At 53.5% G+C, this 139,147-nt stretch overlaps 3 protein-coding genes across 11 annotated transcripts; 2 read left to right on the plus strand and 1 right to left on the minus strand.

Annotated features, from left to right (window-relative positions):
* The first annotated feature begins 14,084 nt into the window (after nucleotides 1-14,084).
* TLE5 (TLE family member 5, transcriptional modulator) lies at nucleotides 14,085-23,704 on the plus strand. 3 transcript variants are annotated; one of them, XM_033199975.1, is made up of 7 exons: nucleotides 14,085-14,470; nucleotides 15,384-15,481; nucleotides 18,837-18,900; nucleotides 20,230-20,274; nucleotides 20,871-20,933; nucleotides 22,402-22,476; nucleotides 22,559-23,704. In XM_033199975.1, the coding sequence occupies exons 1-7, from the start codon at nucleotides 14,444-14,446 to the stop codon at nucleotides 22,775-22,777; spliced, it is 591 nt and encodes a 196-aa protein (XP_033055866.1). In that variant the 5' UTR covers nucleotides 14,085-14,443; the 3' UTR covers nucleotides 22,778-23,704. The 3 variants fall into 3 exon arrangements, with proteins under 3 accessions (XP_033055866.1, XP_033055865.1, XP_033055867.1); XM_033199974.1 differs by having other exon boundaries at nucleotides 14,089-14,470; nucleotides 22,556-23,704; XM_033199976.1 differs by lacking the exon at nucleotides 14,085-14,470 and adding an exon at nucleotides 14,787-15,044 and having other exon boundaries at nucleotides 22,556-23,704.
* A 21,364-nt stretch (nucleotides 23,705-45,068) lies between these two features.
* TLE2 (TLE family member 2, transcriptional corepressor) lies at nucleotides 45,069-80,024 on the plus strand. 6 transcript variants are annotated; one of them, XM_033199971.1, is made up of 20 exons: nucleotides 45,069-45,463; nucleotides 45,541-45,638; nucleotides 45,956-46,019; nucleotides 46,471-46,515; nucleotides 49,893-49,955; nucleotides 54,520-54,594; nucleotides 54,828-55,011; nucleotides 57,076-57,095; nucleotides 60,116-60,223; nucleotides 62,266-62,310; nucleotides 63,061-63,210; nucleotides 65,651-65,789; nucleotides 67,094-67,254; nucleotides 67,847-67,923; nucleotides 70,735-70,984; nucleotides 71,468-71,715; nucleotides 71,850-71,997; nucleotides 75,626-75,776; nucleotides 77,397-77,473; nucleotides 79,727-80,024. In XM_033199971.1, exons 1-20 carry the CDS (start codon nucleotides 45,440-45,442, stop codon nucleotides 79,832-79,834), a joined length of 2,235 nt encoding a protein of 744 aa, XP_033055862.1. In that variant the 5' UTR covers nucleotides 45,069-45,439; the 3' UTR covers nucleotides 79,835-80,024. The 6 variants fall into 6 exon arrangements, with proteins under 6 accessions (XP_033055862.1, XP_033055863.1, XP_033055859.1 ...); XM_033199972.1 differs by having other exon boundaries at nucleotides 54,831-55,011; XM_033199968.1 differs by having other exon boundaries at nucleotides 45,148-45,463; nucleotides 75,626-75,830; nucleotides 79,727-80,018.
* Nucleotides 80,025-82,153: 2,129 nt separating this feature from the next.
* TLE6 (TLE family member 6, subcortical maternal complex member) lies at nucleotides 82,154-101,276 on the minus strand. 2 transcript variants are annotated; one of them, XM_033198061.1, is made up of 17 exons: nucleotides 101,191-101,276; nucleotides 100,529-100,614; nucleotides 97,674-97,756; nucleotides 96,292-96,337; nucleotides 95,675-95,716; nucleotides 90,224-90,286; nucleotides 89,877-90,132; nucleotides 89,742-89,764; nucleotides 89,330-89,396; nucleotides 89,145-89,221; nucleotides 88,993-89,030; nucleotides 87,814-88,066; nucleotides 87,343-87,593; nucleotides 85,395-85,536; nucleotides 84,537-84,687; nucleotides 83,221-83,297; nucleotides 82,154-82,437 (listed from the first exon to the last, which is right to left on the minus strand). In XM_033198061.1, exons 2-17 carry the CDS (start codon nucleotides 100,577-100,579, stop codon nucleotides 82,333-82,335), a joined length of 1,725 nt encoding a protein of 574 aa, XP_033053952.1. In that variant the 5' UTR covers nucleotides 100,580-100,614; nucleotides 101,191-101,276; the 3' UTR covers nucleotides 82,154-82,332. The 2 variants fall into 2 exon arrangements, with proteins under 2 accessions (XP_033053952.1, XP_033053951.1); XM_033198060.1 differs by having other exon boundaries at nucleotides 89,145-89,396.
* Nucleotides 101,277-139,147: the final 37,871 nt, after the last annotated feature.

Below are 139,147 nucleotides of genomic sequence, written 5' to 3' on the forward strand. Positions count from 1 at the left end.
CTCCGTGGCTCCCATCTTCCTGCTGGAAAAGCCCAAGTCTGCTCCGTGACCCGCGAGGCCCTGCAGGACCTGCGCCAGCCCCTCGCTGCCCTCCCTCCTCCCTCTCTCCCTTTCCTCACTTTGCTCCAGCCACACAGGTCTCCTTAGTGTTCCTCCAACTCATCAGACACAGTCCTACCCCAGGGCCTTTGCACAGCCTGTGCCTTCTGCCTGGAACTCTCTACCCACCATGTGAACTCCATCCCTACACAATCTAGCTTTGTCTGTCCCTTTTACCCCTTCTAAACCCCTCTTTCTGGGCCAGGCGAGGTGTCTCATGCCTGTAGTCTCAACACCTTGGGAGGCTAAGGCAGGCACATTACTTAAGCCCAAGAGTTCAAGACCAGCCTGGGCTTGTCAGGAAGAATCTGTCTCCACAAAAAATAAAATAAAATTTGCCAGGCGTGATGGCACCTGTAGTCCCAGCTACTCGGGAGGCTCCAGTAATCCCAGCACTTCCGGAGGTCGAGGCAGGCAGATACCCTGAGATCAGGAGTTCGAGACCAGCCTGGCCAACGTGGCAAATTCCCATCTCTACTAAAAATACAAAAATTAGCTGGGTGTGGTGATGCATGCCTGCAATTCCAGCTACTAGGGTGGCTGAGGTACGAGAACTGCTTGAACCCAGGAGGCAGAGGTTGCAGTGAGCTGAGATCGTGCCACTGCACTCCAGCCTGGGCGACAGAGTGAAACTCCGTCTAAAAAAGAAAAAGAGAGAGAGAGAGAGAGAGAATCCATGAATCTACTTGGAAAATAGGTAAATAAAGTGAGAAGGAGGGGTTTATTTTTATTTATTTATTTATTTATTTATTTTTGAGTCAGAGTCTCACTCTGTCACCCAGGCTGGAGGGCAGTGGTGCAATCCCGGCTCACTTCAGCCTCAACCTCCTGGTCTCAAGTGATCCTCCCACCTCAGCCTCCCAAAGTGCTGGGATTATAGGCATGAGCCACCGTGCCTGGCTCCTGTTAATTAATTAATTTATTTATTTATTTTTGAGACGGAGTCTCGCTCTGTCACCCAGGCTGGAGTGAGTGGCACAATCTCGGCACATTGCAAGCTCTGCCTCCCGGGTTCATTCTCCTGCCGCAGCCTCCCGAGTAGCTGGGACTACAGGCACCCGCCACCACGCCTGGCTAATTTTTTTGTATTTTTAGTAGAGACGGGGTTTCACCATGTTAGCCAAGATGGTCTTGATCTCCTGACCTCATGATCTGGCCGCCTCGGCCTCCCAAAGTGCTGGGATTACAGGTGTGAGCCACCGTGCCCGGCCAATTTTTTTTTTAATTTATTTTTTTGAGATGGAATTTTGTTCTCGTTGCCCAGGCTGGAATGCAATGGCACGATATCTGCTCACTGCAACATCTGCCTCAGCCAAATGATTCTCCTGCCTCAGCCTCCTGAGTAGCTGGGATTACAGGCTCCCACCACCACACCTGGCTAACTTTTGCATTTTTATTTTTTTTATTTATTTTATTTTATTTTATTTATTTATTTATTTTTTTGAGACGGAGTCTCGCTCTATTGCCCAGGCTGGAGTGCAGTGGCCAGATCTCAGCTCACTGCAAGCTCCGCCTCCTGGGTTTACGCCATTCTCCTGCCTCAGCCTCCCGAGTAGCTGGGACTACAGGCGCCGCCACCTCGCCCGGCTAGTTTTTTTTTTTTTTTTTTGAGACGGAGTCTGGCTCTGTCGCCCAGGCTGGAGTGCTGTGGCCGGATCTCAGCTCACTGCAAGCTCCGCCTCCCGGGTTCACGCCATTCTCCTGCCTCAGCCTCCCAAGTAGCTGGGACTACAGGCGCCGCCACCTCGCCCGGCTAGTTTTTTTTGTAGTTTTTAGTAGAGACGGGGTTTCACCGTGTTAGCCAGGATGGTCTCGATCTCCTGTCCTCGTGATCCGCCCGTCTCGGCCTCCCAAAGTGCTGGGATTACAGGCTTGAGCCACCGCGCCCGGCCAGTTTTTTGTATTTTTTAGTAGAGATGGGGTTTCACAGTGTTAGCCAGGATAGTCTCGATCTCCTGACCTCGTGATCCACCCGTCTCGGCCTCCCAAAGTGCTGGGATTACAGGCTTGAGCCACCGCGCCCGGCCAACTTTTGCATTTTTAATAGAGACCAAGACCAGCCTTAACGAGTTCAAGACCAGCCTTAACAAGTTCAAGACCAGCCTGGCCAACATGGCAAAACCCCATCTCTACTAAAAACTACAAAAATTAGCTGGGTGCGGTGGCAGGTGCCTGTAATCCAAGTTACCTGGGAGGCTGAGGCAGGAGAATCACTTGAACCTGGGAGGTGGATGTTGCAGTGAGCTGAGATCGTACCACTGCACTCCAGCCTGGGTGACAAGAGCAAGACTCCATCTCAAAAAAACTAAATAAAACTAAATAAATATTTATTTATTTATTTCTATGTGCAATGACTTGATTCACTAGAAAGGAATTCTTGCCTGGGCGCGATGGCTCACGCCTGTAATCCCAGCACTTTGGGAGGCCGAGACGGGCGGATCACAAGGTCAGGAGATCGAGACCATCCTGGCTAACATGGTGAAACCTCGTCTCTACTAAAAATACAAAAAACTAGCCGGGCGAGGTGGCGGGCGCCTGTAGTCCCAGTTACTCGGGAGGCTGAGGCAGGAGAATGGCGGGAACCCGGGAGGCGGAGCTTGCAGTGAGCTGAGATCTGGTCACTGCACTCCAGCCTGGGCGACAGAGCGAGACTCCGTCTCAAAAAAAAAAAAGAAACCCCATCTCTGCTGAAAATACAAAAAAAATAAAATAATAAAATAAAATAATAAATTAAAAAATAACAATAATTTTAAAAATACAAAAAAATTAGCCAGGCGTGGTGGCGGGCACCTGTAGTCCCAGCTACTCTGGAGGCTGAGGCAGGAGAATGGCATGAACCCAAGAGGCGGAGCTTGCAGTGAGCCGAGATGGTGCCACTCACTGCACTCCAGCCTGGGCGACAGAGCAAGACTCCGTTTCAAAACAAAAAAAAAAAAAAGAAGGAATTCTCAGGTGGGGGTGATTTTGCACCCCCTGTTAAGGAGATTGACAGCAGTGTCTGGGGACATTTCTGGTTGTCAGGACTTGGGGAGGAGGTGCTCCTGGCATGGAGCGGGTGGAGGCCAGGGACACCGCTCAGCACCCTGCAGTGCCCAAGATGGCCTCACCCCAGAGAACGATCCAGCCCTGAACGTCCACAGTGCCGAGAATGGGGAACTCTTAATTAATTATTTGGGGGGAAAATCGAGTCTGCTCCCTGCTCACATGAGAGAGCAGAACAAGCTCCCAATGGGGCAGACGGTAGAAACCAGGGGGACCCCCAGCTCCTGGGATTCTCCTCCTCTCTCCCTCTCCACTCAGGGTGTGGATCCTCAGCAGGGCAGAGGATCATGGGACGCAGAGTCTCTTGGGGTCCGTGGAACCCCCTAACCCAGGGAGTCTCATCTGGAGGGTGATTCTGCTTCCAGGGGGCACTGGGTCATGTCTGGGGATATTTGTGGTTGTCACAATGGTGGGTGCTCTTGGCATGGAGTGGGAGGAGGCCAGGGACGCTGCTCAACACCTTGCAGTGCCCAGGACAGCCCCACCCCACAGAACCATCCCTCCCATGATGTCCACGGTGAGCAGGTGGAGAAAGCAAGCATGAGACTCTCTGATTTACTGAGCTGTCCAAGCACACAGCCTGGCACACAGCAGGGGCTCGCAAAGGATTTGTAAGCCGAGAGGCTGCTGTTTCCAAACCCCTAGTGGCCTCACTCACCTTCCCTGAGGAGAGGGCAGGTGCAGGCGACCTGAGCCAAGGTGCGCGGGATCCTGATGACACACTGCCCCCGTGTGGGCATCTGTGGAACCGCGGCCAGCCGCACCTGCGCCGCGTGGGTGGGGGGTGGGGGGTGGGGGGTGGGGGGTGGGGGGTGGGGGGCGGGGAGCGCCTGCACCCGGGGAGCTCTCTGCGCAGCACGGCCCACTAGGACGTTCTGCCACAACGCCTACATTCTAGCTCCGTGGCGTCCCACGTGGTGGCCATTGGTGGCTGCTGAGGCCCTGAATCGTGGCCAGGGCAACTGAGGAAATGCATCTTTCATCTCATGTTTATCTTTTTTTTTTTTTTTTAATACAGACAGCATGTCACTGCTACCTAGGCTGGAGTGCAGGGCCGCGATCATAGCGCACCGCAGCCTCGACCTCCTGGGTTCAATCAGTCCTCCCGCCTCGACCTCCCAAAGCGCTGGGGTTAATTACAGCCTGGCCCCTTTCCATCCAACTCAAGTGTAAACGTAAGTAACCATGCATGGTTGGTGGCTACCGAGCTCCGGAATGAGGTCTCTCCCCTGGACGCTGTGGACATTTGGAGCTAAATAGTTCTCTGGGGTGAAGCCGTCCTGGGCCCTGCAGGGTGCTGAGCAGCATCCCTGACCTCCACCCACTCCATGCCAAGAGCACCCACCATTGTGACAACCACAAATGTCCCCAGACATCACCCAGGGCCCCCTGGGAGCAGAATCACCCTGGTTGAGACCCTCTGGGTTATGGGATTCCACGGACCCCCTCAAGAGACTCTGCGTCCCATGATCATCTCTCCTACTGGGTCTGGGAGGCTGAACACATTGAAATCCACACCCTGAGTGGGGAGGGAGAGAGGAGGAGAATCCTTGGAGCTGGGTTCACCCTGATATATGCTGTCTGCCCCATTGGGAGTTTATCCTGGTCTCTGGTGTGAGCAGAGATTGGACTCAATTTTTGTGGCTCACGCCTGTAACCCCAGGTCTTTGGGAGGCCGAGGCAGGTGGATCATTTGAGGTCAGGAGTTCAAAACCAGCCTGGCCAACATGGTGAAACCCCATCTCTGCTAAAAGTACAAAAATTAGCCAGGTATAGTGGTGGGCAGCTGGAATCCCAGCTACTTGGGAGGCTGAAGCAGGAGAATTGCTTGAGCCTGGGAGACGGACGTTGCAGTGAGCCAAGATCGCGCCATTGCACTCCAGCCTGGGCAACAGAGCAAGACTCTGTCTCAAAAAAAAAAAAAAAATCCCACAAAATTTGGCCACGTACAGTGGCTCACACCTGTAATCCCAACAATTTGGGAGGCCGAGGTGGGTGGATCGATTGAGCCCAGTATTTCAAACCCAGTCTGGGTAACATAGGGAGACCCCTTCCCTACAAAAAAATGTTAAAATGAGCCAGGCGTGGTGGTGTACACCTGTAGTCCTGGCTACTCAGGAAGCTGAGCTGGGAGGATCATTTGAGCCTGGGAGGTGGAGGCTGCAGTGAGCTGTGATCACGCCACTGCACTCTAGCCTGGGCGACAGAGCCTGATCCTGTCTCTGAAATTAAAATAAAAGGAAAGAAAAAGAAAAAAATGGTAGTAATAACTGCACCTAGCTTGAAGGCCTGGATCAGTTCTGGGGCTCTGAGAGTTTGGTAAACCTCAGCCATTTCTGATAAAGGGAATGATTATTTTGCTGGGAGGAGAGGTTAGAGGTATCTGAGCACCAGGGAGCAAGAATAGTGGCTCCGGGTCCTACAGGACCACAGTATATGCCCACAGCCCACTAGATAGATGGGAAAGCAGATAGATGGGACCAGAGAGGGACAGCCACTTGTCCAGAGACACACAGCCCACCCATCCCAAAGCTGAGGCTGGCATTTACCCCTTCTGTGTCTACGGGGAGGCAGTGGGGCCTCCGGAGGGCAGGCCTGGTTGGCAGCCACACTTCCCCTGGTATCCCCAAACAGACATCTGCCGGAGCCAGCCTACTAATCACCTAATTAGTGCACAGCCCCCGGGAAATGTTGGGAACACCTTTTAAATGCCCTTAAACACCCCAGCAGCGACTCATAGTCCTGCCAACACCAGGCTCCCAAGGGCAGCAGCTGGGAGCGCTGGGGACAGTGAAAAGCACAAAAACAAAACATTTGGCCCAGCGCGGCGGCTCATGCCTGTAATCACAACACTTTGGGCGGCTGAGGTGGGTGGATCACGAGGTCAGATCGAGACCATCCTGGCCAACATGCTGAAACCCCGTCTCTACTGAAAATACAAAAATTAGTTGGGTGGCCGGGCGCGGTGGCTCAAGCCTGTAATCCCAGCACTTTGGGAGGCCGAGGGGGGCGGATCACGAGGTCAGGAGATGGAGACCATCCTGGCTAACACGGTGAAACCCCGTCTCTACTAAAAATACAAAAAAACTAGCCGGGTGAGGTGGCGGGCGCCTGTAGTCCCGGCTACTCGGGAGGCTGAGGCAGGAGAATGGCGTAAACCCGGGAGGCGGAGCTTGCAGTGAGCTGAGATCTGGCCACTGCACTCCAGCCCTGGTGACAGAACGAGACTCCGCCTCAAAAAAAAAAAAAAAAAAAAAAAAATTAGTTGGGTGTGGTGGTGCGTGCCTGTAATGCCAAATACTCAGGAGGCTGAGGCGGGAGAATCGCTTGAACCCAGGAGTCGGAGGTTGCAGTGAGTTGAGATCGCGCCAGTGTACTCCAGCCTGGCGACAGAGTGAGACTCCGTCTAAAAAAAAAAAAAAAAGAAGAAGCTCTTGTTTTATTATTATTATTATTATTATTATTTTGAGACGGAGATCAGCCTGGCTAACAAGGTGAAACCCCGTCTCTACTAAATATACAAAATTAGCTGGGCGTGGTGGTACATGCCTGTAATCCCAGCTACCTGGAGGCTGAGGCAGGAGAACCGCTTGAACCCGGTAGGGGGAGGTTGCAGTAAGCCAGGATCATGCCACAGCACTCTAGCCTGGGCAACAGAGTGAGACTCCATCTCCATTTAAAAAAAAAAAGATTGAAATGGAAAAGTCATGTGACCCAAGATTGGTCAACCAGAGGATTCTAGTCAGAACACAGGGATTAAATCAGGGGTGTCATGCAACATAAGCCTGGCCAATGGGAATGAGTCCTGAGACATGCTGTAATTAAGCAGAAGGAATTGGCCTGAGTTGCTGAGTTGGGAGGGTGAAAGCCTACAGCTGCTGGGAAACTGTGTTTGTTTGCCGCCATGGGAGACAGCTGTCTCAGCTATGCACAGTGACACAGGATCCTGATAATGTTGGAGCCCCTGGATCGAGCCATGCCTGAAGTCAACCCTAATATCATCAATGTTCAGTTCCATGCACTTAAGCCATTACTTTTTTTTGTTTTTGTCATTATTGCTGTTGTCACGTCCACCCAAAAAATACTACGTGAGATGAGAGACTGCTGCACTGAGCAAGTTGATGGGGACGTGAACCAGGATGGTAACCCTGTAGTTGGTGGGAATTGATTGGATTCTGGGTGTATTGGTAAAGCTGGAGCCAATGGGATTGCTGAGGGATTATAGCCACATATGTTTGTACAGTGATTTGATTAATGTCTGGCTCCCTGCTAGGCTGTAAGGTTGGAGCTACGTGGGTCACTGTATCCCTAGGATCTCGACGAAGACCAAGCATGCAAGTGTTCAATGAAGGCCTGTTGTGTGACAGAGCTCTGGGGGTGGAGAGGAAAGCAGACAAAATCCATGATTGCCCCTTTGTGAGCCACAGTTTCCTCATCTGGAATATGAGGATAATAAATAATTACTGTCAGCCGGGCACAGTGGCTCATGGCTGTAATCCCAGCACTTTGGGAGGCCAAGGCAGGTGGATCACGTGAGGTCAAGAGTTCAAGACCGGCCTGGCCAACATGGCAAAACCCTGTCTCTACTAAGAATAAAAAATTAAGGCAGGGTGTGGTGGCTCACTCCTGTAATCCCAGCACTTTGGGAGGCCAAGATGGGAGGATCACCTGAGGTCAGGAGTTCAAGACCAGCCTTGCCAACATGGAGAAACACCATCTCTACTAAAAATACAAAAAATGAGCCAGGCATGGTGGCTCACGCCTGTAATCCCAGCTACTCGGGAGGCTGAGGCAGGAGAATAGAACCTGGGAGGCAGAGGTTGCAGTGAACCGAGATCGTGCCACTGCACTCTGGCTTGGGCAACAAGAGCTAAACTCTGTCTCCAAAAATATAAATAAATAAAAGTTTTAAGCTTATCAGCTCCAAAAGGTGGAGGGGGGATTTCTCTCCTCCTTGGTCACTGCTCAGAACCTCCACTTACAAGCATGCCTGACACAGAGTAAGTGCTCTCTAAGTATTTGCAAGTTGCATTTGGGAGTGCGGGTGGGGTGACACTAAGGTCTTGAGCAGTCAACGCGTATGGCCCCACGTCACCCGGCCAGGTAGCAGCAGTCCAGTGCTCAACTCCAGGGCTGGACAGCTGAGCCCCACCTTCCCCCGGGCCCAGCAGAGGGAGGTCCCTGCTTCTGCACGGAGGCCACCTGTTTCCTCCCCCGCCTGTGATTAATGGCCATGCAGCCCCATCCATCACGCGCCAGCGCCAGGCTCTGCCCTGGAGACCGCGGGGCCCAGCACTCCTTTGTAACCAGGCCTTGAGGCTGGTCTCAGACGGTTGGATCCATAAGACAGATCCCCGCCCCGCCTTGGCCCCAGATGTGCCCTGAGAATCCCAGGGAGAGGAAAGACCGTGAGTTGGACACGTGGGGCCAGGGACGGGGTTGGGGGGGTATGTGTGCGGGGTAGGGGGGCTCAGTGACAGCCACCCAGACAGTGTGATGTGCTTAAACCCCAATTCTCACCAATTAATTACACATTCCCTCCTGCGGCAAGCTGTCTGCCCTTCCTCACCCTCCCGCCACCCGCATTCTGTTCTTGTAATGCTCTTTGCAGTGGGCCCAGCCCAGGCCGCCCGCCTCCCGCCTGATCCTCCCAACACACCACCAGGGAGAACCTTCTACCACCAGGCTGCCTTGTTTCTTCCATGCTCTAAGCCGGGGTGCTCATTCTCGTGTCACCGTGCCCCCCGCGGGACACTGGGCGATGTCTGGGGACATCTGTGCGGGGAACATCTGGGGGTGCCCCTGGCATGGAGTGAGTAGAGGGACACTGCTCAGCACCCTGCAGTGCCCAGGACGCCCCTCGCCCGCCAAGAGAATGAATGATGTGGGCCAGAATGTCCAAAAAGCAGAGTTTTCCTATTTGATTGAGGCAGGGCTAGGACCAGGGTGAGTGTACTTGAGCGTCAGGTCCTTTCTTCTGGTGTCAGACTTAAGAGGGGCCGGGCGCGGTGGCTCACACCTGTAATCCCAGCACTTTGGGAGGCTGAGGAGGGCAGATTGCTTGAGCCCAGAAGTTCAAGACCAGTCTGGGTAACATGGTGAAACCCCATCTCTATGAAAAACAAAAATGAGTCGGGCGTGGTGGTGCACGCCTGTCGTCCCACATACTCGGGAGGCTGCGGTGGGCCGATGGCTTGAGCCTGGGAGGTTGAGGTTTCAGTGAGCCGAAGTCACACCACTGCACTCCAGCGTGGGTGACAGAGTCAGAACCCCATCTCAACAAAAACAACAATAAAAATAAAAAAGCAGTCTGGGCGCGGTGGCTCAAGCCTGTAATCCCAGCACTTTGGGAAGCCAAGACGGGCGGATCACAAGGTCAGGAGATCGAGACCATCCTGGCTAACATGGTGAAACCCCGTCTCTACTAAAAAATACAAAAAACTAGCCAGGCGAGGTGGCGGGCGCCTGTAGTCCCAGCTACTCGGGAGGCTGAGGCAGGAGAATGGCGTGAACCCAGGAGGCGGAGCTTGTAGTGAGCTGAGATCCGGCCACTGCACTCCAGCCTGGGCGACAGAGCGAGACTCTGTCTCAAAATAAATAAATAAATAAATAAATATAAAAATAAATAAAATAAAAAAGCTAAGAGGATGCCAAAACCTAAGTCATCAGGATAAACACTATTTTGATGCAATCTACTTTTATTTTTTGAGATGGAGTCTCACTGTGTCGCTCAGGGTGGAATGCAATGGCACTAACTGAAAAATGTTGCTTTAAAACTTCCCGTGGCTCCCTGGTGCCCTCCAGATAAAATCCCAGCTCCTCAGCCCAGCAGCACGTGCTGCCATCGTGTCTCTGCCAGAAGCCACACTGCAGAGTGCTCAAAGGCCCAAGGTCAAGGTCAAAGGCCTGGGCTTACAGCTTGGTTCTGCCCCCTACCCACGGTGTGATTTTGGCCAAGTCACTTCACCTCTCTGTGACTCACTTTCCCCATCTTTTTTTTTTTCTGTTTTTTTTTTTAATTTTTTTTTTTTTTTTTTTTTTTGAGGCGGAGTCTCGCTCTGTCGCCCGGACTGGAGTGCAGTGGCCAGATCTCTTTTATTTTTGGAGACAGAGTCTCACCCTGTCACCCAGGCTGGAGTGCAGTGGCACGATCTAGGCTCACTGAAACCTCCGCCTTCCGGGTTCAAGCGATTCTTCTGCCTCAGCCTCCCGAGTAGCTGGGATTACAGGCGTGCACCACCATGTCCGGCTAATTTTTGTATTTTTAGTAGAGACGGGGTTTCGCCATGTTGGCCAGGCTAGTCTTAAACTCCTGACCCTCAAGTGATCCGCTTGCCTCGGCCTCCTAAAATGCTGGGATTACAGGCCTGAGCCACCTTGCCGGCCTATTTTCCCCATTCTAAAATGGGTGTGACCACAGTACCTAAGGGTTAAAGTGCTTACAGCAGCCCCTGGTGCACAGCAAACACACGCAGCCTTGTGTTGCTTTGCTTCTTTACAATGTGGGCCAGCATTCTGGGCTTCCTTCTATACAGAAAAAAACCTGTTTTCTAAAAACGATGATTTCACAATGACTCTCTCCTTCACAGGCCTAGGTCCCTCTGGGCGGCCCAGCCCTGACCTCACCACGCTCAAAGTATCTGTGTCCAGCTCTGCTTCCCCCGACAGTGTGGGGGCTTCGAAAATGGGAGTGTTTGGTCACCGGGCGCACTGATACCGGAAGGCGCCTGCCTAAGTAAACACTGGCAGGTGGCCTCCCAGGAGACGGGGTGTCTGGTCCCCACGGCCGTGGGGGTGGGGTGGCAGGGGTGCTAGCAGCAGGACTGGATTCAAGGACATTCTGGGAACGCAGTCTCTCAGGGCCCTGCTTGAAAAAGAAGGGCGTTATGGTTGGTGGAAGGTTTGGCTGTTACCAAGTAGTATTAACCTTTGTTTCTTTTTTTCTTTCTTTCTTTTTTTTGAGACAGAGTTTCGCTCTTGTCGCCCAGGCTGGAGTGCAATGGCATCATCTTGGCTCACCGCAACCTCCACCTCCCGGGTTCAAGCAATTCTCCTGCCTCAGCCTCCCAAGTGGCTGAGATTACAGGTGTGCGCCACCACGCCCGGCTAATTTTGTATTTTTAGTAGAGACGGGGTTTCTCCATTTTGGTCAGGCTGGTCTCAAACTCCTGACCTCAGGTGATCTGCCCATCTCGGCCTCCCAAAGTGTGGGGATTACAGGCGTGAGCCACCGCACCCGGCCACCAAGTAGCAGTAATCTTAAAAATACAAAATCCTAGTTCCTAATCCTAATCTTTTTGTTTTTTGTTTTTTGTTTTTTTTTGAGACAGAGTCTCACTCTTGTCACCCAGGCTGGAGTACAGCGGTGCGATCTTGGCTCACTGCAACCTCCACCTCCCAGCTTCCAGCAATTCTCCTGCCTCAGCCTCCAAGTAGCAGAAGTTAGAGGCGCACGCCAAACACCCTAGTAATTTTTGTATTTGTAGTAGAGACGGGGTTTCACCATGTTGGCCAGGCTGGTCTCGAACTCCTGACCTTGTAATCCACCGGCCTTGGCTTCCCAAAGTGCTGGGATTACAGGCATGAGCCACCGCTCCCGGCCTACAAAAAAATTTAAAATTACCTGGGCATGCTGGTGCACTCCTGTAGTCCCAGCTACTCAGGAGGCTGAGGTGGGAGGATCACTTGAACCCAGGAGTGGGAGGCTGCAGAGAGCTGATTGCACCACTGCACTCCAGCCTATGCAACAGAAGAAGACTGTCTCTAAAAAAATTTTTTAGGCCGGGAGTGGTGGCTCATGCCTGTAGTTCCAGCTACTCAGGAGGCTGAGGCAGGAGAATGGCATGAACCCGGGAGGTGGAGCTTGTAATGAGTCGAGGTGGCGCCACTGGACTCCAGCCTGGGCCACAGAGTGAGACTCTGTCTCAAAAAAAAAAAAAAAATTTAATAAAAATATTAAAACACTGCTTTAAAGATTATTAATCTTGAACACTGAGGGCTCTCACCCTTACTTGCCAAAGTAAGGAGGCTGGGGTTCCGGCTGCATTTTACAGATGGGAACACCCAAGGCCCAAATCAGTTGCATTCATCCAAGGGAGCAAGCTGCTTAGTGGAAGATGATGATGAAGAGACGGTGTCCTCAGCACCTGCCAAAGGAGGACCTTAAAAGTAACAGCCTTATTTCAATGGCCTCTTTGGGGCCTGTTCTCTGAATGGCAGAGAGAGGGATCCTTCCCTAACTGCCACCAGGTCCCATTCCTCCTCTTCCCACGGCTCTCCAGGATTCCCACCTCACTCAGAGCAAAAGTGCAAGTCCAGGGCCAGGTGCGGTGGCTCACACCTGTAATCCCTGCACTCTGGGAGGTAGAGGCGGGAGGATCACCCGACGTCAGGATTTCAAGATCAGCCTGGCCAATATGCTGAAACCCATCTCTACTAAACATACAAAAATTAGCCAGGCATGGTGGTACGCACCTGTAATCCCAGCCACACGAGAGGTTGAGGCAGGAGAATCGCTTGAACCCGGGAGGCGGAGGTTGCAGTGAGCCAAGATCACGTCACTGCACTCCAGCCTGGGCAACAGAGTGAGACTCCATCTCAAAAACAAACAGCTGGGCAAGGTGGCTCACGCCTGTAATCCCAGCACTTTGGGAGGCTGAGGCAGGTGGATCACCTGAGGTCGGGAATTCAAGACCAGCCTGACCGACATGGAGAAATCTCGTCTCTACTAAAAATACAAAATTAGCCGGGCGTGGTAGCACATGCCTGTAATCCCAGCTACTCGGGAGGCTGAGGCAGGAGAATCACTTGAACGCGGGAGGCAGAGGATGCAGTGAGCTGGGATCGCGCCATTGCATTCCAGCCTGGGCAACAAGAGTGAAACTCCATCTCAAAAACAAACAAAAAACAAACCACCAGGTTCCGTCCCTCCTCCTCCCACAGCCTTCCAGGGCTCCCACTTCTCTCAGCCAAAAACCCAAGTCCTCCCCATGGCCCACAAGTCCTTGCTGGACTGGCCTGCTTCACCAGCTACAGAGTTAGCAGGGCCCAGTGCAAAAGAAAACTGAAAGGCCCCTTGTTCAAAAATGATTAGGAATCTCAAAATGCAGCAGTAAATATTAACCCAAGCACAAGCCCTGCTGAGGAGGGGGGGGCCTGGGCAAATGCATGAAGCCCCAGACCCTGCCTCCCTCCGGCCTTCCTGACCTTTGCCCTGGCACCCTGATGCCAGGCACAGTCCTGCCCCAGGGCCTTTGCACCTGCTGGTCCTGCCTCTGACTACCTCTGTACCCCATGCCCCTGTTCTCTCTCCCTCTTTGGGTCGTTTTAGGGGCGGAGGAAGCTCTCTCTGATCCTCCCTGCCACCTGTTTAACTTTGCACCTTCCTACCCTGCCATCCTCCCGGCTGCTTTTTCTGCAGAACTGTCCCCACCATCTGACCTGCCGGGAATTCAGCTTGTTAATTTGTCTCTGTCTGTCTCCAGGCACCACCACCAGAGCAGGGACCCCCAACCCCGCCCCCACCACAGGACCCTGGAGCAGCAGGCCCTGGCACACAGTAGGCGTTCTATAAATGTGTCTCAAGAATGGCTTCCCTGAGAAAGGCGGCATTACCGCTGCCTTTCTGCAGAAAAGGAAACTGAGGCTCAGCGAGAACCACCGCCCAGCCAGAGCCAAGGTCACAGAGCATGTCCGTGGCACGCGTCCAGGTCGTGCCACGGTAGGGCCGGCGGCTTCGACGCAGGCAGCCGGGTCCCTTTTCTCTAACAGATGGGGAAACCGAGGCCCGGCCTGCTGGTGGGTTGGGGGGGTGGCGGGGCCCGCGGCCCGGGGCGGGGGCGGGCCAGGCCCAAGGTCACCGCGGCGGGCGGGCCCCGGGGAGGCGGGCCGGGGTGGGGATCCGCAGGCCTCCCCGGGCGCGCGCCTCCCCCCCCTCGGCGGCGCGCACGGGGCACGGGCGGCGGCGGCAGGTGGAGCCGGAGCCTCCGCAGCAGCCGAGCCGCGGCCACTGCCGGCGTCGCCGCCATTAGACAATAGCGGTGGGGCCGGGGAGCGGGGAGGCGGGCGGTGGGGAGGGGCGGGGAGGGGCGCCGGGCGCGCAGGAAGCGGGGCCCGGGGCGCGCCGGGGCCGGGCGCGCGGGGAGGGGGCGCAGGAAGCGGGCGAGGCCGGGCGCGGGAGGCGGCGGCGGCCCCGGGAGCTGCCGATCGGCGCCGGGACAAAGGCGCGGCCGCCCGGCGCCCCCAGCAGCCCGAGCCGGGGCGCACAGCCGGGGCGCAGCCCGCGCCCCCCGCCGCGACTGACATGATGTTTCCACAAAGCAGGCATTCGGTAAGCGGAGCCCGTCCGGCCGGCGCCCCCACCCCGGATCCCGGCCCTGCGCTCCCCACCCCCGGCTCCCGGCCCCGCGCCCCCCACCCCTAGGCCCGGTGCCTCCGGCCCGGCGCCCCCCCAACTCCCCGGCCCTGTCTTCCCTCTCCAGCTCCGAGCCCGGCGCGACCCCCCTCCTGCCGCCGGCCCCCGGACACCCCCCAGTTCCCGATCCACCCCCCCAGTTCCCGATCCCCCCAGCTTCCGGGCCCCGGGCCCCCCCCCCCGCCCCAGCTCCCGGCTTGGCGCCCCCCCCCGACTCGCCGGGACAGGCAGGGCCTCGGACGGCCTTGGCCTCGGGCCTGGGGCGCTCCGGGAGCCCCGCCAGGCACCTCTAGCGCGGGGATCCTTTGGGGGCCTGTGGTGGGGGGCGATCCGAGGCGCACCCCTCCCGGAAGAGCGCGTCCCCGAGGAAGGGCGCTGGGAATCTGGGGTGGGCCCCCCGGAAGATTTCGGGCGCCGAGAGACCCCTCCCCCAAGGGGGTTTTGCTGGGAGGACTCGCTGCCCCCCAACTTGGGGAGGGGGCTCCCTAGGGTGCGTTTCCACCCCCCTTGGATGTGCACTCCCTCCCGGCGCTTTGGAGGGGCGGTAGAGGGCGCACCCTGCCCCATCTAGGGCAGGCCTTAAAACGCACCCCCACTGCTTGGAGGTGGCGGGGGTCGGGGCGGCTCCGGGCGCACCCACCCCCTCGGCTTTCCCCGGGGGGGGGGGCAGGAAGCGCGGGTGGGGGCCGCGCCAGGGGCCGTAAACACGGGCCCAGGAAGTGGGGCAGGAGGGGGGGCGCCGCAGCTGTGCGGCCGCTCCCTCCCGGCTGGCCCTCGAGGGGGGTCCAGCCCAAGCCAGGGCCTGACCCAGGCCGCCCCTTCCCCACAGGGCTCTTCGCACCTACCCCAGCAACTCAAATTCACCACCTCGGACTCCTGCGACCGCATCAAAGACGAATTTCAGCTACTGCAAGCTCAGTATCACAGGTGAGCTGGGGGGCCGGGGGTCCCTGCGTCCCGAGAAGGTGAGCCCCCCCACCCCATTTCTTCTGTGCAGATGGCAAGGCTGAGGCCTGGAGGGGAGATTGGGAAAATAATGTATGCTAGACTCTGACCTAATACTTGACAAATACGGAATTCATTTCTTTTAAACAGCCGCATTTTGTAGAGGACAAAACCGAGGCACAAAATAAGTTAAATAATTTGCCCAAAGACCCAGCTGTGTGGCTTCAGAGCTCCTCCCTCCTCCCCAATCCCCCAAGTCCCCCCTTGGATAAAAGACAATTGGAGTTAGGGCACGGACTCGCCGTCCCCCCAACCCCCAAAACAGAAACATTTTGCAGCCTGGTCATCTCTCTTTGCCCAGTTTTGGAGAAAGGGTTCCCAGCATCAGTCAGATTCTCCGAGGTGCTTCTTCTTTCATGAATCTCCTGGCGTTTCTGAAGAGCTTGCCATGCTGTGGTATCTAAGGGGAAGGAACTATTTAGCCCTGCCGGGCGCCACGGGTGGCTGACGCCTGTTATCCCAGCACTTTTTGGGAGACTGAGGCAGGTGGATCACTTGAGGTCAGGAGTTCAAGACCAGCCTGGCCAGCATGGCGAAACCCCGTCTCTATTAAAAATACAAAATTAGCCGGGTGTGGTGGCGGGTGCCTGTAATCCCAGCTACTTGGGTGGCTGAGGCAGGAAACTTGCTTGAACTCGGGAAGCGGAGGTTGCAGTGAGCAAAGATCGAACCACCACACTCCAGCCTGGGTAACAGAGAAGAGAGAGGCTCTGTGTCCAAAAAAAAAAAAAAAAAAGAAGAAGAAATTTAAGCCCAGAGAGGTTATTTCCTCGGGGATGTCCATAGTGTTGAGGAAGTGGCAAGGCTGAGGTTTGCACCAGGTCTCTCTCCTGGTTTAAAGATATAGATTTTCACCTGCTCTGCTCTGGAAGGGGCACACCGGGCCTGGGAATCTGGAGGAAGTCAGGCTATGCTCAAACCCCCTTTGGCCTTGGAGCCCTCTCCAGACTGAAGTGTGCCCACCCCAGAAATGTTCCTGGAAGGATCCTGGATTTCCTCCAAGTAGAAAGGGGAATCTCAATTTTGTTGTTGCTATTGCAAATATCGAACCTTTTTGGGTACTCCCTGTGTGCTGAAGACCATATGTGTCTCCTCATACTTCATCTTTCCTGTTGTCCGACTGTCGTACCCATTCTCAAGATGGGCAAACTGAGACACTGACAGTCGAAGGCGCTGGAGTCGGCTTTCCACACAGGCCCCAGAAACTTTTGTTTGGGTCCCTCGATGTGAAGGGTTAGAGACCGTCTGGTGAGCCCTGGGGCTGACCTGATTCCACAGGGAAGGGATCAGATGGCAGTCACAGTGCTTTGTGACCTCTGCTAAGCCGGAAGCCCTCTCTGAGCTTTGGGTCTTCCATCCGCTGGACCTGTGCTTCCTGCTATCCAACGAAGGTCCCTGCTATACAAGGCACACACCGGATGTTCGAGGCGTAACAGCCACTGGGTGGCCGGATCACCCTATTTTTCAAGAAAGGCCAGAAATCCAGGGTTTGGAGTGAAACTGTTTTTGTTGTTGTTGTTGTTTTGTTTTGAGACGGAGTCTTGCTCTGTCACCAGGCTGGAGTGCAGTGGCATGATCTCGGCACACTGCAACTTCCACCTCCTGGGTTCAAGCGAATCTCCTGTTTCAGCCTCCCAAGTAGCTGGGATTACAGGCGTGCACCACCACACCTGGCTAATTTTTGTATTTGCAGTGGAGATGGGCTTTCTTTATGTTGGCCAGGCTGGTCTCGAACTCCTGACCTCAAGTGAACCACCCGCCTCGGCCTCCCAAAGTGCTGGAATTACAGGCGTGAGCCACTGCACCCAGCCCCATTTTTTTTTTTTAATGGTAGCAACAAATGCACATTTTAAAAGAAAACTAGAGAAAAGTTGGTGGCGGCCAAAGCATCCTCAACCCGTCACACTTGTCTCTGGTGGAGCAAAATGCCAGGCTCCTGGGGTATCCTAAGATCCACATGCACTTATGGGATGCTTGCTGTATGCCAGGTACTGTTCTAGAACTTTCCTTGTCTGAATTCATTGACTCTTCTCCACCACACCCTGCGAGGTTAGTGTTACCTCACAGAAGAGGAAGTGAAGCCCAGAGAGGTACTGGAGTTTGCCTAGAGTCACACAGCAGGGAAGACGCAGGGCTGAGCTTTGAACCCAGTCCGAGAGGGGGCAGGGATGGTAGAAACAGGTAAGCCACAGCCAGGTCCGCAGGGCCCCTGTGCTGGATTAGATTTAAATAGGTTAAAGGACACCTCCCCCACCACCATCACCAGTTCTTTTCCTGGACTGGGAGGCCCTCCTCCTCTCTTCCCTCCGGCCACAACGCCCTCATGGGGGCTTTGAGAAACGTCCCACAGCTCCTCCTTCCTGGAAGGGCCTGTAAGAAGCTCTGGTGTCAGCCACCTGGACTGGCCAGGTGGAGTGGGAGAAATGGTGTGTTTTGTCTCAGCTAAAGAAAAAAGACTGTTAGGAAGGACTAAGAGGGAGCTGAGGGGTCTGCCCGGGACGCCCAGGCCCCCCATGAAGCTAGGGTCCCCGTGGGAAGTCCAGCTGGGAGCCGCCTCGCAGCCCCAGACACGCTCAGCCGCTTTGTACTTTCTATTTGGGTCTGGAAAATTTTCCCCTGTGGTTGAGAGCTTGGGCTGTTGCTTGGCTGTGTGACCTTGAGGCAGTTCCTCACCCTCTCTGGGTGTCCACTGTGTCATCTATACAAGGAGCATGACAATGACATTGCGGGCCTCATCGGGATCGTGAGAGGTAAAGGCTCGTGAAACTCTCTGAGCCAGCATTGCTGTGCGTCGTCTCACTTCAGTTGTTCCTGTAATGTTGGATGTGTTCCCCCGACAGATGTGCAAAGGTGGTTTCATCATCCCTTCTTACAGTCAGGAGCCCTGATGCTCTCCTCTCCCCCAGCATCACAGAGAGCTCAACTGTTACCACCTTCACTGCCCCTCAGTTCAATGTCCTCAGCCCTATCAAAGTTTATGGGATTCATTGACCAGGCACGGTGGGTAGCTCACAGCTGCAATCCCAAGAGGTTTGGGAGGTCGAGGCAGGAGGATTGCTTGAGCCCAGGAGTTTTTGAGACCAGCCTGGGCAACAGAGGGAGACCCGCGTCTCAATTTTTAAAAAAAATGTTGTTTGATCCTGTGAGAATTGGCTGATCTTTCCCTTACAGGGGTCTTGGGGCCCTGGAGCCTCAGTTTCCTCCCCTGGATCACGGAGGGTGGGGGGCTCTTATCCAGCTGCCACCAACCACCCCGTCTCCCCCTGTGCCTCCTCAGCCTCAAGCTCGAATGTGACAAGTTGGCCAGTGAGAAGTCAGAGATGCAGCGTCACTATGTGATGGTAAAGTCACTCCGCCCCTAGGTCCAGTGTTGGGGGTGGGGGACAGGGCCCCCCACATCCCATCCACCACGGGCAGCTGCTCCCTAAACCCCGGCCACCTCCCCTGGGAAGCGCGAGGACTCGGGGCCTGTTCTCCATTCAGCCGGCCCCTGCTGGGCTGAGCCTGCCTCGCTAGCCTGGCAGCTGGCCGAGGCAGTGGCCTAGGTGCCAAACCGCCGGGTTGCAGACCGGCCCTGCCAGGTCCCCCGGCTGTCCTTGGCAGCGGAGGAGGGAGGAGGAGGAGGCTCACCGGCTGTGAAAGCCAACAGCCAGGAACTGACGTGGGGGAGCAGCCGGGTCCCTCCCCACCGCCAAGGTCCCAGCGTCCACATGCTTAACCCCTTTGGGCCCGAGCTCAAAGAGGAAGCCTGTGGGAGGGGGTCTGAGCCCTACCCATTTCGGGGGGCTGAGGTGTGACACTGCATTGCTGCTGCCAGAATCACTTGCTCAGTTTAGTAACCACCAGGTGGCAATTTCTGCATCAAAAATCCCCTCCCTTACCCCCGCTTGGCCTGGCCCTCGAGCAGCGATGCTGGGGTCTCAGCCCAGAACCCAAATCTCCCAGACTGTGGGGGAGGCAGAGCCAGACCCTAACCCTCCCAGCCAGAAGGATAGGGCTGGGGTCAAATAAAGGGACCTAGGACCTGCCTGAGGAAGACTGTATGGAGAAGTGGGGCACACAGCTGGGGTCTTGCAGGATGAGTAGGAGTTCACCAGACAGAGACGGAGAAGCTATGTGAAGGCCTGGGAATGAACTTAGTTTTCTCCCCCAGGGGTGACGGGGAGCCATGGGAGGGTTTAGAGCAGGGGAGGGGCAGGGTGAGATCTGGGGCTTGGGGCAGGGGTAGCTGCTGGCCCCAGAGCCAGCAGGCTTTGTTTACCCCTCAGTGTTTATACCCAGGCAGGCAAACTTCCCTGGAGTCTGGGCCCACCCGTAGACAGGACATAGAAAGATGCAAGATTAGGAGCCCTGGAATGCGTGTTTTCGCGGTGCACATGGCGTGGGGGAGGAGCCAGGCCAGGGCTAGGGACCTAAAGTGCCTCCAGTCTCCATCTACAGCCCCAGCGGGCCCCTTGCCCCTCTCCCGGGCTGGCTGGGACGCTGGGTGTGGGCGTCTCTCTCTCCTGCTCTTTCCCTCCCACCTGCCTCTCCTTTCTTTCCTGCCCTCAGCTGTCTCTTGCTGTCTCCCCCCTTTGTCTGTCTCTGCCACTCCCCTATCTCTTTGTCTCCATGCCCCCCCATCCTTCCCCGCCCTCATCTCCCGCTCCCTCTCTCTCTCTCCCATACAGTACTACGAGATGTCCTACGGCTTGAACATCGAGATGCACAAACAGGTACGCCCATCTCCTCCTCCTCCTCCTTCTTCTCCTTCCTCCCTCCTCCCCCTCCGCCCCCCGCCTTCAGCACCCCGTTGGGTACCCCCAGGCAGGTAGCGGCCGGCCTTTGGCTGGGCACTAAGCCAGCCCTGTTATCCTGTTACCTCCTAAGCCCTTCCCAAGCTCCCACAATCCTCCCCACCGCCTCTTTTTCAGGCCTCCCTTGCAGTGTTTTCTCGGGGTGGCGGGAGAGGCGGAGACCTTCCCCACAACCTATGGCCCCCAGCCCTCCCTACATTCCCACGAGCGCTTACTATCTGCCAGGGGCCTGAGTGGCCAAGCCCCGAGGAATGTAGCCGAGGAATGTGCAGTCTAGCCTCATCCTGCACTTACTGCACTCTAAGCTGCAGGCGACAGCCGGTCTCCAGCCCCACCTTTGCCACTGACTGGCTGGCCCAAGGGCTTGCTCATATGACCACCCTGGCCAGACCTAGCCCCTCTTAGAGAGAAGCCGCAAGTGGCAGGGCTGGGCTGGGCCCCGTGTGGGCCTCCTGGGGCTGGCCTGCACCTGCCACCCGTCCAGGACTGACGCTGACTTCATCTGTGTGTTCCAGGCGGAGATTGTCAAAAGGCTGAACGGGATTTGTGCCCAGGTCCTGCCCTACCTCTCCCAAGAGGTAAGAGCCAGGGCCTCAGGGAGCGGGTGCCGGGGGGCCCTCCCCTTGCCCAGCCCCTGTCTGCTACAACCATCTTGTGGGGCATGCTGGGCACCCCAGGGCACATGCCTCCCCTCTCTGAACCTCCCCGGCTCGGGACACCAGAGCCGGCCTGTGCAGAAGAATCCCCGGGCCAGAGACACTCCAGGGGTGCAGGGGTGTGGGGGCCGGGCCTCACCCTACTCTGGAATTCCCAGCTGGAGTGAGTCATGTCATAGGTAGAAATGTCGGATGGGCCAAAACGGTACCAGGAATGTTTTTTTCTCATCTCTCTTCCTCCTTTCACCCTCTTGAGAACATCCTTCAGGCCCTGCGGGCTGCACAGGACCAAGGACTAGAGGGTGTGTTGCGGGGATGGGGTAGCACAGGGCGGTCACACATGGACACAGCCACATAGATAGGTATGGGCACATCAAGATACGGGAGATACACACACAGACGCAGACACACACGGATACACGGCGTGTGCAGACAGCACAGGGTCACACACGCAGGAATGTGCAGCTACACGTGAGCACACGTGATCCTGAGCACACACTACCACATGCACACACACACCCAGAGGAACCTGATGCCCACCTTCTCTTCTCCTTCCTTGGGTTCTGAGGCTCAGGATGCAAGGCTGCCCCTCCCCAGGGCCATGTAAGGCCCATCTCCTGTCCCTGCCAAGTTTACTGTCAAAAATTTGTAATTTCCTCTTTAATCCCTGTATCTCAGGATCCTTTGGGTGCCCTGCTTTGCCCAGGGACAAGTCTAGAAGGACCCAACGAAAGCCCTAGAGAAAAGGACAATTGGAACTCTTCAGAACGGAGGCTTCCTGGTGGCCAAAGCAAAAAGGGAGATTGATAGATTCTAGCATCTGCTGGCAACAGAGTCAAGTGTTTGGGGAGAGCTGGGGGAGGAACTGCCCTGAACCTGGGCCCATTCCCCAGCTGGCTCTGCCAGAATTCACTGGGCCCTCTCCAGCCATGGTAGGAGAAGGGCTGAATTTGGCCAGACTTAGGGCACAGGCTTGGAGCTCCTAGGATCAGGACGTCCCTGTACAGTTGGGCAGGTTGTGTACTGCACAAATATTCACGTCTTTCACGTCTTTGTACATGGCTGCGGACATAGGATAGGTCAGGATCCGGGGTTTCTCCCAGGCTCACTCAAAGGCCGTTGTCTAACTACTTGGCACAAAACCCTTTTAATAGTTTTCTGCACTTTTCCATTTATCTCCATTGGCCAGATGAAGAGACAAGCTTGGTGAAAGGAAGCAGTTGGAGAGAGGGAGGGCGCTTTCTGATGGGGTTGAAAACCACTGGGAGGAGCAGACATGATGGCCCACTTGGTAGTGGGGCTCCTCCTGGCCTCAGGGTAGCCCCCGCCTCTTCTCTCAGTCAGGATCAGGAGGAATCACTGCCTCTCCTCTCTCCTCACCCCCTTCCAGCACCAGCAGCAGGTCTTGGGAGCCATTGAGAGGGCCAAGCAGGTCACCGCTCCTGAGCTGAACTCTATCATCCGAGTACGTATGGGGACCTGGGCGGGTGGGTGGGGGACGGGTGGGCCCCAGGCAGCTAACGTTCCCCTCCCCCGCCCTGCAGCAGCAGCTCCAAGCCCACCAGCTGTCCCAGCTGCAGGCCCTGGCCCTGCCCTTGACCCCACTGCCCGTGGGGCTGCAGCCGCCTTCGCTGCCGGCGGTCAGCGCAGGCACCGGCCTGCTCTCGCTGTCCGCGCTGGGTTCCCAGGCCCACCTCTCCAAGGAAGACAAGAACGGGCACGACGGTGACACCCACCAGGAGGATGACGGCGAGAAGTCGGATTAGCAGGGGGCCAGGACGGGGAGGGTGGGAGGGGGGGACAGAGGGGAGACAGAGGCACGGAGAGAAAGGAATGTTTAGCACAAGACACAGCGGAGCTCGGGATTGGCTAAACTCCCACAGTATTTATGGCGGCTGCCTGCGGAGGCCCCAGTCCGACTTGCAGGCCACCTCTAGCTTTCTTCCTACCCCAGTCCCGGCCTCCCTCCTCCTCCCCTGCAGCCTGGATAGGTGGATGCCTGCCCTGACACGTGAGGCAAGCTAAGGCCTGGAGGGTCAGATGGGAGACCAGGTCCCAAGGGAGCAAGACCTCGAGCAGCCCAGAACCCCTGGCCCTTCCCCCGTTTTGAACACGTGTAACTGACAGTCTGCCCGGGCCCCTCGGGGCACACGCCACTGCTCTCTCACCCTGGTACTGCATGCACGCAATGCTAGCTGCCCCCTTCCCATCCTGGGCACCCCGAGTCTCCCCAGACCCCGGGTCCCAGGTATGCTCCCACCTCCACCTCCTGCCCCGCTCACCACCTCTGCTAGTTCCAGACGCCTCCACGCCCACCTGGTCCTCTCCCATTGCCCACAAAAGGGGGCACGAGGGACGAGCTTAGCCGAGCTGGGAGGAGCAGGGTGAGGGTGGGCGACCCAGGATTCCCCCTCCCCTTCCCAAATAAAGATGAGGGTACTAAAGTTGTCTTGGTTTTTATTTTATTATTATTTTTTTCTTTTTCCAGTATACTAGCTTGTCTTTTAAGAAAGGGGATATTAAAAAAAAAAAGACAAAAATGTTTTTTAAAAAAAAGCAACACCCACACCTATGTCTGTATATAGTCAGCTTATCTTGTGTTCAGTCGTTTGATCTCTACAGAGAGAAGTGGAAAATGCTGTATCAAGGGTGGGCTTAGCTGTGCCTTTCAAATAAAGATGTGAGAAGGTTCAGTGCTGTGTCCCTGCCTCTGCGTCGTGGCTGCTCCCGGGGGAGGACGGGGTTCCTTCCAATGTGAGACACCCTCCTAGAACATCAAGAGTTCCCAGCAGGTGCGGTGGCTCACGCCTGTCATTCCAACACTTTGGGAGGCCGAGGCAGGCGGATCACTTGAGGCCAGGAGTTCGAGACCAGCCTGGCCAACATGGTGAAACCTCATCTCTACTAAAAATACAAAAAGTAGTCAGGTGTGATGGCAGCCCTGTAGTCCCAGCTACTCAGGAGGCTCAGGCAGGAGAATCGCTTGAACCCACTGAGGCGGAGGCTGTAGTGAGCTGAGATTGCACCACTGCACTCCACCCTGGGTGACAGTGAGACTCTGTCTCCAAAAAAAAAAAAAAAACCTGAACAAGAGTGTTCAGAGCTGCTGTAATTTGTCATGATTGCCCCCAATCAAATAGATAGGTTGTGACATGGTCACACAGTGGAATACTACACAGCTGTGAAAAAAGACAGGCTGCTTCTGGTGGCTCACCTGTAATCCCAGCGCTTTGGGAGGCCAAGGTGAGAGAATCACTTGAGGCTGGGAGTTCAAGACCAGTCTGAGCAACACAGTGAGACCCTATCTCTGCAAAAATACAAGAATTAGCTGGGCATAGTGGTGTGCACCTGTGGTCCCAGCTCCTTGGGAGGCTGAGTGGGGAGGATTGCTTGAGCCCTGGAGGTCAAGGCTGTAGTGAACTTGATCATGCCACTGCACTCCAGCGTGGCTGACAGAGTGAGATTCTGTCTCAAAAAAAAAAAAGGATTATCTTTGGCTCTCACTGCCCTTGGAATAAATCATAAATTCTTCACCTCGGCCCAGGAGACCCCACCCATCTTTCATTCCTACTCAACAGGCTGCAGCCAAGGTGAAACCTCTTACTATCCCTTGTCTTGAGGCCTTTTCACACGCTGTTCCCTGTGCCTGGAACAGGGTTCTCTTATTTCCCCTCCCCAGGCATTCTACTTCTCCCAGACTGCCTAGAAGTCACTTTTCTGAAGGCCTCCTCTGACTCTCACCCACCAAAAGCAGGGTGGGTTTCTCAACATCCCTGCCCCAGTTCCCATACAAAGACCCTGAGTCCAGCCAGACACACTGGCACACACCTGTAATCCCAACACTTTGGGAGGCTGACATTGGAGAAGCGCTTGAACCTAGGAGTTCAAGACCAGCCTGGGCAACATAGGAAGACTTCATCTCTACAAAAAATAAAAATAAGGCTGGGTGCGGTGGCTCATGCCTGTAATCCGAGCACTTTGGGAGGCCAGAGTGGGAGGATCACTTAAGGCGAGGAGTTCGAGATCAGCCTGGACAACGTGGTGAAACCCCATCTCTACTAAAAATACAAAAAAATAGCCAGATGTGGTGGTGTGCGCCTGTAGTCCCAGCTACTCTGAAGGCTGAGGCGGGAGGACTGCTTGAGCTCAGGAGTTTGAGGCTGCAAGGAGCCATGATCGCGCCACTGAACTCCAGCCTGGCTAGAGAGCGAGACACTGTCCTTATTAAAAAACAAAAACAGGCCGGGCATGGTGGCTCACGCCTGTAATCCCAGCACTTTGGGAGGCCGGGGTGGGCAGATCACCTGAGGTTGGGAGTTCGAGACGAGCCTGACCAACATCGGGAAACCCTGTCTCTACTAAAAATACAAAATTAGCCGGGCATGGTGGTGTGTGCCTGTAATCCCAGCTACTTGGGAGGCTGAGGCAGAAGAATCCCTTGAACCCGGGAGGTGGGGGTTGAAGTGAGCCAAGATCATGCCCTTGAACTCCAGCCTGGGCAACCAGAGCAAAAACTTCGTCTCAAAAAAAATGTGAGTGTGAAAGGCATCAGCAGCTGTCACAGATGTGGCACAGATGTCCTAGGATGGTCCTCTGCATGGAGTGTCCAGCCTGGGTTTAAATCCTGGCTCTTCCTCTCACAGCTGGTTGATTCAGGCAAGTGGCTACACCACGCTGGGGTGTAGTTTCCCTATCTGTAAAATGGGTATAATCACAGAACCGATCCTTGTTAGGAAGACCCCATTTTAATCCCTGGAAAGTGCTCACAGCAGAGGCTTGTGCATTCATTCTTCTTTTTTTTTTTTTTTGAGACAGACTGTTGCTTTGTTGCCCAGGCTGGAGTGCAGTGGTGCCATCTCGGCTCACTTCAACCCCCACCTCCCGGGTTCAAGGGGTTCTCCTGCCTCAGCCACCCAAGTAGCTGGGACTACAGATGGGTGCCACCATGCCCGGTTAATTTTTGTTGTTGTTTTTTGAGACGAAGTCTCGCTCTGTCACCCAGGCTGGAGTGCACTGGCACGATCTCTGCCCACTGCAACCTCCGTCTCCCGGGTTCAAGCGATTCTCCTGCCTCAGCCTCCCAAGGAGCTGGGATTACAGGCACCCGCCACCACACCCGGCTAATTTTTGTATTTTTTTTTTTTTTTTTTTTTTTTTTTTTTTTTTTTTGAGACGGGAGTCTCGCTCCGCCGCCCAGGCTGGAGTGCTGTGGCCGGATCTCAGCTCACTGCAAGCTCCGCCTCCCGGGTTTACGCCATTCTCCTGCCTCAGCCTCCCAAGTAGCTGGGACTACAGGCGCCCACCACCTCGCCCGGCTAATTTTTTGTATTTTTAGTAGAGACGGGGTTTCACCGTGTTAGCCAGGATGGTCTCGATCTCCTGACCTCGTGATCCGCCCGTCTCGGCCTCCCAAAGTGCTGGATTACAGGCTTGAGCCACCGCGCCCGGCCAATTTTTTGTATTTTTAGTAGAGATGGGGTTTCACCATATTGGCCAGGCTGATCTCGAACTCCTGACCTCAGGTGATCTGCCCGCCTCGGCCTCCCAAAGTACTGGGATTACAGGCGAGAAACACCGCAGCCCGGCCCATTCATTCATTTATAGAGACTCTACCCTGCATCCCAGAGACACAGCGGGGAACAAGACAGAAAGCCCCGCCCTCCTGGCTGGGGTGAACAGATAAACAAGTAAAATATACGGCGTGTCAGCGGGTGTGTCGATAGAGCAAGACTAGGCGGGGGCGAACGGGGAACGGGGAGTGTGGGTTGCATTTTGCTGTGTGAAATCTACACACAGAAACAACTGCAGGAATGCCGGTACATATATTGGGGGTTCCCCATCTCCGACCCTTAGGGGTGATTTGGGGCAAGTGAAATCACGCTCTGATCTCAATTTCTGGAAAATTGTTCTGAGAATTAGAACTTCTGCAAGGGCTCGAGTGTCAGCTAGTAATAATAATAATAACAGTAATAAGTATTACTGATATGGATGTTGCTGGCAGCAGAAGGGTGCCTGGGGGGGTCACAAGCCCGACACCCCACAAGGAGTCTTCTCGGAAGAAGGGGGGTCCTGCCTACTCAGCCACAGCCTGGCCTGCGATCTGGGGTTCTCCCAGGGCCCCGCAGGGTTTGGGGAGGGTCCCGGGACCCGCTGCGGGGCGGGTGGTAAGGGGCGTCCTGGGGGGCGTGCTCGGGGCCTGCAAGCCCGGGCGGGCGAAGGCGGGGGCTTCGAGCCCCCTCCCCGTCGCGGCCGCCCCGCGCTTAACGACTGCGCCGCGGGCGACCTCGGCTAATTGATCCGCTAATGGGCCCCGCGCCACGGCCGCGCCTAATGAGGCGGAGGACGGGGGAGGACAGGAGGAGGGGAGGGGAGAGAACAGCGGGGAGGCGAGGGTAGGGAGAGGAGGGGGAGAGGGAAAGGAGGAGGGGAGGAGAGAGAGGAGGGAAGGGGAGGGAGTGGGAGGGAGGAGGATCGAGAGGGAGGGGCGTGGGGGAGAAAACTGAGGGGAGGGAGGAAGGAGGGAAAGCAGGAAGGGAGGGGAAGAATAGGAGGGTGGGGGAGAAGGAGGGAGAGAAGGGAGGAGGAGGAGGCACAGCATGCTCCCAGCTCCTTGCATAGGACCGGAGGGGAGCAGAGAGGACTGGGGTGAGCCCATACTCCTTCTGGTTACCTCTTCCCCTCTAACACCCTGTTTCCTCTGGAAGCCCCTTGTCCAAGGCTCTCCCCTTCTCCGACCCCACTCTTCTCCCAGCCCCCCTATCCCATTCTGAGGGACTTTGCAGCAGGTGAGGAGATCCCCTGCCTGCTGGGTCTCAGTTGCCCGCATCCACACAATGGTTCTCAGTGCGGGAGGAGAATCCCGCAGGCCCAGGTGGGAGGACTCTAGGTGTGGGGCGGGGGAGGGCCTGTCCGGTCCCTCCACAGGGACGAGGACTGAGGACTCCGGGGTCTAAAATCCTCCAGTTCCCCCACCTCCACACCCCAAAGGGTCTGGCAGAGGGTGGGAGGACTTACAGAACCCCCCTTCCCCATCCCCAGCCGGGGAGGAAAGGGAGCGGGGAACAGTAGCTAAAACTAGGAGGCATTAGACATTCACAGTCAGGCCGGCCAGGTGCCTGTGCTGGCTGAATTGTCTGCAGCTGAGCCTTCTCCATCCCTGTGTGTGCCCTTCAGGCAGTCTTGGGGGAGAAGATAAAAGCTGCACCTGCAGTGCTGGTGGAATTAGGGACCTATAAATGATCCCGCTCTCTCCCCATCGTGCAGATGGGAAAACTGAGGCCCACGGAAGATCAGAACATTGCTCAAGGGCAGGAATAAGTCAGGGCTGTAGCTGAGTCTCCTGCTGTCTGCTCAGGGACCTCTTTGCCCCCCCAGGAGCAACCAGACTAATTAGGAAGGCAAAGAAAATCATAAAGATAACAACAGTAATAGCGGCTGTGATGTCCTGAACATCCATCATGCCTCCAGCAATGCTGGAGTGATGCAGTGAACATTGGATCTCTCAAAGGATTCTTGCAAGTGTCTCTGAAGGAAGGGCTATTTTACAGATACAGAAACTGAGGCTCTAAGTGGTCACAGAGCCGGGGAATCTGGATTCAAATGCAGGAAATTCAGGATCTTAATAATTTGGTTGGTTGGTTGTTTTCTGAGACGGAGTTTCGCTCTTGTTGCCCAGGCTGGAGTGCAGTGGTGCAATCTCGGCTCACTGCAACCTCTGCCTCCCGGGTTCAAGCTATTCTCCTGCCTCAGCCTCCCAAGTAGCTGGGATTACAGGCATGCACCACCATGCCTGGTTAATTTTGTATTTTTAGTAGAGACGGGGTTTCACCATGTTGGCCAGGCTGGTCTTGAACTCCTGACCTCAAGTGATCCGTCCGCCTCGGCCTCCCAAAGTGCTGGGATTACAGGTGTGAGCCACTGCGCCCAGCCAGGATCTAAACCATTTGGTTTAATAGAAGTTTCTGGACCCACTGACTGGTGGGGGAGGAGGGAGGACTTGAGAGACAGGGATGGCTGATTCCAGGCAGAGTTGGGGTGCAGCAGGATTGGCTGAGGCAGGGCTGACCTTGGAAGCTCACGGCCCCTGCCCCGTGTTCACTGCCTCAGTCTGACCCTTCCTGGCACCTTCTCTGTAACTGAAAGTGTTCAGACGTGGTCCTAGGTAGAGCCTTTCCCTCTAGAGGCCTGAGACACTCTGTTCCTGGTTCAGTCATCCCCATCACAGTCACTTTTTCCTGCGTTCTTTATTTATTTATTTTTATTTTATTTTATTTTTTTTGAGATGGAGTCTCGCTCTGTCGCCCAGGCTGGAGTGCAGTGGCCGGATCTCAGCTCACTGCAAGCTCCGCCTCCCGGGTTCACGCCATTCTCCTGCCTCAGCCTCCGGAGCAGCTGGGACTACAGGCGCCCGCCACCTCGCCTGGCTAGTTTTTTGTATTTTTTAGTAGAGACGGGGTTTCATGGTGTTAGCCAGGATGGTCTCGATCTTCTGACCTCGTGATCCGCCCGTCTCGGCCTCCCAAAGTGCTGGGATTACAGGCTTGAGTCACCGTGCCCGGCCGCGTTCTTTATTTTTATTTTTATTTTGAGATAGAGTCTCACCTGGTTGCCCAGGCTGACATGCAGTGGTGCAATCATAGCTCACTGCAGCCTCAACCTCCAGGGCTCAGGTGATCCTCCCATGTTGGCCTCCTAAGTAGCCAAGACTACAGGTACACACCACCACAGCCAGCTAATTTTTTTTTTTTTTTTTTGTTTTGTTTTGTTTTGTAGGAACAAGGTCTTGCTATGTCGGCCAGGCTGGTCTCAAACTCCTGACCTCGAGTGATCCACCCACCTTGGCCTCCCAAAGTGCTGGGATGACAGGCGTGAGCCACCGCCCCCGGCTTTCCCTGCCTTCTTTATCTTCACAGCATTTCTCACTCCGCATATATGTTCCAACAAATATTCCCTTGTCCACTGCTTTTCTCGACTCTAATATGGGTTTGGTGAAGAGAGTTTGTCTGTTTGGGTTGCTACTATAGATCCTGGGGCCTAGAATCATGCCTGGCACACAGTAGGTGTGCAGTGATTACGGAAGAAAATGAGAAAATGTCAGTGAAGGCTGGGCATGGTGGCTCATGCCTGTAATCCCAGCAATTCGGGAGGCCGAGGCAGGAGGGCCAAGTCAGGCCAGGAGTTTGAGACCAGCCTGGGCAACATGGTGAAATCCCATCTCTACTAAAAAGACAAAAATCAGCTGGGCGTGGTGGCGCACACTTGTAATCCCAGCTACTTAGGAAGCTGAGGAAGGAGAATCTCTTTTTTTTTTTTTTTTTTTTTTGAGGCGGAGTCTCGCTCTGTCGCCTGGACTGGAGTGCAGTGGCCGGATCTCAGCTCACTGCAAGCTCCGCCTCCCGGGTTTACGCCATTCTCCTGCCTCAGCCTCCCGAGTAGCTGGGACTACAGGCGCCCGCCACCTCACCCGGCTAGTTTTTGTATTTTTAGTAGAGACGGGGTTTCACCATGTTAGCCAGGATGGTCTCGATCTCCTGACCTCGTGATCCGCCCGTCTCGGCCTCCCAAAGTGCTGGGATTACAGGCTTGAGCCACCGCGCCCGGCCAGAAGGAGAATCTCTTGAACCCCGGAGGCGGAGGCTGCAGTGAGCAGAAATCATGCCCCAGCCTCCCAAGTAGCTGAGATTACAGGGATGCACCCCCACGCCTGGGCTACTTTTTATATTTTTTGTTGTTGTTGTTGTTTTGTTTTTTGTTTTTGAGATGCAGTCTTGCTCTGTCACTCAGGCTGGAGTGCAGTGGCGTGATCTCACCTCACTATAACCTCTGCCACCTGGGTTCAAGCAATTCTGCTTCAGCCTCCTGAATAACTGGGATTACAGGCCCCCGCTGCCATGCCTGGCGAATTTTTTGTATTTTTAGTAGAGACAGGGTTTCACCAAGTTGGCCAGGCTGGTCTCAAACTCCTGACCTCAAATGATCCGCTTGTCTTGGCCTCCCAAACTGCTGCGATTACAGGTGCCAACCACGACCCAGGTCCCACTTAGATGTTTTGACTGATATTAAAAACTGCCGAGGCCAGGCATGGCACCGTGGCTCATGCCAGTAATCCCAGCACTTTGGGAGGCTGAGACGAGCGGATCACGAGGTCAGGAGTTCCAGACCATCTCAAAAAAAAACAAAAACAAAAACAAAAACAAAAAACTGCAGAAGGCACCAGGTGCCATGGTTCATGCCTATAATACCAGCACTTTGGGAGGCCCGAGGCTGGAAGATTGCTTGAGGCCAGGTGTTGGAGACCAGCTTGGGTAATATAGCAAGACCCGATCTCTACAAAAACTCAAAATATGAGCCAGGCATGGTAGTGTACAATTGGGGTCTCAGCTACTTGGGAGGCTGAGGTGGGAGGACTGCTTGAGCCTTGCAGGGAGCCGTGATCATGACACCACACCCCAGCCTGGGCGACAGAGTGAGACCTTGTCTCAAAGCAATAACAAAACACAAAAAGCTCTGCCAGGCGAGTTGGCTCATGGCTGTAATCCCAGCACTTTGAGAGGCTGAGGCGGGAGGATCACTTGAGGCCAGGAGCTTGAGAGCAGCCTGGGCAACACAGTGAGACCCCAATCTCTAAAAAATAAAATAAAATTTAAAAGTAAATTAAAAACTAGAGAAAGGAGCTGAAACCACCCCTGCCTGGTTTCCCCTCTGAGGGCCTAGGGTTCCCCTCTGACTTTCTCACCTGGGTAATGTCTGTCTTTGTCCCCCTCCTGCTCCGAGTCCCCACTGCCTTTAAAAAAATATTTCCGGGCCGGGCGCGGTGGCTCAAGCCTGTAATCCCAGCACTTTGGGAGGCCGAGACGGGCGGATCACGAGGTCAGGAGATCGAGACCATCCTGGCTAACACGGTGAAACCCCGTCTCTACTAAAAATACAAAAAAAAAAAAAAAAAAAAAAACTAGCCGGGCGAGGTGGCGGGCGCCTGTAGTCCCAGCTACTCGGGAGGCTGAGGCAGGAGAATGGCGTAAACCCGGGAGGCGGAGCTTGCAGTGAGCTGAGATCCGGCCACTGCACTCCAGTCCGGGCAACAAGCGAGACTCCGCCTCAAAAAAAAAAAAAAAAAAAAAAAAAAAAAATTTCCGGCCGGGTGCGGTGGCTCAAGCCTGTAATCCCAGCACTTTGGGAGGCCGAGACGGGTGGATCACGAGGTCAGGAGATCGAGACCATCCTGGCTAACACCGTGAAACCCCATCTCTACTAAAAATACAAAAAAACTAGCCGGGCGGGGTGGCGGGCGCCTGTAGTCCCAGCTACTCGGGAGGCTGAGGCAGGAGAATGGCGTGAACCCGGGAGGCGGAGCTTGCAGTGAGCTGAGATCCGGCCACTGCACTCCAGCCTGGGCGACAGAGCGAGACTCGGTCTCAAAAAAAAAAAAAAAAAAAAAAATTTCCGTTCATTTAAATTGTTAAGTCGAATATGAAACCGACTTCCGAGCTAGTACTGGAGAGTGGACAGAACTGTTTGGTGCTTAATGAGAACAGCGTCTACATAGGATCCCGAGGGGCTTGGGGAAAAGGGACAGACCCCTAATATGAAGCAAATAGAACTCAGGTTTGAAACAGATTATACAACAATCTCCTTCGCCTCCCCCCTCTGCCTCGGGTCTCTGATGGTCTCGTCTCCCTCTTTCTGCGATCTCTGGCCTTCTCCCTCTGTCCTTCAAAGTCGCCAGCTTGGGTTCCCTAACCTTCCCTGGATCTCTTGATTGGCGCCTCCCTTCCTACCATCCCCGCTCCCGCCCCCGCCGCTGACCTCCCCCTGCAAACCTCTCCCACCCACCCAGGCCCACCCCCTCCTAGGCCCCCCTTACCCCGTCCCCAGTTGCTGGGCGCCTGCCAGGCCTGAAAGCCCGCCCCTCCTCCGCCCCCTCCCTCTCCCTCCACCTCCGCCCCCTCCGCCCACCTTCCTCCCTGCCCCTCCACTGGGTCCCCTCCACATGGGGACCTCCTCCCTTCCCCTCCCTTCCCCTCTCCTCTCCTTCCCTTCCCTCCCCTCTGCCACCTCCCGCTTTGTCCCTCCGCTTCCTCCTCCATTCTCTCCTCTTCTCCCTCCTCTTCCCTCCTACAACCCCATCTCAGATCCTGGTCCCGGGGAGGGGCGGTCCCTACGCTCCCCGCGCTCCCCATGCTCCCCACGCTCCCCCACTGCCCCTCTCCCCTGCTGGGCCAGGCCCGCGTGGCTAATGGTGGGTTCCCCAGCAGCAGCGCGGGAGGAGGGGGCGAACAACCTTGCCCTAGGCCTGCCCAACCCTGGAACTCGCCCCCCCCACCCTCAAACTCACCCCCGCCACCCTCCCTCCACAAGGGCAGCCACAGAGCTCCCAGCTGGAGCGCGTGGCTGTGTGACCCTGGGCAGGTCCCTAGGCGTCTCTGGGCCTGTCTGCCTCCAAAGCCTTACCTCCCAGCAACTGGATTGGTGGGGAAGGAATTAAAACCCCACCTGGGGCAGCAGCGGGCCTTTCATTCCTGTATTTATTGGGCGCCTACTGTGTGCCAGGCTTGGGTATCCCTCTCGATCCTCATGGAGCCCACAGAGTCATGGGGAAGGTTTGGAAAATAGGCCAAGACCATTTCAGAGAACACCAAGTGGTAGAAAGAAAAATCTAGCAAGGGCTGGTGACGGAGATGGGGCTGCTTGGCCCAGGAGAGGAGGGGAGGCCTCTCTGAGGGGGTGACATTTGAGTTGAGAAGGGCTTGACAGCAAGAGCCCATCTTGGGGAGGAGGCTGTCGAGGAGGGGGCAGGTGCTCCAGGCAGAGGGAACCCCGAGGCAAAGGCTGGAGGCGGCACTGTGCCCATCCCAGGGCAAGCTCTCAGCCCCTAACTCAGAGGGCCACGGTGTGCATATCAACCAGGTAGCCCAGTGATAATAGCAATGGCAGGCCGGGCGCGGTGGCTGTCTCCTGTAATCCCAGCACTTTGGGAGGCCGAGGCAGGTGGATCATTTGAGGTCAAGAGTTCAACACCAGCCTGGCCAACATGGTGAAACCCCATCTCTACTAAAAATACAAAAATTAGGCCGGAGGCTAACACGTGTAATCCCAGCACTTTGGGAGGCCGAGGTGGGCGGATCATGAGGTCAGGAGATCGAGACCATCCCGGCTAACACGGTGAAACGCTGTCTCTACTAAAAATACAAAAAATTAGCCGGGCGTGGTGGTGGCCGCCTGTAGTCCCAACTACTCGGGAGGCTGAGGCAGGAGAATGGCGTGAACCCAGGAGGCGGAGCTTGCAGTGAGCCGAGATCACGCCACTGCCCTCCAGCCTGGGCAACAGAGCGACAGAGCAAGACTCCATCTCAAAAAACAAAACAAAAAAACAAAAATTAGCCAGGCATGGTGGCACGTACCTGTAATCCCAGCTACTTGGGAGGCTGAGGCAGGAGCATGGCTTGAACCTGGGGGGTGGAGGTTGCAGTAAGTGGAGATCTCGCCACTGTACTCCAGTCTGGGTGACAGAATGAGACCCTTTCTCACACACAAAAAAAAGCAATGGCAGCAGAAGCTGTCGTCAAGGGCCACTCTGGGATTGGTGACAGTACCCTGCCCCTTTTCCAGGTGAGCAAACGGAGGTCCACAAGGCCTAAAAGGTCTCACTGCAAACCAGAAGCTGGATGAGGAAGATTCAGATTAAGGTTGGTAATACAGCAAGACCCCATCTCTACAAAATCTCAAAAAATGAGCCAGGTGTGGTGGTGTACGATTGTGGTCTCAGCTACTTGGGAGGTTGAGGTGGGACGATTTTGCTTGAGCCTTGCAGGGAGCCATAATCATGCCACTGCACTCCAGCCTGGGCGACGGAGTGAGACCTTGTCTTAATAACAAAGCCGGGCGCGGTGGCTCACGCCTGTAATCCCAGCACTTTAGGAGGCCGAGGCGGGCGGATCACAAGGTCAGGAGATCGAGACCATCCCATCCTGGCTCACACAGTGAAACTCTGTCTCTACTAAAAATACAAAAAAACTAGCCGGGCGTGATGGCGGGTGCCGGTAGTCCCAGCTACTCGGGAGGCTGAGGCAGGAGAATCGCTTGAACCTGGGAGGTGGAGATTGCAATGAGCAGAAATCCAGCCACTGCACTCCAGCCTAGTCGACAGAGCAAGACCCTGTCTTATAAAAAAAAAAAAAAAATTAAAAAGAAGATTCAGATTGGGCCATGCAGCCAGGGGTTTGTTCAACCCCCACCTGTGCTGTGCCTTCCAGGGAGACCAGGCTGGGCAAATTTAGGGCCCGGCAATGAGCTCTCCAGGGAAGGAGGGAGGGTGGAGATGGAGACAGAGTCCGTGGGGATCCTAGGAGGGTGAGCCCCTAACTTGGTACAGAGGGGTTACATGTGGTGTGGGTGATGGGGTTGGTGCAACGACCAGAAGGCCCCAGGGGTTTAAAAATGGGGGTTGTCTGGGGTACCAGCCCCAGCTCTGCTTCCACACCCCAAATTGTCCCAGCTGGGCCCCGCACATTCCCACACAATAATAACGGTCAGGGCCTTTTCATCTATCAAGTTATTTGATCGTGTGATGACTCAATAAAGAAGTTCCTATAATTATCCTGCCGTACAGGATCACAGTGACGCAGCGGCGGAGGTGGGGTTTGAACCCAGGCTTACGCATCAGTGACACTGGGTCTCACAGCCTCTGGGGGTAGTGCGATCTCTGAGATCTCAGCTGAACCCTACAGGTTGTGTTAGCGCTGGGCAGGTTAGCAGGGGACCTGGCGTCGCGTCCACCATGCTGTGTGACCTTGGTGAGCCTCTATCCCTCTATCGGCTTGTCCACTTACTCTCCCAATAAATACAGTGTAGCCAGTAGTATGTTGGGGCCTGGGCAGACCATCCACACGGAAGCGAACAGATAGTATGTGTTCAGAGAGCCACGAGGCCTCTGAAGAACAAGAGAAGCTAAGCAGGTAGGAGGGGGAGCTACTCTAGCCAGGCTGGCCTCTCTAGGATGTGATGTTTGATCTGAACGGAAGAGAAAGGCTGGCCGTGGTTCAGACAGAGGGAACAACCAGTGCAGTGCAGAGGTCTTGAGGCTAGACTCTGTGAGGAACAGGGAGGAGGCCTGTGTGGCTGGAGCAGAGGGGGAGGAGCAGGAGGAGGTGAGAAGAGGGAGGCGATGAAGGTGAGATCACATAGACAGAAGTAGGGAGTTTGGATTTTATTTTGAGGGCAATAGGGAGCTATGGAAGGTTCTTGAGCAAGGGAGGGGTGGGATCTGATTCACTGTTTTTTTTTTTTTTTTTTTTTTTGGAGGTAGGGGAGGATAGAGTTTTGCTCTTCTTGCCCAGGCTGGAGTGCAATGGCACGGTCTCAGCTCACTGCAACCTCCGCCTCCCAGATTCAAGCAATTCTCCTGTCTCAGCCTCCCAAGTAGCTGGGATGACAGGCGCCCGCTACCACACCCAGCTAATTTTTGTATTTTTAGTAGAAACGGGGTTTTACCATGTTGACCATGTGCTCTCGAACCCTTGACCGCAGGCAACCCCTCTGCCTCAGCCCCTCGAAGTGCTGGGATTACAGGCGTGAGCCACCACGCCCAGCCCTGATTCACATTTCAATGGATCATGAAGGATGTGGGCACAATGGAGAATGCATAGCGTAGATAGAGAGTGTGAGGGCAGGGTGGGAAAGAGGGACCATTTAGGACATGGTGGGGGCTGGACACAGTGGTTCACACCCGTAATCCCAGCACTCTATGAAGCTGAGGCAAGAGGACTGCTTGAGCCCAGCAGTTGAAGACCAGTCTGGGCAACATAGTGAGACCCTGTCTCTACAAAACATTTTTAAAAAATCAGCTGGGTGTGGTGGTACCCATCCCAGCTACTCCAGAGGCTGAGGCAGGAGGATGGCTTGAGCCGAGGGAGGTCAAGGCTGCAGTGAGCTATGATGGTGGCACTATATTCCAGACTGGGTGACAGAGCGAGACCTTGTCTCAATAATAAGGACAAAATAAAGAAATGTTGGGAATACAAATAGCTACCCTTTATGGAGCATTTACTATGTATTATTATTATTATTATTATTATTGAGACAGAATCTTGCTCTGTTGCCCAGGCTGGAGTGCAGTGGTGTGATCTCAGTTCACTGCAACCTCTTTTTCTGGATTCCAAGGATTCTTCTGCCTCAGCCTCCTGAGTAGCTGGGATTACAGGCATGTGCCACCACACCTGGCTAATTCTTCTATTTTTAGTAGAGACAAGGTTTCCCCACGTTGGCCAGGCTGGTCTCAAACTCCTGACCTCAGGTGATCCGCCCGTCTTGGCCTCCCAAAGTGCTGGGATTACAGGCGTGAGCCACTGTGCCCGGCCTACTATGCATTATTGTAAATACTTTATAGGCCTTATTTGACGATTCTATTAACCTTGCGTTCCAGACAAGGAAACCCAAGCAGAGTGAACATGCTGGCACTGAGCTGCTGTCACTCTGGGACTTCTCCCCCAGCCGCCCAGTTTTTACTCAGGGAGAGGCTGGAGTTCCTGAGCCCCTCAGTCAATCCTAGTGCCACCCGCCATGGGCTCCCAGTCCCTGACTCCCACTGGTCAGAACCCACTGTGACTTCAGCACCCATGCGAAAGTAGGCACAGGGGCCCTCTAACTGTAGGGGGTGTCTACCTCTTCCCTCCTTCACTACTTCACAGCTGGGGAATAGTTCAGAGATCCACACAGCAAAGCTAGGGGTCAGAGCCCAAGGCTTATTCTGTCACAGGAAAGGGCTTAAGGCTGCCCCATCTTTCTTCTGTCCACTTAGGGTTAGGGTGATCTAAAGGCACTGCTCAAATGAGGCAACTCCTATGCATTCTGCAAAACCCTAACTTAAATACCGAAGCCCAACACCTTTTTTTTGTTTTTTTGTTTTTGAGACAGAGTCTTACTCTGTTGCCCAGGCTGGAGTGCAGTGGCACAATCTCGGCTCACTGCAAACTCCGCATCCCAGGTTCAAGCAATTATTCTGCTTCAGTCTCCTGAGTAGCTGGGACTGCAGGAGCGTGCCACCATGCCCGGCTAATTTTTGTATTTTTGGTAGAGACGGAGTTTCACTATGTTGGCCAGGCTGGCCTGGAACTCGTGTCCTCAGGTGATCTACCTGCCTCAGCCTCCTAAAGTGCTGGGATTACAGGCGTGATCCACCACACCCGGCCCCAACATCTGTTAAATACTACCACCCAACATCTAGAAAGCTATCCCAACTTCCCAATGAGGGCGGTAAATCCTAGCTGAGCCTGCCTCCACTCCCACCCCTAGCTCTGATCCTCCCTCACCCCAACCCTGACCATAGGGGTTCTGAGAGAGTTGGGCTGTCTTCCCCTCCTCCCAAACTTGGGAGCCCCTCCTTGAGTTTCCACCAAGGTCAGCCCTGGTTGCTCACAGGCAGAACGGCACGGAGTATTGATTTCATCTATGACTTTTGTCCAGCAATCTCACTATGCATGTGGGAAACTGAGGCTCAAAGAGTGGCCCTGGAGGTTCTAGGGAGATGGCTCCCCATGTTCCTGGGTGGAAGGAAATGTGTGTGTGATTTTTCCGGGGGGGCACACCGCCAAGCGTGGCAGGGAGCTGAGGCTCAGAGGTCACCCGCGAGCCCGGGGCCAGCGGGAGGGGACAGGCCTGGCTGGTGGCCCAGCAGCTCGGCTGGAGGGGGCGGTAGGCAGAGGTTGGCGGTGTCGGAAGCCAAAGGCTTGGCCTCCCCGAGGGAGCCGCTTTCCCGGCCCGGGTCGGATCAATGGGCTGTAATTATACCGCGCCGGGCCGGGAGCCGGCAGGGAGGGAGCGGGAGCTGGCGGGAGGGAGGTGGCGGGCGGGGTAGCGCGGGCCGGAGAGGTACCCACGTTACTTTGATTGACAGCCCCGGCGGGCGCCGCGCGGGAACTTCTGGGAATCGTAGTCTTTTTCTGAAAACCCGCGCTCCCCTCCAGCTTGCACGCTCGGGGAAACTGAGGCACAATGACCCGCACTCTCCCCCCGCCCCCCGACTACCTATAGGCCCATCCCCGCCCACCATCTGGGAAATAAAACTGAGCCCGTTCCTGGAGCCTCCAGGCTCGGGTAAGAGCTTCAGGTCTTCAGCATGACTTAACTACTCTTTGCCTCAGTTTACGTATCTGTGAAATAGGAAGAAAGATTCAACCTCTGCTCCGCCAGCTAGCCGGGATTTTGCAAGGTAGCATATTGCACGAGTGTTCCTTGTTTTTAAGGGGAGATAGGCCAGGCTTGGGAGTGACTCGCTGTCCCCTGTTTCCGAATAATAATGGAGCTTTATCCCCCCCGTCCTCCAATCCGGCCGGGCTCGGGCGTCCACTAGGGTCTCAGATTCCAGGGAGGGGGGCCACACTCGCCAAACCCTGCCGGGAGCGCCGAGCTCCCTTCCGATTGGCCCTACTGATCCCAGTGCCTCCTGTCATTGGTTGCTGGTCTCCTAATCTCCATTGGCCAATTTCCTCTGTGACGTCACTGGCCCATGTGGGAGCGTCGCAAGCGGATTGGCTGGCGCCTCCAGCCAACCACCGCGGAGAAAGGAATTTCCACAGTAGCTGGGGCGGCCAGGCTGATTTAAGGTGGTCTGAGCAATCCGGGGTCCCAGCGCAGCTTCTCAGCTTTTTCCCGTTTTTTTTTTTTCCTAAACCCACATCCACATTATAAAACCCTAGCCAGGAACCAGGGACTGAGCCTCTCTGTAGTGGGAAGGGGGAGATCGGCGGCTGAGCTCCTTTTCCCCTCTGGCAACTTCTTCCCTGATGGTGCAGCTGGGGAAACTGAGGCCCAAAGAGGTGGTCCGTGAAGCCCCGCGTGGCAAATGAAGTCGCTGGGGACTCTGCCCAGGCTGCAACACGCCTGGCAGGTTGCTTCCCTGCTTCCTGCTCTGGCCGGATGTGGTATTTTGGGGAGTTATGCAGTCACAGGCGGCCAAGGGTTCCCCAGTATCGCACGCAGTTGCTGGCAGCTGAGTCTCCCCAGATTCCGCCCGCTGCTCCCAAAGTTGGGGATGTTGCTGCCCAGAACAAAAACTCCTCCTTCCTGGCGGATCACACACACCAAGGGATGGGGTGTGTTCCTGTGTGCGTGTGTGGTCTTGTGGCTTCTCGGGCAATCCACAAATCTGTATTTACCCTCCCCGGTGCACTGTGCCTGGTAGAGGGATCTGAAGACTGCTAGGTAAAGATCCCCTCCTCCAGGGAGCCTCAGCTCACTCACCCGGCAGTGCGCTCTGTGGCCCTGGGAGGGTACCTGTCCCCGTACCTCTGTCCCCGCCAGATGCTCTGGGAGCCCCTCCCTGGAAGGCCTGGGCCTGGGTCCTCTCTAGGGCTCCAGCCTCTTGCAGCATGTGGAGGTGGTCGTAGACTAAATATCCACTTATCCACCAACACCAAGCAGTTTATGTCCACTGTGTGTGTGTGTGTACGCACATATGGAGGAGATGACAGGAGGCTGAGGGAGATGGCTTTTGGAGGAGACAGTTTTTGGGTTAGGCCTTGAGAAAATGGACCTTCTCCAGCCATAACAGGAGGGGGAGGGAATTCCAGGAAGAGATAACAAGCAGGGAAAGGCCCGGAGGTGGGAAAGAAAGGACACCAATTAGGTAATCTGGTCAGGGTGGCTGGAGGGGGTTGGGGGTGTGGTGTGATCTGGTGGAGGAAGGTGAAGCTGGCTGGGGCAGCGATGCAGAGGCTCCAGTGCTAGGCTGAAGAGCTGGACATTTGTCCTTAGGGCAATAGGGAGCCAGGGGAGGGTTTGAGGGAAGGAGGGCCGGGCTCCAACTGAAGCTCACCAAAAACAAAGGGTGCTCAGAGGGAGGAGGTGGCTGTGGTCCAGATGGGAGAGAGGACAAAGGCCTGGTCAGGGTGGGGGCTGCTGGGGCGGGGAGAAAGGAGGAGGATTGCAGGATTGCTGCTGGCAATAGAGGACTAGGCTGATGCTCTGGTTTGGAGTATCTGGGGGGCTGTGTGTGGGGACCCTGACAGGAGCAGGGGGTAAGAGTCTGAGATCTGGGGAACCTCTAGGGGAGATGCCCCGTTGGTGGCTGGACCCACAGGGCTGGATCTCAGGGTAGGAACCAGAGGTGGAGCCAGAGCTTGCAGTCTTCCTCATGAGGCGGTCACTGAAGCCTCGAGGGGGAGGCGGTGTCTCAGAGCCCTGGAAGCCAGAGGTATGGGTCAAGGTGACATTCAGGTGACCGGGCTAAGGAAGGACAGAGACCTATGTTTATTATTTTTTTGTAGAGACGGGGGGCGGGGCGGGCGATGCAGGTCTCGCTACGTTGCCCAGGCTGGTCTCAAACTCCTGGCCTCTTTGGCCTCCCAAAGTGCTGGGATTACAGGTTTGAGCCACCACACCTGTGCTTAGAGAGGGACGAGGGCCGCCAGGACAGGAGAGCCCTGCAGAGGGAGGTGAGGCTGCTGTGAGCAAGTGTTGCGATGGAGGTCGAGAAGGAGCCACTGGGTTTCCAGAGCCAGGGGCTTTGGCAGAAGACGGAAGATCTGGAGGGATGCAGTGGCTCACACCTGTATCCCAGCACTTGGGAGGCCGATGCGGGTGGATCACCTGCCGGAAGATTGAGACCAGCCTGGCCAACATGGTGAAACCCTGTCTCTACTAAAAATACAAAAATTAGCTGGGCGCGGTGGCTCACGCCTGTAATCCCAGCACTTTGGGAGGCCGAGGTGGGTGGATCACGAGGTCAGGAGATCGAGACCATCCTGGCTAACACGATGAAACCCTGTCTCTACTAAAAATACAAAAAATCAGCCGGGTGCGGTGGCGGGCGCCTGTAATCCCAGCTACTCAGGAGGCTGAGGCAGGAGAATGGCGTGAACTTGGGAGGCTGAACTTGCGGTACGCCGAGATGGTGCCACCGCACTGCAGCCTGGGTGAGAGAGCGAGACTCCGTCTCAGAAAAAAAAAAAAAATTAGTCAGGCGTGGTGCGTGTCTGTAATCCCAGCTACCGGAGAGGCTGAGGCAGGAGAATCACTTGAACCTGGGAGGTGGAGGTTGCAGTGAGCCGAGATCTGTAATCCCAGCTACTTGGGAGGCTGAGGCAAGAGAATCGCTTGAATCTGGGAGGCGGAGGTTGCAGTCAGCCAAGATCACGCCACTGCACTCCAGCCTGGATGACAGCATGACTCTGTCTCAAAAAAACAAACAAACAAAAACCAACAAGAAGGAAGATGTGGGGTGTGGACAGTTGCAGACAATGAGGACGGATGCCACTATGTGTGCTCAAGGTCCTGGCATGGGAGATGTTGGCCTCCCAGGGGACTGAAACACCTGCTGGAAACAGTTTGGAATCAGCACTTCACAGACCCCCAAGAACCTGGAATCACAGGCTCTTGGCAACGTGGAATGATGGCTCTCCCTGTTTGTGAGAATTTCTGAGCAGGGAATGTGGCCAGTGGTTTCTGGCTTTAGGCTGGTTATTGAGCACTTGCCGTGTGCCAGGCCCTGCAGGGACCTAGACAGGCTCAGTCCCTCCACAGCCTTCTTCGTGGTGAGGGAGACAAACAAGGACTCAAACAACCTCCGAGTAAACATACTCACATCCAAAACACACTGTGGGCTGGGCATGGTGGCTCAAGTCTGTAATCGCAGCACTTTGGGAGGCCAAGGCGGGTGGATCATCTGAGGTCAGGAGTTTGAGACCAGCCTGGCCAACATGGCAAAAGCCGATCCCTACTAAAAATATAAAAATTAGCCAGGCTTGGTGGTGGGTGCCTGTAATCCCAGCTACTCAGGATGCTGAGGCAGGAGAATCACCTGAACCCAGAAGGCAGAGGTTGCAGCAGTGAGCTGAGATCGCACCACTGCACTCGAGACAATAAACAAAATGTGAAAAAAGAGATCATCAAGGGGAAAAGGGGGAGTTTTGTGCAGAACCTTGTGGGAAGAGAGATGAGTTTGGATTTATTTTGAGGACAATAGGGAGCCAGTGAGTACTACACACACACACACACACACACACACACTTGTATCTTTATCCCAGGCTCTCTCTTTTCCTCCCTTCCCAGAGCTGCCCAACCTCATCGTTCAGGTCTCATTTCCAAGGCTACCCTCCCCCAAGAGCCCTCTCCCAGACACCCCCGATAAGCAGGTTTCCTCTTGTTAATCTCTATCACTGGCCCCTAAACTCTTCCTCTGTCTATACAAATAGACCCATAATTATCAATCTGTGAATCTGCCTAGCCTGTCACTCACATCCCACAAACTCAGAGAAGGCAGGGATCTGTCTCCTTTATCCACCCTTATAATCCCAGTGCCTGGAAGGGTGCCTGGCACATCGTAGGTGCTCTGTAAATATCTGTGGGCTGGAAAACGATGGCTTTAAATTTGATAAGGGCTTTTTTTTTGGAGACAAGGTCGTGTTCTGTCATCCAGGCTGGAGTGCAGTGATGTGATGTCTACTCATTGCAGCCTCGACCTCCTGGGGCTCAGGTATCTCCCGTCTCAGCCCCCCAACTAGCTGGGACCACAGGTGTGCACCACCATGCCTGGCTAATTATTTCTGCATTTTTTTGGTAGAGATACAAAAAATGCAAACATTTATTTTGTATTGTCGCTGCGTTGTCCACACTGGTCTTGAACTCCTGGGCTCAAGCGATCCTCCCTCCTCAGCTTCCCAAAGTGCTGGGGCTAGAGGCATGACCCACCCACCACTCTTGGCCCATTGACCTGGCCCGTTGATAAGGGCTCTTGTGCCCGTTACAAAAATGGGTGTTTGTAACCCTAACCCTTAGGTACCGTTAGGTATTCGTTCATCTAAGGACACAGGTCCAAGCATAATCAAGGGGCATGGATTTTCCTCTGTTTTGTTCCCAGCTGTGCCCCAGTGTCTACTGCAGTGTGTGGTCCACAGTGTGCACTCAGTACATGTTTGTTGATTGACTTTACGAACCTCTCCTGAGGTTTCTCCGGAGAGAATAAGAACTTCCCACTCCCCGGGTGGGCCTGAAGAATGCTGGCTGGATGTCTGTGGTTTCTGGTCGGGGCTGGAGCCTTTGCCCTGGGAGAGACTTGAGTCTGACGGCAGAGCTGTGGTTCTTCCACTTCTAAGTGGGACATGGCCCCTGCCTTCAAGAAACCCAGTGTGAGAAGGGAGACAGCCCAGTCCACTGGTGATGGCAGTAGGAATACAATTCCTATCTGTGGAAGTTTGCTCTGTGTAGGGAAAGGCTGAGGGCGTCCATGCACCATCTCATATAAGTGTAGTACCTAGTGCCGTGGCTCCCGCCCGTAATCCCAGCACTTTGGAAGGCCGAAGAGAGAGGAATGAGTCCAAGAGTTCAAGACCAGCCTGGGCAACATAGTGAGACGCTCCCGCTCATCTCTGCAAAAAATTATAAAATTAACTGGGCATGGTGGTGCACACCTGTAGTCCCAGCTACTCGAGAAGCTGAGGGGGAAGGATCGCTTGAGCCCAGGAGTTCGAGGCTGCAGTGAGCCATGATCGCCCCACTGTACTCCAGCCTGGGCAACATAGCCAGACCCTATCTCTGCAAAAAATTAAACACTAAAGACCGTGCACCATCCCTGACCTTTTGCAGAGACTACTGAGGCCCCCAGAGGGTGAGGGCCCCGCCCGATCTGGGAAGCGGTGTTTGCTGTGAGATTCCCTTCCTGGCAGGGCTCCCTGCAAGCGCTTGGCAAGGCTGCGTCCTCCTGACCCTTCCATCTCAGCCCAATGTCACTTGCTCAGAAAAGCCATTTCCGACTCCAGAGGGGCCCCCGTCCTCCGCAAGCCCCCGCAACGGTGGGTAACACGGTGTGAATTTCTTCACTGGTGTTTCTCCTCCCGCCCCTCCGGGAGGGGGTGGGGACCCTGTTTTGCGGCACTGGGCGCCTCCCCACTCGGCCTCAGTTTCCCCACAGGCCCAGGGACTGAAGGAAGGGGGCGGGTGCCCGGGGGCCGGGACGCGCGGGCGCGGGGAGGGGCGGCGCGCGCGGGAGTGGGCGCGGGGCGGGCCGCGGGTGCGTGGGGGCGGCGGCGCCACCTTAAGGCGGCTCAGCCCGCGGCTCCCGGCCGAGCCCCGCCGGAGGGAGGCGGCTCCGCGCGGGGCCCGCCGCCCGCGCCGCCGCCGCCGAAACCCGGCCGCGGCGCGCCCGACCTTCTGCGCCGGCTGCCGCGGCCGCCCTCGCCGCGCCCCCGCCCCGGCCGCTGCTCCCGCCCGCCCCGCTCGCCCTGCGCGCCCCGGCCCGGGGAGGGGCTCCCACGACCCCGGGCGCGCGCGCTTGGGGGCGCGCCAGGGACTCCAGGGTCCCTTGCCCCGCGCCGCCTCTCCCTCCTCCCTCTTTCTTCGGGCAGCCTCCCCCCCAACCCACTTCAGCCTCCCCCACTCTTGCAGCCTCCATATCATCAAGCTCTGGTGGCGCTTGGAGGGCTTCCCGGATCGGCAGGATGTACCCCCAGGGAAGGCACCCGGTGAGTGGGGGCTGCGGAGAGGGGGTCCTCGGTGTCCTGGAACTCAGACCCTGACGTCCCTCCCCAAACCCCCCCAGACCCCGCTCCAGTCCGGCCAGCCCTTCAAGTTCTCGATCTTGGAGATCTGCGACCGTATCAAAGAAGAATTCCAGTTTCTCCAGGCTCAGTACCACAGGTGAGGGGGCCGCCCCGGGGGCCGCGGGAGTTCACCTGGGCGCCGGGGCGGGGCCTCCGGGGTGCGGGGCGGGGAGGAGGGGCTCCCGGGGCGCGGGAAAGGCCTCCAGGTGAAAGCGCAGGTGCAGAGGGGTCTGGGGACAGTCAGAGCTGGGGCATTGGGATCCCAGGAAGGGGCGGGGAGGGACTGGGACAGGAGGTGCTGGGAGGAGGGAGGGAGTCTGTAAGGAAGTCGGGAGGGGGAGATCCAGCCCCTCACTTTGGAAGCTGGCCCACATGGGGCGGTTAGGAGCCCCTTGCCCTCTTTTTCCTTCCCAGCCTCAAGCTAGAATGTGAGAAGCTGGCCAGTGAGAAGACGGAAATGCAGCGACATTATGTCATGGTGAGGGCACTTATGATGCCAGGGTGCGGGGAGAAGCGGGCAGGGCTTTGAGCCACGGTGGACTCTGGGGTAGTTCCCTGCCCTTCTCTGAGCCTCATCTTCCCTGTCTGTACATTGGGCGGATTTGGGATTTCAAGGTCTCTCTCTCGGAGGGTCCACCCAGCTCCGGGAACAGGGAGACAGGGAGGACCCCTCGCCTGGCCTGGGGCCAGGGCCTCTGGACGCTTCCTACCTGCCCTGCCTCTCTGGGGAGAGTAGAGGGGGCCCTTCCAGGCAGAACCCCGGCTTCCTCCTCTGGGCTTCTCCTCTGAGACCCCGTGGAGCTGGGGGTGCTCTGCGTCCTGCTGTGATCTCCCGAACCTGGGGGCTCTTGGAAGACCCTGGCATCACCTGTCTGGAGGAGGGCACCCATCTCCACTGCGGAGGTTCTTACTTGGTTTTTCCTTTTCAGTATTATGAGATGTCTTATGGGCTCAACATTGAAATGCATAAGCAGGTAACTGGGTTGGTGTTAAGCGTGTTCAGGAGGGAGGGTGGGGTTCTGGAAGCCCTGGGAGGGACCCAGTGTGGGCAGCCAGGGCCACAGCAGACCTAGGGAACACGGGTCCCATCCTGAAATCTCCGCAGAGGTCACAGAGGGCCCATCTGGGACCAGGAAGGCACGTTTCAGCCTCAAGGAAGGAAAATGAGTCCCAACTTCTGAAGACAGTAGCCAGCAGTTGGAGTGTCCAGCAGAGAGGCAGGCAGCGGGCAGGGGCCACCAGGCATCCCCATCAAGGAGGGCACATAGCAGAGGCAGGACAGCCAGGCCAGGGAGGCTGTGGAGGTGACTTCTGTCCTGGGAGGGGGCTGGATGACCACTCTTCGTGGTCCCTTTCAGCCCAGAGCGTCTGAAGTTTTGAGATGGACTCCAGGTTCTGTTCCTGCTTTGAAGCTTCTCAGACTGGTCTCAGTGTGATTGGCTGGAAGGTTCCGAGATTGTTCTCCAGGCCCTGAATTGGATGCCGTGGTTCAGACTGTGACCCCACTTTTCCAAGACAGACCTCAAAACTCTGTGGCTGTCTTCAGGGCTTTGAGACTGACCCCAGTGCCATAAGGCTCTGAGCCTCTTCCAAAGCTTCTCAGTGTGATCCAAGGTTCTGAGATAGACCTCAAGGTTCTGAGATAGATCTCAAGGTTCTGAGATAGACCTAGGGTTCTGAGATTGACCTCAGGGTTCTGAGATAGACCTAGGGTTCTGAGATAGACCTAGGGTTCTGAGATTGACCTCAGGGTTCTGAGATAGACCTAGGGTTCTGAGATAGACCTAGGGTTCTGAGATTGACCTCAGGGTTCTGAGATAGACTTCAGGGTTCAGAGATAGACCTCAAGGTTCAGAGATTGACCTCAGGGTTCAGAGATAGACCTCAAGGTTCTGAGATAGACCTAGGGTTCTGAGATTGACCTCAAGGTTCTGAGATAGACTCAAATTTCTGAAATTGACCTCAGGGTTCAGAGATAGACCTCAAGGTTCTGAGATAGACCTAGGGTTCTGAGATTGACCTCAGGGTTCTGAGATAGACTTCAGGTTCAGAGATAGACCTCAAGGTTCAGAGATTGACCTCAGGGTTCAGAGATAGACCTCAAGGTTCTGAGATAGACCTAGGTTCTGAGATTGACCTCAAGGTTCTGAGATAGACTCAAATTTCTGAAATTGACCTCAGGGTTCAGAGATAGACCTCAAGGTTCTGAGATAGACCTAGGGTTCTGAGATTGACCTCAGGGTTCTGAGATAGACTTCAGGGTTCAGAGATAGACCTCAAGGTTCAGAGATTGACCTCAGGGTTCAGAGATAGACCTCAAGGTTCTGAGATAGACCTAGGGTTCTGAGATAGACCTCAAGGTTCAGAGATAGACCTCAAGGTTCTGAGATAGACCTAGGGTTCTGAGATTGACCTCAGGGTTCTGAGATAGACTCAAATTTCTGAAATTGATCTCAGGTTCTGAGATGGACCTCAAGGTTCAGAGATAGACCTCAAGGTTCAGAGATTGACCTCAATGTTCAGAGATAGACCTCAGGGTTCTGAGATAGACCTAGGGTTCTGAGATAGACCTCAAGGTTCAGAGATAGACCTCAACGCAACATCCTGAGATAGACCTCAGAGTTCAGAGGTAGACCTCAAGGTCCTGAGATAGATCTCAAAGTTCTGAGATAGACCTCAAGGTTCAGAGATAGCCCTCAGGGCTCTGAAATAGATTTCAGGGTTCTGAGATTGACTTCAGGGTTCTGAGATTGACCTGAAGGTTCAGAGATAGACCTCAAGGTTGTGAAATAGACCTCAGGGTTGTGAGATAGACCTCAGGGTTCTGAGATTGTCTTATCTATGTGCTGAGATGCGTTAAAAGGTTCTGAGGCTGTTCCTAAACTTGTGATCTCAAGGTTCTGAGATAGACCCAAATTTTTTTTAATTTTGAGATAAAAAAATTTTTAATTTTAATTTTAATTTAAAATTTTTAATTTAAATTTGAGACGGAGTTTCACTCTTGTTGCCCAGGCTGGAGTGCAATGGCCCAATCTTCGCTCACTGCAACCTCCAACTCCTGGGTTCAAGCGATTCTCCTGCCTCAGCCTCCTTAGTAGCTAGGATTACAGGCGCCTGCCACCACGCCTGGCTAATTTTTTGTATTTTTAGTAAAGAAGGGGTTTCTCCATGTTGGCCAGGCTGGTCTCGAACTCCTGACCTCAGGTGATCCGCCTGCCTCGGCCTCCCAAAGTGCTGAGATTACAGGCGTGAGCCACCACACCCGGCCAATAGACCCAAAGATTCTAAAATTGACTTCAGTGGTCCATGCTTCACCCTGAGATCCTGAGACTGGCCAGTGGTTTGTAAAGGGATGAAAGGGGTCCCAAGCTTCTGAGCTTCATGGGCTCTTAGATTCTATCAGAATATTAGAATCAATGAGCAGAGCCTTGTATTGGGACTTCCTGGTGTCTGGAAAGGAGAAGGGGGTGGGCTGGGAGTGTGGGGTGCCTGGCGGTGCCCACCCTGGCATGCTTTCCTGCATATGTGGGGGCTCTGTTGGTTCTGATATGGGTAGGAGGGGCTTGTCTGCTGAAGCATGGTGTGGTCGCATGGGTGCATGCAATAGATCCCCTTATGGGGGTGCGGGACACCCTGGGATCCCGGTTTCACCCTCCTGGTGGTAATAGGAGACACAGACTCCGCCAGACACAGAGCACACCTGTAACTCAGGCAGAGGCGAAGCCCGCGGCCATTGTATGCCGCCCTCTTCCCCACCCACTTGCCTTCTCCTCTGCTCAGCCTCTTTGAGGCACCTGGGCCCAGACCCTCTCCAGATGAAACCCTTCCCTTGAGTGTGGAGTGCTGAGATCTCCACCTGGAAGCAGCCTCAGCTGGTAGATCAGCCCTGGGAAGTGGAGGAGACCGAGAGGAGCCTTGCCTGGGAGAGACGTGGGCCCAGCCAGGGCTGGAATCTGGAACTCCTGGCGGGCGGAGGCCTCTTTCCTTTGTTTCAGCTGAGCCCAGCACCTCAGTGTCTGCATCTGAGTTGGGTTCCTGAGCGTCTGCCTCTTGCAAATCCCTAGCGGGTGTGCGTCTGGCAGGTGGTGTATCTGTGACTCGTAGGACCTCAGCCCTAGTCTTCCCAGCTCCAGGCCACCCTGGGCCTCGCTCAGCTGAGCACACAGCCTGGTGGGGCTCTGAATCCCGCCTGCCTCGGCCCATGCCATGCTGGCCTGAGTTCCCCTTGTGCACCTGCGGGCGCCACCTCCCCAACCCTTCAGCTTTGCAAGCACCTGGTCCGCCTGGGAGTCCAGAGCTGGGTTGCAAATCTCTACCCCTCTCCAAGCTTCCTCTTGTTGCTTCCTGCCAGGCGGAGATTGTGAAGCGTCTGAGCGGTATCTGCGCTCAGATTATCCCCTTCCTGACCCAGGAGGTGAGTGAGCCTGGGGGTGGCGGGGAGGAGGGGAAGGGAGGGGCTAGGTCTGGGCCAAGACGCCCCAGGCACTGATTCTGCTGCGTAGCCTGCAGCACGGATAGAGACTGTTTTTTCTCACTGCAGTAGTCCAGCAGCCTGGAGGCCAGGCATCCAGCTGGGGCAGGGGCTGCAGGGATGGAGGGAGGTGTTGGCTGAGGGTGAGGACTGGGGTCTTTTTTCCACCGTGATCGGAAGCAAGATGTGGAGCTGACTCCCTCAAGCCCTGCAAGTTGGCTGCCCGGGTCTGAATCCTGGCTGTGTGGCCTCAGGCAGGACACTTGTCTCTCTGTTTTTGCAGTAGCGTAGGTGTGAGGGTGAGGTGAGCTCCTACACCCAGGGCCCTGAAGAGGATGGGTCCGCTTACTCAGCACCCGATGAAAGCTACCCCTGTCGTCGTGCTAGGAGAAATCAGAGGAACAAACCCTGGGTGATCCACTCCTAGGTGGTCCTCGGGTTGTCAGGTTCACTGAGACAGAAAGCAGATTGGGGGGCGCCAGGGGGTGGGGAGGGGACCGGGAGTGAGTGGTTCATGGGGACAGAAATTCAGTTTGGGAAGATGGGAAAATTCTGGAGATGGTGCTGGTGACGGCTGCACGACTGTGTGTGTGCTTTACACTGCTGAGCTGTGCACTTACAAATGGTTAAAATGGCCTGTAATCTGGCCGGGCGCGGTGGCTCACGCCTGTAATCCTAAGATTTTGGGAGGCTGAGGCAGGTGGATCACCAGAGGTCGGGAGTTTGAGACCAGCCTGTCCAACATGGTGAAACCCTGTCTCTGCTAAAACTTAAAAAAAAAAAAATTAGCTGGGCATGGTGGTGTGTGCCTATAGTCCCAGCTACTCGGGATGCTGAGGCAGGAGAATAGAATTGCTTGAACTCAGGAGGCGGAGGTTGCAGTGAGTAGAGATTGCGCCACTGCACTCTAGTCTGGGTGACAGAGTTGGACTCCGTCTCAAAAAAAAAAAAAGTTAGCTCCTCTGAGAGTGCCCCAGGTTCCTTTCAGCCTTTGCACAGTCCCTGTTTATTTTTTCTTTCTTCCTTCCTTCCTCTCTTTCTCCCTCTCTCTCTCTCTTTCCTTTCTTTCTTTCGAGATGGATTCTTGCTCTGTTGCCCGGGCAGGAGTGCAGTGGCACGATCTCAGCTCACTGCAACCTCTGCCTCCTGGTTTCAAGTGATTCTTCTGCCTCAGCCTCCTGAGTAGTTGGGATTACAGACACCCGCCATTATGCTGGCTAGTTTTTGCTTTTTTTTTTTGAGACGGAGTCTCGCTCTGTCGCCCAGGCTGGAGTGCATTGGCCGATCTCAGCTCACTGCAAGCTCCGACCCCCGGGTTTACGCCATTCTCCTGCCTCAGCCTCCCGAGTAGCTGGGACTACAGGCGCCCGCCACCTCGCCCGGCTAGTTTTTTTGTATTTTTTAGTAGAGACGGGGTTTCACCGTGTTACCCAGGATGGTCTCAATCTCCTGACCTCATGATCCACCCGTCTCGGCCTCCCAAAGTGCTGGGATTACAGGCTTGAGCCACCGCGCCCGGCCTAGTTTTTGCATTTTTGTAAGGGGGGGGGGTTCACCATGTTGGCCAGGCTGGTCTTGAACTCCTGACCTCAGGTGATCCATCCTCCTCGGCCTCCCAAAGTGCTAGGATTACAGGTGTGAGCCACCACGCCTGGCCTAAAAAAAATTTTTTTTTAACAAAAATTAGCCGGGCGTGGTGGCAGGTGCCTGTAATCCCAGCTATTCGAGAGGCTGAGGCAGGAGAAATGCTTGAACCTGGGAGGCGGAGGTTAGCGTGAGCTGAGATCACACCACTGCATTCCAGTCCGGGCGACAGAGCAAGACTCTGGCTCAAATAAGAGAGTGTGTGTGTGTGTGTGTGTTGTGTGTGTGTGTGTGTGTATGTATATATAATAATAGAGAGGGGGTCTCACCATGTTGCCCAGGCTGGTCTCCAACTCTTGGACTCACATAATCCTCCCACTCTGGAGTCCTAAAGTACTGGGATTACAAGTATGAGCCACTGCACCTGGCCTGGAATCTATTAAATTAATTTTATATTTAAATTAATATTTAGGCACGGTGGCTCAAACCTGAAATACCAGCACTTTGGGAGGCTGAGGGGGGCAAATCACTTGAGATCAGGGGTTCAAGACCAGCCTGGTCAACATGGCAAAACCCCATCGCTACTAAAAGTATGAAAATTAGTCAGGCTGGTGGTGGGTGCTTGTAATCTCAGCTACTTGGGAGGCTGAGGCAGGAGAATTGCCTGAACCTGGGAGGTGGAGGCTGCAGTGAGCCAAGATCATGCCACTGCACTCCAGTCTGGGCAAGAGTGAGACTATGTCTCAAAAAAGTAAAAATAAAAATAAGCCTATTAAATTTATTTTATATTTAAATTTATATTCACTTCAATTTAATAAAATTAAGCATTCTATTCATCAGTTGCACCAGCCACATGTCAAATGCCCAGTGACCACACACATGTCCAATGGCTTCTGTTTGGAACAGCAAAGATACAACATTTTATTTATTTATTTATTTTTTTTGAGACTGAGTCTCACTCTGTTGCCCAGGTTGGAGTGCATGGCACAATCTTGGTTCACTGCAACCTGTGGATCCCAGGTTCAAGCGATTCTCCTGCCTCAGCCTCCCAAGTAGCTGGGATTACAGGCACACGTAACCATGCCTGACTAATTTTTGTATTTTTAGTAGAGATGGGGTTTCACCATGTGGGTCAGGTTGGTCTCGAACTCCTGATCTCGTGATCCGCCTGCCTCAGCCTCCCAAAGTGCTGGGATTACAGGCGTGAGCCACCGCCGCCCGGCCGCTTTTTTTTTTTTTTTTTGAGACTGAGTCTCACTCTCGCTCAGGCTGGAGTGCAGTGGCTCAATCTTAGCTCACTGCAAGCTCTGCCTCCTAGGTTCAAGTGATTCTCCTGCATCAGCCTCACGAGTAGCTGGGATTATAGGCAGCCGCCACCATGTCTGGCTAATTTTTTTGTATTTTTAGTAGAGATGGGGTTTCACCATGTTGGCCAGGCTAGTCTTGAACTTCTGACCTCCAGGTGATCCACCTGCCTTGGTCTCCCAAAGTGCTGGGATTACAGGTGTGAGCTGCCGTGACGACTGGCCCAGATAGAACATATTCTTGTGGTAGAGTCCCGCAGCTCTGAAAACTGAACGCGCTGCCGCCACCCACCACATCATGGAAGAAGCTTAAAATGTTATGCTGAGAGAGGCCAGACACCAAAGAGAACACAGAGAATGAGCCCACAATGTAGTTCAAAACGGACAAATCCAAGCAGGTTTAGGAAGGCGATCGTAGGAGGCAGAATTATAGAGAAAAACAAAGAAATTATTGTCATGAAAGTGGAGAAGGGAGGGTGTTTTGATGGCAGGGAGTGTAGGGGCCCCCTGGAGTCTGGTACTTTCTGTTCCTTAACCTAGGAGGAGAGTCCATGGTACTGATTTATCACATTGGTTTTTTTTTTAAACCACCAGAAGACGTCTGTGGTTGTCACAACTAGGGGGTGCCCCGGCATTGGAGTGGGTGGAGGCCAAGGGTGCTGCTCAGCCCCCTGCAGTGTCCGGAACGGCCCTGCCCCAGAGAATGATCCAGCCCCAAATGTCTTCAATGCCCTGAAGGAGAGACTATGATTTGTATTTTAATTTTATTTTTGAGATAGAGTCTCGCTCTGTCACCAGACCGGAGTGCAGTGGGACAATCTTGGCTCACTGCAACTTCCACATCCTGGGTTCAAGCAATTCTCCTGCCTCAGCCTCCCGAGCAGCTGGGATTACAGGCATGCACCACCACGCCAGGCTAATTTTTGTATTTTTAGTAGAGACGGGGTTTCACCATGTTGGCCAGGCTGGTCTCGAACTCCTGGCCTCAGGTGATCCGCCCGCCTTGGCCTCCCACAGTGCTGGGATTCCAGGCGTGAACCGCCGCGCCCAGCCTCATTTGTAATGATTCTAACTGCAGTTAGGTTTCATTTCTTTCTCCATGTGCTTATTTCAAAATTCCAAAAGGAAAGGGAGAGAGTGAGGGGGAAAAAGATAAAAGAGAAATGGGGGCCGGGCGCGGTGGCTCAAGCCTGTAATCCCAGCATTTCGGGAGGCCGAGACGGGCGGATCAGAAGGTCAGGAGATCGAGACCATCCTGGCTAATACGGTGAAACCCCGTCTCTATTAAAGAATACAAAAAACTAGCCGGGCGACGAGGCGGGCGCCTGTAATCCCAGCTACTTGGGAGGCAGAGGCAGGAGAATGGCGTAAACCTGGGAGGCGGAGCTTGCAGTGAGCTGAGATCCGTCCACCGCACTCCAGCCTGGGCGACAGAGCGAGACTCCGTCTCAAAAAAATAAAATAAAATAAAATAAAATAAAATAAAATAAAAAGAAATGGGAAGTACTGGGGCAAAGATGAGAGGGTGGCGGGGAGAGGTCAGGCCCCCAAGGGCACCGCTAGCGCTAGCGTGAGCAGGGGCTCAGTGTACCCTCTACCTGGTCCCTTCCACCCGCCAGCATCAGCAGCAGGTGCTCCAGGCCGTAGAGCGTGCCAAGCAGGTCACCGTGGGGGAACTAAACAGCCTCATCGGGGTGAGTCTCTCCAGCCCCTGCCCCGCCGTGGGGAGACACCCACTCCCAGGTGCCTGGCACCCGCCCAGGACGTGTTAAAGCTGGGGGTGGTGTGTGGGCTTTGGCTCCAGCAGTCCTGAGAATCCCAGGGGCACACTCTGTGTTTGGGTCCCGTCCCCTGTGTCTACCTCTTGGCCTGGGGACTGCTGGGCTCCCGCTGCCCCCCGCCCCGGCCCATCCTGCCTCCTTTCTAGCAGCAGCAGCTCCAGCCGCTGTCCCACCACGCACCCCCTGTGCCCCTCACCCCCCGCCCAGCCGGGCTGGTGGGTGGCAGTGCTACGGGGCTGCTCGCCCTGTCCGGAGCCCTGGCTGCCCAGGCTCAGCTGGCTGCGGCTGTCAAGGAGGACCGTGCGGGCGTGGAGGCCGAGGGGTCCAGAGGTGAGTGGGCAGCGTGAGGTGGCATTGGCTGGGGGGCTGGGGCTGGGGAGGAGGACTGGAAGGCCAGGGCAGCAAAAGACATCAGCGTGAGGGGATGCGGTGGCTCACACCTGTAATCCCAACACTTTGGGAGGCTGAAGGGAGAGGATCACTTGAGCCCAGGAGTTCATGACCAGCCTGGGCAACAGAGCGAGACCCCATCTCTAAAAAAATTTTAAAAATTAGCTGGGTGTGGTGGTGCACACTTGTAACCCCAGCTACTCAGGAGGCTGAGCTGGGAGGATCACTTGAGGCCAGGAGTTAGAGGCCAGCCTGAGCAACATAGCGAGATGCCATCTCTATGAAAAATTTAAAAATTAGGCCGGGCGCGGTGGCTCAAGCCTGTAATCCCAGCACTTTGGGAGGCCGAGGCGGGTGGATCACGAGGTCAGGAGATCGAGACCATCCTGGCTAACATGGTGAAACCCCGTCTCTACTAAAAATACACACACACAAAAAAACTAGCCAGGCGTGGTGGCGGGCACCTGTAGTCCCAGCTACTCGGAGGCTGAGGTGGGAGAATGGCGTGAACCCGGGAGGCGGAGCTTGCAGTGAGCCAAGATCGCGCCACTCCACTCCAGCCTGGGCGACACAGCAAGACTCCGTCTCAAAAAAATTAATTAATTAATTAAATAAATACAAATTAGCCACGCATAGGCTGGGCATGGTGGCTTATGCCTGTAATCCCAGCACTTTGAGAGGCCAAGGTGGCTGGATCACCTGAGGCCAGGAGTTCGAGAGCAGCCTGGCCAACATGGGGAAACCCCCATCTCTACTAAAAATACAAAAAAAATTAGGCGAGAGTGGTGGTGGGTGCTTGTAATCCCAGCTACTCGGGAGGCTGAGGCAGGAGAATCACTTGAACCTGGGAGACGGAGGTTGCAGTGAGCCAAGATTACGCCATTGCACTCCAGCCTGGGTGACAGAGTGAGACTCTGTCTCAAAAAATTAAAAAATAAAATTAAAAATAAATAACCAGGCACGGTGGTTCACGCCTGTAATTCCAGCACTCTGGGAGGCCAAGGTGGGTGGATCACCTGAAGTCAGGAGTTTGAGATCAGCCTGGTCAACGTGGTGAAACCTCGTCTCTACTAAAAATACAAAAATTAGCTGGGCGTGGTTGTGGGTGCCTGTAATCTCAGCTACTCAGGCTGAGGCAAGAGAATTGCTTAAACCTGGGAGGCAGAGGTTGCAGTGAGCCGAGTTCAGCCTGGGCAACTGAGCGAGACTCCATCTCATTTATAAGTAAATAAATGCCAAGCATGATGGCATGCACCTGGATGGAGTCCCAGCTACTGGAGAGACTGAGATAGGACAATTACTTGAGCCTGGGAGGTCGAGGCTGCAGTGAACTGTGACTGAGCCACTGCACTCCAGCCTGGGCAACAGAGTAAGACCCCATCTTTTGAAGTGTGAGGGGATGGGCTAGGCATGGTGGCTCTCGCCTGTAATCCCAACATTTTGGGAGGCCAAGACGGGCGGATCACGAGCTCAGGAGATCGAGACCATCCTGGCTAACACGGTGAAACCCCATCTCTAATAAAAAATACAATAGCCAGGCGAGGTGGCGGGCGCCTGTAGTCCCAGCTACTCAGGAGGCTGAGGCAGGAGAATGGCGTGAACCCGGGAGGCGGAGCTTGCAGTGAACTGAGATCAGGCCACTGCACTCCAGCCTGGGCGACAGAGCAAGACTCTGTCTCCAGATAAGTAAGTAAGTAAATAAATAAATTAAATAAATAAATAAATAAATAAGTGTGAGGGGATGAATGAGAGTGGCTGCAAGGCCTTAGGGTTCACCATTACCCCTGGTGTGCTGTGTGCCTTGGGGCAAGTCACTGCCCCTCTCTGGGCATTGATCTGAATGCAGGAGAGGGTAGTCCACCACTTGCAAGGGTGTTGGAAGGATAGGGAGACTCTGGGTGGGGTGGTGGGGGCGGGGGGCTTTATAAACTGTGGAGGGCGGTACCCTCTGGATACAAACACCTCATTCTTTCTCCTTTCTCTATCTCATTTCCAATCTGCCAGTGGAGAGAGCCCCGAGCAGGGTAAGTGAGTGTCACCTTGGGACTCTCTTTATATTCTTGGGAGGGCGACGCTGGTTCTGAGCCGATGGGGGCCTCAGAATGAGACCTAGGCTGAGCGTGGTGGCTCACGCCTGTGATCCCAGCACATTGGTAGGCAGAGGTAGGAGAATCATTTGAGGCCAGGAGTTTAAGACCAGCCTGAGCAACATGGCAAAATCCCGTCTCTACAGAAAAATACAAAAAGTTAGCTGGGTGTGGTGGTCCATGCCTGTTGTGTCAGCTACTTGGGAGGCTGAGGTGGGAGGTTCGCTTGAGCCCAGAAGGCCAAGGCGGCAAGGAGCTGTGATTGCACCACTGCATTCCAGCCTGGGTGACAGAGGAAGACCCTGTCTCAATAAAAAGAAAAAAATAAAAAGCCAGATGCAGGCGCTGACGTCTGTAATCCCAGCACTTTGGGAGGCCAAGGTGGGCAGATTGCTTGCGGCCAGGAGTTCAAAACCAGCCTGGCCAACATGGCGAAACCCTGTCTCTACTAAAAATTCAAAAATTAGCCAAATGTGGTGGCAGGTGCCTGTAATCCCAGTTACTCAGGAGGCCAAGGCAGGAGAATCACTTGAACCTGGGAGACAGAGGTTGCAGTGAGCCGAGATTGCACCACCACACTGCAGCCTGGGCGACAGAGTGAGACTGTCTCAAAAAACAATAGCGGCCGGGCGCAGTGGCTCAAGCCTGTAATCCCAGCACTTTGGGAGGCCGAGACGGGCGGATCACGGGGTCAGGAGATCGAGACCATCCTGGCTAACACCGTGAAACCCCGTCTCTACTAAAAAATACAAAAAAAAAAAAAAAACTAGCCAGGCGTGGTGGCGGGCGCCTGTAGTCTCAGCTACTCCGGAGGCTGAGGCAGGAGAATGGCGGGAACCCGGGAGGCGGAGCTTGCAGTGAGCTGAGATCCGGCCACTGCACTCCAGCCTGGGCGACAGAGCGCGACTCCGTCTCAAAAAAAAAAAAAAAAAAAAAACAGCAACAACAAAAAGATCTACAGCCCAGTTTCCTGAAGCCTTTCTGTATGGAAGATGCCCACAAGGCTGTATTGTTTAAAATTTTCAATCATGGCCGGGCGTGGTGGCTCACACTCATAATCCCAGCACTTTGGGAAGCCAAGGTGGGTGGATCACTTGAGGTCAGGAGTTCGAGACCAGCCTGGCCAATATGGTGAAACCCCGTCTCTACTAAAAATACAAAATTAGCTGGGCATGGTGGCCGGTGCCTGTAATCCCAGCTCCTGGGGAGGCTGAGGCAGGAGGATCGCTTGAATCTGGGAGGCAGAGGTTGCAGTGAGTCGAGATTACGCCACTACACTCCAGCCTGGGCGACAGAGTGAGAGTCCATCTCAAAAAAAAAAAAAAAAAAAAATTTGACTTAGAGCTTTTTTTGGGTAATTAAATAAATGAATGCGCCGGGGCGCGGTGGCTCAACCTGTAATCCCAGCACTTTGGGAGGCCGAGACGGGCGGATCACGGGGTCAGGAGATCGAGACCATCCTGGCTAACATGGTGAAACCCCGTCTCTACTAAAAAATACAAAAACTAGCCGGGCGACATGGCGGGCGCCTGTAGTCCCAGCTGCTTGGGAGGCTGAGGCAGGAGAATGGCGTAAACCCAGGGGCGGGCTTGCAGTGAGCTGAGACCCGCCACTGCACTCCAGCCTGGGCGGCAGAGCGAGACTCCGTCTCAAAAAAAAAAAAAAAAAAAAAAAAAAAATAATAAATGAATGCAAGACCTTGGACCTTCTTCCCATCCTCACTTCCGTTCGTGTAGCCATCATCCGTTTGGCAATATCTGTGGGTGTTCCCCAACAGAAATGTCACGCGAGCTGTGTCTGTTAAGTTTTTCAAAAAATAGTTTAATTTTACTTTTGAATCGGAGTCTCGCCCTGTTCCCCAGGCTGCAGTGCAGTGGTGCAATCTCGGCTCACTGCACGTCCCACCTCCTGGGTTCAAGAGATTCTCCTGCCTCAGCTTCCCAAGTAGCTGGGACTACAGGTGCCCACCACCATGCCTGACTAATTTTTTTTTTTTGTATTTTTGGTAGAGATGGGGTTTCACTGTGTTAGCCAGGATGGTCTCGATCTCCTGACCTCCTGATCCGCCCGCCTTGGCCTCCCAAAGTGCTGGAATTAGAGGCGTGAGCCACTGCGCCTGGCCAAAATGATATAATTTTGAAATAATTATAGATGTCAGAGAGGTCTCAGAAGAAGTTAAGGTGCTGCTTGCGGTGGCTCATGCCTGTAATCCCAACACTTTGGGAGGCTGAGGCAGGTAGATCACCTGAGGTCAGGAGTTCGAGACAGGCCTGGCCAACATGGCGAAACCCTGTCTCTACTAAAAATACAAAAATTAGCTGGGTATGGAGGTGCGTGCCTGTAATCCCAGCTACTGGGGAGGCTGAGGCAGGAGAATCTCTTGAACCCGGGAGGCAGAGCTTGCAGTGATCCAAGATGGCTCCACTGTACTCCAGCCTGGGCAACAGAGCAAGACTCTGTCAAAAACAAAAGAGAAGGCCGGGCGCGGTGGCTCAAGCCTGTAATCCCAGCACTTTGGGAGGCCGAGACGGGCGGATCACGAGGTCAGGAGATCGAGACCATCCTGGCTAACACGGTGAAACCCCGTCTCTACTAAAAAATACAAAAAACTAGCCGGGCGAGGTGGCGGACGCCTGTAGTCCCAGCTACTCGGGAGGCTGAGGCAGGAGAATGGCGTAAACCCGGGAGGCGGAGCTTGCAGTGAGCTGAGATCCGGCCACTGCACTCCAGTCCGAGCGACAGAGCGAGACTCCGCCTCAAAAAAAAAAAAAAAAAAACAGAAAATGAAAGAAAAGTTTAGCACTGAGTCAGCCCTTGGAAGCTCCCATTTCCCAGATGGGAAGCTTGCGCTCCAGACCCTAATAACGGTGGGGACCCTCAGTCTCGGCTGGATCACAATGCAATCTAGGAGCCCAGGGCCCTGACCCTTTCTCCCCCTGGCCCTTGTCTCTCCGCAGAGTGCGTCCCCCTCGCCTCCTGAGAGTCTCGTGGAGGAGGAGCGACCAAGTGGCCCTGGTGGTGGTGGGAAGCAGAGAGCAGATGAGAAGGAGCTGTCAGGACCTTATGTGAGTGGGGGCAGGTGCAGGACTGGGGTGGGGATGCCCTCAGAGCCTTCCAGAGCCCAGCTCTGGCCATGATTCTCTCACTCCAGAGCCTTCCATAGCTCCCTACTACTCAGAGTACTGACCAATCAGGGGAGAGCCTGTGATGCAAGGCGTAACTCCAGTTGCTTGAAGTCTCTGTGACCTCTGGCCCATACAGCCATTTTCCCACCCTCTAACTTTTGCTCCAGCTGTTTGCTTTCCCGAGAACACACATGTTTTAGAAACCTGTTTTTCCATCAAGACACAAGGTACCACCTCCTACAGGAAGCCTTCCCTGACCACCTCCTAGAGGCTGGGACCTCCTCTTATTGCCAGACAACTGCACACTTGTAGTTTCAAACTCTAGCGTCCCAGGGGCCAGGCTGAATGTGGGGAATGGGGCTGTGGCCAGCTGGGGAGCCCTTCTCCCACCTACGGGGACAGCTGCAACTTGGTCCTCGGAGACTGGCAGGCTCAGTGTGGGCCAATATTGCGGTTTCTTTTTTCTTTTTTTTTTTTGAGGCGGAGTCTCGCTCTGTCGCCCAGGCTGGAGTGCAGTGGCCGGATCTCAGCTCACTGAAAACTCCGCCTTCCGGGTTCACGCCATTCTCCTGCCTCAGCCTCCCGAGTAGCTGGGACTACAGGCGCCCGCCGCCTCGTCCGGCTAGTTTTTTGTATTTTTTTAGTAGAGACAGGATTTCACTGTGTTAGCCAGGATGGTTTCGATCTCCTGACCTCGTGATCTGCCCGTCTCGGCCTCCCAAAGTGCTGGGATTACAGGCTTGAGCCACTGCGCCCGGCCCAATATTGCGGTTTCTCAGAGAAGCCTTAAATCTTTCTTTTTACCTAATAGCTTTTTTTTTTTTTTTTTTTTTGGGCGATGAATTTTTTTTATTTATTTATTGAGGCAGAGTCTTGTTCTCTTGCCCAGTCTAGAGTGCAATGGCGTGATCTCAGCTCACTGCAGCCTCTGCCTCCTGGGTTCAAGCAATTCTCCTGCCTCAGCCTACCCAGTAGCTGGGATTACAGGTACCCGCCACCACACCTGGCTAATTTTTGTATTTTTAATAGAGATCGGGTTTCACCATGTTGGCCAGGCTGGTCTCAAACTCCTGACCTCAGGTGATCCACCTGCCTTGGTCTCCCAAAGTGCTGGATTACAGGTGTGAGCCATCGCACTGGACACAACAAATTTTCATTTAAAGAAAACTGCGCATAGGAAGGGAGTCTAGGAGAACCCACCCACTGGGCGGATTTTGTCTTCCAGGCTGCAACCTTTTTTCTTCCTTTGGTTTCCAGCCCAAGCAGAGGTTGCCCTGCAGCCCAGCATGTCAGTGGTGTCCCATCCCACCCCGCTCCCTGCCATGATACCCAGGATAGTGCTGTCTGTATCAGTGAATAGAATTGGAGCTTGGTCTTTCTTCCAAAGCAATGGGGAGCCATAGAGGGTTGCAGAGCAGAGGTGGGGATAGGTCTTAGGAAAATCTGTCTGGGGCCAGCTTGGAGGGTTGCCTGGAGGGGGCAAGGCTGGAGGCTAGGAGCCCCAGGAAGGGATTCGGAGGGGATGAGGTCTGTCCTAGGGCTGTAGTGGGTGGAAATGGCTAGAGAGATGAGTGAGACAGACATGCCTGAGAGACTGCTTGACTTTGTTGGCGAGATGGAGGAAGGAGGTAAGGACGATTCCTGGTCTCTGGCTCTCCCCTTACCATACAGGGGGTAAACTGAGGTCTGAGAGGACCAGGAGTCACACAGGACACTCATGTAGTCCACATCCTTCAAAGTCCTCTCCACAAGGTGCCCCACAAGGTGCCCACCTGCCCTGCCGACCCCGTCCTTCCCACTCCTTCCCAGATGCGGGCACGTGCGGCCTTCCCTTCTGCTCTGAGCAAACGGATGCAGTGGTCTGAGAATCCCAGTCATGCCTTGGGGCTGGCTGGGCTCATGCCCCCAACTCCTGGGGAATGGATGGGGGCGTGGAGGCAGGGGTGTGTCCTCCATGAGCTCTCTCCCCCATCTCCCACCAGGAAAGTGACGAAGACAAGAGTGACTACAATCTGGTGGTGGATGAGGTGAGTCCAGGGGTGCGCTACTCTGGGCACAGAGCAAGGGGTGGGTGTTCTGGGATGGAAGGACCCAGAGGTAGTGGGGGTCCCAGTTCCCTCCTCTGTGGGACAGCTGGGATGGGGCCAGGAAGAGTCGGGGGCTCTGAGACACCTTTGGCTCACCTCCTCTCCATTGCATGGGGAGTGACTTCAAGCCCGGGCTCACTGAGTGATTTGTGGGCAGTGACATCCCCACTTCCCTGGCCTCACTTTTCCCCATCTGTTCAATGGGAAAATAAAACCAAGGCCTTATGTAGTCCTTGCTACGGGTGCTTATGGAGTAGAGCCTATCATTAAACCCATTTTACAGGCTGGGCACGGTGGCTCACACCGGTAATCCCAGCACTTTGGGAGACTGAGGCGGATGGATCACTTGAGGTCAGGAGTTTGAGACCAGCCTGACCAACATGGTGAAACCCTGTCTCTACTAAAAATACGAAAAAATTAGCTGGATGTGCTTGCTTGAACCCAGGAGGTGGAGGTTGCAGGAAGCCACTGTACTCCAGCCTGGGTGACGGAGCGAGACTCCAAAAAAAAAAACAAAACAAAAAGACGTTTTACAGATGCGTAAACTGAGGCAGCAGGAGGTTTCATAATCTTCCCATGGTGGGTCATGGGTACCCATTCTAGAGATTGGGATGGGAGTCGGGAGGAGGATACAGAGGGACTCTTTCCATCTCATTTCAACTCGGCTCAACGTTACCTTCTCGAACCCAGGACCAACCCTCAGAGCCCCCCAGCCCGGCTACCACCCCGTGCGGAAAGGTACCCATCTGTGTTCCTGCCCGTCGGGACCTGGTGGACAGTCCGGCCTCCTTGGCCTCTAGCCTGGGCTCACCGCTCCCTAGAGCCAAGGAGCTCATCCTGGTAAGGAGGAGGGGAGGGCCTTGAAACTCACTTTATTCATCCTGGGGGCCTGGAAACAGACACTACCCCATGACACAGAGGGCAATGATGAGAAATCAGCCCGGCTTGCATTGTCCACCCTCTCCTTGTGCTTTTTTTTTAACCTCTCACTGGGACTGACTTTGCTGAACCTCAGTAAATATTAAAAGGCAACTTTGTAAAGAAGCTTTGTAGATAAATTTTAAAAGGCAATTCACCACCTTACATGGAAAGCAGGTCTCTCTCTTGCAATCAATAGGAAATCCTATGAAAATAAACACAGTGAAAGCCCAGCCAGCTAAGCTGGACCCAGGCCTGCATGTGTTGAGCCCTTCCAGAGGCGCTTAGAGACACACCGGCCCCAAGCTGAGCTGTTGTCCCCGGAAGGAAAGATAATTAATATAGGAACAACTTTCCGGTTGGACCTCCTGGAGTTTAATGCCAGGCATGTAAGCCATCTAAAAGCACCCCCAGGGCATTCGAAATTCAGCTCCTTTTGTGGCTCCCCTCACCCCAAATCTTCTCCAGACCCCTCCCCTGCACTTACCAAGGGAGAGTATGTCGGTTTCTAGGCCTCCCCTCCCGGTTTCAAGGCCTCCGCTCCTGGCAGGTTACCATGGCAACCGCCAGAGGTTGGGGCTCCCATTCTATCTTAGGTGCCCTCCTCCCACTGCGGGAAAAACCTTACGAGGGGGTAGGGCAGCTCCGTTGTATTGGAGAAGCCCTCAGGGGTCCTCCCTGACCCCCCAGTTGTCCCACCCACTCTCTCGCGGGTGCGGGTGCTGTGTGGCTGTCAGCGTGTGTGCGATGGTGTCATGGGAAGCCGAGACAGACGCGAGACAAGGATGCGAAGTTTCTTGGGAGGCAGGGGAGGCGGTGACATGAAGCCGAGATAACAGAGCCTGCCCCTAGATGGAGGTCCAGCTTTTCCTCAGAGCTCCCTTTGGGGAAGGACAGCTCGGTGACACCTCCCTCTCCGTGGGGGCACAAGGAGGATTGCACTGTGTGCTAGGCGTTCTTCCTTCACCTGGGAATATGCCGCTGTGAGGTCTGTCTCTCCACGAGCCCATCCTGGAGTTTCTAATTCCTTGTCGTTCAAGAATCTCAACAGTGGCTGGGGGCTATGGCTCATGCCTGTCATCCCAGGGCTTTGGGAGGCCAAGGCAGGACGATCACTCAAGAGCAGGAGTTGGAGACCAGCCTGGGCAACATAGTGAGACCTTGTCTCTACAAAAAAATTTAAAAAGTTAGCCGGGCATGGAGACGTGTGCCTGTAGTGCCAGCTACTTGGGAGGCTGAGTCAGGAGGATCACTTAAGTGTGGGAGATTGAGGCTGCAGTGAGCTACGAGCGTGCCTTTTTTTGTTTGTTTTATGTTTTTTGTTTTGGAGATGGGGTCTCACTCTGTCACCCAGTCTGGAGTGCAGTGGCACAGTCTCGGCTCACTGCAACCACTGCCTCCTGGGTTCAAGAGATTCTCCTGTCTCAGCCTTCCGGGTAGTGGATAGCTAGGACTACAGGCATGTGCCACCACGCCTGGCTAATGTTTTGTATTTTTAGTAGAACAGCGTTTCACTGTGTTAGCCACGATGGTTTAGATCTCCTGATCTCAGGTGATCCGCCCGCCCTGGCCTCCCAATGTGCTGGGATCACAGGCATGAGCCACAGGTCTATCTGATCATGTTACTTTTGAGAGCAAGACCCTGTGTTTAAAAAAAAAAAAAAAAAAATTGCAAATCTTGACAGCCTATAACTTTGTAACTTTGTTGCCTTTTTTTTTTGGTGGAATTTTGCTCTTGTTGCCCAGGCTAGAGTGCAATGGCCTGATCTCCACTCACTGCAACATCTGCCTCCCGGGTTCAGGCAAGTCTCCTGCCTCAGCCTCCCGAGTAGCTGGAATTACAGGCACGTGCCACCATGTCCAGCTAATTTTGTATTTTTAGTAGACAGGGTTTCACCATGTTGACCAGGGTGGTCTCAAACTCCTGACCTCAAGTGATCCACCTGCCTCGGCCTCCCAAAGTGCTGAGATTACAGGCGTGAGCCACCACACCCGGCTGAGACAGAGTCGTGATCTGCTGCTCAGGCTGCAGTGCAATGGTGCGATCTCAGCTCACTGCAACCTCCACCTCCTGGGTTCAAGCAACTCTCCTGCCTCAGCCTCCTGAGTAGCTGGGATCACAGGCACGCGCCACCACGCCCAGCTAATCTTTTTTTGTATTTTTAGTAGAGATGTGGTTTTACCATGTTGGCCGGGCTGGTCTCTAACTCCTGACCTCAGGTGATCCGCCCACCTGGGCCTCCCAAAGTGTTGGGATTACAGGCGTGAGACACTGCGACTGGCCCCCACAGTTTCTGATCAGATCATTAGGCCACAAGAGACCAGATGCCTGGTGGCATTCAGTCCTGCCCTTTCTCTGCAGAATGACCTTCCCCCCAGCACTCCTGCCTCCAAGTCCTGCGACTCCTCCCCGCCCCAGGATGCGTCCACCCCTGGGCCCAGCTCGGCCAGTCACCTCTGCCAGCTCGCTGCCAAGCCAGCACCTTCCACGGACAGCATCGGTGAGCACCTTGCCTGTTGGTGCCTGTCCGGAGCAGGCCTCATCTCCGGGGAGATCTAGGAAAAGGGGCTGTAGAGGCAGAAGGCTGGGATTCCAGGCTTGGCGTTCATTGCCTTAGTCCTTTTTGTGACTTCAAGTTAGACTCTGCTTCCCTCTGGGCAGTTCCTCATTGTCTCAGCTCGGCGGGTAGGGAAACTGAGGCCTGGAGCGTGGAAGTGGCTTAGTCGCGGGTTTCAGCCTAGTGCACTGGAGAGACTATCTTCGGGGCCAGATGGGCTTGGGTTTCAGACCAGGCTTGGACATTCACCAGCTGTGTGACCTTGAGCAAGTGACCCAACCTCTCTGAGCCTCAGTTTCCCCATCAGTAATCTGGGGAATGACAGTGGTCATCTTTTCAGCCTTACGGTCACGCCCTGGGCTGGTTCTGGGGCCCCTGAAAAAAGTTGTCCTTGGAACCTGCCCTCAGGGAACTCCCAGGTGGCAAAAAGGGACGAAACCCAGACCCCAAAACTCACAGCCCTGTATAATCAGGGCTGGTACCAAGCCAGGTGCCCAGGAAGGGCAAGTCTGGAGGTTGGCAGTGGGGAGGCTCAAGGATGTTTCTGAGATGTTAATGGACATTGGGCCTTAATTTTTTTTTTCTTTTTTTTTTTTTTGAGACGGAGTTTCACTCTTGTTGCCCAGGCTAGAGTGCAATGGCGCGATCTCAGCTCACGGCAACCTCCCGCTCCCGGGTTCAAGCAATTCTCCTGCCCTAGCCTCCTGCGTAGCTGGAATTACAGGCATGCACCACCATGCCCAGCTAATTTTTGTATTTTTAGTAGAGACCAGGTTTCACCATGTTGGTCAGGCTGGTCTTGAACTCCTGACCTCAGGTGATCCGCCCGCCTTGGCCTCCCAAACTGCTGGGATTACAGGCGTGAGCCTGGGTTTTGAAGGATGGGGAGGAGTTTGCCAATTAAAAGAAAGAGAATGGCCGTAGTCCCAGCTACCTGGGAGACTGAGGCAGCAGAATTGCTTGAACCCAGGAGGCAGAGGTTTCAGTGAGCCGTGATCGCACTACTGAACTCCAGCCTGGCAACAGAGCAAGATTCCATCTAAAAAAAAAATAAAAGAGGGAGAGAAAGTCATGTCCACCGGAGGAAGGATAGTGCAGAGGTCTGGACGTGTCCCGGGCTATGGCCAATGTGGGACCAGCGCATGGAAACTCTGAATGAAAGGCCAGGGAGCTCCCAAGGAGTGGGAGGCGGGATCTGGGTCCAGGTCAAAACCTGTCAAAACCTGTCCCCGACTCTTCCCTCTCAGCCCTGAGGAGCCCCCTGACTCTGTCCAGTCCCTTCACCACGTCCTTCAGCCTGGGCTCCCACAGCACGCTCAATGGAGACCTCTCCGTGCCCAGCTCCTATGTCAGCCTCCACCTGTCCCCCCAGGTCAGCAGCTCTGTGGTATACGGACGCTCCCCCATGGTGAGTCCTTGGGTGGGGGCGCAGGAGGTGTCAGCAGGGCTCGGGCTGGGGGCCGAGAGGAGAAACCAACTACAGAAGGAGAGACAAGGGAAGGGAGCAGAAACGGAAGGGAGCCCTGGCTCAGCAAGTGTGCATGGGAAGACGATCTGGGGGTCTTAGTAGTCCCACAAGCTTAATACAAAGCAGGACTTGTGATTGTGGAAAAATGCAATGATGATTAAGCTGCATGAAAAGGGGCAGTAGGGCCTTGGCCTCAGGACACTGTTTACAAAAACGAGCAGTGGACCAGATTTGTCCTGGGGGGCTGGAGTTCAGAGACCTCCATCATAGAGCCAGTCTGGACATTGGATGGAGAACCCTTCAGGGTCCTTGGAACCCTGGAGTTCTAGGATTTCCTGGACAGAGATTTTGGGGCTGATGCCCTCACGTGAAAACCTCAGCCCTCACTCTGTAGTGTGACAGGTAGAGAGAAGGCATCTCTGCTTCCTTGAGGAGGGGCTGATAAACAGTGGCATGGCAGGTGGGCGTGGGGCAGCACAGAGGTGGGTTGGAGTCACCTGCCTCACTGACACCCCCTCTGGCATTCTGACAGATGGCATTTGAGTCTCACCCGCATCTCCGAGGGTCATCCGTCTCTTCCTCCCTACCCAGCATCCCTGGGGGAAAGCCGTGAGTACCAGGGTGGGGTTCCCTGCCTGGGGACCCAGGCCAGCCCCCCGCCTCCTCTGAGGTCTTACCTGTGTGGTTGGGGTCTCCCTGCTCCCCTTCTAGAAAGTCTCTTGTGTGGGTCAGGCATGGTGGTTCATGCCTGTAATCCCAGCACTTAGGGAGGCCGAGGCAGGCGGATCACCTGAGGTCAGGAGTTTGAGACCAGCCTGGCCAACACGGTGAAACCCCGTCTCTACTAAAAAATACAAAGAACTAGCCGGGCGAGGTGGCAGGTGCCTGTAGTCCCAGCTACTTGGGAGGTTGAGGCATGAGAATCGCTTGAACCCGGGAGGTGGAGGTTGCAGTGAGCTGAGACTGTGCCACTGCACTCCAGCCTGGGCGATAGAGCGAGACTCAGTCTCAAAAAAAGAAAGGAAAGAAAGAAAGAAAAAAGTATCTTGTGTAAGCTACTGGGAGTTCCACTGGCTCTCCATAGAAGTAGACTCTGACCCCTAAGGGGACACTGGATGATGTCAGGGGACACGTGTGGTTGTCACAGCTGGGGGAGGAAACGTTCCTGGCCTGGAGTGTGGAAGCCAGGGATGCTGCTTAGCACCCTGCTAACAGGGACGGCTCCCCCAGCAAAGACCTAGCCCCAATGTCCACGGAACTTTCTGCAGTGATGGAAGTGTTCTATACCCACTGCTGGCCAACCCGATTGCCACCAGCTGATCGTGGCTTTGAGTACTTGAAATGTGGCCAGTGCAACTGAGGAGCTGAAAATTTTTGTTTTGTTTTGTTTTTCTGAGACGAAGTTTTGCTCTGTCCCCCAGGCCGGAGTACAGCGGTGAGATCTCAGCTCACTGCAACCTCCACCTCCTGGGTTCAAGCGATTCTCCTGCTCCAGCCTCCTGAGTAGCTGGGATTACAGGCCTGCACCACTGCCAGCTAATTTTTGTATTTTTAGTAGAGATGGGGTTTCACCATGTTGGCCAGGCTGGTTTTGAACTCCTGACCTCAAATGATCCACCCACCTCGGCCTCCCAAAGTGCTGGGATTCCCGGTGTGAGCCACTGTGCCGGCCTGAAAATGTTTATTTAATTTCAGTTCATTTAAGTGTCTTAACTGGTCACAGATGGCTGGGGCTCCTAGGACAGTGCCCTCTAGCTGGTCTGGAATATTCAACATGCCTTCGTGGGTCCTTGGTTGAACGAACGTTTATTAAGTGTTTATTTACCATGTGCCACACCACGACCTAGACCCTGTGTATTTGTGCCACCCGCTGACTGTCCCATATCACTCTTGACCACGTTGTCCTGCCTTTTTCCTAAATGAATCAGAGGCCGAGCACCATGGCTCACTCCTGTCATCCCAGTGCTTTGGGAGGCCAAGGTGGGAGGATCACTTGAAGCCAGGAGTTTGAGACCAGCCCAGGCAACATAGCAACACCTCATCTCTACAAAATAATAATAGAGATAATTACTTTAAAAAAATGCATCAGGCCAGGCACGGTGGCTCAAGTCTGTAAACCCAGCACTTTGGGAGGCCGAGAAGGGCGGATCACAAGGTCAGGAGATTGAGACCATCCTGGCTAACACGGTGAAACCCCGTCTCTACCAAAAAAAAATACAAAAAACTAGCCGGGCGAGGTGGCGGGCGCCTGTAGTCCCAGCTACTCGGGAGGCTGAGGCAGGAGAATGGCGTAAACCTGGGAGGCGGAGCTTGTAGTGAGCTGAGATCCGGCCACTGCACTCCAGCCTGGGCGACAGAGCGAGACTCCGTCTCAAAAAAAAAAAAAAAATGCATCAGAGGCCGGGCCTGGTGGCTCACGCCTGTAATCCCAGGGAGGCCGAGGTGGGTGGGTCATTTGAGCTCAGGAGTTTGAGACCAGCCTAACCAACATGGCGAAAACCCGTCTCTACTAAAAATACAAAAAAATTAGCCAGGCGTGGTGGCCTGCGCCTGTAATCCCAGCTCCTTGGGAGACTGAAGCAGGAGAATCGCTTGAACCCGGAAAGCAGAGGTTACAGTGAGCCCAGATCACGCCACTTCACTCCAGCCTGGGCGACAGAGCGGGACTCTGTCTCAAAAAACAAACCGAAAAACGCATCAGGCTGGGCCTGGTGGCTCACACCTGTAATCCTAGCACTTTGGGAGGCCGAGGTGGGTGGATCACTTGAGGTTAGGAGTTCAAAACCAGCCTGGCCAACATGATGAAACCCTGTCTCTACTAAAAATACAAAAAACTTAGCCGGGCATGGTGGTGCATGCCTGTAATCCCAGCTACTCGAGAGGCCGAGGCAGGAGAATCGCTTGAGCCCGGGAGGTAGAGGTTGCAGTGAGCTGAGATCTGGCCACTGCACTCCAGCCCTGGCGACAGGGTGAGACTCCCTCTCAAAAAACAAAACAAAGGGCCGGGTGTGGTGGCTCACACCTGTAATCCCAGCACTTTGGGAGGCCGAGGCCGGCAGATCACGAGGTCAGGAGATTGAGACCATCCTGGCTAACATGGTGAAACCCCGTGTCTACTAAAAATACAAACAAAATTAACCAGGCGTGGTGGCGGGCGCTTGTAGTCCCAGCTACTCGGGAGGCTGAGGCAAGAGAATGGCGTGAACCCGGGAGGCGGAGCTTGCAGTGAGCTGAGATGCGCCACTGCACTCCAGCCTGGGCAACAGACCGGGACTCTGTCTCAAAAATAAATAAATAAATAAAAAATAAAAAACGCATCAGAGGATGCCAGGCAGGACAAAGGCGTCTCCCTGCCCTCCCAGGTGCGGGTGCGAGGGGCGTGGTGCCCAGCGCTGGGTCATGTCGCGGCTTTCTCTCCAGGGCCTACTCCTTCCACGTGTCTGCGGACGGACAGATGCAGCCCGTGCCCTTCCCCTCGGATGCACTGGTGGGCGCGGGCATCCCGCGGCACGCTCGGCAGCTGCACACGCTGGCACACGGCGAGGTGGTCTGCGCAGTCACCATCAGCGGCTCCACGCAGCACGTGTACACGGGCGGCAAGGGCTGTGTGAAGGTGTGGGACGTGGGCCAACCTGGAGCCAAGACGCCCGTGGCCCAGCTCGACTGCCTGGTGAGGGTGGGGTGGGACAGTGGGCGGGACTCACAGGTGAGGGGTGGAGCTTTTGTTCAAATGGGCTGGTGTTTGCAGGCTGGGCGTGGGCGGAGCTTGTCACGTGGGGGCCCATTGGCCAATCAGAATTAGGCTTGCAAGACAGGGTTTGCAGGCCAAGTATGGGTGGGGTTTACAGGTAAAGGGTGGAGCTTATAGTCAGATGGGGCAGCATTTGCGAGTCAAAGGGGCGTGGCTCACCAGCAATCAGGGTAGGGCTTGCAGGCCAACCATGGGTGGGGTTTACAGGTGAAGGGCGGAGCTTGTCAAATGGAACAGGGTTTGTGGGCCAAAGGGGTGGGTCTTGCTGGCCAATCAGGGTAGGGCTTGCAGGCTAATCAGGATGAGGCTACCTTGGGCTCCAGAGACCCCCACATTGACCTAGGCTCCTAGAGGCCTCACCTGGGACCAACCCCCAGCCCCTGCTTCTCTCCCCGACCCCAGAACCGAGACAACTACATTCGCTCCTGCAAGTTGCTGCCGGATGGCCGGAGTCTGATAGTGGGCGGTGAGGCCAGCACCTTGTCCATTTGGGACTTGGCGGCGCCCACCCCCCGTATCAAGGCCGAGCTGACCTCCTCGGCCCCAGCCTGCTACGCCCTGGCCGTCAGCCCCGACGCCAAGGTTTGCTTCTCCTGCTGCAGCGATGGCAACATTGTGGTGTGGGACCTGCAGAACCAGACTATGGTCAGGTGGGTGGCAGGTGCGCTAGGACCTTGGGCAAGCCCCCGGCCCCTCTTGGTGCAGGGAGGGTGGAGGAGTGACCTGGGAGGACGCTGGGGCAGCTCGAATTCCAAGATGGACGCCTGGGCCCTTCTCCCTCCAGGCAGTTCCAGGGCCACACGGACGGCGCCAGCTGCATTGATATTTCCGATTACGGCACTCGGCTCTGGACAGGGGGCCTGGACAACACAGTGCGCTGCTGGGACCTGCGGGAGGGCCGCCAGCTGCAGCAGCACGACTTCAGCTCCCAGGTGCTGTTCGGTTCTGGCGGGAGGGGGATGGAAGCTCTAGGAATCCAGCGTCCCTTCCTTTCCTTGTGAGGTGCCCACTTCCACAGGCAGGACAGGACTCCCATCTGCTGTGGTGCCCATCTTTCTTGTTCTCCAGACACATCCACAAGCTTCCCCTTTAACTCTCTAAGGATGTAGGGGAACACAAGAGAGCTGATGATTCCTATGAAGCTGTGGGGTACTGAGACCCCCAGATCATCTTCTCCACCTGCTTGTGTCCGGCCATATCCTTATATGTGTCTTTCCTCGTGTAGCTGGGTTCTCCCGGCCTGTAATCTCTGGCCCCCGCCTAGAGCGTGGGACACACACTTCCCCACCGAGGACTCACCAAGGGGGAGCTACTGGCCAGGAGGACAGACTGGAGGTTGATGGAGGAGGAGCTGGGCATGGAGAGAGCCCCACTGAGGTGGAGCCTAAGCTGAAGGACGTGGTGAAGGGGCTGGACAGAACTGGGGGGCTCCTCAGGGCTGAACAAAGAGAGCAAATCTTCAAGGCACCGTGACCCTAGATCCTGCCTCTCACCTGCTTTGGGGGCAGGCTGTGAGCTCCTTGCTGTCATTCAGGGTTTCCATGGGCTGGTCTCATGCACAGCATACTCTGGGACAGCTCTGAGACCTCTGCCCATTTGTTCCCTGTGGTTGAAATGCCTTTCTCTTCTTTTTGTAAGTAGCAAACTCCTATTCATCCCTCAAGACCCATCTCATTTGCCCCTCCTTGGAACCTAAGAGGAGCTAACTCCTAACTCCCAAACTCCTTTTTTTTTTTTTTTTTTTGAGATGGGGATGCAATGGCGTGATCTTAGCTCACTGCAACCTCTGCCTCTCAGGTTCAAATGATTCTCATGCCTCAGCCACCTGAGTAGCTGGGACTACAGGCATGCACCACCATGCCCGCCTAATTTTTATATTTGTTGGTAGAGACAGGGTTTCACTGTGTTGTCCAGGCTGGTCTTGGACTCCTGGCCTCAAATGATCCACCTGCCTTAGCTTCCCAGTGTGGGAATTACAGGTATGAGCCATCGCGCCCTGCCTCCCAGGCTCATTATGTCCAACCCATTGTTCTTTCGTTTGACGAATTGTTGGATAGGGAAATCAGGAGTGCAGGTGGACATAGTTCTCCATCCCACATCCCCAAAGCTTAGGTGGGCTAAGAACATTTCTAGGGATCCCATGGTGACTATCTCCTAGCTCACTGGGTGCCCCTCAATGCGTCTCTACTCGGGAATGCTTCTGTATGGCCAGGAAATGACATTTGAAACCCTCCAGTCTTCTCTTCTGTAAATGTGTGGTTATTTCCATAGGCGTCTTGTTAGTGAGACTCCAAGAGGTTTAGGGTGGAACAGAGCCTGATTCCTGTTTGTGCCTAAAATGGAGTGGGCTACAGGAGGAGGAGGACCCTGAATCCTTTTAAAATCAAACGAAAAGCACTATTGCAAATGGGGAACATTCCAGGCCAGGCTCAGTGGCTGACGCCTGTAATCGCAGCACTTTGGGAGGCTGAGGTTGGTGGATCGCTTGAGGTCGGGAGTTCAAGACCAGCCTGACCAACGTGGAGAAACCTCATCTCTACTAAAAATACAAAATTAGCTGGGTGTGGTGGTGCATGCCTGTAATCCCAGCTATTTGGGAGGCTGAGGCTGGAGAATTGCTTGAACCTGGGAGGCGGAGTTTGCAGTGAGCCGAGATCGTGCCATTGCACTCCAGCCTGGGCAAGAAGAGCGAAACTCTGATAATAATAATAAACAACAAAAAGCAGCATTGCAAATGGGGAACATTCCAGGCCAGGCTCAGTGGCCAACACCTGTAATCCCAGCAGTTCGGGAGGCTGAGGCAGGAGGATCGCTTGAGCCTAGGAGATTGAGATCAGCCTTGGCAACATAGCATAGACCTTGTCCCTACAAAAAAAATTAAAAATAAGGCATGGTGGGCCGGGCACTGTGGCTTACGCCCGTAATCCCAGCACTTTGGAAGGCCAAGGTGGGCGGATCACGAGGTCAGGGGATCAAGACCATCCTGGCTAACACGGTGAAACCCTGTCTCTACTAAAAATACAAAAAACTACCCGGGTGTGGTGGCGGACACCCGTAGTCCCAGCTACTCAGAAGGCTCAGGCAGGAAAATTACATGAACCCAGGAGGCAGAGCTTGCAATGAGCCAAGATCACGCCACTGCACTCCAGCCTGGGTGAAAGTGCGAGACTCCGTCTCAAAATAAATCAATAAGGCATGATGGCACACACCTGTGATCACAGCTACTTGTGAGGCTGAGGCGGGAGGATCACTTGAGCCTAGGAGGAGGTCGAGGCTGCTGTGAGTCATGATTGCACCACTGCACTGCAGCCTGGGCAACAGAGCGAGACCCTGTCTCAAAAAAAAAAAAAAAAGTAGGGAACATTCCAAGCTAAGAGAAGTCCTGTCTCCCAGGCCTGGCTTGTTGTGTTTTTGTTTTTGTTTTTGTTTTTTGAGACCGAGTCTTGCTCTGTCACCCAGGCTGGAGTGCAGTGGTGCAATCTCAGCTCACTGCAACCTCCACCTCCCAGGTTCAAGCGATTCTCCTATCTCAGCCTCCCAAGTAGCTGGGATTACAGGTGCCTGCCACCACACCTGGCTAATTTTTGCATTTTTAGTAGACATGGGGTTTTGCCCTGTTGGCCAGGCTGGTCACGAACTCCTGACCTCAGATGATCCGCCTGCCTTGGCCTCCTAAAGTGTTGGGATTACTGGCATGAGCCACAGAGCCCAGCCAAGGCCTGGTCTTTCAGAGCCTTGCTGTGTGACCTTGAGGGGACACCACCTCAGCTTCCACCATCTGCTTAAGGGGAGTGATTGTCCTTGCCTGGCTGTTCCCTTCTCTGTCTCTTCTCCCTCCTCTCTCCCTCCTCCCTGTGCTGTTGTGCGCTCAGAGCAGATAATGGATGTGCAGCCCTAGGGTTCTGTGTAATTCTGATTAATATTAATGATTCGACATGCAGTTGTCTGCTGTGTTCCCAGTCCTGGGCCAGCTGCCTTTCTCTGGGAGGGCTGAAGAGGGAGAATGTTGGACTCCATCCCCCAACCCTGATGGTGCTGGGCACCCCCCAATATCCAAAGGGACTCGTAGGCTGGACATAGTGGCTCACACCTGTAATCCCAGCACTTTGGGAGGCCAAGGCGGGCAGATCACTTGAGGTTAGCAGTTTGAGACCAGCCTGGCCAACACAGTGAAACTCCGTCTTTACTAAAAATACAAAAATTACCTGGGCGTGCCAGTAGGCACCTGTAATCCCAGCTACTTGGGAGGCTGAGGCAGGAGAATCCCTTGAACTTGGGAGGCAGAGGCTGCAGTGAGCTGAGATTGCAACATTGCACTGCAGCCTGAATGACACAATGAGACTCTGTCTCAAAAAAAAAAAATTATCCAGCGTGATGGTGCGTGCTTGTAATCCTAGCTACTCGGGAGACTGAGGCAGGAGGATCACTTGAACCCTGGAGGTCGAGGCTGCAGTGAGCCATGATTGCACCGCTGCACTCCAGCCTGGGCGACGGAGTGAACCCAGGAGACACAAAACAAAGCGGGGCTCGTGACCCCTTCTCTTCCCTCTTTACCCCCAGATTTTCTCCCTGGGCCACTGCCCTAACCAGGACTGGCTGGCGGTCGGAATGGAGAGTAGCAATGTGGAGATCCTGCACGTCCGCAAGCCGGAGAAATACCAGCTGCACCTCCACGAGAGCTGCGTGCTGTCCCTGAAGTTTGCCTCCTGTGGTGTGTCTTCTGGGGCGGGGGGGGCACACCCCCAAAACCGCAACAAAACCCAGGGTGCCTATTCAATCCGAATTTTAGATAAATAACAAATAATGTTATTTATATACTAAAATGTTATTTCTCTACTAAGTTTTATATACTCAAAAGCAAATCGTTAGTACAACTATATCCCAAATGGTGTGTGGGATATACTTATACTAAAAACCAAATAATGAAATATGTGGGAGATACCTGTCATAAAAATTGATGACTTATCCGAGATTCAAATTTAAGGCTGGGTGCAGTAGCTCACGCCTGTCATCCCAACACTCTGGGAGGTCAAGGCAGGCAGATCACCTGAGGTCAGGAGTTCGAGACCAGCCTGGCCAACATGGTGAAACCCTGACTCTATTAAAAGTGCAAAAATTAGCCAGGTGTGGTGGTGGGTGCCTGTAATCCCAGCTACTTGGGAGGTTGAGGCAGGAGAATCGATTGAATCTGGGAGGTGGAGGTCGCTGTGAGCCAAGATCATGCCACTGCATTCTAGCCTGAATGAGCAAGACTCTATCTCAAAAAGAAAAAAAGAAATTTAAGCCAGGCACAGTAGCTGATGCATGTAGTTTCAGCTACTTGGGAACTACAAGACCAGTAGTTCAAGACCAGCCTGGGCAACATAGCAAGACTTTCTCTACAAAAAAAATAAAACAGCCGGGTATGGTGGCTTTTGCACCTGTAGTCCCAACTACTAGGGAGGCTGAGGCAGGAGGATTGCTTGAGCCTAGGACTTTGAGGCTGTAGGGAGCTATGATTGCACCACGGCCCTCTAGCCTGTGCAATGCAGTGAGACCCTATCTCTTAAAAAAATCATTTGTTAGTGTAAGTATATCCTAAATAGTAGATGAGATACCTTATACCAAAAAAAAAAAAAAAAAAAAAAAAATACTTGGGCTGGGCACGGTGGCTCATACCTGTAATCCCAGCATTTTGGGAGACCAAGGTGGGAGGATCGCTTGAGGCCAGGAGTTTGAGACTAGCCTGGGGAGCATAGTGAGATCCCAACTCTACAAATAATTTTTTTTTTTTTGAGATGGAGTCTCACTCTGTTGCCCAGGCTGGAGTGCAGTGGCATGATCTTGGCTCACTGCAACCTCCACGTCCCAGGTTCGAGCAATTCTCAACTCTCAGCCTCCCGAGTAGCTGGAGTTACAGATGCCTGCCGCCATGTCCAGCTGCTTTTTGTATTTTTAGTAGAGAAGGGCTTTCACCACATTGGCCAGGCTGATCTCAAACTCCTGACCTCAAGTGACCCAGCTGCCTTGGCCTCCCAAAGTGCTGGGATTATAGGTGCGAGCCACCGTGCCTGGCAAAAACTAAAAATGTTAGCTGGGCATGGTGTTGCACACCTGTGGCCCCAGCTGCTTAGGAGGCTGGGTGGGAGGCACGCTTGAGCCCAGGCAGTTAAGGCTGCAATGAGCTATGTTTGTACCACGGCACTCCAGCCTGGGTGACAGAGCGAGACCCTTTCCGGGAAAAAAAAAAAAAAGGAAACGGGAGAGGCCAGACCCAGCCTGCCCCACCTCCCCCTACAGCCCTGGTCTCTTCAGTACCCCGCCTTGAACCCCGCTGCTCTCCTTCCCCAAGGACGGTGGTTTGTGAGCACTGGGAAGGACAACCTACTCAACGCCTGGAGGACGCCGTACGGGGCCAGTATTTTCCAGGTACTCAATGGTCTGGAGCCCCCACCCTGGCAGGGCCATGGGCCCACGTATGCCATGGTCAGAGAGATTGCCCCTGTCCCCGTCCCCCAGCACCCCCTTGCCACCCTAACCCCTCCTCAGGGTCCTGCAAGCCTCCCCACCGCCCAGGTACTGAAGCAGAGGTTGGAATTGCAGCCGGAGGACCTCACCTCATCCGCCTGTAGCCTGTTGGTTTTTCTAAAATATAGTTGCAGTAAGATGCATATAACATAAAATTTAAAATTTGCTGGCTGGGCACGGTGGCTCACGCCTGTAATCCCAGCACTTTGGGAGGCCGAGGTGGGTGGATCACGAGGTCAGGAGATTGAGACCATCCTGGCGAACACGGTGAAACCCCATCTCTACTAAAAAAATACAAAAGAATTAGCCGGGCGTGGTGGCGGGCGCCTGTAGTCCCAGCTACTCAGGAGGCTGAGGCAGGAGAATGGCGTGAACCTGGGAGGCGGAGCTTGCAGTGAGCTGAGATCGTGCCACTGCACTCCACTCCACCCTGGGCGATAAAGCGAGACTCCGCCTCAAATAAAAATAAAATTTGCCTTTTTTTTTTGGAGACAGAGTCTTGCTCTATCTCCCAGGCTGGAGTGCAGTGGCGATCTTGGCTCACTGCAACCTCCGACTCCTGGGTTCAAGCCATTCTCCTGCCTCAGCCTCCTGAGTAGCTGGGATTACAGACATGCACCACCATGCCTGGCTAATTTTTGTATTTTTAGTAGAGATGAGGTTTCACCATGTTGTCTAGGCTGGTCTCAAACTTCTGACCTCAGGTGATCTGCATGCCTTGGCCTCTCAAAGTGTTAGGATTACAGGCGTGAGCCACTGCGCTGAGCTTTTTTTCAAATTTTATATCCCCATCAGCAATGATCAAGGTTTTAAAATTCTCTGCATCCTCACCAACACTTATTGGTTGTCTTTTTAATGATGCCCGTCCTGGTTGGTAAAGTTTTATTTTTTTTTTGAGACAGTCTTGCTCTGTCACCCAGGCTGGAGTGCAGTGGCACAATCTCGGCTCACTGCAACCTCGGCCTCCCGGGTTCAAGTGATTCTCCTGTCTCAGCCTCCTGAGTATAGCTGGGACTACAGGTGCCCGCCATCACGTCCAGCTAATTTTTTGTATTTTTAGTAGAGATGGGGTTTCACTGTGTTAACCAGGATGGTCTTGATCTCCTGACCTCATGATCCGCCCACCTCGGCCTCCCAAAGTGCTGGGATTACAGGTGTGAGCCACCATGCCCGGCGTTGTTGTTTTTTGACATGGAGTCCTGCTCTGTTGCCCAGCCTGGAGTGCGGTGGCACGATCTCAGCTCACTGCAGCCTCCACCTCCTGGATTCAAGCAATTCTCCTCCCTCAGCTTCCCAAGTAGCTGGCATTACATGTGCCCACCCCCACGCCTGGCTAAGTTTTGTATTTTTAGCAGAGACGGGGATTCCCCATGTTGGCCAGGCTGGTCTGGAACTCCTGACGTGCTGAGATGACGGGCGTGAGCCACTGTGCCCGGCCCAGTTTTTTAAGGGTTGTAAGAAAAAATCCCAGAATATGTGACATAGACTTATTTAGACTTTAGGCAAAGCCTAAAATATTTACCAGGCCCTTTGTGAAGTTTGCTGATCCCTGGTCTGGGCCATTGCCTTGGCCCTCTGCTGTGCTGTGTGACATCATGCCTGGTTCACACCCACTCTGAGCATCTCAGAAAGGGCAGCACTTCAGTTCCATCTCTCTTGGTATTGAGGGAATGGAGGCCCTGCTCTGCCCATCAGACTTAGCTCCAAAGCACCTGTCTCTAGAAAACAGGTCACTTAGCCAGGCGTAGTGGCTCACACCTGTCATCCCAGCACTTTGGGAGGCCGAGGCAGTGGATCACCTGAGGTCAGGAGTTCGAGACCAGCCCGGACAACATGGGGAAACCCTGTCTCTAGTAAAAATACAAAAACTGGCCAGGCATGGTGGCAGGCACCTATAATCCCAGCTACTCGGGAGGCTGAGGCAGGAGAATGTCTTGAACCCAGGAGGCAGAGGCTGCAGTGAGTCGAGATCACGCTACTTTGCTTTAGCCTGGGTGACAAGAGCAAAGCTGCATCTCAAAAAAAAGGAAACGCGTCACTCAGTGTAGGCGAGTCCTGGCCTCCTATTCCCGACTCCGCCCCAGCCTTGCCCACACACCCATCTGTGGGGATGATGCCTCACCGTGCCCTTTTCTCTCCCCCTTCCCTTGGCAGTCCAAGGAGTCGTCCTCAGTCCTGAGTTGTGACATCTCCAGGAATAACAAATACATCGTGACAGGCTCGGGGGACAAGAAAGCCACCGTGTATGAGGTGGTCTACTGAGACACGATCCCCCCTTTCATGAACCCGAAGTCCAGACTCCTAGGGGAAGCAGCAGCCGCCTCGTAGCCCTGCCTAGGAACCATTCATCCCACTGCTCTCTGGCCAACAGCTTCACACCTTCCCCTGCTGCATGTGGGGGCCGATGGGCAGAGGACCTTGGTAGAAATAAAATGTAGTTATCACATCCGCATTTCTCTCTCGGGCTGGGGAACCGGTGATCATTGCTTCTCTTGGGCACGGTTACTGGGAGGTGACCATGTCCTGGGAATCATACATAACGAGAATTCATTCTGGGGCAGACGCGGTGGCTCACGTAATCCCAGCACTTTGGGAGGCCGAGGTGGGCGGATCATGAAGTCAGGAGATCGAGATCATCCTGGCTAACACGGTGAAACCCTGTCTCTACTAAAAATACAAAAAATTTGGTGGGCGCCTGTAGTCCCAGCTACTCAGGAGGCTGAGGCAGGAGAAAGGCCTGAACCCGGGAGGTGGAGCTTGCAGTGAGCCGAGATCGCGCCACTGCACTCCAGCCTGGGCGACAGAGTGAGAAAAAAAAAATTCTGCAGGATATTCAGAAGTGTCTGCCCGGTGTGTGAAAGTCACTCCGAGACACAGGAGTTGCGTTGGGAGGATGGTTTAGATGCTACTGTGTAACAAGTAGCCCCCTAGTCTCTGGGTTAACACATTTCTTGCTCATGCCCACACGGTATACAGGGCTCTACTCCAGGCAGTCACTCAGGCCTCCAGGTAGAAATTTTGAGACAGTCCCACTCTGTCGCCCAGGCTGGAGTACAATGGTACCATCTCAGCTCACTGCAACCTCCGCCTCCTGGGCTCAAACAATTCTCCTGCCTCAGCCTTCCAAGTAGCCGGGATGACAGAAATACCACCACGTGCAGCTAATTTTTGCATTTTTAGTAGAGACAGGGTTTCACCACGTTGGCCAGGCTGGTCTCAAACTCCTAACCTCAGGTGATCTACCCACCTCAACCTCCCAAAGTGCCTAGATTACAGGCAGGAGCTACTGTGCCCAGCCTGGAATTTTAAGGCAAGGTCTCCCTCTGATGCCCAGCCTGGAGTGCTGTGGTACCATCACAGCTCACTTCAACCTCCTGGGCTCAAGCAATCCTTCCTCCTCAGCCTCCCACGTACCCGGGACTAGAGTCATGTACCACCACCATACCTGGTTAACTTATTTTAGAGATGGGTTCTCACTATGCTGCCCAGGCTGGTCTCAAACTCCTGGGCTCAAGTGATCTGCCCACACTGGCCTCCCAAAGTACTGGTTTTACAGGCATGAGCTACTCTACCTGGCCAACACATTATCTTTTTTGAGACAGAATCTTGCTGTCGCCCAGGCTGGAGTACAGTAGTGCGATCTCAGTTCACTGCAACCTCTGCCTACTGGGCTCAAGCGATTCTCCTGTCTCAGCCTCCTGCGTAGCTGGGATTACAGGCACACACCACCACGCCCGGCTAATTTCTGTATTTTTAGTAGAGATGGGGTTTTACCATATTGGCCAGGCTGGTCTCAAACACCTGACCCCAGGTGATCTGTCCACCTCGGCCTCCCAAAGTGCTGGGATTACAGGCATGAGCCATTGTACCCAGTCCCAAGACCCTATATAAAAAAAAAAAATTATCCCAAAATTCAACCTAAGTACAAGGGGTAGGGGGAAAAAAGGGCAGAGCAGATAGCTATTCAGAGTGTAGCCAAATTTCCCGTGAGACTCTTAGGAACTTTTTTTAAAGACAGAGTCTTGCTCTATCACCAGGCTGGAGTGCAGTGGCATGATCTCAGCTCACTGCAACCTCCGCCTCCCAGGTTCAAGCGATTCTTCTGCCTCAGCCTCCCAAGTAGCTGGGACTACAGACACCTGCCACCACGCCCAGCTAATTTTTGTATTTGTAGTAGAGACGGGGTTTCACCATGTGGGCCAGGATGGTCTCGATCTCTTGACCTCATGATCTGCCTGCCTCAGCCTCCCAAAGTGCTGGGATTACAGGCGTGAGCCACCACATCCGGCATCTACAAAAAAATTAGCTGGGCATGGTGGTGCACATCTGTAGTCTCAGCTACTCAAGAGGCTAAGGCAGGGGGATGGCTTGAGCCCATGAGTTGGAAAGACTGCAGTGAGTCATGATGGCACCACCACACTCCAGACTGCATGACAGAGTGAGACCCTGCCTCAAAAAAAAAAAAAAAAAAAAGGCTTAGAGCCACCAGGCTGGACAAAGTCCTTCCAGATTTCCAAAAGTTGAGCAGGGACGGGATAGGAAGGCCCCTTTCCCTTCAGAGGACAGGACACATCCACTCTCTGCCTTTCCGGGTGCTTTATTACACGTGACGGCGGTCAGTCTGTACACCACAGACTGGATCGTGCGATACCATAGAAGATCCTTCCCACTTCCCTCCACCATGACCCCCCCGGTTGGGGGAAAAAAAAAGGGGGGGGATGCAAAGAGGAGCCAGAGTTGGACGACAGCAGCGAGGCCCCTCAGTAGGTGATCTGGTACACGGAGGCGTGCTCCCCGGAGCCTGTGACAATGAGGCGGTTGTTGGAAGAGACGTCACAGCACGTGATTGGGGACGTCTCGGGCACCTGGAGGGGGGCAGTGGGCAGTGAACTGGGGTAGGGCTCACACACCCCTGGTCTCTACCCATTAGCTCAAGCATGAAGCATGATCTCTTCGAAGACAGACAAGGTCCTGCTCTGTTGTCCAGGCGGGAGTGCAGTGGTGCCATCTCAGCTCACTGCAGCCTTGACCTCCTGGACTCGAGCAATCTTCCTGCCTCAGCCTCCCACGTAGCTGGGACCACAGGTGCACACCACCACACTCAGCTAATTATCATTTTATTTTTTGAGACGGAGTCTCGCTCTGTTGCCCAGGCTGGAGTGCAGTGGCGTAATCTCTGCTCACTGCAAGCCCCGTCTCCTGGGCTCAAGCTATTCTCCTGCCTCAGCCTCCCAAGTAGCTGGGACTACAGGTGCCTGCCACCACGCCCGGCTAACTTTTTGTATTTTTAGTAGAGACGGGGATTCACCATGTTAGCCAGGATGGTCTTGATCTCCTGACCTCATGATCCCCCCGCCTCAGCCTCCCAAAGTGCTGGGATTACAGGCGTGAGCCACCGCGCCCAGCTCAACTAATTATTTTTTATAGAGATGGGGGCTCACTATGTTGGCCAGGCTGGTCTCGAACTCCTAAGCTTAAGGGATCTTCCCGTATCAGCCTCCGAAAATGCTGGGATTAAAGCCATGAGCCACCACACCTGGCTAATTTTTAAACTTTTTGTAGAGACAGTGTCTTGCTATGTTGCCCAGGCTATAAACATGGTCCCTTTGGGGCCACCCCCAGGTCCTGCCCCAAGCCCATCACGGTACCTGGAACACCTTTGTCCCTGTTGGCATGCTGTAGACACCAAGGAAGTCGTCCATCCCAACACTTGCCCACCACTGGCCTGGGAGAAATGAGGGTGTCGGCTCATGGGGACACTAGCAGCTGAAGGTGGGGGGAGGACCACGCCGGGGGCCGGGGCCGGGGCGGGGGCGGGGGCGGGGGGGAAGGACCACGCGGGGGCGGGGGCGGGGGGGAAGGACCCGCCGGGGGCGGGGGGGGGGGGGGTGGGGGTGGGGGTGGGGGGGAAGGACCACGCCGGGGGCGGGGGCGGGGGGGGGGGGAAGGACCACGCGGGGGCGGGGGTGGGGGGGAAGACCACGCGGGGGCAGGGGTGGGGGGGAAGACCACGCTGGGGGCGGGGGCGGGGGTGGGGGGGAAGGACCACGCCGGGGGCGGGGGCGGGGGTGGGGGTGGGGGGGGGGGGAAGACCACGCCGGGGGCGGGGGTGGGGGGGAAGACCACGCGGGGGCGGGGGCGGGGGGGGGGGGGGAAGACCACGCCGGGGGCGGGGGTGGGGGTGGGGGTGGTGGGGAAGACCACGCCGGGGGGGGGGGGGGGGGGTGGGGGGGAAGACCACGCCGGGGGGGGGCGGGGGTGGGGGGGAAGACCACGCCGGGGGGGGGGGCGGGGGGGAAGGACCACGCCGGGGGCGGGGGGGCGGGGGGGGGGGGGAAGGACCACGCCGGGGGTGGGGGCGGGGGTGGGGGGGAGGACCACGCCGGGGGCGGGGGCGGGGGCGGGGGGGGGGGAAGGACACGCCGGGGGCGGGGGGGGGGGGGGGGGGAAGGACCACGCCGGGGGCGGGGGTGGGGGCGGGGGTGGGGGTGGGGGGTGGGGGTGGGGGTGGGGGGGAAGACCACGCGGGGGCGGGGGCAGGGGTGGGGGGGAAGGACCACGCCGGGGGTGGGGGCGGGGGGGGGGGGGGAAGGACCACGCCGGGGGCGGGGGGGGGTGGGGGGGGGGGAAGGACCACGCGGGGGTGGGGGTGGGGGGGAAGGACCACGCCGGGGGGGGGGGGGGCGGGGGTGGGGGGGAAGGACCACGCCGGGGGCGGGGGCGGGGATTGGGGTGAAGGACCACGCCAGGGGTAGGGAGTTGGGGGGGAGGGCCATGGGGGGGGGAGGGCCATGGGGGGGAGGGCACAGGCACCCACCCCTTCCCTCCCTCACCCCTGCGACAGCATTCCCCAAAACTTGTTTCTGCTGCAGATGGGTTTTGAGGTATCCTAGAGGATTGGGTGGGGTCTTGTGGGAGGCTGGGGGCTGCAGGGGAGTCCCCCCACCTTCCGCCAGCCGCTTACCAAAGGGGGAGAACTTGGTGCTCAGGATGACGCCGTCTTTCTGCCCCACCATGTGCCGCTGGCTCCCGCTGGTGCTCTGCAGCCACTGCTGGCCATTGGCCATGCCCAGCAGCAGCCAGTCCTCCTGGGGGCTGTGGGACAGGCTCATTATCTGGGTAAAGGGCAGTGGGGAGGGAGGAACCTGGTTAGGTCCCAGCCTGGCCCAGGAAGCAGGCAGGAGCCTGGGGACCTACCCTGGAGGCCGAGCGACTGACCCCTTCCTAGCTGTGCAGCCCTGGGACAAGCAACTTCATATCTGTGCCTCAGTTTGTCGGTCTGTAAAATGGAGCGTCTTCCCTACTTTGCACCCAATATAGCATGAGTGTTTGAGATGGAGTCTCACTGTGTTGCCAGGCTGGACTACAATGGTATGATGTCGGCTCACTGCAACCTCCGCCTCCTGGGGTTGAAACAATTCTCCTGCATCAGCCTCCCAGGAAGCTGGGATTACAAGCATGCACCACCATGCCCGGCTAATTATTCTGTATTTTTTAGTAGAGACGGGGTTTCACCATGTTGGTCAGGCTGGTCTTGAACTTCTGACCTCAAATGATCTGCCTGCCTCGGCCTCCCAAAGGGCTGGGATTACAGGCGTGAGCCTCCGTGTCCAGCCCTCAGTTTTGTATTTTTAATCGAGATGGGGTTTCATTACATTGGCCAGGCTGGTCTCAAACTCCTGACCTCAGGAGATCCACCCGCCTCGGCCTCCCAAAGCGCTAGGATTACATACGTGAGTCACCGCACCCGGCCTCAACCTCATTTTTTCATGTGAGGACCAGAGGATGCCTGGCCGAGCAGACCCCATCCCAGCCTCCGCACCTGAGACTCGAATTGGTACTCCAGAGGGTTCATGATGGTCCTCTGGTCCCAGCACCGCAGACAGGCATCCAGCCCCCCAGTCCAGATGTTGTAGCCCTTGACCACCATACTCTTGACTCCATCAGGGTAACCTGTGAGGTCCCTGGCCAGAAGGGAAAGCGGGAGGCAATCAGGCCAAGATTCTGAGGTTTGGGCCCCCAGAAACACCCGTCACTACATTTGCGCATGAAAAGGACAGTGCCACCCCCCACAAATCTCTGCCTTCACAGAGCATGTATCAAAGTTGGCAGAAAATGGACATAGGAACTAGTGCCGGCCCCTCACAGCCCTCAGTCTCCCTTCTCCATCCACCTGGGCCTCCCCTTGGTCTCACCCAGGCCTCCCCGCCTTGCCTCTTCTACGCTGAGTCCACCCAAGCTCTGAGGCAGGTCTACAGGAATCCCTTCAAGCAGGGAAGGGGAATAGTGGTGGACGGGTGCTGTGCTGTATTTTACGTCAGCCATTGCTTCCTGCAAACATGCTGATAGATATTTTATATATTATATACATATTTCACATGTATTTTTTAGATGGAGTCTCATTTTGTTGCCCAGGCTGGAGTGCAGCAGCACGATCTCAGCTAACTGCAACCTCTGCCTACTGGATTCAAGCGATTTTAGTGTCTCAGCCTCCCAAGTGGCTGGGATTACAGGTGTGTGCCACCACACCTGGCTAATTTTTGCATCTTTAGTAGAAACGAGGTTTCACCATGTTTGAGGCCAGGCTGGTCTCGAACTCCTGACCTCAGGTGATCCACCCACCTCAGTCTCCCAAAGTGCTGGGATTACAGGCATGAGCTACCATGCCCAGCCTATATATATTTTGAGTCAGAGTCTCACTCTGTGACCCAGGCTGGAGTACAATGGCACCATCTTGGCTCACTGCAAACTCCACCTCTCGGGTTCAAGCAATTCTCCTGCCTCAGCCTCCAGAGTAGCTGGGATTACAGGCATGTGCCACCATGCTGGCTAATTTTCATATTTTTAATAGATACGGGGTTTTGCCACGTTGGCCAGGCTGGTCTTGAACTCCTGGCCTCAAGTGATCAACCCACCTCGGCCTCCCAAAATGCTGGTATTACAGACATGAGCCACCATGCCCAGCCTGTTATATAATATATATATATTATAGACTTTTTTTTTTTTTTTTTTTTGAGACAGTCTCGCTCTGTCGCCCAGGCTGGAGTACAGTGGCACAGATCTCAGCTCACTGCAAGCTCCGCCTCCCAGGTTCAAGCAATTCTCCTGCCTTAGCCTCCCGAGAAGCTGGGACTACAGACGCCCGCCACCACGCCCGGCTAATTTTTTTGTAGTTTTAGTAGAGACGGGGTTTCACCATGTGAGCTAGGACAGTCTTGATCTCCTGACCTCGTGGTCTGCCCACCTTGGCCTCCCCCAAAGTGCTGGGAGTACAGGTGTGAGCTACTGTGCCCGGCTAATTTATATATACATATTTTTAAATAGAGATGGGGTCTCATTATGTTACCCAGGTTAATCTCGAACTCCTGGGCTCAAGCATTTCTCCCGTCTTGACCTCCGAAAGTGCTGGATTTACATTTTTGAGGCACCACGCCTAGCCTGCTGTTTTATATTTTTACAACAAATTTGCCCTTCTAACAAGCCTTTGAGTTTCGGGCTGTCACATCCTGTGTCCAAGTGGGAAAACTGAGACAGACAAAAAGTAAAATGCCCTCGGATGCAAGGAACGCAGTCCAGCCAAGAGCCAAGTCTGCACCTCCAACTTTCTCAGATGCAAGTTCAAGGGGGCAAGGGCTTTTGGCTGGGAGAGTGCTATGTCCCAGGTTAGGTGGCAGCAGGAAGGCGGGCAGAGGTGGTGGCAGGAAGGTGGGCAGAGGTGGCCACAGGAGGCTGGAAACAGGATGCTGTCCCTGCCCACCCCCGAAACGTACCTGACCACACTGTGATCCCGCAGGTCCCAGATCCTGACCACGCCGTTGGTGAAGCTGGCAAAGGCCAGGTTGGCATCCAGGTTGGTGTCTAGGGCCTGGCAGTTGAGACCTGCACAGGGTAACTGCTCCTTCACGTGCAGGGAGGGCGCCGCCAGGTCCCACACGCTCACGCTGGCCAGGTTGTAACCACCGGTGAGCAGGCTCCTGCTGTTTGAGGACAGCAGGCAGGTACGCAGGAAGGCCCCAGGAGTCTGGGATGGGCAGAGTCACCGTGAGCTGTCGCCCCCTGTGGCATTCTGCCTGGACTGCTTTGCCTCATGAGAGCGAACTCCTATTCATCCTTTAGGTTCCTAGCTATTATGCCCCCTTTCCCTGGAAGCCCTCTCTCCACCATCTGGGCTCTCCCAGTCTCAAACCTCAAACCCCTGTTCCCAGAAGCCCTGCACCCCAGGAAACCAAGCCCGCCCTCACCTGTACAGGCAGGTGGCTCTCCGGGAACCTGTCCTCAGCCACCTGGCCAGTCAGGCTCCACACCTTGACACCTCTTCTGCCACAGGTGAACACGTGCCGCGTGAAGCTGCTGATGGCTGTGGCGACCACGAGCTCCCCGTGTGCCAAAATCCGCATCTTCTCCAGTTTGCACGGGATGGCGAGTCTCTTAGACTGCCCGGGCAAGGCATCTGGCCTCTTCCATGTATCTTCAAAGTCCTCAGGGTCCCAGGATCTTGGGAGGAGAGGCCTCGGGGTAACTGACCTGCCTGTGAGCCCCCTTTGCCCGGTGGGAGCCACACATCAAGGCCTAGAGGGGCTTCATTCTTTTTCAGATTTTGATCCCCCTCTCAAGGTCTTGTTTTACCCTCAGACTCCCCATATGTCCTGCTCACATTCCTTCAAGTACTGTCCCTTTGCCACAGCCCTCCGTATACTTCTACTTTCTTCCTAGACGGCTCTGCCCCAGGAGAACTCCTATTCATCCTTTAGGGTCCTAGCTATTATGCCCCTTCCCCAGAAAAGCTTTCTTTGCCCTATCTGGGTTCTCCCAGCGTCACTCCACAAGGTTGCTACACTCTGCATCCAGTTCTAACACAGCTACTCCACCCCTCTTCCATGGAAATGTCTTCCCCAAATGTCTTGAGCCCAGTATTGGGGCGACAATCCTGTGAACCCAACAATGAACTTTTTTTTAGACAGAGTCTCGCTCTGTCACCCAGGCTGGAGTGCAGTGGGGGCGATCTCAGCTCACTGCAAGCTCCGTCTCCCAGGTTCATACCAGTCTCCTGCCTCAGGCTCCCAAGTAGCTGGGACTACAGGCGCCCGCCACCACGCCTGGCTAACTTTTTGGATTTTTAGTAGAGACGGGGTTTCACCGTGTTAGCCAGGATGGTCTCGATCTCTTGACCTTGTGATCCACCCGCCTCGGCCTCCCAAAGTGCCAGGATTAAGGCATGAGCCACCGTGCCTGGTCTAACACTGCACTTTTCTACCCAGTTTCTGCAGCTGCTGTTGGAGAGGATGGCAGAGTAGTGATGGGAAAGGGGGAAGAAAGTCTGACATCTCTGTTCCCCTCTATGTGCCGGGAGCAGAGGTATAGACACTAAGGAATTCCCGCTGACCCTCACCCCGCCCAAAGCAAACAGTGCAGACACTTACATGGACTGTAGAAATGGAGAGGCTCTTCCAGGAGGCTCCTGCAGGTGGGGGAGATCACAGCTGCCCCCAGGCTCCCCACACATCTGTGTACCCTCCTCTACCCCACCTGGGCCGCCTTCCTGCTGGGCTACCAGCTCGGGCCTGGGTCTCACCTGGACCACACTACACCTTGTGTTCCTGTCTTGGGAACCATTGGCGGGGCTGGAGGAGGTCTCAGGTGGCCTGGGGGCTAGTAGGGAGACAAGAGGGACTGAGCGGCTTGCATTGGCTCCTAAGCGCAGGCTGCCCCCCATCCCATCCCGCCTGGAGTCTGTCGGCCCCCGCCCGCTGGGATTACTGGAGGCATCTCCTGGACACGGGTCCGCTCCTGGGTCACAGGATGCCAGCGCCTTGCTTTCCTGCCCCTGGGAAATGGAAAAGTCTCATCAGGCCTGTTAGGACCAGAAACCCTCAGGGATTCCTGGGCAGCGTGCCCAGGGCTTGTCAACTGCCTGGGGTCCCATCTCCGGGTCCAGGCAGAGTTGCAGAGAAGGAGTCAGGGTATAGGGTCCTGGAAGCCCTGGGCTGTGGGTCCTCGGCTACTCCAGTATAGCCTCCTGGATCACCCAAGTGCCACCCCCCCGGTGACCTGAGGGGCAAGAGGGAAGGAAGGCAAATTGCACAGGAACCCTAGGTGCCTTGACCTGGGGGAGCCCAACGGCCTGCCTGGGAGCCCACGCCTCTGGGTAGAGCCGAGGTTGTTTACTCACCAGGCCTGGTGCCTGCTCTGTCTCTATGACAACGGAGAGGAGGAGGGGACAGAGAGAGAACAGCAGGGTTCACTGCACAGCCCCTGGGAGGCAGCCTGCGGCCGCCCCTTCCCTCTCAGCCTCCGGGACACTCACGTCTGTCTCTGGGCTTTGCCTTCTCATCGTGGACGCCGGCAAAAATCCGCCAAAGTTGCTCTGTCAGAGTGTCGTGCCAAAACCAAGGCTCCTTGTCCCACAACAGCTGGGTCTCCGGCTGATCGTCCGCCTCCAGAGGCCGCCGGAGCCAGTCGGAGGACCTGGTGGCCATGATGTCCTCAAAGCTCGACTCCTGCGGGGTCTTGTCCTCTGCCTGCCGGGGCGTCCCAGGGCTGACTGGTTCATCAGGGGAGACCTGGCCCGGCAGGAACGAGGTGGTGACAACTTTGAGGATGTGCCTTCACCCAAGCCTGTCCCCTCCCCTCCTCAAAGACCCAGAAACCCACCTGCTCAGACTGGACACCCTGGAGTTGGCTGCAGCTCTCCACAATCTGTAAGAAGTTTCCTATCTAGAAGAAGGTTGGCAGCAAAACAGTTAAACGTTGTTGCAGTTAAGGGTTTGCAACCCTACAGCATGATTATCCCCACCTGTAAAAGGAGGTTATAGCATCTACTTTTTTCTTTTTTTGAGACCGAGTCTCACTGGGTTGCCCAGGCAGGAATGCAGTGGCGTGATCTCGGCTCACTGCAACCTCCACCTCCCAGGTTCGAGTGAGTCTCTTGCCTCAGCCTCCTGAGTAGCTGGGATTACAGGTGCCCGCCACCACGCCCAGCTGATTTTTGTATTTTTAGTAAAGATAGGTTTCACCATGTTGGCCAGGCTGGTCTTGAACTCCTGACCTCAAGTGATCTGCCCACCTCAGTCTCGCTAAGTGCTGGGATTACAGGTGTAAGCCACCACCCCCGGCCTTGATCTACTTTTTTTGGAGCTAAGATCTCACTCTGACACCCAGGCTGGAGTGCAGTGGAGCGATGATAGCTCACTGTACTCTCAACCTCCCAGGCTCAAGTGATCCTCCCATCCCTCCTACTCAGCTCCTGAGTAGCTGGGGTTACAGGTGTGCACCACCATGCTCAGCTAATTTAAACATTTTTGTAGAAATGGGGGTCTCATTATATTGCCCGAGCTGGTCTTGAATTCCTGGCGTCAAGCGATCCTCCCACCTCTGCCTCCCAAAATGCTGGGATAACAGGTGTAAGCCACCGCACCCGGCCTACCGCACCTGGCATATATCTTTTTTTTTTTTATTTTTTTTTGAGATGGAGTCTCACTGTCGCCCAGGCTGGAGTGCAGTGGCCGGATCTCAGCTCACTGCAAGCTCCGCCTCCCGGGTTTACACCATTCTCCTGCCTCAGCCTCCAGAGTAGCTGGGACTACAGGCGCCCGCCACCATGCCTAGCTAGTTTTTTTTTTTTTTTTTTGAGACGGAGTCTTGCTCTGTTGCCCAGGCTGGAGTGCAGCGGCCGGATCTCAGCTCACTGCAAGCTCCGCCTCCCGGGTTCCCGCCATTCTCCTGTCTCAGCCTCCCAAGTAGCTGGGACTACAGGCGCCCGCCACCTTGCCCGGCTAGTTTTTTGTATTTTTTTATTAGAGATGGGGTTTCACCGTGTTAGCCAGGATGGTCTAGATCTCCTGACCTCGTGATCTGCCCGTCTCGGCCTCCCAAAGTGCTGGAATTACAGGCTTGAGCCACCGCGCCCGGCCTGGTGTAGCTAGTTTTTTGTATTTTTTTAGTAGAGATGGGGTTTCACCGTGTTAGCCAGGATGGTCTTGGCTTCCCAAAGTGCTGGGGTTACAGGCTTGAGCCACCATGCCCGGACTTTTTTTTTTTTTTTTAGACTGAGTCTCACTCTGTTGCCCAGGCAGGAGTACAGTGATGTGATCTCAGCTCACTGCAACCTCTGCCTCCCAGGTTCAAGCAATTCTCCTGCCTCAGACTCCCAAGTAGCTGGGATTACAGGTGTGTGCCACCACACCGGCTGATTTTTTTTTTTTTTCTTTTTGAGATGGAGTCTTGCTCTGTCACCCAGACTGGAGTGCAATAGTGTGATGTCGGCTCACTGCAAGCTCCACCTCCCAGGTTCACGCCATTCTCCTGCCCCAGCCTCCCGAGTAGCTGGACTACGGGTGCCTGCCACCACGCCTGGCTATTTTTTTTTGTATTTTCAGTAGAGACGGGGTTTTACCATGTTAGCCAGGATGGTCTCGATCTCCTGACCTCATGATTCGCCCGCCTCGGCCTCTCAAAGTGCTGGGATTACAGGTGTGAGCCACCGCGCCCAGCTGATTTTTGTATTTTTAAGTAGAGATAGGGTTTCACCATGTTGGCTAGGCTGGTCTTGAACTCCTGACCTCAGATGATTCTCCTGCCTTGTGAGCCACCACACCTATAATCCCTTTTTGGGATGTTTTAAAAAGAAAACCTGGCCACCACCACCCCTTGCTTAAAATAGCTTCAAGCAGGCCAGGCACAGTGGCTCACGCCTGTAATCCCAGCACTTCGGGAGGCTGAGGCAGGCAGATCATGATGTCAGGAGATCGAGACCATCCTGGCTAACATGGTAAAACCCTCTCTCTACTAAAAAATACAAAAAAAAATTTAGCCAGGCTTAGTGGTTGGCGCCTGTAGTCCCAGCTACTCGGGAGGCTGAGGCAGGAAAATGGCGGGAACCCAGGAGGCAAAGCTTGCAGTGAGCCAAGATCGTGCCACTGCACTCCAGTCTGGGCAACAGAGCAAGACTTTGTCTCAAAAAAAAAAAAAAAAAAAGCTTCAAGCAGCAAAACAGCATTTGCTTAAACTTTGGAAAGATACTAAGAAAATGAGGGTTACTTGCTGGGGATAATTGATAGAAACAGGTCAGTAATTTTTTTTCTCTTTTGAGACAGTCTTGCTCTGTTGCCCAGGCTGGAGTGCAGAGGCATGATCTCTGCTCACTGTAACCTCTGCCTCCTGGGTTAAAGCAATTCTCCTGCCTCAGCCTCACAAGTAGCTGGGATTATAGGCACCCGCCACCATGCCCAGCTAATTTTATATTTTTAGTGAAGACACTGTTTCTCCATGTTGACTAGGCTGGTCTCGAACTCCTGATCTCAGGCGATCTGCCCACCTCAGCCTCCCAAAGTGCTTGGATTACAGGTGTGAGCCACCGCACCCAGTCTGGTGTTTTTTATTTAAAACAAACAATAATCAAGCCATCTGACCACTGCCAATCTCAAATTTAAATGTAGTTTCCCAGTAAACAATAAAATCTAGATCAATGCCATCTAGTACAATTGGAATCATATATTAATATAGTCATGCATATGAAATGTCTAGTAGCCATGTTCAAAGTATAAAGAAACTAGCCAGGTGCAATGGCTCACACCTGTAATTCCAGCACTTTGAGAGGCTGAGGCGGGCGGATCACCTGAGGTCAGGAGTTCAAGACCAGCCTGGCCAACATGGAAAAACCCCGTCTCTACTAAAAATATAAAAGTTAGCCAGGTGTGGTGGCACATGTCTGTGATCCCAGTTACTAGGGAGGCCAAGGCAGGAGAATGGGTAGAACCCAGGAGGCAGAGGTTGCAGTGAGCTGAGATCCTGCCACTGCACTCCAGCCTGGGAGACAGAGCATAATCCGTCAAAACAACAACCAAAAAAGAAAGCAAGGTGAGTGATCCCATAAGTTTTTTCTACAAACAGGCTACCTGTTTCCTTAGTAGGAAGGCGGAGGGAGGGGCGGGGAGGGGAGATCCTCCATAGGAGCCCTGCGGGGCGCTCCAGGCTGCTGCCTGCTGGGGCAGCCAGTGATGGATTCCCCAGCTGAGCCCGCCCAGCAGCAGCAAAGCCCAGGGGAGCCCTCTGCAATTCACCCCGCCTCGTTAATGCGCAATTTACCAGCACTTTAATGCGCTCAGCATGAAAAGTGTGGCTCCCTTCTGCCTGCTAGCAGGTCCTCCCGTGGGAGAGTGGCAGGCGGGCTGGCGGAGGAGGGGGCTGTGCGCTGATGGGGATTTTAAAAGCACAGCAAGGAGGCTGGCAAAGCCCGGAACTGGAAGCAGGGAGTGGGGGAAGCGGGTTGCCCCGGACCACAGGCCAGACTGGGCTGCCTGGGATCCTGGGGCCTCCTGCAGTGGGGGCTGGGCAAGGACCCTCCTGGGTCTGACTCCATCCTAAGTGGCTCCTTTGGGGCCCTCATCCCCTCCGTATCCCGATGCTCCGCAGTTGTGGTCAGGTTCCTCCCAAAACGCGTCCACAATTATTCAATTATTTCTCATCACTAAGCAACCAGCATTCCACACCTGGACTGTCCTAACTGGTTCCTGGGCTTCTGCCCTCATCCCTCCCCTTCCGTCCTCTCCGCAGTAGCCAGGGCCTGTCCTGTCTGCAGCCCTCCAGGGTTCCCACCTCCCTCCCTTGGGGTTCAAGTCCAAGTCCTCCCTGAAGCTCACAGGGCACCGTGTGGCCTGCCCTGCCCCCTCCCTCCCCTCCCCTCCTCCTTCTCTCACTCTGCTCCAGCCACTCGTGTCCCCTCGCAGTACCTTCAGCACCAACACGACAGGCACCGCCGTCCTGCCTCAGGGCCTTCGCACAGGCTGTACCCTCTGCCTGAAATATCCCTCCCACCCCAGACAGCCACACTTCCTCTTTGATGTCCTTTAAGCATCCGCTCAGATATCACCTTCTCGCATGCCTTCCCCAACCACCCTGAATTGCAACCTTCACCCACCCTGGCCTCCCCAGTCCCCTTGGGGCTGCTCTCTTCCACTCGCCACCTTGCCCAGTCCTCACCCTCTAACACTGCATCTACCAGGCTCCACTCGCCCCAAGGGTGGGAAGCTCTGCCTTGTTCTTTGCTATTTTCCTGGCTTCTACAATAGTATTTGGCAAGGAGGTGATGGATAAATATCTGTTGAATGAATAACCATGTTTTGGTTGCTTCCTGGCCCCCCTCACCCTGTTCCCTCCGCTGCCCCCCTCCTCCCAGGCCCTGCTAAGTTGCAGACACGGCCCTGGGCCAGTGCCAGTTACATCTGGCACAGGCGGAAAATCCTGCCAGTGCCTGGGAGAAAAGGCCAGGTGGCGGGAGGACGGGCAGGGCTGGAAGGCGTACTTCAGCTTCGGCTAGGTGCCCTGGGTTGGCAGGTGGGAGCATGCGCACCTCCTCCCCATGCAGAGCTTCCCTCGCTCTCATGTTCTATTGCCCCTCATTGAACACTCAGACATGCAGAGGAACACAGCGGGTGCCTGCCCCATCACAGGCGCTCTCTATCCAAAGCAACTGACCGGCGTCTAGGTCGTGCAGGGGCCCAGGGAGCGGAGGGAGCTGGACTGACCCTCTCTTGGAAGAAGCTCAGACAGGACTGGAGATGCTCCCCAAGATACGGGGCCTCCGCTGATATCATGAGGGATTCCAAGTCAGGGTATGTCCCTCCTCTGCCCGCAGTCCTCTGTGGCTCCCACCTTCCTTGGGGTCAAAGCCCAAGTCTTTCCCACGGCTCACAAGGCTCTGCATGACCTGCCCCGTCCCCTCCCTGTTTTCACCATCGCCCCCCTTTTTCTTTTTTGAGACAGAGTCTCGCTCTGTCACCCAAGCTGGAGTGCAGTGCCACAATCTCGCCTCACTGCAATCGCCACCTTCCGGGTCCAAGCTATTCTCCTGCCTCAGCCTCCCAAGTATCTGGGATTAGAGGCGCCCGCCACCACACCCTGCTAATTTTTGTATTTTTAGTAGAGACGGGGTTTCACCATGTTGGCCAGGCTGGTCTCGAACTCCTGACCTCAAGTGATCTGCCCTTCTCAGCCTCCCAAAGTGCTGGGATTACAGGCGTGAGCCACTGTGCCTGGCCCCACCTCTGTCCTTTCTCATGCCTTTCACGGAGGGGCAGCCGCACCCCTGAGCTCCTGGTCACCCACCTGCTTGTGATGTTCTGCCACATCCTGCTGGATCTTGTGCAGCTGCAAAGGGAAAACAGGGATCCCATCAGGAGGTGGTCCAGGTGTGAATGCTGTGTGACCCTGGGCAAGTTGCTCTACCTCTCTGGTCCCTACTCCACCCCTGCCCCCACCTTAAAGACATTTTTGTTTTCACTTTGTTTTCTCTTTTACTTTCATACTATGCTGATGTATGGTCCCTCCTTTTTTTTCTGAGAGGGAGTCTTGCTCTGTCGCATGGGCTGGAGTACAGTGTGATCTCAGTTCACTGCAACCTCTGCCTCCCGGGCTCAAACGATTCTCCTGCCTCATCTTCCCGAGTAGCTGGTATTACAGGCACCCACCACCATGCCCGGCTAATTTTTGTATTTTTAGTACAGACAGGGTCTCTACTATGTTGGCCAGGCTGGTCTCGAACTCTGGACCTCAGGTGATCCACACGCCTTGGCCTCCCAAAGTGCTGGGATTACAGGCATGAGGCACAGTGCCTGGCTGAAAAGAGCCTGTCTGGGGCACTCAGGAGGCAGGGCTGTGAAACCACTGCCTTGGCTTGTCCCAGTGGGGCCCTCCTTGGTTGGGGCTGCCTGGGTCTGGCTCACCGAGTAGTAAATGCTCTCCAACTCCGCAGCAAAAAGAGGAGAAAACCTGAGGGGGAAGGAGGAGAGGCTGGAAGACCTGTGACTTCAGGACCCCTTCCCCAGAGTAAGCCCCACCCTCAACCCCTAGGGAGGGTCTCAATGAAGCTGGAAGGCATTGGCTCCCGAAGCCAAATTTAAGGCAGTGTCAAGAAGTTCAATAAAGATTTTAATGCAGTATATTCTTTTTCTTCCTTTTTTTTTTTTTTTTTGAGACAGTCTCACTCTTGTTACCCAGGCTGGAGTGTAGTGGCACAGTCTCGGCTCACTGCAACTTCTGCCTCCTGGGTTCAAGAGATTCTCCTACCTCAGCCTCCTGAGTAGCTGGGATCATAGGCACCCACCACCACGCCCAGCTAATTTTTTATTTTTCATGGTGGAAGTGTTTCACCATGGTGGCCAGGCTGGTCTCCAACTCCTGACCCCAGGTGATCGCTCACCTTGGACTCCCAAAGTGCTGGGATTACAGGCATGAGCCACCGCGCCCCACCCTGCCACTGTCTTCAATTTTTTTTTTGAAACAGAATCTCACCCTGTTGCTCGGGCTAAGGTGCAGTGGTACAATCATGGCTCACTGCAGCCTCCAATTCCTGGGCTCAGATGATCCTCCTGCCTCAGTCTCCTGAGTAGCTGGGACTACAGGTATGCACCACCACACTCAGCTACATTTTTTTTATTTTTTAAGAGATGGTGTCTCACTATGTTGCCAAGGCTGGTATTGAACTCCGGGCTCAAGCGATCCTCCTGCCTCTGCCTCCCAAAGTGCTGGGATTACAGGTGCAAACCACTGCACCCAGCCCATGCAGTATTTTTTTTTTTTTTTTTGAGACGGAGTCTCACTCTGTAGCCTAGGCTGGAGTGCAACGGTGTGAACCCGGCTCACTGCAATCCTCCGCCTCCTGGGTTCAAGTGATTCTCCTGCCTCAGCTGGGATTACAGGCACCTGCCACCACGCCTGGCTAATTTTTGTATTTTTTGTAGAGACGGGGTTTCACCACGTTGGCCAGGTTGATCTCGAACTGCGGACCTCAAGTGATCTGCCTGCCTCTGCCTCCCAAAGTACTGGGATTACAGGTGCGAGCCACCACACCCAGCCATTGCAGTATTTTTCAACAACAAAATTGAATGCCAGCAAATCCATGTCGCACAGGAAAATCAACGTATTAAACAAAAGCTGGGATGGGTATTGCTGGGTTCTTCATGCTGGGCATCCGCATGGCTTCCTGTTCCTGAGCCTGTCTCTTGGGCCAGCAGTTTCTAGACCACTCACTAGGACCCCAAGGAGAGAGGCCAGGTGGGAATCCTTCCCAGCGTGGGACCGCCAGCGCCCCTGGAATTGCTCTCACCTGGGGAACTGCTTGAGCCGATTTAGAATGCCTTGATAACTCAGTGGTGGAGAGCTCTCAGAGTTCGAGATCCCAGGATGGGGCTGGAAAGGTCAAAGCAAGGTTACATAAAATTTACAATGCCCTGGCCGGGTGCGGTGGCTCACGCCTGTAATCCCAGCACTTTGGGAGGCCGAGACAGGCGGATCACGAGGTCAGGAGATCGAGACCATCCTGCCTCACACGGTGAAACCCCGTCTCTACTTAAAAAAAAAAAAAAAGTACAAAAACTAGCCGGGCGAGGTGGCGGGTGCCTCCTCTAGTCCCAGCTACTTGGGAGGCTGAAGCAGGAGAATGGCGTGAACCGGGAGGCAGAGCTTGCAGTGAGCCCAGATCGCGCCACTGCACTCCAGCCTGGGCCACACAGCAAGACTCCATCTCAAAAAAAAAAAAAAAACTTACAATGCCCCAAACACTCAAGACCCCAGGTCTCCATCTCAACCAGAGTATAGGTATTAGGTTGGTGCAAAAGTAATTGCGGTTTGTTTTTTTTTTAAACCAAGTTGTGCTGTCACCCAGGCTAGAGTGCAGGGGCACAATCTCAGCTCACTGCAACCTCTGCCTCCCAGGTTCAAGTGATTCTCCTGCCTCAGCCTTCTGAGTAGCTGGGATTACAGATGCCTCCCACCATGCCTGGCTAATATTTGTGTTTTTAGTAGAGATGGGGTTTCACCATCTTGGCCAGGCTGATCTCAACCTCCTGACCTCGTGATCCACCCGCCTCGGCCTCCCAAACTGCTAGAATTACAGGCATGAACCACTGCTCCCAGCCTCTCTTATTTCAGTACCTAAAAGAGCATCTTTCATTTTGCACTTTGGCCTAAAGTCTAAAATATTCACCACATTCTTGTGATGAAAATAGAAGCACAGGCCGGGCGCGGTGGCTCAAGCCTGTAATCCCAGCACTTTGGGAGGCCGAGACGGGCGGATCATGAGGTCAGGAGATCGAGACCCTCCTGGCTAACACGGTGAAACCCCGTCTCTACTAAAAATACAAAAAAACTAGCCGGGCGAGGTGGCGGGCGCCTGTAGTCCCAGCTACTCGGGAGGCTGAGGCAGGAGAATGGCGTAAACCCGGGAGGCGGAGCTTGCAGTGAGCTGAGATCCGGCCACTGCACTCCAGCCTGGGCGACAGAGCGAGACTCCGCCTCAAAAAAAAAAAAAAAAAAAAAAAAAAAAAAAAAAAAAAAAAAAAAAAAAGAAAATAGAAGCACAAAATATTTTTAAAAATAAAAGGCCAGGCAAGGTGGCTCACGCCTGTAATCCCAGCACTTTGGGAGGCCGAGGTGAGCAGATCACCTGAGGTCAGGAGTTTGAGACAAGTCGAGGCAACTCAGCAAACCCTGTCTCTACTAAAAATACAAAAATTAGCCGGGCATGGTGGCACACACCTGTAATCCCAGCTACTCGGAAGGTTGAGGCAGGAGAATCATTTGAACCTGGGAGGTGGAGGTTGCAGTGAGCCAAGATCGTGCCACTGCACTCCAGCCTGGGCGACAAGAGCAAGACTCAATAAAATAAAGTCTCTTGGCCAGGTGCGGTGGCTCACACCTGTAATGCCAGCACTTTGGGAGGCTGAGGCGGGCAGATCACGAGGTCAGGAGCTCGAGACCAGCCTGGCCAACATGGTGAAACCCCATCTCTACTAAAAATACAAAAAAAAAATTGGTGGTCATGGTGGCAGGTGCCTGTAGTCCCAGCTACTCGGGAGGTGAGGCAGGAGAATCACTTGAACCCAGGAGGCAGAGGTTGCGGTGAGCCGAGATTGGGCCATTGCAATCCAGCCGAGGTGACAGTGTGAGACTCCGTCTCAAAAATAATAAAGTCATGAAGTCTCAAAACAAAATATCTCTCATCTGACCCCTTTACAAAAAAGAGAGTTTGCTCAGCCCTGAGAGCCTAAATTTACAAATGGTCATCTCTGGGACATAAAGTACAGGGAGCCGGGATTGCTTGTAAAATATTAACCAAATATGTGCTGTGTTCCTGTATTTTTTATTATGTATGTGATTAGAAGCTACATTTTTTTAAAGATGGGGTCTCACTTTGTCACCAAGGCTGGAGTGCAGTGCCTCAAACTCCTTGGGCTCAAGCGAAGCCTCTGCCGCAGCCTCCTGGGTAGCTACAACTACAGGCAGGCCCATGTCACTAGGCCCAGCTGATTCTTTTAGTTTAATTTTTTTGTAGAGACGGGGTCTCATTACGTTGTCCAGGCTGGTCTCCAACTCTTGGGCTCAAATGATCCTCGTGCCTTGGCCTCCCAAAATGTTGAGATCACAGTTATGAGCCACTGTGTCCAGCCTACACTTAATTTTTTTTTTTTTTTTTTTTTTGAGACGGAGTCTAGCTCTGTCACCGGGCTGGAGTGCAGTGGCGCGATCTCGGCTCACTGCAAGCTCCGCCTCCCGGGTTTACGCCATGCTCCTGCCTCAGCCTCCCGAGTAGCTGGGACTACAGGCGCCTGCCACCTCGCCCGGCTAGTTTTTTGTATTTTTTAGTAGAGACGGGGTTTCACCGTGTAGACCAGGATGGTCTCGATCTCCTGACCTCGTGATCCACCCGTCTCAGCCTCCCAAAGTGCTGGGATTACAGGCTTGAGCCACCGCGCCTGGCCCCACACTTAATTTAAAAAAAAAAAAAAAACGGCTCCTTGGCACCTGTCTTGAGTGTAGAAGTGACTGGTATTGTCTTCAGCTGCGAGGCCTGGACGGGGCCAGCCCAGGTCACAGGTGGATACAGGATGAGAAAGGGGCAGAACCTCATTGGGCCAGCCTGGGTTTCCCTTGAGGGCTGATCCCACCCCATGCCCTCCTCACCGAAGTGCCTTTCGGGGGGCCCTCGGGGCTAGGCTGGTCCCTAGAGGTCATCTTCAGGCAGTAGCCTCCAGGACTTTAGCCAGAGTCTAAAACAAGGAGACGGAAGGTCTTGAAGGACAGAAAATAAGGCAGTGCCAGGGAGGGAAGTCACCCCTTACCCCACCTGCACCTCCCAGTTTGGTAAGTCTCCAGGGACCCAGTCCTGCGTTTCCCCCATGCGTTCCCTAGGTCCCGTCCTCACTTATCAATACCTCCAGCTGCCCAGATTCATGGGGCCGGGAACCCAGAAAGAACTGAGCCCTGCCTCCCAGGCCTCACCCTAGGAGGTTGGGGTGGATGGTGCACATACACTCCCAGCTGGGGGCAGTCTGGGATGGGGGAGCCCAGGGAAGGTCGCCAAAGCTCAACCTTAGTTTTGAGACAATTTCCTCAAGCGCAGGGAGATCACTAGAAAGGGGTTTTGAAGGATGAATAGGAGTTAGCCAGGTGCATTAGGCGGAATTCATCCGACAGAAGAAACGACCTCCCTCCACCTGCATCCCAGCTGCAGCACCAAGCTCCTTCCTTGCCTCAGTCCTGCCCTTCCACGCCCCTGCAGCCCCTTCCCCGGCCCGGGAATCTTGGAGTCCCCCCAATCCCCAGGAAAACGCCTGGCAACTCACGTCCCTCACAGGGCGGAAGCTGCCGAGGTCAGCCAAGTTCAGGCCAAGAGGAAACTCCTCCTTCCCCCCCCAACCGGGGGCCATTTGACCCATCGGGCCCCGCCTCGTCCCGCCCTGTCCCCTCCCCGTCCCGCCCAGGCCCCACCCAGCCGCCACCTGGACCGCGAAGCGGATCAATGAAGGCGCAGTAGCTGCACGTGGGTCCAGGCTCGGGGTGGGCAGGCATCTGGCAGCACTGGCCAATCGCAAGGCCGTTTGCGCACGTGGGTCGCGTACGCCCTCCCTGATTGGTCAGCTCTCCCCGGCTGCCGGCCAAGCTGTCACTCAGCGAGCCGGGAGCCTCCGCTTAACCCTTTCGGTCCCGCTGTCGGGAAGGGCGGAATTGCAGAGCTCTAGGCAATTTGGGGTCCCAGCGAGGGGCGGGGATATTTAGGAGGGCGTGGGGCTTGAGGCTCGGAGGGTGGAACTTGGGGAGGGATAGGTGGCGAGTAGTTGCATTGTTTTATGCATTTTTAGCCTTGTCTGGAAGTGGCTTATGGCTGGAGGTGAGGAGTGGGAGGTGGGTGGGGTCAATCTTTAGCGCTCTCACCCCAATTCTTAGAAACGGGCTAGTTATATTTTCTTCAATATTAAATAACGCGCAATGCAAACGAAGCTTCTAGTCCTTTTTCTGGAGCCAACTTACTGGGTTCCCTTGATGGTCCTAGCCCCGGGCTGTGCATTTATCATATTGGAGCTCCCTGCCCAGTGACAAAGGCTCTGAGGGCAGAAAGCCGGACGGCAGAGGCCCTGAGGCTGGTACAGTATCGCCAGATCCAAGCCCGGAGTGGGAGACAGTGCTGGGTATTCCAGATGGAGGGAATAGTGGAAGCTCTCAGGCAGAGCTGGGCTGGTTACAGGAGAAGACAGGCTAACGGGGCTGCGTGCACTCCGAACAGGCCTGGGATGATTTCACAGAGGTAAGTGGGTTGCTACAGAGCGAGAGAAACCTGCTATGTGGGGTGGTGGGGATAGGGGTAAGGGGATTCCGGAGTTCTGTTTTGACCTATTCAAAATACGAAGGCAAGGCACCATGGCTCACACCTGTGATCCCAGCACTTTCGAAGGCTGAGGTGGGAGGATTGCTTGAGGCCAAGAGTTGGAGACCAGTCTGGGCAATACAATGACACCCGTCTCTACAAAAAAATTTAAAAATTAGCCAAGTGTGGTGGTCATGCACCTGTAGTCTCAGCTACTGGGGAGGCTGAGGCAGGAGGATTGCGTAAGCCCACATTCCAGTCTGAGCGACAGAGCAAGACCCCACCTCAAAAAAAAAACCAATATACATATTACATATACAATACATACATAAAGTATATATTATACGGCCGGGCGCGGTGGCTCAAGCCTGTAATCCCGGCACTTTGGGAGGCCGAGACGGGTGGATCACGAGGTCAGGAGATCGAGACCATCCTGGCTAACCTGGTGAAACCCCGTCTCTACTAAAAAATACAAAAAACTAGCCGGGCGCGGTGGCGGGCGCCTGTAGTCCCAGCTACTCGGGAGGCTGAGGCAGGAGAATGGCGTAAACCCGGGAGGCGGAGCTTGCAGCGAGCTGAGATCCGGCCACTACACTCCAGCCTGGGCGACAGAGCGAAACTCCGTCTCAAAAAAAAAAAAAAGTATATATTATGTAAAGTATATGTTATACATATATAAAGTATATATAATTTATAAAGTATGTTATACATATATAAAGTATATATTATATATAAGTATATGTTATACATATATAAAGTGTATATAATATATAAAGTATATGTTATACATATATAATGTATATATAATATATAAAGTATATGTTATACATATATAAAGCATATATATTACATATAAAGTATATGTTATACATATATAAAGTATATGTTATACGTATATAAAGTATACATATAAAGTATATATATGTAGTGAGAGCCCAAGATTCTTTCTGCTTGACCCAGGACCTGGTACTGGCATTAGCGGTTCGTTCTGTCTCCCTCAGACAGCCACTGGCTGGCTCCTTACTCCCTCAGCTCCCTACTTAGAAATCACCACATTAGGCCGGGCGCAGTGGTGCACGCCTGTAATCCCATCACTTTGGGAGGCAGAGTTGGGTGGATCACCTGAGGTCAGGAGTTCGAGACCAGCCTGGCCAACATGGTGAAACCGTAGCTCTACTAAAATACAAAAATTAGCCGGGTATGGTGGTAGGCACCTGTAGTCCCAGCTAATCAGGAGGCTGAGGCAGAAGAATCACTTGAATCTGGGAGGCAGAGGCTGCAGTGAGTCAAGATTGTGCCACTGCACTCCAGCCAGGGTGACACAGCGAGACTCTGTCTCAGAAAAAAAAAAAAAAAAAAAATCACCACATCAGGCCAGGTGTGGTGGCTCAGGCCTGTAATCCCAGCACTTTTAGAGGCCGAGGAGGGAGGATCACTTGAGGTCAGGAGTTCCAGACCAGCCTGGCCAACATACTGAAACCCTATCTCTACTAAAAATACAAAAATGAGCTGGGCATGGTGACACACACTTGTAATCCCAGCTACTTGAACCCGGGAGGTGGAGGTTGCAGTGAGCCGACATGACGCCATTGCACTCCAGCCTGGGCGACACAGTACTCTGCCCCAAAAGAAAAAAAAGAGTTCGTGACCAACGTGGCCAACATGGCAAAACCCTGTCTCTATTAAAAATACAAAAATCGGCCGGGCGCGGTGGCTCAAGCCTGTAATCCCAGCACTTTGGGAGGCCGAGACGGAGGGATCATGAGGTCAGGAGATCGAGACCATCCTGGCTAACACGGTGAAACCCCTGTCTCTACTAAAAAATACAAAAAACTAGCTGGGCGAGGTGGCGGGCGCCTGTAGTCCCAGCTACTCGGGAGGCTGAGGCAGGAGAATGGCATGAACCCGGGAGGCGGAGCTTGCAGTGAGCCGAGATCACGCCACTGTACTCCAGCCTGGGCCACAGAGCGAGACTCTGTCTCAAAAAAAAAAAAATCAGCTGGGTGTGATGGCAGACGCCTGTAATCCCAGCTACTTGGAAGCTGACACAGGAGAATCGCTTGAACCCAGGAGGTAGAGGTTGCAGTGAGCCAGGATGGTGCCGTTGCACTCCAGCCTGGGTGACAAGAGTGAAACTCTGTTTCAAAAAAAAGGAAGGAAGGGAGGAAGGAAGGAAGGAAGGAATCATCATCTCATCGAAGAGACCACCCAACCCTCCCTTCCCTTTCCTATATCTCCCTTTTTTTTTTTTTTAACGACAGGGTGAGGGGGAGGGGAGTCTCAGTAGGTTGCCCCGGCTGGTCTTGAACTCCTGACCCCAAGTGATCCTCCCACCTCCACCTCCCAAAGTACTAGGGATTATAGGCATGAGCCACTGTGCCGCCACCAGGCCTGTATCTCCCTTTCTTATTTTATTTTTTTCCAAATGTGGTTTGGATTGCAGCTAATCTTGTAATCTCAGTGGCTCCTGTGGTGGGGAGCCTCCCACGTTAGCTCTAAACCCTGGGTGTTCTAAATGCAGAGAATGCTGTCAGGATTCTCCTGCAGAGACGCCTCCCGTCCTCTGACCTCCCCACGTGACACAAACACCCGATAGGTCTGCTGACTTCAGATCCACACCCAGCCAGAGAAACTTCGCTGTTTTCTGTTCTGGGCTGTCTCACTGCGGGGAACTGAGGGTTTTAGTGCTGGGACAAGTGGCCCCCAAAGGTCAGGTGATGTGCACACATAACTTGGATTTTGCAGCTGGTCCATGGAGGACAAAGGGAGGTGCTGACATGAAAGAGCTGCAGGAAAGGTTCCCATCCATGAACCCTCCACTGTCCCATAATTATTATTATTTTTAAATGTTTATTATTTATTATTTTTTTTGTGACAGAGTCTTGCTCTGTCGCCCAGGCTGGAGTGCAGTGGCGCGATCTCGGTTCACTGAGAACTCCACCTCCTGGGTTCAAGCGAGTCTCCTGCCTCAGCCTCCCAAGTAGCTGGGACTACAGGCGCCCACCATCATGCTCGGCTAACTTTTTGTATTTTTAATAGAGATGGAGTTTCACCATATTGGCTAAGTTGGTCTCAAACTCCTGATCTTGTGATCTGTCTGCCTTGGCCTCCTGAAGTGCTGAGATTACAGGTTTGAGCTACTGTGCCTGGCTATTATTATTATTATTGAGACAGAGTCTTTTTTTTTTTTTTTTTGAGGCGGAGTCTCGCTCTGTCGCCGGGACTGGAGTGCAGTGGCGGGATCTCAGCTCACTGCAAGCTCCGCCTCCCGGGTTTACGCCATTCTCCTGCCTCAGCCTCCCTAGTAGCTGGGACTACAGGCGCTAACCACCTCGCCGGGCTAGTTTTTTGTATTTTTAGTAGAGACGGGGTTTCACCGTGTTAGCCAGGATGGTCTCGATCTCCTGACCTCGTGATCCGCCTGTCTCGGCCTCCCAAAGTGCTGGGATCACAGGCTTGAGCCACCGCGCCCGGCTGAGACAGAGTCTTGCTCTGTTGCCCAGGCTGGAGTGCAGAGGTGCGATCTAGGCCCACTGCATGCTCCGCCTCCCGGGTTCATGCCATTCTCCTGCCTCAGCCTCCCAAGTAGCTGGGACTACAGGCGCCTGTCACTATGCCCGGCTAATTTTTTGTATTTTTAATAGAGATGGAGTTTCACCATATTGGCCAAGTTGGTCTCAAACTCCTGATCTTGTGATCTGCCTGCCTTGGCCTCCCAAAGTGCTGGGATTACAGGTGTGAGCCACTGTGCCTGGCTATTATTATTATTATTATTATTATTATTATTATTACTGAGACAGCGTCTTGCTTTGTCGCCCAGGCTGGAGTGCAGTGGCGTGATCTCGGCTCACTGCAAGCTCCGCCTCCCCGGTTCATGCCATTCTCCTGCCTCAGCCTCCCAAGTAGCTGGGACTACAGGAGCCCTCCACCTCGCCCGGCTAATTTTTTGTATTTTTAGTAGAGACAGAGTTTCACCATGTTAGCCAGGATGGTCTCAATCTCCTGACCTCATGATCTGCCCGCCTCGGCCTCCCAAAGGGCTGGGATTACAGGCATGAGCCACCACACCCGGCCTATTATTTTGTGTGTGTGTGTGACAGAGTCTTGCTCTGTCGCCCAGGCTGGAGTGCAACGGCACGATCTCAGCTCACTGCAACCTCCACCTCCTGGGTTCAAGTGATTCTTCTGTCTCAGCCTCCTGAGTAACTGGGATTACAGGCACCCACCACCACCTCCAGCTAATTTTGTATTTTTAGTAGAGACGGGATTTCTCCATGTTGGACAGGCTGATCTTTTTTTTTTTTTCTTTTTTTTTTTTTTGAGACGAAGTCTTGCTCTGTCGCCCAGGCTGGAGTGCAGTGGCTGGATCTCAGCTCACTGCAAGCTCTGCCTCCCGGGTTTACACCATTCTCTTGCCTCAGCCTCCCAAGTAGCTGGGACTACAGGCGCCCGCCACCTCGCCCGGCTAGTTTTTTGTATTTTTTAGTAGAGACGGGGTTTCACTGTGTTAGCCAGGATGGTCTCGATCTCCTGACCTCGTGATCCCTCCGTCTCGGCCTCCCAAAGTGCTGGGATTACAGGCTTGAGCCACCACGTCCAGCCCGGCCAGGCTGATCTTGAACTGCTGACCTCAGGTGATCCACTCGCCTCGGCCTCCCAAAGTGCTGGGATGACAGGTGTGAGCCACCGCGCCCGGCCCCATAATTAAAGTGTGTTTTATTTATGGTCCAGCCTCCTAATATGGTCTTTGCTTTTTCCCCTTCCTCTGATTGTGGACTTTCAGCTGGGCACGTTGCTTTATCCAAAACTCTGTTGTCTCACAGGATATCCACTAAGCAGTGGCTATTTAAGTTACAATTAATTAAAATGAAATACAATTTAAAATTCCATTCCTCAGGCACACTGCCCGCACATCAGGCGCTCAGTCGTCACTGGGATCTGGGCGTCACCATACTGGACAACAAAGATCTAGAACATTCTGTCATCACGGAAAGTCCCAGTGGACAGCACTGACTGGAGGCTCCTAGGAAACAGAAATTCCTCCAGGGTCCGTGTAGAAATCGGAAGCATTTTCAGTAGTCGTTCCATTTCTACTTTTTTTTTTTTTTTGAGATGGAGTCTCACTCTGTCACCCAGGCTGGAGTGCAGTGGCGCAGCCTCAGCTCACTGCAACCTCCGCTTCCCGGGTTCAAGTGATTCTCCTGCCTCAGCCTCCTGAGTGGCTGGTATTACAGGTGCCCACCACCACACTTGGCTAATTTTTGTATTTTTAGTAGAGATGGGGTTTCATCATGTTGACCAGGCTGGTCTTGAACTCCTGACTTTAGGTGATCTGCTCACCTCTTTCTCCCAAAGTGTTGGGATTATAGGCGTGAGCCACCATGCCCGCCTTTATTTTTTCTTTTTTTTTGAGACAGGATCTCACTCTTGCTCAGGCTAGAGTGCAGGGGCACAATCTTGGCTCCCTGCAGTCTCAACCTCCTGGGCTCAAGGAGTCCTCCCATCTCAGCCTCCCAAATAGCTGGGACCACAGGTGCCTGCCACCCACTGTACCCAGCTAATTTTTGTATTTTGTAGAGACAGGGTCTTGCTGTGTTGCCCAGGCTGGTTTTGAACTCCTGGGCCCCAGCAGTTCTCCCGTCTCAGCCTCCTAAAGTGCTGGGGTTACAGGGGTGAGCCACGGAGACTGGTCCGTTCTGTTTCTCCGTTTTTGTTTTCTTTTTCCGAGGTGGAGTTTTGCTCTATTGCCCAGGCTGGGGTGCAGTGGCGTGATCTCGGCTCACTGCAACCTCCGCCTCCCAGGTTCAAGCAATTCTGCCTCAGCCTCCTGAGGTAACTGGGACTACAGGTGCGTGCCACCAGTCCTGGGTAATTTTTTTTTTTTTTTTTTTTTGTGAGACGGAGTCTCGCTCTGTTGCCCAGCCTGGAGTGCAGTGGCTGGATCTCAGCTCACTGCAAGCTCCGCCTCCTGGGTTTACGCCATTCTCCTGCCTCAGCCTCCCGAGTAGCTGGGACTACAGGCGTCCGCCACCTCGCCCGGCTAGTTTTTTGTATTGTTTAGTAGAGACGGGGTTTCACTGTGTTAGCCAGGATGGTCTCGATCTCCTGACCTCGTGATCCGCCCGTCTCGGCCTCCCAAAGTGCTGGGATTACAGGCTTGAGCCACCGCACCTGGCCAATTTTTTTTGTATTTTTAGTAGAGATAGGGTGTCACCATCTTGGCCAGGCTGGTCTTGAACTCCTGACCTTGTGATCCACCCACCTCAGCCTCCCAAGTGTTGGGAGTACAGGCGTGAGCCACTGGGCATGGCCCGTTTCTCCCTGTTTTTTTTTTTTGAGACGGAGTCTTGCTCTGTCGCCGGGGCTGGAGTGCAGTGGCCGGATCTCAGCTCACTGCAAGCTCCGCCTCCCGGGTTCACGCCATTCTCCTGCCTCAGCCTCCGAGTAGCTGGGACTACAGGCGTCCGCCACCTCGCCGGCTAGTTTTTTGTATTGTTTAGTAGAGACGGGGTTTCACTGTGTTAGCCAGGATGGTCTCGATCTCCTGACCTCGTGATCCGCCCGTCTCGGCCTCCCAAAGTGCTGGGATTACAGGCTTGAGCCACCGCACCTGGCCAATTTTTTTTGTATTTTTAGTAGAGATAGGGTGTCACCATCTTGGCCAGGCTGGTCTTGAACTCCTGACCTTGTGATCCACCCACCTCAGCCTCCCAAAGTGTTGGGAGTACAGGCGTGAGCCACTGGGCATGGCCCGTTTCTCCCTGTTTTTTTTTTTTTGAGACGGAGTCTTGCTCTGTCGCCGGGGCTGGAGTGCAGTGGCCGGATCTCAGCTCACTGCAAGCTCCGCCTCCCGGGTTCACGCCATTCTCCTGCCTCAGCCTCCCGAGTAGCTGGGACTACAGACGCCCGCCACCTCGCCCGGCTAGTTTTTTGTATTTTTTTTTAGTAGAGACGGGGTTTCACAGTGTTCGCCAGGATGGTCTCGATCTCCTGACCTCGTGATCCGCCCGCCTCGGCCTCCCAAAGTGCTGGGATTACAGGCTTGAGCCACCGCGCCTGGCCTTCTCCCTGTTTTAAAACCCCCGTGGGTGGGATTGAAGGGAATTCCTTGGAGTGCGGCCACCCTGGGTTCTTCCCTGTGGCTGTGCCCTGGCCACTCCCGCCTGGCCAGCAAGGAGCAACTTCCCCTGACCCCTCAGGGAGGACACGGAGGACACAGCAGACAGGAAGGGAGGAAGCCAAGATTTCCTCCTTGTTCTTGGCTTTCGAATTGTTTGGTTGACTTGGAAACTCAAGGTCTAGAAGGTTTGAGACAAAAGGCATTTACATTCCAAATACTTTGGACTTTTTGTTTTACACGAGCAAACTACCTCGCTGGGTGCTGTGGCTCACATCTGTAATGCCAGCACTTTGGGAGGCTGAGGCTTGAGCCTGCGACTTCAAGACCAGCCTGGGTAAGAAAATGAGACCCCCATTTCTATGAATAATAAAAATTTAGCCAGGCACGGTGGCACACACCTGTCGTCCAGTTGCTCGGGAGGCTGCGGTGGGAGGATAACTTGAGCCCAGGAAGTGGAGCCTGCTCTGAACCGTGACTGCACCACTGCACTCCAGCCTGGGCAACAGAGCAAGACCCTGTGCCAAAAAAAGAGAATTGCAGCCGGGGGCAGTGGGTCACACCTGTAATCCCAGCACTTTGGGAGGCCGAGGCAGGTGGATCACCTGAGGTCAGGAGTCTGAGACCAGCCTGGCCAACATGGCGAAACCTCATCTCTACTAAAAACACAAAAATTAGCCAGGCATGATGGTGCATGCCTGTAATGCCAACTACTCGGGAGGCTGAGGCCGGAGAATCTCTTGAACCCGGGAGGCGGAGTTGCAGTGAGCCAAGATCGCGTCACTGCATTCCAGCCTGGGAAGGAAAATAAAAAGAGAATTGCTTGAGTAGATCCTGAATTCCAGCAGAACAGCTGACACCAGCTAGTTTGAAGGCCCCCACAGAGGAGCAGGATGAGCATGAGAACCTAGCTTCCCCCTCCCCTGTCCCAGGACTTCACCCTGCACTCTTCAACCCATAAACAGGCGCCACACTGCAAAACTTTTTTTGTTAGTTTGTTTGTTTGGGACAGAGTTTCATTCTGTTGCCCAGGCTGGAGTGTAGCGGCACAGTCTCAGTTCGCTGCAACCTCCGCCTCCCGGGTTGAAGCGATTTTCCTGCCTCAGCCTCCCGAGTAGCTGGGATTACAGGCACCTGCCACCATGCCCGACTAATTTTTGTATTTTTAGTAAGTAGGAGGGGTGGGGAGGGTCTCACCGTGTTGGCCAGGCTGGTCTCGAACTCCTGACCTCAGGTGATCTGCCTGCCTCAGCCTCCCAAAGTGCTAGGATTGTAGGCATGAGCCACCGTCCTCGGCCTTTTTTTCTTTTTGAGACAGAGTCTCCCTCTGTCACCTAGGCTGGAGTGCAGTGGCGTGATCTTGGCTCAGTGCAACCTTCGTCTCCCAGATTCAAGTGATTCTCCTGCTTCAGCCTCCCAAGTAGCTGGGGTTACAGGTGCCGGCCACCATATCCGGCTAATTTTTGTGTTTTTAGTAGAGATGGGGTTTTCCCATGTTGGCCAGGCTGGTCTCGAACTCCTGACCTCAGGTGATCCACCCGCCTTGGCCTCCCAAAGTGCTGGGATTACAGCCGTAGGGCACCACGCCCAGCCTGTTACTGTTTTTTTAGAGACAGAGTCTTGCTCTGTTGCTCCGGCTGGAGTGCAGTGGTGCAATCACAGCTCACTGCAGCCGTGACCTCCTCGGTTCAAGCAATCCTGCTGTCTCAGCCTCTTGAGTAGCTGGGACTACAGGCATCCACCACCATGCCTGGCTAATTTTTAAATTTTTTGTAGAGATGAGGTCTGGCTATGTTCCCCAAAGTGGTCTCATACACTTGGGTTCAAGCAATCCACCTGCCAGGGCCTCCCAAAATGTTGGCATTACAGGAATGAGCCTGGCCTGCTTAAGCAATTCTTAAACAGAAGTCTTTTGCTTCTAACGTCAGAGATTGTATCTATGTGGTGCAAATGGTCAGTGTCTAGTGCAATGTGCTTTTCTGTTACAAGGAAGCAGGTCAGAGTGCAGCCAGATTAATGCTTCATTTTAATTTAAAATTTTTTTTTTATTTTTTTGACATGGAGTTTCACTCTTGTTGCCCAGGCTGGAGTGCAGTGGCGTGATCTGAGCTGACACTGCATGCTCTGCCTCCTGGGTTCACGCCTTTCTCCTGCTTCAGCCTCTGAGTAGCTGGGACTACAGGCGCCCACCACCATGCTTGGCTAAGTTTTTTTTTTTTTTTTTTTTGAGACGGAGTCTTGCTTTGTCGCCTGGGCTGGAGTGCAGTGGCCGGATCTCAGCTCACTGCAAGCTCCGCCTCCCGGGTTCACGCCATTCTCCTGCCTCAGCCTCGGGAGTAGCTGGGACTACAGGCGCCCGCCACCTCGCCTGGCTAGTTTTTTTTTTTTTTGTATTTTTTAGTAGAGACGTGGTGTCACCATGTTAGCCAGGACGGTCTCGATCTCCTGACCTCGTGATCCGCCCATCTCGGCCTCCCAGAGTGCTGGGATTACAGGCGTGAGCCACCGCGCCCAGCCTTGGCTAAGTTTTTTATTTTTAGTAGAGATGGGGTTTCACCGTGTTAGCCAGGATGGTCGTGATCTCCTGACCGCGTGATCCACCCGCCTCGGGTGGATCCCAAAGTGCTGGGATTATAGGCGTGAGCTACTGCACCTGGCCAATTTTATTTTATTTATTTTATTTATTTATTTATTTTTTTTTTTTTTTGAGACGGAGTCTCGCTCTGTTACCCGGGCTGGAGTGCAGTGGCTGGATCTCAGCTCACTGCAAGCTCCGCCTCCTGGGTTCACGCCATTCTCCTGCCTCAGCCTCCCGTGTAGCTGGGACTACAGGCGGCCGCCACCTCGCCCGGCTAGTTTTTTGTATGGCCGGATCTCAGCTCACTGCAAGCTCCGCCTCCCGGGTTCCCGCCATTCTCCTGCCTCAGCCTCCCGAGTAGCTGGGACTACAGGCGCCCGCCAACGCGCCCGGCTAGTTTTTTGTATTTTTTTAGTAGAGACGGGGTTTCACCGTATTAGCCAGGATGGTCTCGATCTCCTGACCTCGTGATCCGCCCGTCTCGGCCTCCCAAAGTGCTGGGATTACAGGCTTGAGCCACCGCGCCCAGCCTTTTTTAAATTTTTTTGAGCTGGAGCTTTGCTCTTGTTGCCCAGGCTGGAGTGCAATGGCGCAGTCTTGACTCACTGCAACCTCCACCTCCTGGGTTCAAGTGATTCTACTGCCTCAGCCTTCCGAGTAGCTAGGTAGCTAGGACTGTAGGCGTGCACCACCATGCTCAGCTTATTGATTGATTGATTGATTGATTGATTGATTGAGGTGGAGTCTCGCTCTCTCACCCAGGCAGGAGTGCAGTGGTCGGATCTCGGCTCACTGCAAGCTCCGCCTCCTGGGTTCGCGCCATTCTCCTGCCTCAGCCTCCGAGTAGCTGGGACTACAGGCGCCCGCCAACGCGCCCGGCTAGTTTTTTGTATTTTTTTAGTAGAGACGGGGTTTCACCGTATTAGCCAGGATGGTCTCGATCTCCTGACCTCGTGATCCGCCCGTCTCGGCCTCCCAAAGTGCTGGGATTACAGGCTTGAGCCACCGCGCCCAGCCTTTTTTAAATTTTTTTGAGCTGGAGCTTTGCTCTTGTTGCCCAGGCTGGAGTGCAATGGCGCAGTCTTGACTCACTGCAACCTCCACCTCCTGGGTTCAAGTGATTCTACTGCCTCAGCCTTCCGAGTAGCTAGGTAGCTAGGACTGTAGGCGTGCACCACCATGCTCAGCTTATTGATTGATTGATTGATTGATTGATTGATTGAGGTGGAGTCTCGCTCTCTCACCCAGGCAGGAGTGCAGTGGTCGGATCTCGGCTCACTGCAAGCTCCGCCTCCTGGGTTCGCGCCATTCTCCTGCCTCAGCCTCCCGAGTAGCTGGGACTACAGGCGCCCGCCACCATGCCCGGCTAGTTTTTTTTTTTTTGAGACGCAGTCTCGCTCTGTCGCCCGGGCTGGAGTGCAGTGGCCGGATCTCAGCTCATTGCAAGCTCCGCCTCCCGGGTTTACGCCATTCTCCTGCCTCAGCCTCCCGAGTAGCTGGGACTACAGGCGCCGCCACCTCGCCCGGCTAGTTTTTTGTGTTTTTTAGTAGAGACGAGGTTTCACGGTGTTAGCCAGGATGGTCTCGATCTCCTCACCTCGTGATCCACCCGTCTCGGCCTCCCAAAGTGCTGGGATTACAGGCTTGAGCCAACGCGCCCGGCCTAATTTTTTGTATTTTTAGTTGAGATGGGGTTTCACCATGTTAGCCAGGAGAGTCTCCATCTCCTGACCTTGTGATCCGCCCGCCTTAGCCTCCCAAAGTGCTGGGATTACAGGCGTGAGCCACCGCACCCGGCCGCTAATTTTCTGTATTTTCAGTAAGGACGGGGTCAGGGTGGTCTCGAACTCCTGACCTCAGGTGATCCACCTGCCTTGGCCTCCCAAAGTAGTAAGATTACAGGCGTGAGCCACCGCGTCCAGCCTAATGCTTACTTATAACTATATGTCTGTCCAGAATTCTTGTTAACCCTGTGAGGACAGCTTCACCCCCACCCTCAGGCTCCACACCAATCACCTGGCGCAGGAAGACTGCGTTTCTGGAAGTGGCTAGGATTGATGAGGTTCGCCTCCTGCCACCTAGTAGAAAGAAGCTGATATTTGTTTTCTGTAACTGCTGTAACAGATGACCACAAACCAGGTGGCTTCAGACAACAGAAATGTATTTTTGCACCATGACGGAGGCCAGAATGGAGGTGTGGGCAGGGCCAGTGTGCTGCCTCTGAGGGCTCCAGGGGAGGGTCCTCCCTGCCTCTTCCAGCTTCTGGTGGTGGCCAGCAGGCTTCGGTGTGACTTGGCTTTACTCCAGTTTCTGCTTCCATCCCTGCATGGCTTTCTTCCCTGTTTGTCTCTGTGTCTGTGTCCAAATTTCCTCTCCTGATAAGAACGCCAGTCATGGCCGGGCGCGGTGGCTCAAGCCTGTAATCCCAGCACTTTGGGAGGCCGAGACGGGCGGATCACAAGGTCAGGAGATCGAGACCATCCTGGCTAACATGGTGAAACCCCGTCTCTACTAAAAATATAAAACACTAGCCGGGCGAGGTGGCAGCGCCTGTAGTCCCAGCTACTCGGGAGGCTGAGGCAGGAGAATGGCGTGAACCCGGGAGGCGGAGCTTGCAGTGAGCTGAGATCCGGCCACTGCACTCCAGCTGGGTGACAGAGCGAGACTCCGTCTCAAAAAAAAAAAAAAAAAAAAAAAGAACGCCAGTCATTAGATTTAGGGGCTACCTCAAGAATCGCTTGAACCTGGGAGGCCAAGGTTGCAGTGAGCCGAGATGGCATCACTACACTCCAGCTTGGGTGACGGAGTGAGACCCTGCCTCAAAAAAAAAAAGATTTAGGAGCTGCCTTAATGCAACGTGACCTCATCTTAACTAATCTTTTTTTTTTTTTTTTGACTCGGAGTCTTGCTCTGTTACTAGGCTGGAGTGCAGTCATGTGATCTTGGCTCACTGCACCCTCCGCCTCCTAGGTTCAAGCAATTCTCCTGCCTCAACCTCCCAAGTAGCTGGGACTACAGGCGTGCCACCACCACGCCCAGCTAATTTTTGTATTTTTAGTAGAGATGGGGTTTCACTATGTTGACCAGGATGGTCTTGATATCTTGCCCTCTTGATCTGCCCGCCTTGGCCTCCTAAAGTGCTGGGATTACAGGTGTGAGCCACCACTCCCAGACTTTTGCCCAGATTTTTTTTTTTTTTTTTTGAGACAGGGTCTAGCTCTGTTACCCAGGTTGGAGTGCAGTAGCGCGATCTAGGCTGACTGCAACATCTACCTCCCAGGCTCAAGTAATCCTCTTACCTCAGCCTCACAAGTAGCTGGGACTACAAGTGTGTACCACCATGCCTGGCTGATTTTTGTATTTTTTTGTAGAGGGGAGTTTTGGCGTGTTGCCCAGTCTGGTCTCAAACTCCTGGCCTCACGTGATCCACCCACCTTGGCCTCCCAAAGTGCTGGGAGTACAGGTGTGAGCCACTGCATTCAGCCATAACTAATCATATCTGCAATGACCCTATTTCCAAATAAGGTCACATTCCCAGGTACAGGGCATGGAGGGGGCTTATGGACTTCAACAAATATTTTTGGGGGACAAAGTTCTACCCACTACAAGGCTCAAAAAAGAAACTGTCAACCTAAATAACAAACAAGGAGAAGCTCTCTAAAACAAAAGGATATTTATTTGGAAATAGGGCTTTGCAGTGGAAAAAAGAGGCTATAGTAGTTAGCTATGTGCATTTTGAGGAGGCTAACAGAATACAAAAATTTTTAAAGTAGAATTGAGGAGGATGACATAACTATTTTGAGATAATTATCCTTGGCTACAAGGATCAATAACAAGGGTAGGCCAGGCACGGTGGCAACCCGTGTAATCCCAGTACTTTGGGAGGTTGAGGTGCGTGGATCACCTGAGGCCAGGAGTTCAAGACCATCCTGGCCAACATGGAGAAACCCCATCTCTACTAAAAATACAAAAATTAACCAGGCATGGTGGTGGACGCCTGTAATCCCAGCTACTTGGGAGGCTGAGGCAGGAGAATTACTTGAACCCAGGAAGCGGAGGTTACACTGAGCCGAGATCACACCACTGCACTCCAGTCTGGACGACAGAGTGAGATCCTGTCTCAAACAAACAAAAACAAACAAAAAAACAAGGAGAAAGCTGGTCTTGCTGTAAAGATGTCCTGTAGAATAAGGTTGTGATGGAAAGTTTGATGCAAATTTGTGGGGTTTGCAGTCTTTTTTTTTTTTTTTTTTGAGACAAAGCCTCATGTTATTGCTCAGACTGGAGTGCAGTGGCACAATCATGGCTCACTGTTGCCTCAATCTACAAGGCTTAAGTCATCCTCCCACCTTAGCCTCCTGAGTAGCTGGAACTACAGGTATGTGCCACCACGCCTGGCTTTTTTTTTTTTTTTTTTTTTTGTAGAGGCAGTGTCTGGCTATGTTGCTCAGGTTAGCCTCAAACTCCTACGTTAGAGTGATCCTCCTGTCTTGGCCTCCCAAAGTGCTGGGATTATAGGTGTGAGCCCCGTGCCCGGCCATGCAGTCTTTTGTGACTGTTTTTTGTTATCGGGCATTGATGCATGAGAACCCACTCTTCAAAGCTGTCCCTGACTCTAGTTATCACTTTTTTTTTTCTTGAGACAGTTTCACCTTGTCGCCCAAGCTGGAGTGCAGTGGTGCCGTCTCAGCTCACTGCAACCTCCGCCTCCTGGGTTCAAGCAATTCTTGTCCCTCAGTCTCCTGCACAGCTGAGATTACAGGCGCCCACCACCATGCCCAGTTGATTTTTTTTTTTTTTTTGTATTTTAGTAAAGACGGGGTTTTACCACGTTGCCCGGGCTGGTCTTGAACTCCTGAGCTCAGGCAATCCGCCCATCTGGGCCTCCCAAAGTGCTAGGATTACAGACGTGAGTCACCACGCCTCATGTCACTTTTTTTTTTTTTTTTAAACACAAGTCACTCCATTCTGAATCTGACAACTTCCTCTCTGTTTTTTTTTTTCTTTCACACAGAGTCTCGGTCTGTCTCCCAGGCTGGAGTGCAATGGCACGATCGCGGCTCACTGCAACTTCCACCTCCCAGGTTCAAGCGATTCTCCTGCCTCAACTTCCCAGTAGCTGGGACTAGAGGTGCACGCGACCACACCTGGCTAATTTTTGTTTTGTTGTTGTTGTTTTGAGACGGAGTCTCACTCTGCCGCCCAGGCTGGAGTGCAGTGACGCGATCTCGGCTCACTGCAAGCTCCGCCTCCTGGGTTCACCCCATTCTCCTGCCTCAGCCTCCCGAGTAGCTGGGACTACAGGCGCCCGCCACCACACCCGGCTAATTTTTTGTAGTTTTAGTAGAGATGGGGTTTCACTGTGTTAGCCAGGGTGGTCTCGATCTCCTGACCTTGTGATCCGCCCTCCTCAGGCTCCCAAAGTGCTGGGATTATAGGCATGAGACACCGTGCCGGGTCAATTTTTGTATTTTCAGTAGAGACGGGGTTTCACCATGTTAGTCAGGATGGTCTCGATCTCTTGACCTCATGCTGCTCCACCCACCTCGACCTCCCAAAGTGCTGGGATGACAGGTGTGAGCCACGGCGCCTGGCCTGATTCTGACGAGTTTCACTTGAGTAACTATAACAACTCACTTAGTGCTTTCATCAACTGCTAAATCCCATTTTACATAGGAGGAAACTGAGTCCCAGAGAAGTTAAGTGACCTACGTAGGACCACACAGTTGCTAAGTAAACTTAGGATTTTATCCCAGGCAGTCTCGCTCCAGGAGATATTCCCATAACCCTTACACCATCATACAGAATCCAGTTAGGATCTGCTCAGGTAGTGGCATTAGATTGGACCTCTCCATGAACCCGAGCTTGGAGAAAGGGGCATCTACATCCACTCCAAAAGTGGGTTTTGAGGACTGGGCACAGTGGCTCATGCCTGTGATCCTAGCACTTTGGGAGGCCAAGGTGCACAGATCACCTGAGGTCAGGATTTCAAGATCAGCCTGGCCAACATGATGAAACCTCGTCTCTACTAAAAATGAAAAAACTAGCTGGGTGTAGCGGCGCGTGCCTGTAATCCCAGCTACTCAGGAGACTGAGGCAGGAGAATCACTTAACCAGGAGGCAGAGGTTGCAGTGAGCAGAGCCCCTGCCACTGCACTCCAGCCTGGGTGACAGAGTGAGACTGCATCTCAAAACAACAACAACAAAAAAGTGGAGTTTTGAATCTCTTGCACCTGGCTTTCCCCTCAAAAGAAATCCAGAGATATTAGTTAGCTATTGCTGTGTAACAAATTGCCCCTAAACTTGCTGGGCCATTTACATGAATTGTTGAAACAATGAAGATTTATTATCTCACAGTTTTTGATGGTCCAGAATCAGGGAGCAGCTTTGTTGGTTCAACACAGGGTCACTGATGAATAATTATTCATGGTCCAGCCTCTATTTTTTTTTTTTTTTTTTTTGAGACAGGGTCTCAGACTCACAGGCTCAGTGAAGTGGGGTGATCACAGCTAACTGCAGCCTCCAAACTCCAAGGCCGAAGCAATCCTCTGGCTTCAGCCTCCTGACTAACTGGAAGTATAGTCCCCTACCACCATGCCCAGGTAATTATCGTTTGTTGTTGTGTTTGTTTTTGTAGAGATAGGATCTCCCTATATTGCACAAGCTGGTCTTGAACTCCTGGGTGTTTGAGCCTTTCTTTATCTGCTCTTCAGTCGAACACCTCTGTCATCCAGAATTCAAGTAACAAATCTCTTCTCAGTGATGCTTTTCTTACTTTATTTATTTATTTATTTATTTATTTATTTTTGAGACGGAGTCTCGCTCTGTCGCCCAGGCTGGAGTGCAGTGGCCGATCTCAGCTCACTGCAAGCTCCGCCTCCCGGGTTTCCGCCATTCTCCTGCCTCAGCCTCCGGAGTAGCTGGGACTACAGGCGCCCACCACCTCGCCCGGCTAGTTTTTTGTATTTTTTTTTTTAGTAGAGATGGGGTTTCACAGTGTTAGCCAGGATGGTCTCGATCTCCTGACCTCGTGATCCGCCCGTCTCAGCCTCCCACAGTGCTGGGATTACAGGCTTAAGCCACTGCACCCAGCTATTTATTTATTTATATATATATGTGTGTGTTTTTTTTTTTTTTTTTGAGACAGAGTCTCGCTGTGTCACCCAGGCTGGAGTGCAGTGACATGATCTCAGCTCACTGCAAGCTCCGCCTCCCGGGTTCACGCCATTCTCCCGCCTCAGCCCCCCGAGTAGCTGGGACTACAGGCGCCGCCACCTCGCCCGGCTAGTTTTTTGTATTTTTAGTAGAGACGGGGTTTCACCATGTTAGTCAGGATGGTCTCGATCTCCTGACCTCGTGATCCGCCCGCCTCGGCCTCCCAAAGTGCTGGGATTACAGGCTTGAGCCACCGTGCTCAGCCTATTTATATATTTTTGAGACCCAGGGTCTCGCTCTGTTGCCCAGGCTGCAGTGCAGTGGCATGATCTTGGCTCACTGCAACCTCTGTTTCCCAGGTTCAAGCAATTCTCCTGCCTCCACCTCTTGAGTAGCTGGGATTACAGGGGCCCATCACCACGCCCAGCTAATTTTTGTTATGTTATGTTATTTTATTTATTTATGTTTTTTGAGACATAAATAGCCAGGATGGTCTCAATCTCCTGACCTCATGATCTGCCCGCCTCGGCCTCCCAAAGTGCTGGGATTACAGGCATGAGCCACCGCGCCTGGCCTATTTTTTTTTTTTTTAGTAGAGATGAGGTTTTGCCATGTTGGCCAGGCTAGTCTCAAACTCCTGACCTCAGGTGATCCCCCTGCCTCAGCCTCCCAAAGTGCTGGGATCAGAGGTGTGAGCCATTGGACCTAGCAGACACTTCTCTGATTTAAATCACTCCATCTTTCCGAAGTTTTCCTAATCGTCCCACCACCCTGTGATATTTTCTTGTTTGTTTCCATATTCCTTGTCTGTCTTGGGCAGGCTCCATAAATTATTGCTAGAAGGAGATGACTGAGTGGGGAGTACTTTTTTTGTTTGTTTGTTTGAGACAGTCTCGCTCTGTCACCCAGGCTGGAGTGTAGTGGCCACGGTCTCGGTTCACTGCAACCTCCGCCTCCTGAGTTCACGCCATTCTCCTGCCACAGCCTCCCGAGTAGCTGGGACTACAGGCAACTGCCACTATGCTGGCTAATTTTTTGTATTTTTAGTAGAGATGGGGTTTCACCATGTTAGCCAGGATGCTCTCGATCTCCTGACCTTGCGATCCACCCGCCTCGGCCTCCCAAAGTGCTGGGATGACAGGCGTGAGCCACCGCGCCCAGCCTTTTTTTTTTTTTTTTTTAAGGTGGAGTCTCACTCCGTTGCCCAGGCTGGAGTGTGGTGGTGTGATCTCGGCTCACTACAGTCTCCACCTCCCAGGTTCAAGCAATTAATTCTCCTGCCTCAGCCTCCTGAGTAGCTGAGATTACAGGTGCACACCACCACACTGGGCTAATTTTTGTATTTTTAGTAGAGACGGGGTTTGTCATGTTGGCCAGGCTGGTCTCGAACTCCTGACTTCACGTGATCCACCTGCCTCCCAAAGTACTGAGATGATAGGAGTGAACCACCGTGCCTGGCCAGAGTGGGGAGCACTTTAACCCACCCATATGCATGGTTTTTGGTGTCTGCTTTCCTTAGATGTCTCAGCGGGGAGGGTCTACTCTAGCTTTGCCCCTATGGCATGCCTGGGCCTCATGGGGCCCTGCACTTCCTCTTGACACTAGTTCCCATCAAGGCCAGGCATGGTAGCTCACACCCTGAGTCCCAGCGACTCTGGAGGTTGTGGCAGGAGGCTTGCTTGAGCCTAGGAGTTCGAGAGCAGCCTGGACAACATAGCAAGATCCTATCTTAAGGAAGAAAGAAAGAAAAAGAAAGAGAGAGAGAGGGAGGGAGGGAAGGAAGGAAAGAAAGAAAAAGAAAGGAAGAAAGAAAGGAAGAAAGGAAGGAAGGAGAAAGAAAAAGAAAGAAAGAAAAAGAAAGAAAGAAAGAAAGAGAAAATAAAAGGGAAAAGGAAAGAATAGGATTGGAGTCTTGAAGATCAAGCTATGGATCCTAGTTTATATTTTACCCTGGAAGAACCATCCCCTTAGGCCGGGTGCGGTGGCTCATGCCTGTAATCCCAGCACTTTGGGAGGCTGAGGTGTGCAAATCATCTGAGGTCGGAAGTTCGAGACCAGCCTGGGCAACATGGTGAAACCCCGTCTCTAGTAAAAATATAAAAGTGAGTCAGGCATGGTGGTGCACGTCTATAATCCAAGCTCCTTGGGAGGGTGAGGCAGGAGAATCGATTGAACTTGGAAGGTGGAGGTTGCAGTGAGCCGAGATCACACCACCACACTCCAGCCTGGGTGACAGAGTGAGACTCCATCTCTTTTTTTTTTTTTTTTTTTTGAGGCGGAGTCTCGCTCTGTCGCCCGGACTGGAGTGCAGTGGCCAGATCTCAGCTCACTGCAAGCTCCGCCTCCCGGGTTTACGCCATTCTCCTGCCTCAGCCTCCCGAGTAGCTGGGACTACAGGCGCCCGCCACCTCGCCCGGCTAGTTTTTTTTTTTTGTATTTTTAGTAAGACGGGGTTTCACCATGTTAGCCAGGATGATCTCGATCTCCTGACCTTGTGATCCGCCCGTCTCGGCCTCCCAAAGTGCTGGGATTACAGGCTTGAGCCACCGCGCCCGGCCAAGAGACTCCATCTCAAAAAAAAAAAAAAAAAAAAAAAAAAAGGCCAGGCGTGGTGGCTCACGCCTGTCATCCCAGCACTTTGGGAGGCTGAAGTGGGTGGATCACTTGAGGTCAGGAGTTCAAGACCAGCCTGACCAACAAGTTGAAACGCTGTCTCTACTAAAAATACAAAAATTAGCCGGCGTGGTAGCAGGCACCTGTAGTCCCAGCCACTTGGGAGGCTGAAACAGGGAACTGCTTGAACCTAGGAGGCGGAGGTTGCAGTGAGCCAAGATCACGCCACTGTACACCAGCCTGGGCGATGGAGTGAGACTCTGTCTCTCAAAAAAAAAAAAAAAAAAAAAAAAAAGAAGAGAACCAACTCTTCCAGACTTGGAGAGGGCATGTGGTTTATCCTGGTTCCGTGGTCAAGAGACTCGACCCCCCAGCCAATTGGTGTAAATTTAGAACTAAGTGTGGCCACAGTTAGTTAAACAAGGTATTTTAGACTGTTGAGGAGAAATTCCCAGCTGGCCAATTCTTCATTCCGATCACCACTGCTAAGTGAAAGGGATGGCTTCATCCCAGTGAGACCCCCCCAAGGAAGGGAGGGGCTGTTCTGAAATGAACTCATGGTCTCTGCTACCCTCTACAGGTCAAACGTTATATGAGCGCTTCATTGACGTAATTTACATAAGATGAGGTCATACATTTAAAGCATATCATTCAATGACTTTTAGTAAATGTGTCCAATTGCACAGCCCTAACCACAATCCAATTTTAGAAAATTTCCATCACCAGGCCAGGTGTGGTGGCTTACGCCTGTAATCCCAGCACTTTGGGAGGCCGAGGCGGGTGGATCACGAGGTCAAGGAGATTGAAGCCATCCCGGCTAACACGGTGAAACCCCGTCTCTATGAAAAATACAAAAAAATTAGCTGGGCGTGGTGGCAGGTGCCTGCAATCCCAGCTACTCGGAGGCTGAGGCAGGAGACTTGCTTGAACCCGGGACGCAGAGGTTACATTGAGCCAAGATCGTGCCACTGCACTTCAGACTGGGCAACAAACAGAGGGAGACTCCATCTCAAAAAAAAAGAAAAAAAAGAAAAATTAGCCGGGCATGATGGCGTGTGCCTGTAGTCCCAGATTCTCAGGAGGCTGAGGTGGGAGGATCACTTGAGCCCATGAGGTCAAGGCTGTAGTGAGCTATGAGGCTGCACATGCATGCTGCCACTCTTGCTAATTTTCTTTTCTTCTTTTTTTTTCTTTTTTGAGACAGAGTCTTACTCAGTCGCCCAGGCTGGAGTGCAGTGGCGCGATCTCTGCTCACTGCAAGCTCCGCCTCCCGGGTTCACGCCATTCTCCTGCCTCAACCTCCCGAGTAGCTGGGACTACAGGCGCCCGCCACCACGCCCGGCTAATTTTTTGTATTTTTAGTAGAGACAGGGTTTCACCGTGTTAGCCAGGATGGTCTCTATCTCCTGACCTCCTGATCCGCCCGCCTCGGCCTCCCAAAGTGCTGGGATTACAGGCATGAGCCACTGTGCCCAGCCTAATTTTCTTCTTTTTTTTTTTTTTGTAAAGATGGGGTCTGGCTATGTTGCCCAGGCAGATCTCAAACTCCTGGGCTCAGGCTATCCTCCTGCCTTAGCCTCCTAAAGTACTGGGATTACAGGTGTGACCCATTGCATCCAGCCCAACTTTTTACTTTAATATGACTTCACACTTACAGAAAAGTTGGAAGAATAGTACCAAGAACTCCTGAATGCATCTTTCCCTGTCCTTCCCCCATGCTATTTTTGTGCCCTCTGTTGCTTTATCCTTCTCTCTGTGTGTATGGACATGCGTGTTTAATATATGCATCTTCCCCACTTAACTCAGAGCAAATAGCATTCTTTGCCTTCTGTGAACATTTCCAAAGAACAGGAAAGTAGTGGGCTGGGCATGGTGGGTCACACCTGTAATCCCAGCACTTTGGGAGGCCGAGGCGGGCGGATCACCCGAGGTCGGGAGTTCGAGACCAGCCTGACCAACATGGAGACACCCCATCTCTACTAAAAAACAAAATTAGCTGGGCGTGGTGGTGCGTGCCTGTAATCCCAGCTACTCGGGAGGCTGAGGCAGGAGAATCACTTGAACCTGGGAGGCGGAAGTTGTGGTGAGCCGAGATAGCGCCACTGCACTCCAGCCTGGGCAACAAGAGTGAAACTCCGTCTCAAAAAAAAAAAAAAAAAAAAAAAAACCACACACACAAAAACAAAACAAAACAAAACAAAAAAAACAGCAGAGGGACGTTTTGGGAGTAAAGGGCGCGCCCTCTGGTGGTCATGCAATTTTTCCATTGAAGTAGTTATATATTCTGTATACAATTAGTATAATTGATTCTTGGTGTCTGCGAGTTCCTTGTCCTCGGGTTCTGTATTTGCTGGTTCCGCACCCGTGGATTCAGCAGAATCAAAAATATTTGAAGCCAGGCATGGTGGCTGCACCTGTGGTCCCAGCTCCTCGGGAGGCTGAGGCAGGAGGATTGCTTGAGCCCAGGAATTCGAGGCTGCAGTGAACCGCCATCCCACCACTACACTCTAGCCTGGGTGACAGGGCAAGACCGTGTCTGAAAATAAAAAATTAAAAAAGAAAGAAGAGGAGAAATCAAAGAAGAAAGCATTTGAAAAAAAGCAATAAAAATAACAATACAACAAGAAAAATAATGCAAAATTTAAAAGACAGTATAACAACTGTTTACATAGCGTTGATGTTGCATTAGTTATTATAAGTAACTTAGAGCTGATCTACAGTATGTGGCAGGGTGTGTGAAGATTATATACAAATACTGCACCATTTTATTTTATTTTAGTGAATTAATTAATTTTGTTTAAGATGGAATCTTGCTCTTGCCGCCCAGGCTGGAATGCAATGGCACGATTTCCGCTCACTGCAACCTCTGCCTCCTCGGTTCAAATGATTCTCCTGCCTCAGCCTCCCGAGTAGCTGGGATTACAGGTGCACGCCACCACGCCCAGCTGATGTTTGTATTTTTAGTAGAGACGGGGTTTCACTATGTTGACCAGGCTGGTCTTGAGCTCCTGACCTCAGGTAATCCACCCACGTCAGCCTCCCAAAATGCTGGGATTACAGACATGAGCCACCGCACCCAGCTGCATTATTTTATTTCATTTTTTATTTTATTTTTTTGAGACACTCTGAGTGAGACAGATCTCACTCTGTTGCTCAGCGTAGGAAGGAATGGTGTGATCTCAGCTCATTGCAGCCTCGGCCTCCTGGGCTTAAGTGATCCTCTCACATTAGCATCTGGAGTAGCTGGGACCACAGGCCCCAGCCACCACACTCAGTTAATATTTGTATTTTTTGTAGAGATGAGGTCTCACTCTGTTGGACAAGCTGGTCTCAAACTCCTGAGCTTGAGCAATCCCCCCACCTCGGCCTCTGAAAGAACTGGGAATATAGGTGTGAGCCACTGTGCCCGGTTACTGCACCTTTTTTTTTTTTTTTTGAGATGGAGTCGTTCTGTCGCCCAGACTGGGGTGCAGTGGCTGGATCTGAGCTCACTCTCCATTCACGCCATTCTCATGCCTTAGCCTCCTGAGTAGCTGGGACTACAGGCGCCTGCCACCGCGCCCGCCACCTCGCCCGGCTAGCTTTTTGTATTTTTTAGTAGAGACGGGGTTTCACCATGTTAGCCAGGATGGTCTCGATCTCCTGACCTCGTGATCCGCCCGTCTCGGCCTCCCAAAGTGCTGGGATTACAGGCTTGAGCCACCGCGGCCGGTTACTGCACCATTTTATATCAGGGACTTGAGCATCCACTGACTTTGATATCTGCAGGGATCTTGCAATCTCCTGCAGATATTGAGGAAAAACTGCATGTATACATTTCACAAATATTTTTTCTTTTTTCTTTTTTTTTGAGAGACAGAGTCTTGCTCTGTCGCCCAGGCAGGAGTGCAGTGGCGTGATCTCGGCTCACTGCAACCTCCGCCTCCCGGGTTCACGCCATTCTCCTGCTTCAGCCTCCCGAGCAGCTGGGACTACAGGCGCCACCACCTCGCCCGACTGATTTTTTTGTATTTTTAGTAGAGACGGGGTTTCATCGTATTAGCCAGGATGGTCTCAATCTCCTGTTCGCCGTGTTCGCCAGGATGGTCTTGATCTCCTGACCTCGTGATCCGCCCGCCTCGGCCTCCCAAAGTGCTGGGATTATAGGCGTGAGCCACTGCCCCCGGCTCTTCTGTCTTTTACCTGCTTACTGTCCCCTTATCATGCACCACTGCATTGGGGTGTATATATATATACCCCAATATATAAAAATATATATAATATATGTAATTTACAAATAATATATAATATGTCATTTATATATTATATAAAATATATATAATATATAAGTTATACATAATATATCTAAAAATTTAATTAATTATTTATTTATTTGTTTTACTTTTTTTATTTTTGGGGGGTGGAGTCCTGCTCTGTCACCCAGGCTAGAGTGCAGTGGTGCGATCTCTCTGCAACCTCTGCCTCCTGAGTTCAAGCAATTCTCCTGTTTCAGCCTCCCGAGTAACTGGGATTACAGGCATGTGCCACCACATCCGGCATTTTCTTTTTGTTTTTGTTTTTGTTTTTTTTGAGACAGAGTCTCAGACTATCTCCCGGGCTGGAGTGCAGTGGTGCGATCTTGGCTCACTACAACCTCTACCTCCCGGGTTCAAGCGATTCTTCTGCCTCAACCTCCCAAGTAGCTGGGATTACAGGTGCACACCACCATGCCTGGCTAATTTTTTGTATTTTTAGTAGAGACGGGGTTTCACTGTTGTTGGCCGGGCTGGTCTCAAACTCCTGACCTCAGTTGATCTGCCCACCTCGGCCTCCCAAAGTGTTGGGATTACAGGAGTGAGCCACCACGCCTGGCCTTATATTTTTTTAGTAGAGACGGTGTTTCGCCGTGTTGGCCAGGCTGGTCTCGAACTGACCTCAGGTGATCTGCCCTCCTTGGCCTCCCAAAATGCTAGGATTACAGGTGTGAGCCACTACACCCGACTGGGATATATTTTATTATATATGCTGTTTATCAATATGGTTGACTTTCTGTCCCTCTCTACTGGAATCTAAAGGATATTGAGAAGGATATCTGTGGTGTTTACTGCTGTGTTTCCCAGTGCAGAAAATAGAGTCTGGGACATAGGAGATGCTTTATGAGTATTTATTAGATAATAGGCACACATTTTTGCATGCATACACACAATGTCTTTTTTTCCTTTTCTTTTTTTTTCTTTTGAGACAAGAGTTTCATTCTTGTTGCCCAGGCTGGAGTGCAGTGCTGCAATCTCGGCTCACCGCAACCTCTGCCTTCCAGTTTTAAGCGATTCTCATGCCTCAGTCTCCCAAGTAGCTGGGATTAAAGGCATGTGCCACCACATCTGGCTAATCTTTATATTTTTGTAGAGACAGGGTTTCACCATTTTGGCCAGGCTGGTCTCGAACTCCTGACCTCAAGTGATCTGCCCACCTCAGCCTCCCAACGTGCTGGGATTACAGGCATGAGCCACCGCGCCCGGCCACACACAACATCTTTGGAAGGTGGTATCCAAGGTAATCACCAGACAGGGCTTGTCTCTGGGGATGGGGCGAGAGAGGTGGTAAAACTGTTATTGGAAAGGGGTCTCCATCCAGATCCCAAGAGAGGATTCTTGGATCTCACGCAAGAAAGAATTTGGGGTGCGTCCACAGCGTAGAGTGAAAGCAAGTTTATTTTATTTTATTTTATTTTTTTTTTTGAGACGGAGTCTCGATCGGTTGCCCAGGCTGGAGTGCAGTGGCCGGATCTCAGCTCACTGCAAGCTCCGCCTCCCGGGTTCACGCCATTCTCCTGCCTCAGCCTCCCGAGTAGCTGGGACTACAGGCGCCCGCCACCTCGCCCGGCTAGTTTTTTGTATTTTTTAGTAGAGACGGGGTTTCACCATGTTAGCCAGGATGGCCTCGATCTCCTGACCTCATGATCCGCCCGTCTTGGCCTCCCAAAGTGCCAGGATTACAGGCTTGAGCCACCGCGCCCGGCTGAAAGCAAGTTTATTAAGAAAGTAAAGAAATAAAAGAAGGCATGGTGGCTTACCCTTATAATCCTAGCACTTTGGGAGGCTGTGGTGGGCAGATCATGAGGCCAGGAGATCGAGACCATCCTGGCTAACATGGTGAAACCCTGTCTGTACTAAAAATACAAAAATTGGCCGGGTGTGGTGGCGGGTGCCTCTAGTCCCAGCTACTCGGGAGGCTGTGAGGCAGGAGAATGGTGTGAACCCAGGAGGCAGAGCTTGCAGTGAGCTGAGATTGCGCCACTGCACTCCAGCCTGGGCGACAGAGTGAGACTCCTCCGTCTCAAAGAGAAAAAAAAATAATAATAATAATGGCTACTCCATAGGCAGGGCAGCCCCCAGGACTGCTGACTGGCTATTGTTATGGTTAATTTTAGATCATATGCTAAACAACGGGTGGATTATTCATGAGTTTTCCGGGAAAGGGGTCAGCAATTCCCGGAGCCGAGGGTTTCTCCTCTTTTTATTTTTTATTTAGTTAATTTATTTATTTAGAGGCGGAGTTTCACTCTTGTTGCCCAGGCTGAAATGCAATGGCGTGATCTCTGCTCACTGCAACCTCTGCCTCCCCGGTTCAAGCGATTCTCCTGCCTCAGCCTCTCAAGTAGCTGGGACTACAGGCATACGCCACCACACCTGGGTAATTTTGTATTTTTAGTAGAGACGGGATTTCTCCATGCTGGTCAGGCTGGTCTCGAACTCCCAACCTCAGGTGATCCGCCCGCCTCAGCCTCCTCCCCTTTTTAGACCATATAAGGTAACTTCCGGACATTGCCATGGGGTTTGTGAACTGTCATGGCACTGGTGGGAGTGTCTCTTAGCATGCTAATACATTATAATTAGCATATAATGAGCAGGGAGTACAACCAGAGGTCACTTTCTTCACCATCTTGGTTTTGGTGAGATTTGGTGGCTTCTTTATCGCATCCAGTTTTAACAGCAGGGTCTTCCCTGTGTCTTGTGATACCGTCCTGCCAACCTCCTGTCTCCTCCTGTGACTAAGAATGCCTGACCTCCTGGGAATGTGGCCCAGCGGGTCTCAGCCTCCTTTTACCCAGCCCCTATTCAAGATGGAGTTGCTCTGGTTTTTTTTTTCTTTGAGACGGAGTCTTGCTCAGTCGCCCAGGCTGGAGTGCAGTGACCGGATCTCAGCTCACTGCAAGCTCCGCCTCCCCGGTTTACACCATTCTCCTGCCTCAGCCTCCCGAGTGGCTGGGACTACAGGCACCCGCCACTTCGCCCAGCTAGTTTTTTTTTTTTTTTGTATTTTTTAGTAGAGACGGGGTTTCACCGGGTTAGCCAGGATGGTCTTGATCTCCTGACCTTGTGATCCGCCCGTCTCGGCCTCCCAAAGTGGTGGGATTACAGGCTTGAGCCACCGCGCTCGGCCTTTTTTTTTTTTTTTTTTTTTTTGAGCTGGAGTTTTGCTTTGTTGCCCAGGCTGGTGTGTGGTGGCGTGATCTCAGCTCCCTGCAACCTCTGCCCCCTGGGTTGAAGCGATTTTCCTGCCTCAGCCTCCTGAGTAGCTGGAAACTACAGGCGTGCACCACCATGCCCAGATAATTTTTTTTGGTATTTTTAGTGGAGATGGAGTTTCACCATGTTGGCCAGGCTGATCTTGAACTCCTGGCCTCAAGTGATCCATCTGCCTCGGCCTCCCAAAGTCCTGGGATTACAGGCGTCAGGCACCGCACCCGGCCAGGCTTTTGCATTTCTGACAACCAGATGGATCCCGCCAGCCCATCCTGTGGCCTCCACCCAGCAGTGGACTCAGGGCATGAGGGCCCTGTTCCGTATAGCTATGCTTATATCCCCAGCCAGCCAGCAGCACCCAGACCCTAGCCTCCTGGCCACCAAACTATCTTTGAAAAACCCCTGCCTGGGTGCAGTGGCTCACACCTGTAATCCCAGCAGTTTGAGAGGCTGAGGCTGGTGGATCCCTTTGAAGTAGGAGTTCAAGACCAGCCTGGCCAACGTGGCAAAACGCTATCTCTACTAAAAGTACAAAAATTAGGCCGGGCGTGGTGGCTCAAGCCTGTAATCCCAGCACTTTGGGAGGCTGAGATGGGCAGGTCACGAGGTCAAGAGATCAAGACCATCCTGGCTAACACGGTGAAACCCCGTCTCTACTAAAAAAAATACAAAAAAAAAAACTAGCCGGGCGAGGTGGTGGGCGCCTGTAGTCCCAGCTACTCGGGAGGCTGAGGCAGGAGAATGGCATAAACCCGGGAGGCGGAGCTTGCAGTGAGCTGAGATCTGGCCACTGCACTCCAGTTTGGGCGACAGAGCGAGACTCCGTCTCAAAAAAAAAAAAAAAAAAAAAAAATACAAAAATTAGCCAGGCGTGGTGGCGGGCGCCTATAATACCAGTTACTCAGGCAGCTGAAGCAGGAGAATTGTTTGAACTTGGGAGGCGGAGGTTGCAATGAGCCGAGATTGCACCACTGCACTCTAACCTGGGCGAGAGGGCCTTGGGGGAGCTTGGTTTAAGTAATGACTCTGTTTCCTGCATGGCATAGCCAGCCTCAGGCCAACTAAACTCTCTTTACTGCAATGCCATGGTCTTTGTGAATCAATTTTGTTTGTGCAGTGAGCAGGAAGAACCTGTCGGGCAGTTACAACTGTTGCTGGTGGGCTGGGCAGGTTCTTGGCTTCACTGCACAAATAATTTGAGAGCAAGTCCAAAGTGTGAGTAAGCAAAGAAATTTATTGCAAAAAGAAAGTACTCTCTGAGAGGCAGAGCAGGCTGTTCACAGGGAGAGGCAGCAGCTAGTGGCTTAAGAGAAATTGCTTTTTTGGAGGCTGTACGTACATAGTCAGAAAATACTGATGAGGTCAGGTGTGCAAAGGTGGACCTACAGTTGGACTCAGTATCTGCATGCTCTAACACACATCGCATGTATCAATAGCGTACAAAATCTCCACCTAGGGGTGGGTTTTGTTTTTGTTTTTGTTTTTGTTTGAGATGGAGTCTTGCTCTGTCACCCAGGCTGGAGTGCAGTGGTGCGATCTCGGCTCATTGCAACCTCCGCCTCCTGGGCTCAAGCAATTCTCCTGCCTCAGCCTCGGGTTTTTTTTTAAACTATTAAAATGAGGAAAAGGTTGACTGGGTGCGGTGACTCATGCCTGTAATCCCAACACTTTGGGAGGCTGAGGCGGGCAGATCACCTGAGGTCAGGTGTTCGAGACCAATCTGGCCAACATGGTGAAACCCGTCTCTACTAAAAATACAAAAATTAGCCAGGTGTGTTGGCAGGCGCTGGTAGTCCCAGCTACTTGGGAGTTTGAGGCAGGAGAATCGCTTGGACCCAGGAGGTGGAGGCTGCAGTGAGCCATGATTATTCTACTGCACTCCAGCGTGGGCAACAGGGTGAGATTCCATCTCAAAAAAATAAAATAAAATGAGGAAAAGTTACTATTAGCTAAACCTTGACTCTAGCTGCATATGTGGGACCTGGAAGAATTCCCTGGCGCCTTTTAACGCAGGAATTTGTAGCTAATAGCTTCTTGGGCTGTTTGATGTTGATTGGCTGGAGATTGGGGAAGCTACAACAGGAATAAGGGACTTTTGTTCTCTTTCGCGGGCTGTACCGGGTAAGAGGAACTTGTAACCCACCTGGCGGTCTGCTGGTATCCTTTAGGACTGCTTACTGTAAACTTTCTTAAAACATTATTAGATTATTGGCCGGCCGCGGTGGCTCAAGCCTGTAATCCCAGCACTTTAGGAGGCTGAGGCGGGGCGGATCACGAGGTCAGGAGATCAAGACCATCCTGGCTAACACGGTGAAACTCCGTCTCTACTAAAAATGCAAAAAAAATTAGCCGGGCGAGGTGGCGGGCGCCTGTAGTTCCAGCTACTCGGGAGGCTGAGGCAGGAGAATGGCGTGAACCCGGGAGGCGGAGCTTGCAGTGAGTGGAGATCGCGCCACTGCACTCCAGCCTGGACGACAGAGTGAGACTTGGTCTCAAAAAAAAAAAAAAGCATTATGAGATTATTTTTCAATTTTTGTTTTGTTTTAGCTCATCAGCTATAGTTAGTGTTCCTGTATTTTATGTGTGGCCCAAGATAATTCTTCCAATGTGGCCAAAAAGCCAAAAGATTGGACACCTATGTCCAAAGCAACACGACAAAATATCCGCAAATTTGAAAATGTGAGCTACGTGGCCGTCTAGTGGCCAGAAGGGAACATCACAACACACTTATTAATAAGAAAAGCCAGATGTAAATGCATAAAAATGACCTTATTTCTGGAAGAAATAAGAGACATTCAAGGAAGAAAAATCCCAACAATGGGAATATCTTCGTACAGGAGTATGTTAGCACGAGGAATGTGTTGGCTGGAGGAAATGAGCGTTTATTACTTATTTTAGCGTTTATTGTTCAGGGTAATCGAGCGTTGGAGGATTGCGCGAAAGACCACGCCCCCAGCCTCGTCCCGGGACCTCCGTCTAGTTTTAGCCACGCCCCGGGGCGGATCCAGTACAAGTCGTTCCTACAGCGCGATTCTGACCGGAGACTTTCCCTCGAGGGGCGGATCTGCCAACAAGGCCAATCACCACCCAGAGGGCGGGAACTAGCTTTTCCTGCTCAGCGATTGGAGGACGCAGGTCGTCCCTCCCACCTTTGAGGCTTCACCAATCCCAAGCTCACTACTAGCCCACTTTTCCGCTCCCGGCCGCCGCTGGTCCCAGATGGATGCCTTAGTTTCCGGTTCCGGGGCGGCCGTCTCTCTTACTGGCCGCAGCGCCTCACGTGAGAGGTTTTTCTCCTCCTTTCACTGACGGACCTGGCCCTGTATCTTCTTGGTGGCAGAGTCCAAGCGAGGGCACTCCGGTGCAGGGGCGTGAGGGTTTTGGGTCAAAGGATGGGAGCGGAGTTCAAAGGGCAGAGGGCTGGCTCGTTTAATGGCGAATTCCTGGCACCGCGCCCCGGGGAGGAGGCTCTGGAGGCCATTAGAATCCCGCTGGGCTTCGGGGGTCTTGGTTTGGGATGCGGGGCGTTTTGACCCGCTAGGCCTGAGGACCCATCGGATTTGGAGAGAAGGATGGGGTTTAGATGTAATGTAAATAGAGCGTGGTTTCCATTTGGCTCAGAGCAAGCCTTTAAAGGGGTCACTCTCGGGTCTGGGCTGCGAAGTGCAGCTGGGTCCTGTTTCCTTGGGAACCACAAGATAAGACCGCTGTAGATTGTTATGCCCGGAAACCCCTTATCAGAGCCCTGCACCTGGGTTGGAAATGCAGCCCGATTCTGTGTCCAAGGAAATCAGACCCTCCGGGCAGAGAAGGGAAGTTCATTCTTACTGATAAAATGTCAATCACTGTGTATGATTGTAATGGGCATGGTATTTAGCGAGCTAGAAGACATTGATGGCTCAGAAAAAGGTGTCCTTGGCAGAAATATTTTATTCTGTTAATTTTCCAGCTGATATTATCTGGGTCTGTCTTCCCAGCCTGATGAATGTGTAGGTAGATACTTTCTCAGTCGGAGTTGATTTTTATTTTCATTTATTTATTTATTTATTTTTTGAGGTGGAGTCTCGCTCTGTCGCCCAGGCTGGAGTGCAGGGACGCCATCTCGGCTCACTGCAAACTCCGCCTCCCGGGTTCACGGCTTCTGCCTCAGCCTCCGGAGTAGCTGGGACTACAGGCGCCCGCCACCACGCCCGGCTAATTTTTTTGTATTTTTTTTAGTAGAGACAGGGTTTCACCGTGTTAACCAGGATGGTTTCAATCTCCTGACCTCGTGATCCGCCCGCCTCGGTCTCCCAAAGTGCTGGGATTACAGGCGTGAACCACCGCGCCCGGCTGGAGTTGATTTTTTATTATCTTGATCGCTACATCCTGTGCACAGAGGTTTTCTGCTCAGCTGGGCTTCGTCCTGGGGTCCCAGTCGTGGCCCCAAGCCTTAATGAGCTCTCGGGTGATATTAGGCAAGTTGCCAAGCCCCTCAGTGCCTCAGTTTCCACATCTGTAAAATGAAAGTACATGACATGACCAGCACTTGTCAAATAATGAGTGCTGCGTGTGGATGATTATTGGCAGCGCATCATCACCGTTATCACCCTCCTGTAAACGTGTTGGACCCCTTAAGTGAAGACAGCAGGGTTACAGCGGATAAAATGATGGACTTTGGAGAAAAGACTCTAAGGCCAAATAGAGTCTAAAGCAGTGATTATCAAAGAGGGGAGGAGAAGTGTTACGCCTGGGGGACACTGGAGAATGTCAGTCATTTTGGATTTGAGCCCACCTTAATGATCTCATTTTAATTACCTCTTTAAAGGCCTATCTCCAAATACCTTCTGAGGTACTGTGGGTTAGGCCTTCACCTTATGGATTTGTGGGGACGCGATTCACCCCTTAACACTATACATACACAAAAATTCGTAGAATACACCTCGGAAGAATTCAACTTGACCATTTAATACTACAAAATAAAAGAAGATGCAATACCTGGTTTGGGGTTGGATCTTCGGAGGACCAGCTATAAAGAACATTTTGGGTATAATTGAAGGAAATATGATTATGGGCTAGGTATAAAGGAAGGATTGTTAACTATGTTAAGTGTGAATATGAAGTGTGGACTTTTATATAAAAATTAGATTTTTCTCTAAAATAGCATTGGGAACTATTTAAGAGCAGAGTGTTACAGTGTCCTCAATTTACTTTTTTTTTTTTTTTTTTTTTTGAGACGGAGTCTTGCTCTGTCGCCCAGGCTGGAGTGCAGTGGCACCATCTCCGCTCACTGCAAGCTCCGCCTCCCGGGTTCAAGCCATTCTCCTGCCTCAGCCTCCCTAGTGGCTGGGACTACAGGTACCCGCCCACCATGCCCGGCTAATTTTTTTGTATTTTTAGTAGAGATGGGTTTCACCGTGTTAGCCAGGATGGTCTCAATTTCCTGACCTCGTGATCCGCCCGCCTTGGCCTCCCAAAGCGCTGGGATTACAGGCGTGAGCCACCACGCCCGGCCACTCAATTGACTTTGAAATAATTCTATGTGGATAGTGAGTACACACAGGCTGTCAGTCGGCTAGAACAATTGATTTGGAAATATAGGCTCTCTATCTTCACAGGATACCTGATATGTTGAGTAATGTGAGTATAACACGAATTTCATATTTGTTTATGTTAAGTTTCATCCTCAAGAAACTAGGTGAACAGAGGAAATTGCACATAACTGAAGAGAGCCTGGTAGGAAAACAGAAAATGTGCATACACACCTCAAACACCAAGTCACACCTGTTTCCTGTGTTTTAAAACTTGCCATTAGATTTCTGACAACTCTCCACCACTGCATACTAACTCTGGAAATGTAGATTCCCTTGCCAAATTCCACAAGCAACCTTTGGATCTTCTGCAAGGTACATTGCTACGTTTACTATAGTATTTATGTGTTTCTTTTTCTTTTCTTTTCTTTTTTTTTTTTTTTTTTGAGATGGAGTTTCACTCTTGCTGCCCAGACCGGAGTGCAATGGCAGGATCTCAGCTCACCACAACCTCCACCTCCCAGGTTCAAGTGACCCTCCTGCCTCAGCCTCCCAAGTAGCTGGGGTTACAGGCATGTGCCACCACGCCCAGCTAATTTTTGTATTTTTAGTGGAGATGGGAGTTTCTCCATGTTGGTCAGGCTGTTCTTCGACTCCGGACCTCAGGTGATCTGCCCACCTTGGCCTCCCAAAGTGCTGGGATTACAGGCGTGAGCCACCGCACCTGTCCTATTTATGTGTTTCTTTTTTTTTTTTTTTTTTGAGACGGAGTCTCGCTCTGTCACCCAAGCTGGAGTGCACTGGCCAGATCTCAGCTCACTGCAAGCTCCGCCTCCCGGTTCACGCCATTCTCCTGCCTCAGCCTCCCGAGTAGCTGGGACTACAGGCGCCCGCCACCTCGCCCGGCTAGTTTTTTGTATTTTTAGTAGAGACGGGGTTTCACTGTGTTAGCCAGGATGGTCTTGATCTCCTGACCTTGTGATCCGCCCGCCTCGGCCTCCCAAAGTGCTGGGATTACAGGCGTGAGCCACCGCGCCCGGCCTATGTGTTTCTTAATGATTTAACACGAAAGGCTGCACTACTGTTTCCTTCTTCAGGGACTCTGCTAATAGGCATGTTTTTCTTTCCTGTCTTTTGTTCCCACTACTTCCTCTCTGACAGTTATTCTTATTCCATTCTTTTCCTATCACTTCCAATTTCTTTGTGGTTTCCTTGCCTCTCATCTTCGACACAATGTGAGTATCCTAAGCTTCATTAATACCCACGGATGAAGGCCGAGGCAAGCAGATAACTTGACGTCAGGAGTTTGAGACCAACTTGGCCAACATTGTGAAACCCCATCTCTACCAAAAAATACAAAAATCAGCCAGGCGTGGTGGCCCAACATAAGACAAGCTTTGAGTAGCTAAAGATTGGAAACAAGTCCGCTGCCTCGCTGTCTATTTAGAGAGAACTTGTTACATCAACTTACATGATCTATCATCTTATACACATTTGTAAGGAGTAAGGAAGTCACCTATTAAGATGAAGAGAGCTGGAGGATTTATTTTTTTCATTGCGCCAGAAAAACAATTGTAATGCAGTGTGTGCACCGTGGTACTTTTTTTTTTTTTGAAACGGAGTCTTGCTTTGTCACCCAGGCTGGAGTGCAGTGGCACAATCTCGGCTCACTGCGAGCTCCACCTCCCTGATTGACGCCATTCTCCTGCCTCAGCCTCCCGAGTAGCTGGAACTACAGGCGCCTGCCACCACGCCTGGCTGATTTTTTGTACTTTTAGTAGAGACGGGGTTTCACCGTGTTAGCCAGGATGGTCTCCATCTCCTGACCTTGTGATCCGCCCGCCTCGGCCTCCCAAAGTGCTGAGATGACAGGCATGAGCCAGCGCGCCCGGCCACCATAGTACTTTTAAAAAGTAGTAAAGTGGGGGGAAACAAAACGTGTTGTTCAAATGGCTTTTTTTTTTTTTTTTTTTTTTTTTAAGATGCAGTCTCTGTCGCCCAGGCTGGAGTGCAGTGGCCTGATCTCGGCTCACTGCAATCCCCGCCTCCTGGGCTCAAGTGATTCTCCTGCCTCAGCCTCTCGAGTAGGTGGGATTACAGGCGCACACGCCCGGCTAATTGTTGTATTTTTAGTAGAGATGAGGTTTTGCCATGTTGGCCAGGCTGGTCTCGAACTCCTGACCTCAGGTGATCCACCTGCCTTGGCCTCCTGAAGTGCTTGGATTATAGGTGTGAGCCACCGGGCGTGGCCCTAGAGAATTTTTTAAAGTTAAAGGCTGTTGGCCGGGCGCGGTGGCTCAAGCCTGTAATCCCAGTACTTTGGGAGGCCGAGACGGGTGGATCACGAGGTCAGGAGATCGAGACCATCCTGGCTAACACGGTGAAACCCCATCTCTACTAAAAATACAAAAAAAAAACTAGCCGGGCGAGGTGGCGGGCGCCTGTAGTCCCAGCTACTCGGGAGGCTGAGGCAGGAGAATGGCGTGAACCTGGGAGGCGGAGCTTGCAGTGAGCAGAGATTGCGCCACTGCACTCCAGTCTGGGTGACAGAGCGAGACTCCGCCTCAAAAAAAAAAAAAAAAAAAAAGTTAAAGGCTGTACTGTTCCTATGGCATTGAATTCTTATTTTAACTCATTTGAGAAAATAATCATAGAAGTTTAAATAATTTGAACTGGATGTGAAAATTGAATACTTTTATTCAGTTGTGCCACCATACCTAAAGCCTGAAACACAACTGCTCATCTCCGAAAAGACCTTCCAGCTTGAGAGAGTATCAACTCTATATCGCTTGCCATTTTATGTATGAATATAATTGTCATAATTCATGTTTTTACTGTGTCAGTCTAAATAACAGGCTGTGTAAAAACGATGGTAACAGTGCATTGCAATGGGAATATGCGCGGCATAGCAAACTATGTGCTTATTCAGGGAGGTAAAGGAAGACAAAGGTTGTTTTTGGTTTTTCGTTTATTTGAGACAGGGTCTCTGTTGCCCAGGCTGGAGTACAGTGGTGACATCACAGCTCACTGCAGCCTCCACCGCGGCGGGCTCCAGAGATCCTCCTGCTTCAACCTACCAAGTCGCTGGGACCATAGGCGCACACTCCTTTATTCCCAGCTTATTTTTGTATATTTTGTATATATGGGGTTTTGCCATGTTGCCCAGACTGGGACAAAGGTTTATAAAGGAAAAAAAATTTAAAAAAAAAAAAGGGAGGATTACGTCATTGTTCAGAAATAATTATCCTTGTCTGCAAAGATCAGTAACAAGGGTCACACCAGTGAGTGTCTCTGTAAAAGTATTTTTTGTTTAAGTCTGTGGTTTTTGTAGAGTCTTTTTTGTTATTAAGCATATAAATGTGAGAACCCTCTCTTAATGACCTTCCCTGGTTCTATTTGTGGGAGGGCGGCTTTTTTTTTTTTTTTTTTTTTTGAGACTCAGTTTCGCTCTTGTCGCCCAGGCTGGAGTGCAATGTCGTGATCTTGACTCACCGCAGCCTCTGCCTCCTGGGTTCAAGCAATTCTGCTGCCTCAGCCTCCAGAGTAGCTGGGATTATAGATATGTGCCATCACACCTGGCTAATTTTTTATTTTTTTATTTTTATTTTTATTTTTTTTTTTTGAGGCAGAGTCTCGCTCTGTCGCCCGGACTGGAGTGCAGTGGCCGGATCTCAGCTCACTGCAAGCTCCGCCTCCCGGGTTTACACCATTCTCCTGCCTCAGCCTCCCGAGTAGCTGGGACTACAGGCGCCCGCCACTTCGCCCGGCTAGTTTTTGTATTTTTAGTAGAGATGGGGTTTCACCGTGTTAGCCAGGATGGTCTCGATCTCCTGACCTCGTGATCCGCCCGTCTCGGCCTCCCAAAGTGCTGGGATTACAGGCTTGAGCCACCGCGCCCGGCCATATTTTTAGTAGAGACAGCGTTTCTAAAAATTATCTAGGAACACACTCAAACTCGGACCTAAAAGTGTCCGCTCCCCCAAGGCCAAGTGTACACTTGAGAGCTTTCTTTCTTTCTTTTTTTTTTTTTTTTTTTGAGACGGAGTCTTGCTCTGCCACCCAGGCTGGAGTGCAGTGGCCGGATCTCAGCTCACTGCAAGCTCCGCCTCCCGGGTTTATGCCATTCTCCTGCCTCAGCCTCCCGAGTAGCTGGGACTACAGGCGCCCGCCTCGTCGCCCGGCTAGTTTTTTTTTTGTATTTTTAAGTAGAGACAGAGTTTCACCGTATTAGCCAGGATGGTCTCGATCTCCTGACCTCGTGATCCGCCCGTCTCAGCCTCCCAAAGTGCTGGGATTACAGGCTTGAGCCACCGCGCCCGGCCATCTTTCTTTCTTTTCTTTTTTTTGGAGATAGAGTCTGCTGCCCAGGTTGGAGTGCAGTGTCCTCATCTCGGCTCACTGCAATCTCCGCCTCCTGGGTTCAAGCGATTCTTCTGCCTCAGCCTCCCGAGTAGCTGGGA

This window comes from Trachypithecus francoisi, unplaced genomic scaffold, assembly GCF_009764315.1.
Source record: "Trachypithecus francoisi isolate TF-2019V2 unplaced genomic scaffold, Tfra_2.0 Lachesis_group5, whole genome shotgun sequence".
NCBI lineage: Eukaryota > Metazoa > Chordata > Mammalia > Primates > Cercopithecidae > Trachypithecus > Trachypithecus francoisi.

What these genes read in the sequence shown, in the direction of transcription:
- TLE5 (XM_033199974.1), top strand. Translation starts at nt 14,444, where the DNA reads ATGATGTTTCCACAAAGCAGGCATTCG. An exon ending in TTCCACAAAGCAGGCATTCG is followed by an intron (nt 14,471 to 15,383) that starts GTAAGCGGAGCC and finishes CCTTCCCCACAG; the next exon opens with GGCTCTTCGCACCTACCCCA. An exon ending in TGCCCTACCTCTCCCAAGAG is followed by an intron (nt 20,934 to 22,401) that starts GTAAGAGCCAGG and finishes ACCCCCTTCCAG; the next exon opens with CACCAGCAGCAGGTCTTGGG.
- TLE2 (XM_033199968.1), top strand. Translation starts at nt 45,440, where the DNA reads ATGTACCCCCAGGGAAGGCACCCG. An exon ending in ACCCCCAGGGAAGGCACCCG is followed by an intron (nt 45,464 to 45,540) that starts GTGAGTGGGGGC and finishes AAACCCCCCCAG; the next exon opens with ACCCCGCTCCAGTCCGGCCA. An exon ending in AGCACGACTTCAGCTCCCAG is followed by an intron (nt 71,998 to 75,625) that starts GTGCTGTTCGGT and finishes CTTTACCCCCAG; the next exon opens with ATTTTCTCCCTGGGCCACTG.
- TLE6 (XM_033198060.1), bottom strand. Translation starts at nt 100,579, where the DNA reads ATGACCTCTAGGGACCAGCCTAGCCCCGAGGGCCCCCCGAAAGGCACT. An exon ending in GGCAAAGCCCAGAGACAGAC is followed by an intron (nt 89,765 to 89,876) that starts GTGAGTGTCCCG and finishes CCGTTGTCATAG; the next exon opens with AGACAGAGCAGGCACCAGGC. An exon ending in AGAGCCACCTGCCTGTACAG is followed by an intron (nt 87,594 to 87,813) that starts GTGAGGGCGGGC and finishes TGCCCATCCCAG; the next exon opens with ACTCCTGGGGCCTTCCTGCG.